The sequence below is a fragment of the Panthera tigris genome, chromosome A1, assembly GCF_018350195.1.
Source record: "Panthera tigris isolate Pti1 chromosome A1, P.tigris_Pti1_mat1.1, whole genome shotgun sequence".
NCBI classification, from domain to species: domain Eukaryota; kingdom Metazoa; phylum Chordata; class Mammalia; order Carnivora; family Felidae; genus Panthera; species Panthera tigris.
The window spans coordinates 232,123,105-232,245,000 of record NC_056660.1 but is presented as its reverse complement, the minus strand read 5'-3'; the positions used below and the strand labels follow the sequence as shown (position 1 = coordinate 232,245,000).

At 48.4% G+C, this 121,896-nt stretch overlaps 3 protein-coding genes across 6 annotated transcripts; 1 reads left to right on the top strand and 2 right to left on the bottom strand.

The window, feature by feature from the left end:
• Positions 1-1,090: 1,090 nt before the first annotated feature.
• CA1H5orf49 (chromosome A1 C5orf49 homolog) lies at positions 1,091-16,218 on the bottom strand. The gene is made up of 3 exons (XM_042997768.1): positions 15,989-16,218; positions 3,006-3,122; positions 1,091-1,380 (listed from the first exon to the last, which is right to left on the bottom strand). The coding sequence occupies exons 1-3, from the start codon at positions 16,133-16,135 to the stop codon at positions 1,201-1,203; spliced, it is 444 nt and encodes a 147-aa protein (XP_042853702.1). The 5' UTR covers positions 16,136-16,218; the 3' UTR covers positions 1,091-1,200.
• Positions 16,219-28,195: 11,977 nt separating this feature from the next.
• Positions 28,196-38,197, bottom strand: FASTKD3 (FAST kinase domains 3). Of its 2 annotated transcripts, none has more exons than XM_007090623.3 (7): positions 38,121-38,197; positions 35,736-37,206; positions 34,560-34,645; positions 31,878-32,052; positions 30,423-30,492; positions 29,552-29,666; positions 28,196-28,508 (listed from the first exon to the last, which is right to left on the bottom strand). In XM_007090623.3, the coding sequence occupies exons 2-7, from the start codon at positions 37,171-37,173 to the stop codon at positions 28,410-28,412; spliced, it is 1,983 nt and encodes a 660-aa protein (XP_007090685.1). In that variant the 5' UTR covers positions 37,174-37,206; positions 38,121-38,197; the 3' UTR covers positions 28,196-28,409. The 2 variants fall into 2 exon arrangements, with proteins under 2 accessions (XP_007090685.1, XP_042853645.1); XM_042997711.1 differs by lacking the exon at positions 38,121-38,197 and adding an exon at positions 38,005-38,114.
• Positions 38,198-38,314: 117 nt separating this feature from the next.
• Positions 38,315-71,644, top strand: MTRR (5-methyltetrahydrofolate-homocysteine methyltransferase reductase). Of its 3 annotated transcripts, none has more exons than XM_042997681.1 (15): positions 38,315-38,370; positions 40,123-40,287; positions 42,241-42,394; positions 44,381-44,498; positions 47,247-47,625; positions 51,986-52,108; positions 53,703-53,856; positions 54,720-54,808; positions 57,258-57,435; positions 62,400-62,442; positions 62,992-63,178; positions 66,630-66,748; positions 68,018-68,110; positions 68,196-68,378; positions 71,055-71,644. In XM_042997681.1, exons 2-15 carry the CDS (start codon positions 40,159-40,161, stop codon positions 71,197-71,199), a joined length of 2,094 nt encoding a protein of 697 aa, XP_042853615.1. In that variant the 5' UTR covers positions 38,315-38,370; positions 40,123-40,158; the 3' UTR covers positions 71,200-71,644. The 3 variants fall into 3 exon arrangements, with proteins under 3 accessions (XP_042853615.1, XP_042853630.1, XP_042853620.1); XM_042997696.1 differs by lacking the exon at positions 38,315-38,370 and adding an exon at positions 38,380-38,399; XM_042997686.1 differs by lacking the exon at positions 38,315-38,370 and adding an exon at positions 39,700-39,769.
• The last annotated feature ends 50,252 nt before the right edge of the window (positions 71,645-121,896 follow it).

Genomic DNA, 121,896 nt, shown 5'->3' with positions numbered 1-121,896 from the left:
GGGGCGGGGTGTGTGGAACTAATAAAAAACACCTATGGCGAAAAAAAATACCATTTTTCAAATGAGTAAAGAAACCTGTAGGAGCCACTCAGCCTTGAAATTGTCAACAATTCGGTGTCAAATGCCCTTAGAGCATCAAAACAATAAAACCAGCCATGGGGGAATCAGTATAGAAATTAATTAGATCACCTGCTCATTAACCACTAAGCTGTGGGACACGTAATCACCAGAGGTGAGGGATGATTTCTTTCGAGAGACCCTTTCATTAAAACTATAGCCAGTGTCTTAATACTTGAATAAGCTTCAGATTATCTCCAAAATAAACGTTTCCAACTTGGGTGAGAAGCAGCCGTTCCCAAAATGAAAACGATTCAGAGCAACGGCACTGGCCTCTTTTGTGCCTCCGTGAGGACCCCGCTCCGGTGGCCCGGTGATCCCCACAGGCACCGGTCAAGGTCTGGAAATCCCAGTCTGAAGATGAGGAAATGTGGGCTCGCCTAGGGGAGACAACGGGCCCGTACCGTGCCGCTGGAAAATGCAGGAGCCCAATCTTACCCAAGCCTGTTGAACGTCAAAGCCCAGTCTCTCTCTTCCCGTGACCTTTGCTTCTGCAGTGAGGAGTGACGTCACCTTGCCAGCCTTGGGGCCACCCGTCCCAACTAGGGTTTTGCCCTCAATTGTGCAAACTCCTGTTATTTACGGCTCAGACCTCTGTGTGGGGGGACAATGTTGTATCTAGACTGCAATTGTCCCGAAAGGCGATTTCATTACACCTCCTCTTGGAGGAAGGAAAACTCAAGAAGCAGCGTGTGCGCCAATAGGCAACAGCGTTTCCATCCTGGTGAGAGAGGGTGTGCAGGCCCCGAGCGCCTCCCCGGGGAGGCAGTGGACAAAGTCACCCGACCGCGATCAAGTGGGAAGCTTTCCTTTTATTCACGTGCCCGCAGTGGCTCAGTCTCGAGCATCATTTCTGAGGATGCGATCCCACGACGTGGTGATCACGGGGTTGTCACCGCAGGCCACGTGAGGGAAAGCGGCCTCAGGGCCAGTTCCCCCCCTCCCCCCCCACCCCACCCCCCCCCCCCCCCCCGCCCAGGTGCAAGTGGCTTCAAGCGGGCTCCGTGGCCCCCGTGGTGGGGGAAACAAGGTCCAGGCGCTGCCCGTCTGTGCCACCTGCCGTCCAGGCCACGGCAGGGGCCGTCAGGCTGGAGAAACGTGGCCAAAGCCGGGGCTCTTGATGCCGGGGATGTCGTTCTTCCTGTAGAAGTCCGCCTTCACGAGGTTGGCGCGGCCGTGGTCCCGGTTCAGGGGCTCCACGGGCTGGTGGATGCGTCTCCCGTAGACAGAGGACGTCAGCACTGCCACGGGCCGCTGGCGCTCCTGGCGGGGTGACCAGAACACGGGGTCAGCTCCGCCCGCTTGTTCGCACGACCCACCTCGGGTCCTGGAGGCCGTGTCCACCCAGCCCGCTGCACCCCTGCGTCCGGCACACCCGGGTTCCGTGATGCCATGGGGACCTCCTGAACCACGTCACGCCTGCCCCTTGTGCTCAGAGCCCCTCGTCCCCAAGTCTTTCACGTCACCCAGAGGAAAGGCGAAGACGTGGCACGGGGTGCCACGTGCCCTCTGACCTCAGGCTCCATTCTCCCTCCCGCCCTCCCTCCTCCCGTCTGCCTGTCTCCCCTCCCGCCTTCTCTCTTTTCCCAAATCTTTCCACCCTCCACCTGTCATCTCCCCACTCCCTATCTCCCCAGCACCCCATCTCCCTGGTTCCGTCTTATCTTTCCGGCCCCCTCATATCTGTGACCCCTCATCTCCCTGGGCCCCCTCACCTCACAGCTCCCCAATCGCCTCGCACTTTCCCTGCCCCCTTAAAAGGCCTCATTTCTCTGCATACCTCCCATCGCCACCTGGAATTCAGTTCCTTATTTGTATGACTTCATTTTTCATTTCCTCATAGGAATGTGAGCTCTGAGAGGACAGGGACAGTTGTCTTCTCCCCTTAGGCTCAGTGCAGGGCCGGGGGCGGGGGGGGGGTGGTGGGTGCTCAAACTCGGGCCGGGTACAAGCGGGCCAGGCGTGTTCTTAAGACAGGAAAGCACGAGCCTCACTACCCACTTGGAGTGAATTCACATAAACAAAAACAGTAGAAAAAAACTTCATGTCTGTGACTTAAGTAGTAATACTTCAGAGTTCCTCACTTAATTCCACAGTGAAATAAAGTCTCCCTGGAAGTGACCTGGGGCATTCTTTAACAATAGCAGCCCCAGGCCAAAATCTGCTGATGGGGGGGGGGGGGGAGAGAGAGAGAGAGAGATCCCACTGGAGGCTTCTCCATTCTGCCTTCTGTGTATCATAGAAAAGCTGATGATATTTACTCAGCACCCGGCTCTTCATAAACACACTGTCCTCAGATCAGACTCGGCAGAGACGATGTCCGAGTGCGGAAAGGCCCCAAGAAGGTCTCACTGCTAAGGAGCCGCACAGCCTCCTCAGCCCCGGCACCTGCTGTGGTACAGACCTCCCTTCCCCAGGCAACGAGCTTTGCTCCTGCCTCTGCTCACACACTGGGGCGGCTGACCACAGGCCAAGCCTATGCTGTCAGAAAATCGTGCAAAGATAAAGCAGAAGCCGCCCCATCTGTGAAGGTTCGAGGCCGGTACCTAAACTAGGGTGTGGTTCCCTCCCTGGCAGGGCCGGGGTCCTCCGAAGAGCTGTGACAGCCAGGACTCAGCAGTTAAGCAAACACCTGCTCTATCTGTTGAAAACAACTTCTTAGTTTTGCCTCATTAAATTAAGTAAACTCAACAACAGAGTCATAAAGACTAATGCGCGGAAACACGACCAGACAGGGAGCCGGTATCGGCCTAGTGTCAGTGCCGGCCCCGGTGAGGGAGAGGAGGGCGCACGCAGGGGTGAAGGCAGCGCGCCCAGCTCGCTGCGGGATAGACGCACAGGCGCAGCGGCTCTGTTCGCGCTTTGTCGACAGCCTGTCTCAACATTACCTCCTCGTTCACGTGAAGCCCCAGGCTTTTTGCATGTTCTCTGTCATCTCGGTGCAACTTCTGATTGTAGCCTGGGCTCTTGTCAAAAACACAGTCATACAAGGAAATGATTCCTGTCTGGGGACAAAACGAGAAAGAAAGGCATGGGTCTACTGGAGGACTGGGCCACAGAAGCGCTCCGGGACACCGGCAGCCAGGCCTCTCCCCCGATGGACGGTGGAGACGTGCAGTTTCCCATCTGCACTGAGCACGTGCTCGGGAAGGTCACCCCAGAGCACCCTCCACGACCAGAGCAGGAGGCCGGGCCCCCCGCCAGCGAAGCAGGTCCTCCAGAGGCCCCGTGAGGCAGGGACATCTCCGTGGCTCTTTTCCTGCACCTCCTACGGATCCCTCCTTGACCTTGACCCAGGCGCACAGCCTTAAAGTAACAGTGACCCACTCAATATATGTGTTTTCTCCTCATCGCCACCTTTCTCATAGTTCTCAGATTTCCTACAATAAGCTTGCACTGCGTTAAAAACTTAACCATAGCCAAACACTGGACAATACAATTAAACAGAAATATCCCTAAGTTCCTACCCAACAGGTGGGCACCTAGTACAAATCTGTCTCCGGAGAGACGGAAATATTTTCTTTAATCAGATGTGGTAGCTCTTATGAATGTAACTCATGAATGCATGACTATACTTATTTTCTATATGATATATACATATGTATAGTATTTGCACACGTATCAGGCGTATGTATACAACGCGCGTGCACACACAGCTTTGATGCATTAGAAAAGGATCCCGTTTCATTCGTCCACCGTTCCATCCCAGGTTTCTCTTCGTACAAAAATCCGTCTGCCTCACTTGGGACCTGATAAAAGGGAAAGAGATCCACGTGTCAGCTCGTCTTTGATCTTGACCCGCACGTCAGGCCTGTCCTTTCTGCTCCCGCGCCGAGGGCCGGGTGCCTTGAACCCTCCAGCAGCAAACCCAGGCACGCCATGCCGCCGGCATTTGGGGGTACGGGGTAGCTCACCTGTGCTCGCTCGCTCGCTCTCCCCAGGAGCGACGCTAGGAGCAATCCTCCGAGTGCAGGACTCGGAAGCAGAAGGTCAACAGCGCCAGGGACACACAACATGTGCTTAGTCTGTTGGAAGGCACGGGCAGCCCGCTCTCGCCGGCTGGGACTCAGAGCAGCTAGTAGCAATGGAAGTGACCACATGCCATTTCCCACCCTGACACCTCCCTCACAGGTCCCGTCCCGTGCACACGCACCGCTCCTGCCCGGGAAGTGGAAAGCTCAGGCACGTGGCCACCGTCCTGGTGCAGTGAACCATCTAGTTCGGGAAACAAGGCGAGCTTTCGGGATTGTTGTCTTAGGTTCCTAAGAATTCCAATGGCGACATGCCCGAGGCACGTATTCAGCGGCTGCTGGAATCCTGGCTTATGAAGTGCAGACTCACTCTGAGCCACTCGGGGGCAGGACGCCTGGCTCGTGGAGTCTGAGCCCCGGTGGTCATTTAATGAGGTCACCATGCAGGAGCTTCTTGTTGGCATCGTCTGTCACCTGCGGGCCCCTGGGTCTGTCCACGCACTGGGTTGGCTGGCCTTGGCCTTCACTTGTCCTGAAGGCCGCCTATGGGATAGCTCATCTATCCAGGGTCCGAAAAACAAAAAGCCCGATTCAGCGGGGAGGTGCTACATTCTTCAGCATTTGCTGTTGCAAAACTTGGCTAGCTGTTTGGGAAGAACAATAAACTTGGCTCTTCAAATCGCATTATAGTCAAAAGTAAATTCTGGACGGGTTAGAAAAACAGGGGAAGAGAAAATCCATAAGGGACTTCCTACGCGTCAAAGCATTGGGGAAAATGTCACAAAGAAAATATCAATCACTTGGGTTATATAAAAATCAGACATTTGATAATCAAATAAAATTAAGACTTAAAAAAAAAAACAGTAGGAAGGATAGCGAAATCTCAATGTCTTTAACATGCAGTGTAGCATGTCCGCAGAAGGAGACGCTGATGGCATCGGCTGGGAGCTGGCTTCTAGCCTGGAGTTGGTGAGCAAGCTTTGCAGCATTTTTAGGGAAGCCGCCAGGCCAGAGGGCTCTGCAGTGACACAGGAGAGGCTCAGGTACACCGCACGCTCTGCCAGGATGGCGGGACGTAAATCCCCCAAAGGGGCATTCTGGCCTTTGCAAGGGGAGGCACCTCCATGCAGACCCTTCCTTTTGGGGTTCGGAGCTACTGGCCAGGTCCGGCTGAGGCCAGAAGGCCGGCCTGGGCGGTGACTGAATACCCCATCACCCCCACAGCACCCCTTTCCACACAGGAACTGGAGCTGGGATCGTGGCCATGATGTGGCTGTCACATTGCCGCCCGAATCCCGCCTGGCCTGGCGGACCCCGTGCATTGGGTGTGTTTCAGGGACGGCAGCTCCGGTCTGTAACAGAAACACCTGCTGCCCGGACTGAGCACCTGGGCGGCAGCGGCACCCTCAGATCTCTGGGCCACGGTCTGCACCCACGATCTCTGGGCCATCAGTTCCCACCCGGCTCCATGTGGGTGACCGGCAGCCCCCAGGCCTGAGGGACAGCCCTGCCGGCAGGGGCCAGGGGGATCAGGGGCTCCTCCGGGACCTACTGGCTCGCGCTGTCCTCCTGTGCAGGTGGTTCCCATGCAGGCCTGACCCCCCCGAACGGAGTCAGCCCCCTGGAGGTCCTGGACGTGTCCTGGGAGCCGGACTCCGAGGACAGAAGAATGAACACCGGAACTGAGTGAGAAAGCAATCAGTGCTTCCTGAATGAGGGAGGCAAGGTTGCCTCACTTTGTTCCCTGCGCTGGGGAAGCCCCCTGTGGTGAGCTGTCCACATTCTCAGCTCCCCGGAAATACTCCACACAAGCAGCGCTCGGAGAAGCCAGGTGCCTCAGTTCCCCTGAGTTGCTCACCAGAATCCAGTCTTGCCGTATGTTAGAGCAGTCTGTATGAGGGCTCCCTGCACCCATGGGGTGTGATCGGAGTCTCTCTTTCTCTCCTTTGCAGCGATTTTGCCTACTTACTACTTTCTAGAGTAAAAATGAATCGTCCTATCACCGAAAAATAAGGGGGAGAAATCGACCGGCAGGCAGGCAGCCTCACTGAGCAACGTGACTGTCCGTCGTCAACTTCTAATCAAACTGAAAATCTGTCTTTTGCTAAATTTTAATTATTCATCTTTCTCCTTTCCTTTTGTCTTTCATTCCTTTACGGTTGGAAGCAAAATGACATGAATAAAAGCCAGTCTGGATTTAGATGCTATCACAAAACAGAGCTTCTGGGTTTACTATTATTTTGCTATTAAAATCTCTCCAGAGATTTCCTCTCTCAAGCAAGACGTTGAGCAAACGAGCCCATTTGCTGCCTCTCTGGTAATCTCCCTTTGCCCCTTTGCATTTTGAGGGCTGTTAAAACGTAGTATGATCTCATTCTGGTTGTGCTGTCTGATGGCTTGCCTTTGGTCCCCTCCCCCCCCCCCCCCCCCCCCGGGCCCTTGCTCCTAACACTGCAAAATAACTTGCCTGTAGCCCTGGGCTGTGTGTACATATGGAGCGGAAGCCTTCACTCTTCGACCTGCAAAGCACGTCACTCTAACTATTGTGTCAGGCACCCAGCGAGGCTCCAGGACAGGAAGAGGGAGTCCCTACCTTGGAGGAGACCACAGGCTGAGAATGGAAATAAACTCATTAATTAAACAACAGCAGGTGATACACAGGGAGCCACAGAGGGGCGCCCAAAGTACAGGGGCACCGGCCAGGAAGGATCGGCTCCCTCCTGGGATCACGCGGGATGGGGACGTTGCCGAACCCATCGTAGGGGGCGCTGCACCACTGTGGCCGGAGTCCCAGGGCAGCCACCTCCCTGGGTGTTGTGGGTTGAATTGCACCCCCCCCCCCAATTCCTATGTTGAAGTCCTGACCCCCAGGATCTCAGAAGGTGATTTAGAAATCAGGACGCCGAAAACGTAATTAGTTAAGACGCAGTCATACCTAATCCAACAGCACTGGTGTCCTTATAAAAGAAGTTCAGAAACAGACACTGATACACAGGGAGAGAGAAGATGACACAAGGAGACACAGGGAGGAGATGGCCATCTACAGACGAAGGAGAGTGTCCTGGAACAGACTCTCCCTCATGACCTTAGAAGGGACCAACCTTGCCGCCACGCTGATTTGGACTCCTGGCCTCCGGAACCGGGAGACAATAAATTTCTGTGGCTTAAGCCCCTGGTCTGTGGCACTTTGTTACGGCAGCTCCAACACCCATACTGGGTAGTCATGTTTTGAACAATGGAAGGTAAGAATGGAGATAAAACAAAGGGCCCTGCAGCGGGGCCGGAGACCCAATCCCAGAGCGCTGTGCTCCGGGTAAACTGAGTCGCTAAACCACTCAACCCAGACAACCGGCTTGGTAGACATCACCAATGTTCCATTCTGCTCTGCTCCTGACTCTGCAGAGGATTAATCTCTGCTCCTTTGGGCGAGTTAAGCCATGTGACCAGATCTAAGCAATGAACTATGAGCAGGGGGGTCACATGGGACTTCTCAGGCAGAAGCCTTTGGGGACTCCGGAAGCTTCCACAGCAGTTGCTGAGTGACTATCCTGGGCAGAGCCATCCCTCTGATCCCCGTTGGACATTTAACATGAGAAGTGAGTCTTACTTAGGACATTGAGACTTTGGAGGCTGTTGTTCACTGCAGCAGACCTCGTTTCTCATGACTACCACAAGCAGTCCTGGCCTACAGTCTACAAGGGCACATCCTCCCGGTTGTGGGCTTCTGCTGCTCCCCGTGCCTCCTACCAGACATTACGCGCGCTCTGCCACAAATAACTGGGGGAAGATTCCCAGCAAACGGGGACCCGAATCATTTCTTTTCTCCTCCCTTTCAGACCATTCAAATATAAACGGACTCTCCATTGTTGGTCCAAGCCAGGTAAACTCTGCAAGAAAGAAAGAACTAAGAGAAAGGAAATCAATACATTTCCATATGGCACTCAGGCAGGGGTAATATTATGTGCTCACCAAACACATGGCCTCTTCCAGAATAAACAGAAGACTGCAGTGGCCAGTCTCCATCCCACTTACTAGTTCTGGCAAAGAATTGTGGGTGAAGCCAATGGGCATCACCTTCTAGGCTTGGTCCGTAAGAGCTCTCGTGTGTGCCCTCCATGCTGTCTCTCCATGCTCTTTGGCCAGCAAATTCAAAGGATCCAGTAAAGGACCGCAAGATCCCAAAGATCCCCAGGCCCTGGCAAGAGTGGAACCACTAAAAAGGAGGAATCTGGTTCCCCAGTTACTGTATTAAGCAAGCTGGGGGGGGGGGGGTGCCTGGGTGGCTCAGTCAGTTGGGCGTCTGACTTCGGCTCAGGCCATTATCTTGAAGTTCGAGCCCACGGCGGGCTCTGTGCTGATAACTCAGAGCCTGGAGCCTGCTTCAGATCCTGTGTCTCCCTTTCTCTCTGTCCCTCCCACTTGTGCTCGGTCTCTCTTTCTCAAAAAAATACATTGAAAAAATATTTATAAAAAAAAAAAAGAAAGCTGGGCTGGGGCATCTGGGTGGTTCAGCAGGTTAAGCGTCCGACTTCGGCTCAGGTCAAGGTCTCATGGCTCATGAGTTCGAGCCCCGTGTCGGGGCTCTGTGCTGACAGCTCAGAGCCTGGAGCCTGCTTCAGATTCTGTCTCCCTCTCTCTCTGTCCCACTTGCACTCTGTCTTTCTCTCTCTCTCAAAAATAAATAAACATTTTAAAAAATTAAAAAAAAAAAAGAAGAAGAAGAATTAGAAGTCCAGGCAGGAGAAACACACACATTGGGCTACATGTGAAAAAGAAACACACTTTTCGTTATGTGTTATATGCATAAGGCCAGTGGTGGGCTTAGGTTAACCAGCCACTCTCTGGACAAAAAAGACCCGATATGTGGCATTTGCCAATTTCTGCAGTATAAGCATTCTCACCGTGGCCGATTTCAGGCTTCCAACTGAATGCAGAGTTCAGACGAAATGCTACAAATTGGCTCTTTGCTGTGAGCATGAGCAGACTGCGATATAGGACACACGGGTGGTTAAGGCTCTTGGGGTTCAAGGTCCATTTGTTCCCAGAGCACAGCCCAGCCCACCTTGACTAAAACAGTAGTCAAGCTATGATCGGGCTTGTTCGTTTCCTCTCTTCGGGGGCACGGTACTGTTACCTCTCATCTTGAGGCTTCCAGTCACCGTTTGCCTACCCAGAGCTGTGCGACCTCCTCGTAAAAACAGAAATTCCCGAGGCGATCCAAAGGGTTTCCTTTGATTCATAAGGGCCTCATTTTACTTGTGATAAGTCCAGTGCTTGTCCTTGGGAGTCCAGCGGTATGTGAAGCTTAATGAGGACATCTTCATTAATTTTAACATCATTCAAAAGTCTATTCTCAGAAGGAGTGTAGCTTGTCGAGGACAGGACGTGCTAGTTCTTTTAAGAGGACAATACTCAGCTATTCTCTGGTTCCTCTGTGGCAAAGGTTCTGTTTCCTCTCCTGGTGCATTAGGATCACGAGTTTGGGGAATTTTCAGAACTTTTCCAATAATCTGAACATTTTAACAATTTAATAAGAATCCTATATCATAAGCAGTCTTGATAAGGCATTATCTTCACTGCTTTTTAATTTTATATTTATTTTTTGAGCGAGAGAGTGAATGGGGGAGGGGCAGACAGCGAGGGAGACAGAGAGAGGGAGAGAATCTTAAGCAGGCTCCACGCTCAGCGTGGAGCCCGACTCGGCGCTGGATCCCAAGACCCCGCGATCACGACCTGTGCCGAAATCAAGAGTCGGACGCCCAACCCACGGGGCCACCCAGGCGCCCCCTTCACGACTTCACTACAGTGGATCTGTTGCTGGCGGGGGTTGCGCCCCAAACCTACCCTTGAGCTGAAATGAACCAGCGCCTCCCTCTGGGTGTGTTTCATCCTGGAAGTGTGCTCCAGGTCGGGGTTCTGCATCAGTCTGTCCGCTCACTTTGTCTCCAAGGGGAGACTCGGACCCAGCTGTTCTCTCTTCCACTGACACCAGCCCCCCACCGCCCCCCTCTGCCCCCCATCCCTGGCCCCCAGCTGTCCACATCACAGGAGGAAGGGTGAGCCAGGGGGGCTGCCGCTCGAGTCGAAGCTGTTCCTCTTGGCCAAATATATTGGAGATAATGCTGCTCCTTTTCTTGTGTCATTGTGCTCCTTAAATGGGGACAGTTCTGGAAAAACTGTCTGAGATGTATTATGACATGCAAAGAGCAAGCTGCAAATATACATGTGCAGTTGTGTGATCTGTGTGTGAACATGTTCTTGTAAACAAAGTTAGACACCTATCCGTGCATTCGTATGCACACGGCGGAAAGCCACGCCCCACGTGGTCACATGGGTGGTAGGAACACTGACTCCACCCTCTGGGTGTTTCCGTCCTGCTTCCCTGGGGTGACCTGCCTGCCCCTTGCTACTCTCTACCTACCCTGGAGGAAGAGATTCAGCCCCACCCCCTACCAAGGGGCAGGTCACTGGACAGGGAAGACACAGCCAGCCCGGATTTGGGAGAAGCAAGGGCATCTACTCCCAATTTTGATCCCTGAGGAGCAGCTCAAGGCCAAGGATACCCAAAAAGGCAGATAATCCCAAACGGGACCTCTATTTAGGCTCAGGGACTGATCTTGTGACTTGGTTTTAAATTTTTTTTTTTAATGTTTTATTTATTTTTGAGACAGAGAGAGACAGAGCATGAACAGGGGAGGGGCAGAGAGAGGGAGACACAGAATCTGAAACAGGCTCCAGGTTCTGAGCGGTCAGCACAGAGCCCGATGCGGGGCTCGAACTCACGGACCACGAGATCATGACCTGAGCCGAAGTCGGACGCTTAACCGACTGAGCCACCCAGGCGCCCCGTGACTTGGTTTTAAAAGCCACCCAGGTGGCTCAGTCGGCTAAGTGTCTGACTCTTGATATCAACTCAGGTCATGATCTCATGGTGGTGAGATCGAGCTCCTGGATGGGCTCCGTGCTGGGCTTGGCTCTCTCTCTGCCCCTTTCCCCTGCTCGTTCGCTCAAAACTAAACATTTTTTAAAAATCCGCATCCCATTTATTCCTCTTCTTTCGTTCATGCAGCACGTACTTACCAAGCACCAACTATGAGACGGGCACTGTTCAGGCCGCTGAGGACAGAGAGCGATTGCCGTCCTTATGGAGCTCATAGTGTAGTGGGAAGAAAAAGCAGCAAGATAATTAAGTAAACCTTCAGGGGCACCTGGGTGGCTCAGTTGGTTAGGCGTCTGACTTTGGCTCGGGTCACGATCTCGCAGGTTCCTGAGTTCAAGCTCCGCATCGGGCTCCCTGCTGCCAGCCTTTCAGTGCAGAGCCTGCTTGGGATCCTCTGTCCTCCTCTTTCTGCCCCTCCCCGGCTTGTGGTCTCCCCTCGGCTGCATCCAGTGAAGGGCAGGTGGGCGATCAGGAGGGTAAAGAAAGAGCCCCTAGCCTCTGTGTCTCCATCACACACGGACGAGGAAAGTCAGCTAATCTCCCTAAAGCTAAGGTGGGGCTTTCTGAGCAAAGCTTCACTCAAGACAGGCTGTCCACACTGCAGCTCACCACGAGGGAAAGCATATTCTAAAACCCCCTAAGAATTATTTTTAATGTAGCTCTTAGATTTTGCGAAACTTCATCAAATCTTCCATAAAAGGGCATTGTCCTTTGACTTAGCTTTTCCATTTCAGTAGCAGAAATGTCGCACGAGGCAGAAGAAGGAAAAAAGTAATTCAAAAACCTCATTGAACTGAATCTGCCTTGCTGCCTCCTGAACAGTATTTTATAGGAAAAGCCCACACTGCTAGAGGCCCCTCGGGAGCCGTGCAGGAGTTGATCACATTTTAGCTGGCAGCTTTAGATGACAAATTTGTCTCAAGATCCAAGGCATTACTGGGGCTTTAAATAAGCATGCCGCATTGAGGGCCTTAACTTTGGGGTCTCCCAGGGGGAGACCCCATAGATTAGAAACCACCAGAATGACTCTCAGTTACCTGCCTCACCTGCGTATGCCTCTGACAGCAATCAGGGGTGCAGGATGTAAGACGCTGGCTGGGAACCAAACCTCAGTGACAAGAAACTAATAATCACTAACAAAAGCGAATAATAGCTCTGCTTACATTGGGCTTACTGTGTGCCACTTCACCTCTATTAATTAAATTAATCGTCATTACTGGCCCCGTGAAGCCGGTACTGTTTCATAGATGGGCGAAGTGACCCAAGGAGATCGTGCCTTGTGCAATCTGCACAGCTAGGAACGCAGAGCCAATATTTTTACCCAAGACTTGTTGGCCTGTGCTAACTAATTAATTACTAGATGTGTCAAACGGTAATCGACTGAAGAGCTAATTCTGCCCTTTGTCTTCTCAGCTTCGAGTAGGACCCAGATTTACAATTCACTTAGGGGCAGCTGAGTCCTTTAGCAAATTTGTGATGCCAAATCATCGTCTTCAGTCCAAATGATCTCATGGTAGAGAATCAGCCTCTGGAGTTCTGCAGCTGATTAAATACTAGTTCATACAATCCCCAGGGGGACATTATTACCATTGGTGGTTATCTTGCAAATATACTTCGAAATGCCTTTTGTTGATACTTTTAAGGGCTATTTTATTTAGGTGTTAATATTTCTGCTGCATCATTTTCTTCTGCGTGACACGAAAGGCCTGAGGATTTGAAATTGCCTGTGACTCCAGCTATCAAGACTGTACTAATTTTTTTTTTTCCTAAATTCCACTTTGCATTAATTTGTTCTAAGGCCCTTTCCTACCTTCCAGGTACAGTAATATATTGGAGCAGGGGTTTTCTGTCAAGATACAGATAGTCACTGCTTTAGCCTTTCAGGTCACATGGTTTCCAACTCTGCGCGTGGCCAGAGATAATACTAAGCGAATGGGCATGGGATCTTGTTGTAATAAAACTTCATGAAAATGGACTCTGGGCCACATTTGGCCCAGGGGCCGCTGTGTGTTGAACCCTGAATTAAAGCAGCATACTTCTTACCTACCCCTGATCTCTCTCCAAATACAGAGCCCTGGGCACCTTGTATATCATCAGGCATCTCTCTGCATCTTGGCCCCAGAGAGGCAGAGTCACGTATCAGATTGGTGAACCTGCCGTGTTCAACTCTGCTCCTTTTCCGTTGGCAATGGCTGGCCCACAGTGGGCGGGGGTTCAGCTCTGCTTTTTCTGGGGCCCACAGCTGCAGTGGCTGGGTAGGATTCAGAGCTTCTGCGTCCACAACCCATTTTTGCCCAGAGACCTTAGCAGGAACCTGCAACCTGGGTTTTAGTCTCTGATAAATATGTATCCGGAACCCCATCCACTTTAGTCTTTTATCTTATTTCTGAATAGCCTCAAAGTGGTACTTAACAGGCCTCCTCAGAGGTACACACCAAATGGTGTATTGTGAATTTTTTCATTTTGTCAGGAAGCCAGACAAGATTTATGTTCTCTCAATAAAACAGCACGGACCATCTTAAAAACATCAAGATTCCTGGCTTTTTGGCTGTTCCTCTCATGCTGTGCGGTAACGCTCTGCCTGAATCATAAATTGGCGATGATACAGGTTTTGCATACTTAAATTGTAAAATTCATTTAATAAATGAGATTATTTACAGATAAAAGTTCTTTCAAGACATATCACTCATGGGAGGAAAACACAGGAGGTCCGTGGTGGCAGTGAGGTTGGGCACCGTTGCCCTAAATCCACCCAGCATTAATTCCCAGTGGACGTTCAAGCCAAGAGTGCACCGAACAGGGATGCGCAGAGTGGCCACGGATGTCCCTTTCTTCCTTCTGTCCTTCTGTCCTTCCATATTGCTCAGAGCCGAGCGGAGAGGAGCTAACTGATACAAGAGAGCCTCCTGGCCAAGGTCGTGTGTTAGTTTGCTCAGTCTGCCAAAACAGAGCACCCAGACTGGGGGGGGGGGGGGGGTTAAACAGGAGAAATGTACTATCTCACAGTTCTGGTGGCAGAAAGTCTGAGATCAAGGTATGGGCAGGGCTCCCTCCTCCCGAGGGCTGTGCGGGAAGAAGCTATTCGCAGCTCCTCTCCTTGCCTTGTAGAAGGCCGTCTTCTCCCTGCCTTTTCCCTTCATCTTCGATCTATGCATGTCATGTCCCCTTTCCATAAGGGCGCCGGTCATACTGGATGAGGCACCCCCCCCCCACCAATGACCTCACTTGAATCTGATTACCTCTGTAAAGACCCCGTCTCCAAATAAGGTCACATTCTGAGGCGCTTGGGATTAGGACTCTAACGTAAGAATTTTAGGGGGACACACAATTCAACCTGTAACAGTTGTCTAAACTAGAAGCTTCTGCTTTTGTTTGTAAGGGTAAGCTCCATGACATTCTGTTCTCTGACATTTCACGGTGACAAGTCCCTGAATGCGTGCAGACCTGATCCGGATGGGGGTTCACGTGGGCTCTATGGGTGACGGGTGGGGAGAAGAGAAGGAAGGTCATTCCGTGCGGACACCTTACACATCAGGAGGGAAAGACCTCCTTCTTCCTAGGCACTTGGCTAACCTATACCCTCTCTGAGCCACTCACTGTCCCTGCAGGCTGAGCGACCCCAGAGATCCTTTTAATAATGATGTCCCTGCAGCCTGAACTGCAAGAAACATCGGAGACATTTAGGAAAAACAGCCTGACGAAAGCAGTCGTCGACTCCTGACAAGCTCTGAATTTGCTTCTTTTCCTCTGGCTTCTCCCCCTGCTTTGGCTGCATGGTGGCCCGTCACAGACCAGCAGGCTTTTCTCATGAGTCGCGTGTGCCTGCTGGAGCCAGGCCAGAATCTGGTGCGGCCTCCCTGTCCTGCTCTCCCTGCAGGATGGTCAGAACCGCCTGTGGTTATCTTCGGTTTGCAAGAGGGCCCTCCAAGCGCGGCGTCGGTACCCTGGACTTTCTGGGCGCAGTCGCTGCAGTGAGCGCTTTCAGGCAGAGCCCAGAGGGAGTCCGGACCCCACCAGCTGCGCAGCCCAGGTCTCCTGAGACCCTCCTCCAGATCCTGAGCAGAGGCGTCGATCAGCCTGCCGCTCAGGGTCGCAGTACTAGAAGCCCAGCCGTTCCCAATCCCTTACCCAAAGAGCACCGGGACCCTAACCCATCCCCAAATAGCTCAGAAAACGCGGTTGAGCATTCTGGCACCCCACCCTCATCCCAGCTGAGCATGCCTCCCACAACACACACAGCAGGCTCAGCCCGTGCCCATCTCTAGGTGAAGGGTGGGAGGGGGTGTCACCTTACTCTTGTGGTCATGGTAGCTGCTCTCTTTGGGGTCTAGGCACCTGGGAGGAAGGCCCTCTCCCACCCTCCTTCCCCCTGTAACCCTGACGCCCCCTTAACCCGTCTCCTCTCTCCTCGCCCAGGTGTCCTCACAGACTGTAGAGCCCTGCCCCGGCCCCCACCCCTCCCCCCCCTTGCAACCCCGACCCCAGAGTCCCACCCCAGAGTTGCACCCCAGACTCTGGGTCTTCCTCCCCCAAAGGGGAGCTCCGACCTCTTGCAGCCCCGCCCCCATCCCGCCTCTCCTCCAGCCCCCTCCCCTGCTCCGCAGCCTTGCCCGCATTCCCTCTACCCACCCCGCACCTCCATTCCGCTCTCAGGCTAAGACACCCGCCTCCACCCTCCCTCTCCTGCATCCCCTCCCCCCCATTCGCTCCTCCCTCTCAGTGAAGCCCCGCCCCATCCCCCTCCCTCCCCTCCCTGGCAACGAAGCCCCGCCCCCATGCCCTCTCCCCACGGCTCCTCCCGGGCGGTGAAGACCCGCCCCACCCCTCCTCTCCCCATCCCGGCCAGTGAAGCCCCGCCCGCCCCCTTCCCGCCTCGCCTCCTGCCGTCTCCCAGTCTCCACAGCCCCTCCGACTCGCCGCCCCGCGCCCAGACGCGCAGCCCCTCCCTGGGGCGGCTCACCTTGCCCAGGCGGTAGTAGTAGCTGTGCTCCTTGGGGTCCAGGCGCCGCGGCGGGACGTAGCTGAAGGCGGAGAGCGCCGAGAGGGGCAGCGGCCGGGGCTTGATCCGCAGCGTGGCGGCGGTAATCTCCTCGTCGTCGTCCTCCATGCCACCCCCGTCCAGCGCCCCCGCGGTCGGTCCCGCCCGCCGAGGGCCCCGCGGGCAGCTGGGAGCCCGCGTTCGGCGTCGCCGGGAAACCGCGTCCCTTCGGGGCGGGCCCCTCCCCCTCCCCCTCCCCCTCCCCGCTCCTCCCCGCTTCCGACCCCACCCCTCCTCCTCCCCCACTCCGCTCTTCCCCGGCCCACTTCCCCGCCCCGCTTCTCCGCCCTCCAGGCACCCCCAGCCAAGCCCCGGGTGTTTCCTCGCAGGTGCGTCCCTGGAGTCCGAGCTGCAGACGGGGTTCCCGGGTGGGAGACGCCTCTGGGATCAGCGCCTTCCAACCCGCTGACCCCTCCCCGCGCAGCGTCAGACCCCTCACCCAGACCACTCATTTGTGGGGCCGTTTGGCCGCGCACCTGCTACGTGCGGGCGTTGGAGGTGCAGCCTTGAACCGAGCCGCGGGCGTCCACCGGGAGCTCGCAGTCCGCTGATAGAAGGGAAAAGACCAGTGACTTGAAGAGGAACTAGAGCAGCGCCGCCCAACAGCCACATAGTGGGAGCCGCGCACGTAATTTAAAACTTCCCGGTCCCCTCTGAAAAGGTACAAAGACACAGGTGAAATTCATTGTAACAATATATTCCTTTTACTCCGTGTGTCCAGCACATTGTCACTTTAACACGTGGCCCCAGCCACAGTTCGAGGGCTGCGTGGCCGCACGTGGCTAGTACGTAGGGTGTTGCCAGGGAAGGCGTGAGGCTCCCAGGAATTAAATCCGCGTCTCTGGTTGGAGCGCGAGCGCCCCTCTGCTGACAGGGTCAAGTTGTCTCTAGATCTGCAGGCTGGTTCTGGAGGCCCTTGGCTGAAAGTTCAGGGCGCAGAAACTCGTGATTTCGTAAAAGTTGGGAGGGGAAAGGCAGCATGATGACAAAAGCCGGGGAAGTACTTTAAGCAGGGTGCCTGGCAAAGGCCAGCCTCCGTGAGGAGGTGATGACGGAGCGGACTGTAAGAAAGGAGGAGCCAGACTTGTGGAAGTCTTCCAGAAAGTGCCTTCCAAGCAGAGGGAAGGGCAGCTGTGGGGCCCCTGAGGCAGACCAATCTTGATGTGCTCCAAAGGCAGCAAGAAAAGAGGGTGATGGCGTCTCAGAAGGGGATGTGGGAAATAAGCCCATCGACCAGTCAAAGGACGGCTGTGGGGACTGGGAGCACAGCCGAGGGAGGCCACGCCGCAAGTTCTTGCCAGAGGGTGTCTGATGGACAGGCCGGCAGCCCGCGGCTACAGCAGACAATATATCTCCTAACTCGCCAGCCCCTCCCCTGGCTTCTCATTGGCTGAGCACTGCAGAGGTCACAGCCTTACCGGAAGTCGCCTATGCCCCCGCAAGGCAAAAAGTAGTCTGATTAGAGCAAATGTACATTTCCGGAGGTGACGCAGAGACTTCCAGTCCCTCCTCCCTGTTCTTTGGCGCAAGCTCATTGCAAAGCCTGTGAAAATAAGCCCGCAAAGCAGAGAGGGGAAGAACCAGGAAGAGAAGTCTTAGGGTTTGGGACTCCGTGGGGAGGTGGGGTGGGGTTTCGTGCATATTTCTAATACGTTGTAAATGGCACAGCTTTTATTTGGTATTTCTGAAAATGAAGCATCTCCCTTACTTCTCACAGAGGACACTGGAGGAAGTGAAGGAGGACAGGCAGGCAGGGACCAGATGCAGATCTCTCAGGACGCCCTCTACCTTCTGATCCCCCCTCTTAATAGGAATCTCTTGTCTGCAATTCCTTATGCAGGCTGGTGGCTAGAGACCTCTCAGTCTAAGGCACAAGGTGGCATCTCTCTGTGAGGTCTACTCGCGTCCCCTGGAGGTCCTCGTGTGCAGGACTTAACGCACCATTCTGTCTCATGGCCCCCAACATGAGGTCTGAGAACCCTGTGTGCCTTCTTTGCCCAGATACCCATTTCTTTGCTTCACTGGCAGGACAGATGATTTGGGCTGAGTCAGACAAAGGTCAGACATCAGTCTACTTTGTCCCCAAGCTCCAGGGGACATCTCCTGAGAGGTTGACATGTCCTTGGAGCTTGGAGAGAGAGCACTACCATCTCTCCTGTGTATGAAGGGAGAGTGTCTCTCGTCCTTCCCCCCATGGGGCAGAGTCCTCATAAAAGGACCACAAAGAAAAAAAAAAAGCTCTTATAATCCATTACCTCTCTCAGTCTCTCCAACCTCTTTTAAAGATGTGACAGAGGTGGCCAGTTGGTCACGAGACTTTGCACACCTCGCATAGGTGATCCAGCAACACAGTGTGGAACGTGGGAGTAGCTGACACCAATTAGCTTGAGAAGGCAGCTCACGCCGACCCCGAGATAATTTCATCCCCAAATCTTTTCGCAAAGCTCTAGGGATGTGAATCTGTTGCGAGTTTTTTCTTCTTTGATGACTCAAGTACGTCCTGAACAGATGGTTGGCACACAGTAGGTCCCCAACGGATCTTTGGTGACGAGATAAAGTAATGATACAGTTGCCATAGCTTGGTTCGCTCTAAAGGTAGATGTAGGACACGGGCTTGAATGTTCTAGCTTTATCTGGGAGGTATTCCAGGGGGCATGAATGAAGGAGCAGGAGTGGGAGGAGCAGGAAAGTCAGTAGAAGAATGAATTGTCAAGGGCCGCGGAGCTCTGCCCTGTCCAGAACTTTCTGAGGAGTGTGGAGCAGGCTGTCAGAAGTGCCTGCCAGATCAGTGAACGGTGAACTTGAAGGCAGCGCCTGTTATCCTTATCCCACGGTCCATCTGGGTTGAGGCCTGCCCTTGGATCTTTTACTCCTGACCTTGAATGAGCCCTGCCTGGTGCTGCACAGGCTCCCTGCGGGCATCTCCTGAGGGTCCGAGGAGACCTGGAGTTGACAGCAGAAGGCTTAGCGGCATCTATTGAGGTGCGACGCTGTTTCAGGAGGTGAGTCCTAGCCCGAGGAGCGGCCACCACCCTGAGGCTGCAGGTCAGGGGCCCAGAGGCAGAGGAAAGAAGAGGTAAGACAGACTTTGCCAGTTTCATTTACCTCGAGGTTTTAGTTCCTTTAAAAACTTTTTTTCCCCACCCACGAGCCTATTAACGTATTCCAGGTACGAGTGGAATACAAAGTCGGAGAGTTGAATGTGTCCCTCATGTCTGTAACTTGTACTTGCAAAGTTCTGTGCAGAACGGAAAGGGAAAGGAATGAACAGCCACCCTGGAAGGAAGTGAATTAATAGTTGAAGCGTGCACGCCGCCTACAGGTTAACTATGGGGTGGTGGTGGCGGCGGGGGTTGGGGGGGGGGGTATCTGCTCAGCTGGGTGTTGCAGGTGACAGCCTCCTCCTGGATACTCCCCACCCCCAAGTCCCACTCCAGCCGTGGGATTTATGCGGTACCAGGGCTGACTTTGGGTGCTCTGGCCCAGGCTGAGTGCAGGTGCCCTTGTGACTGTCTGCGCAGCCTGCTGTGCTGAGCCCCCAGGACCTCTGCCGCCTGCAGGGGACGAGGGCAGGTGCACTGGGGGCGGCCTGGGCTGCAGGAACACAGGCGTTCTAGGGCGTGCGGGAAGCACCCAGTCCAGACGTAGCCGGAACCCTGTGCCCTTCCTCCTGACGTCTAGACAGAGGGGATCCAGAGGAGGCCAGGTGGAAAGAACTCTTTCTGTCAACGTGAGGCAGGGAAGGAGAGAGCAAAGAAGGGGCTGTCACCTTCGCGTGTTACATGATGTTCACATCCAGCACTGGCTTGAGCACATCTCGCGTGGAATGTTATGTTTATCTGTGAGCCCTCCTAAAACCATTGACCTTTCAGGCCAGAAAGCAGCCCCTAGTTCTCTACGCCGATGAGGGACCCCAGATGTGGCAGGTTCACTGCGGTTCAGGTGACAAGTGGGTGGTCCTGCGGAAAGGTGTAGGACACACGTGGGGAGGAAGCGGCCTGAGGGAACGGTTTTCTCCCAGGGGCTTTCAGACCCGTCAGAGGCGTGGCCACAGCCTAGTAAGCACAGAGCCTGATGCTGTATGCAGAGGTTTTAAAACAAGGTTAACAAATAATAATAAAAATAAACTCAAATAAGGTTAATATCTCCATTTCAAACTTAAAAGCCTTTACAATTATTTTGTTTTTGAATGTCAGTGTAACTCAAGTGGCTCAACATAACTGGGCTTTAATTCACAGGCTTTAAGACATCTTAAAAATGACTTGGCTTGATGGCTGAGAGTGAAAGGGACGGGTGTAAACACACCCACGTCTGTAGCCAGCTGAGGAGGAGAACTGTGCACCCAGCCACTCTAACGGGCGTCGTGAGGGACGCCTGGGTGTCCCAGTTGCTTGAGCGTCTGACTCTTTTTGGCTCAGGTCACGATCTCACGATTCACGAGATCGAGCCCCGCATTGGGCTCTGTGCTTACGGAGCGGTACCTGCTTGGGATTCTGTCCCCATCTCTCTGCCTCTTCCCCGCTCGTGCTCACTGCCTTGCTCTCTCTCTGTCCCTCCCCTTTCCATGCTCGCTCTTTCTCTCCCAAAATAAATAAATAAACATTTAAGAAATAAAAAGTAAATACAGAGCATTATGAACTCAAAGGGTTATGAGATGATGCTCCTGCAAGCCCGAGTACCCTGCCCGCACTGGGTTCCGAACCCCTGTCCGTGGGGTCTGGCAGTGGCAATAGCGATGTGACTCCGGCCGTCCCTGCTGTCCTCCACACTCATCACCAGATCACAGTGTGCGTGGCTGGTAGTGTGTGGTGGGACTGGACGAGACTTCACCTTCCTGGATGCCCCTTCCCTGGTGAAAAGCCATGACTGCTGTCAGTGCGTTTGGAGAGCATGTCTGTCGCGAGGTTGTTCCTGGGTGCCTGGCTCATTGCATTGATGGGGGTCCCTGTGGTTGGTCGCTTTGAACATCAGACCCGTGAATCAATACTTTCAGATGTAAATTTAATTTTGGTTTGTTCACCTTGCCGATTTTGGAATAAAAATGAACACGGATTTATACGAGGCCCAAAGTGGACATTTTCTGATACCGACCGCTCTCGCAAGGAGCGGGACCCTGCGGGAACCAGGTTGCACAGAGAGGGCTGACCCTGGGCCTGGGACCGGAAATGGTCCGAGCCTAGGGCATCCTGTTCTTTGGAAGTTTCAAAAACGAACGTGTCAAGTCAAAAAGACAAAGGTGCCACGGTGAAGGGTTTCCCGCTGGTCTAAAATGGGGCAATTTAAGCATCAAAAGGATGACCGGGATGGACTGAGGCAGGTCAATGTACAGATTTCATGACTTCCTAAATTTCCTAAGACAAAAAATTCTCACCAGACCAACTTTTTATTCTATAAATTGATGCAAGGAAAGTAACATTTTTTCTTTTGTATGTTTTTTTTTCTGTATAAACCTTATGTGAGGGTACACAAATAGTTGATGAGAGAAATCTCTTCTTTGTAGATAAATACAAGCTAATAAGGGGAGAAGGGATGATAGAATTAGGAAATCATCCCCTCCCTCCCTCCCCCCCCAAACACCTAGTGGAATAACGGATCTAGGCAGCAATCACCAAGAGACGCTAAAACCGTCCGCTGTTGGCAGACGGATGGATCCGGCTGGTAATACAGGAAGCCGCTGGTCAATTTACTAGGTATCTCTAAGAGGGGACAGCAGGGCATCATATGATACAAAGCAAATGTACCGCCTCTGAAGCAGGCATCCTGAAAAAACTTAAGCAAACTTAAGAATCTAAGCAAAGGGGCGCCTGGGTGGCTCCGTCGGTGAAGCGTCCGACTTTGGCTCAGGTCATGATCTCGCGGTTTGTGGGTTCGAGCCCCGCGTCGGGCTCTGTGCTGACAGCTCGGAGTCTGAAGCCTGCTTCAGATTCTGTGTCGCTCCATCTCTCGGCTCCGCCCCTGCTCATGCTCTGTGTCTCTCTGTCTCTCAATAATAAATAAATGTTAATTTAAAAAAATTAAAAAAAAAAAGAATCTAAGCAAACCTCTGCCTCTAACATTTAATTTAACAGAAAATACAGCAATTGGAGGAATAAGTTAGCTAACACCAAATCGATAGTGTGGGGCATTTCACAGGGCAAGTGATCTAATTTCTCCAGTAAATTAATGCCATGATAACTAGGTGAGGGGAGGGGGCAGTTACAGCTAGGGGACTTAAGGCTTAGTAATAGAACATCTAAAAGTAATATGTGACCTTTGTCTGGAGCCTGACTCAAACAAGCCAACAGTTAAGAAATAATTTTTGAGACAGCTTAGGAAAGCTAGAATATAGACCGGGTATTAAATGATTGTAGAGAATAATTACTAGTTTGTTAGTTGTAATGATGGTAGATTAGTTAGATAAAAAAAAAGTGTTCATGGGTTGTGGATGTATACTTAGGTTTTTAGGAATAAACTATATGATAGCCTGGATTTCTCTACAAGCTTTTCAATAAAAAAAGGAAAAGAAAGGGAATGAATAGATGAAACATGATTGGAAAATTTTGGTAATTTTTCATGCTGAATAAGAAGACTCACATGCATTCATTACATTGTTCTTTCTATGTTTTCTGTTTGTGTGTTCAAAGTTTTCCATCATAAAAGTAAAAAAATGGTAGTTATTGGGACGCCTGGGTGGCTCAGTCGGTTAAGCGTCTGACTCTTGATGTCGGCTCGGGTCATGGTCTCACGTTTCATGGGGTCAAGCCCCATGTCAGGCTCTTTGCTAACAGCGTGGAACCTGCTTGCCATTCTCTCTCTCTCTCTCTCTCTCTCTCTCTCTCTCTCTCTCTCTCCCTCTCCCCCTCTCTCTCTGCCCCTCCCCTGCTCATGTGCGGGCGCACTCTCTCTCTCTCTCTCTCTCTCTCTCAAATAAATGAACATTAAAAAAAAATAGGGTTATTAAGAGAAATTGTTTCTTGCAAATATCAGAGTATGAACTAGATGCCAGGGGATGGGGACAGAAAAGCTTGTTTTCATCTCAAATGGGATTACACATATATTAAGGGAAAATGCCCTAAAAATTTTTTTTAATGTTTATTTTTGAGAGAGAGAGTGAGAACGAGCAGGGGAGGGGCGGGGGGTGACAGAGAATCTCAAGCAGGCTCTATGCTGACAGCAGAGATGTGGGACTCGAACCCACGAACTGTGAGATCATGACCTGAGCCAAAGTTGGACACCCAACCGACTGAGCCACCCAGGTGCCCCCAGGGTGAAATGTCTTATTATGGAGTCCCACAGCCAAAGAACACCAACTCGAAGTTAGGCTTACCGACTGTTGAGGCAGGGGAGACAGGTCCCCAGGGGAACCGAAGGGAGGGGTGGCCTGGTGGTCAGAGGATTTGGGGAAGGGTGGGCTGGGGTAAGACTGAATGAAGCTGCGTTGGGGACACTCATGTAGACCAGGTTTGGCTGTAAAAGGGTTGACGTTGGGCCTGACCCGAGAAGCCGACCCAGGATCCTCAAAGGGAAGATAAATGTGGGAGGTGGTGCCCAAACCCGCCTCTGCTGGGGTTCTGTACCAGGTTGGAAATGGAGGCTGCGTCTTTGTGTCGAAATCACCCGTGGGATTCTGATGTGGCTCAGGATCCTGCAGGCAATAAAGGAACGTTCCGCTCTTGTCGACACGGTTCCAAACAGCAGGTTTTACAGAGTGAGGATTCGCGGCCCAGGGTCCTTGATGCTCATTAACCAAAGCGGCTGCCACAGGTTCACGGTGGCGCGCAGTCACGTCCCTCCTCCAGAGCGTTCCTGACGTGCACCCTGGACATGCACCCTCGCCGCTAGTCGCAACAAGGAAGGTGAATTAGGAATGCAACATTAACACATGGCTGGTAACAACGGCCCCCGAGTCTTTCTGAGCATTTACTGCTTTCCAGGTACTGGCCAGACACTTGACAAGGTGTTTCTCATTCCACCATCCTGCACGGAGACTCCTAAGGGTCCGGGCATGTCTCCAGTTTGGGGAAATCTCGGCTTCTGGAGGCTAACTCACCTAGCTGGCCACCACTGAGCCCAGATCCCCTCACTGCACTTGAACACGAAGTCTTCCGGTGGGTGCAGCGTTTTTAGAGGGAACCGAGGGCTTCCTTGCTCTCTCAGAACTCTATCAAAAATACACCGAGTGCTGTTCCTTCCTCTTTTTCCTTCCACCTAACAGACGTTTACCAAGCCTCCACACACACCCGGCCGTGGGAGGGTGGGCAGACAGGGTCCTGGGTCTCCAAGGAGCTGCTACTCCAGCCGGCATCTTCTTGCCAGCGTCCTGTCGACCCTCCACGTTGGGTAGGTCAGGAGACCTGCATTCCTTCTTTAGAGGAAGGTAAGGAGGGCCACCTGTCACCTCACGCCCCCGCAGCTCCTGCCTCCCCGCCCCACGTACACGCCAGCACAGGATCCATTCTCCAGAAATCTCCTTTCTGAACTGCGCAACCCAATGAATATCGCAAGCTTTGCTGCCCCCTAGAGGTGGGTCTGAAGAATATCACCTTGGTGCTGGTGGGGTGGGGGGGAAGCTTGCAAGTGGACCAGTTTTTTACCCGTTTTTGTTTCTTTTTTAAAAATTTCCTTTGCTCTTACTTTCGAAAAGCTACAGCAAGATATTGAAAGATGTCACCAGGGCGCCTGGGTGGCTTGGTCGGGTAAGTGTCCGAATCTTGCATGATCTCAGGTTTCGTGAGTTTGAGTCCTGAGTTGGGCTCTGCGTGGACAGAGTGGAGCCTGCTGGGGATTCTGTCTCTCCTTCTCTCTGCCTCTCTCACTCTCTGTCTCTCTCTCAAGATAAACTTAAAACAACAACAACAGGGCGCCTGGGTGGCTCAGTCGGTTACGCGTCCGATTTCAGCTCAGGCCATGATCTCACAGTTCGTGAGTTCGAGCCCCGCGTCGGGCTCTGTGCTGACAGCTCAGAGCCTGGAGCCTGCTTCAGATTCTGTGTCTCCCTCTCTCTCTGCTCTTCCCCCTCTCATGCTCTGTCTCTCTCTCAAAAATAAATAAACGTGAAAAAAAATTAAAAAACAACAACAACAACAAAAGAGATACCATCAATGTATTGTCGCAAGAGCTATGAGACTGGATAAGTCATTCCAACAATACCATCACTTTTGCTTCTGTGGGTAAACATCACAACTCAGAGGACTGAGGGTTCTGATGATAAGGACTTAGTTTTTAATCTTACAGGATTCGTCAAATTCACTCCACTTGGCGAAACCAGAAATCTTGTATCTATTAGCCTAGATGATCTTCATGACAAACATGTACATTTCAGCATTAAAATTTGCTTTAATTTTTTAAATTATTTTTTAAAAATATTTTAAGTTTATTTTTATTTGAGAGAGAGAGCAAGCAGAGGAGGGACAGAGAGAGAGAGAAGGAATCCCAAGCAGGCTCTGCGCTGCCAGCAAAGAGTCCGATGTGGGGCTCGAGCTCATGAACCATGAGATCATGACCTGAGCTGAAGTCAAGAGTCCAAAGTTTAACTGACTGAGGCACCCAGGGGCCCCGGAATTAAAATTTGCTTTAAAACCAAGTGTCAGTCAGTCCGGCCTCCTCTGGTGAGACTGCTGGGTGCTTTGTGGCCCTGCCGTGCCTGGAATGTTCTCCGCTGCACAGACCCACCTCCCTGTCGCCTAGCCTTCAGCTCACAGAACCTCTCACTCCCCAGGCAGGCCTGGGCTGTTCTCCATTCTGAGTCTGCACATCAGGGGGCCAGCGGGCTCCCCACTGTAATCATCTGGTCACTAATTTGCCTCACTCAATCCCCCCACCCCTCAGGCCTGGGCCCTGTTCTGCTTCCCTAGGCAGCCGCCTTCAGGGTGCCCCGCACCGGGGGAGCACTTTAATAAATGTCTGGTGAACCCACAAAGGGCAGGGAGAGACAAATGAGACTAGGAGGGAACTGTAGGCACAGGGGAAGGGGGATCGGATTCTGGTTGGAGGAAGGATGGTCACGATGGGGGAGGAGTTAGACCCACAGCAGAGGTGGAGGAAACAAATTCTAGGCGGTACTTTTTCTCCATAGCGTTTAGAGCAGACCGTCCCCACGTGTTTGTGTGGCTGTTCGTGACCCTCTTCTCCCACCACATCTCAGGCTGTTTCACGCCCAAGGATGAGTCACGGGGAGAGGCGAGCAGGGCAGTGGGACTGGCCTGGAGGCCGGGGAGGGAGCCGCAAGGTCGAGTGGGCACAGGACCGAGCAGCCTCCAGGCACCTGTCCCTGCCCCGGCTTTGCCGCTGTGGTTTTCCTTCTCTGCAGTCAGAGGCACGCACTCCACCGGCTGCAGACTGTGGGCTGACTCTGCTCTGGGTACTTTCCCAAGTGGCTTATGTATTTTAACTAATTCTCATTTCGACCTGTTGTGGGTTGAATCCTGAAGCCGATCCCAATGCCTGTGAATATAACCTTATTTGGAGACAGGGTCTTCCCGGAGTCAGTCAACTTAAGACAAGATGAGGTCGTTAGGGTGGGCCCCAATCCCATATGGCTTGAGTCCTTGGAAAAAGGGGAATTTGGGCACAGAAATGCATACACAGGGAGACGAGCATGTATAGACAGACACACACACCCACACACGCGCGCGCGCGCGCAAGGACGACAGCCACGTGAACACGGAGACAGACTGGACTGAACTTGCCGCACACCAGGGAAGCCCAGGCCTCCAGAAGCTGGAAGAAGCAAGGACAGACCCTCCCCTGGGGCCCGCCCAAGGGGCGCAGCCCTGCGGACTCAGTGATTGCGGACTCCAGGGCCCCAGAGCCACGAGAAAATAAACTTGTGTTGTGTGGCACTTAGTTGTGGCCGCCCTAGGAAACTTTTCGGAAGCCCTTCGTTACTGATGAGGATTCGGGTGGAAGGGAGGCCCAAGGTCATCAGGCAGCAAGAGGAAAAGCTGGAACTCAGACCCGGGCTGGGTTCTTTGCGGCTGTGCTCTTACTGCTTCTCAAGACCAGACTCGAATCTTCGCCTGTCACTTGTGATGCCTGACAGGGGTGGGACGGCCCTCAAGCCAGCTGAGCTGGCCCCATAACCTACCAATGGGAACCACACCCAACTCAGAAGGCCAGGGACCCACAGGAGTGTGGGCTGCAGTGCTCAGCGCGGGTGCGCTGAGCACGGGATAGCAGCGGCTCCCTGTCCGAGCTCTCTCTGCTCCACCACCCGGCCTCCATGTCCTCTTTTCCCCCAACACTTTAACCTGACCCCAGTGGGACGGGACGGGACAGGAGGAGGACGCATCTGCACTCAATGGGAGACAACACGATTGATTCCGGATTCAAAATTCAGAAGCTTCTCCCTCCAATCAAATGCCCCTCCCGAAACCCTGCCTAAAGAAGTGATCTTTGGGGCGTCTGGGTGGCTCGGTCAGTTAAGGGTCAGACTTTGGCTCAGGTCATGATCTCGCGTTTCATGTGTTCGAGCCCCACGTTGGGCTCTGTGCTGACAGCTCGGAGCCTGGAGCCTGCTTCGGATTCTGTGTCTCCCCCTCTCTCTGCCCCACCCCTGCTTGTTCTCTCTCTCTGTCTCTCAAAAATTGAGTAAATGTTAAAAAAAATTTTTTTTAAAGAAATGACCTTTTATGTCTTTATCCCTTAAAAAGAACCAAACGGCTCCCATTCCAATGGAAACCATTTTCTTCATAACTACAGGGTTATTTCTGCATAATTCTGTAATTACATATGTTAGTTATATCCATAATCCTCTTTTTCATTATTCCTTCTCTTACCACGAGACTGCCTCTAACAAAGGAACAGGAGACAAACTTTCGTCCTTATATTTGTTACAAGTGTTAACAAAGATCTTGAAAGAAAATATTTTCAGTTAGCGGCTATTGCAAAACAAAGATTTAAAAATAAGCACACCTGGGATGCCTGAGTCAGTTGAGCGTCAGCGTCTTGATTTTGGCTCAGGTCATGATCCCAGGGTCACAGGATAGAGCCCGGAGTCGGGCTTCATGCTGGGTGTGGAGCCTGCCTGGGATTCTCTCTCCCACTGCCCCTTACCCCTTCCTGCACGCACACACACACGCCCTCTCTAAAATACAAAACAAAAATAGTACTCATTACATTTCTTTATTGTACTTGATCAATTGCTTTGTGTATAAAAGTATAATACTAGTATTAAATAAAAATAAAAATAAAAATTTATTTTAAATTTACCACTGGTGAGCGTATACACGGTATAAGGAAAACCACAGACCCTTGCCGGATCACGGCCAACTCACAACTTCCATCCTTTTACATCCTTCTTTGTACTGAGTCCCAAGAAAACACAAGTTGGTTCACCGAGTCCTGAAGCCAGTATTCCTTCTTGTTACCAACGAACGCCCACGTTGTGAGGAAATAGTTTTCTCTGCAAATATTCCACCAATGCAACTCTTGATTTTAGCATCTCAATCTCATAATAGGGGATCTGTAAACGGAGGGAAATAGAATACATCACACAATCCGTCATGTTCTGAAGTCACCCTGGTGTTTCGGTCCCTCGAACCCTCCGCCATGGCTCCTGGAGGGCAGAGCTCACGGCTGCTCGGCGGGTCTCCCCAGTGCTTGCGAGGGTGCCCGGCACCCAGTGCGACTCAGCAAACAAGCCGCAGAACACGCAGAGAGAACGGGCGTCTCGCGTGGAGAGAGGCTCACATTTCGGGTCAGGGCAGAAGGGGAGCCCGAGCCAGAATTTGGATGCGCAGAGTGGCGAGACCAGTCCTCTGCGGGAAGCAGCGGGGCCAAAGGGAGAGAGGCAAGAGAGCGGAGGGGGGCAGGGGTGCGGAAGAGACCCCTGAGCGCGGGCCGACCGTGGGGGGTCTTGGATGCCCAGATGCAGAGGGGTTTCCACTTCATCTAGTAAGCAGTAAAGGAACAGTAAAGGTTTCTCAACACACACAGGCATGTCAGTTTCAGGAGCGTTAATCTGGGGATGTAGGTAAACTATGGAGTGGAAAAAAGTAAGCAGATGGGACAGCAGAGAGCAGACCAGCAGACTGGGAACACACAGTCTGGGAAGCTCCGTGAACATTCGCTGCCGACTCCGCACAGACAGCCTCGCTAAGAGATCGACAAGACAAACACAAATAAGGGCTAAAGCTTAAAAGTACGATGATGATCCTGGTTTTAACGGGGTCATCTTGGCTATTTCTATTCATTCAATCAGAGGGACATTAAAGCAAAACGGGTGCCCTAATAATTCAGTAATCCTAGAAGCAGAGGTTAGTATAGCTTAGAAAGGGTATACGGATGCCGCACTTGAGAAAACCGTGGGTCTGAATATTCTGTATTTCAAAATATAAATACAGGGATTTTTTTTTTTTTTAACTGGGAAAATAATGCTCAAAGTTGGCCTTTAAACTAGATGTAAGATGCGTGGTCCACTGGGCTGCCAGACCACCTAGCCCTCTGGAGAAAGCACATCTAAACTAGAAGTTGCTTTGGGGGAGAAGAAAACGGGTGAATTCCTACCTGAACAACCTGATAACCAAGCAGGCGCAGGTGTCTCTGTTTAATAGCTTCCTTTCCCAGTAAGTGTCTGCTATTCAGAGAAAATCTTTTTGGATCATCAATGCATAGTGCTAACCTGAAAAATCGGACGGAGAAACTTAGTTCTTAAAACAATCCAAAATATTTATACATTTTTCGTGGAAAGTGTTTATTTGGGATTCGGCTATTCCTGTGTGTCAATGTTATTTTCACATAAATCATGAGTGTGCCATTCTTTAATATGCTGAGAAAGCAATCTTATTAATATTAATGTTTCTGTTACAAGGAATTTCCAAAATTGGGATGCTGTTCAGTAGTGTCTTTACTTCTAGAAACATGTCTATTTTCCTACCATGTTTTTAATGCTTTATTTATTTATTTGGCGGGGGGGGGGGGGGCGGGACAGAGAGAGAGGGAGAGAGAGAGACAGTCCCAAGTAGGCTTTGCACTGACAGCAAAGAGCTCAGTGTGGGGCTTGAACCCAGGAACTGTGAGATCATGACCTGAGCCAAAATCAAGAGTCAGATGCTTAACCCACTGAGCCACTCCTGTTTTCCCACCTTCTAAAGAAAATACCATCGAGGGGGCGCCTGGGTGGCTCAGTCGGTTGAGCCTCCGACTTTGGCTCAGTTCATGATATGCGGTGAGTCTGAGCCCGCGTCAGGCTCTGTGCTGACAGCTCAGAGCTTGGAGCCTGCTTCAGATTCTGTGTCTCCCTCTCTCTCTGCCCCTCCCCTGCTCATGCCCTGTCTCTCTGTCAAAAATAGTAAACATTAAAAAAAAAAAAGAAAACACCATCGATTATTAATCCCGACAAGTTTTGTAACATAAAAACCGCACCAGCTTTCTTTACCTTTTATGCACATCTTCATCAATCGTAAATGGCAATACTAATCCTTCTTCGTCTAATTTAATTTCCACATCTGGTGAGAGAAGAAAGGAAACATTCTCGGTGTGATACCCTCACAAACACTACGTTCCTTTCCTCCTCCTCCTTTTTTTTTTTTTTTTTATTTATTTTTGGGACAGAGAGAGAGACAGAGCATGAACGGGGGAGGGGCAGAGAGAGAGGGAGACACAGAATCGGAAACAGGCTCTAGGCTCCGAGCCATCAGCCCAGAGCCTGACGCGGGGCTCGAACTCACAGACCGCGCGATCGTGACCTGGCTGAAGTCGGACGCTTAACCGACTGCGCCACCCAGGCGCCCCCCTCCTCCTCCTTCTGTTCTGAATTCTCCCACACTGCAATTTACCAGCTGCGCTGGAGGCTGGGAAGAAATGACCACACCAGACCATGGTGAGAATTTTAACTTAACCAGCTCTACCATCAACCAAGTCAGCCTTAATTTCAGAAGGCTCAGCCACTAAATCAAGGTGCCGGGTGTGATAAGAACTGCACGTACTTCCTCTCTCTCCTTGAGGTGAGTATTGGGAACCCTTCACCCCAGACAGGAAGCAAAGCCAGACTGTGGCCTATACAAGTCGCAACTTTCATCACGGAATCTCCCAGAGTCTCCAGGGTAGGCAAAGCCTCCTGCACTCCACTCTGTGGTCGCTGGGCACGGCCGACCCCCACTTCCTCCCCTCTGATGTCCTGCTATTCTCTTTGTGAAAAGAGCCCCTAAAGGAGGAGGGAAGTGAGCTACGACGTCCTGAAGCCTATAAAACACTACCTCCTCGGAGCTGATTTTCTTGTAGTCATTCATTTAAAAACTGTTAAGGGCAGAAGGACGTGAACTCTCCCGTCAGCCCCACCCAACAGAACTTTCCGCCGTGATCACATGTTTGCGCCTTTGCTGTTCCAGCATGCCTGCCACCAGCCACCTGTGGTTCTGAGCCCTTGACATGTGGCCAGGGCAACCAAGGAACTGAACTTTGGTTGGTTTTTAAACTTTAACTAACGTAAATTTAAGTAGTCACAGGTACTCCTGGCTAGGGCGTCGGACAGCACTGACCTAGAGTGGCACAGCAATTATACTGGCTAATGATGACCCAGCACCTGCTATGCTCTGGGTATCACTCACTTAGTGCTTAAGCAAGTCTGGGTCACTATTCTTCGTACTCTCATTTTACAGAAAAGGAGCAAGCGGAAAGAGATTACTCTGCCCAAAGACATTCCCCTACCACGTGGCTAACAGGTGGGACTCCCCCCACGCATCTGGACTCCACGGCCCACGGTTCCAATTTGCCTTCCGGGAAGGGCCAACTCCGTTTTATATTTCCTGACCTTCCAGTGGCTGAGAAGTCCTGCATATTCCCAAAGAGGACAGCAAGCTGAGCCTGGTAAAGGAGACTCCCAAGTACTTACCTATTGTATAACAATAGGGCGTTAACACTTTTGAAGCAAAATACATTCTTGCACCCAGAAGATCAATCAGTCCAATCCTCACAGATTTGTAAAGCTGAAAATCCACGGGCGTCTCCAGAGAACAGCACGGAGTAAGAAATGACCTCACTTGATATTTAGGAAGAAGTTTCCGACCCTGAAAATTGTATGTTTAAACATGAGAAAGGAAGATACGATCCAAAACCAGAAAATAAAACAAGGTTACCTGCGAATAAGTCTGATCAATATTACTCTATAAGCAGGATACTTTTCCAGATTAAGGACAAATACCTTCCTCAAAATGACAACAGAAAAATATTCTTGCGATAGCTCAAATCCAATAGTTCGATAGATCTTTTAAATGTGTGGGTTTTTTTTTAACATTTATTTATTTTTGAGAGACAGAGACAGAGCATGAGGGGGGAGGGGCAGAGAGAGAGGGAGACACAGAATCCGAAGCAGGCTCCAGGCTCTGAGCTGTCAGCACAGAGCCCGATGCGGGGCTCGAACTCACGAACCATGAGATCATGACCTGAGCCAAAGTTGGACGCTTAACCAACTGAGCCACCCGGGCGCTCCTAAATGTGTTTTAAAAGTAGTCCGTGGTCATAGAAAGAAAGAAAGGAAGGAAGAGAGGGAGGGAGGAAGGGAGGAAACAACAGTGCTCTTGCAGCTCAAGAAACATCTCTTTGGAACTCAGAATTGCTTTAAGGGCCTTGAGGACACTCATGTTTTTAACAGAGGACAATGTGATAAGGGTGACATTTCAATTTACTGGGAGAAGGAGAGCTACGTAATAAATGGTACAGCCGGTAATCCATCCAGAAAATAACCAAGTGAAAGTTCTAGCACATGTTGAGGACTGCCATAAATTCCAGGTGGGTTAAAGTGCTATAAATACAGTAAGGGAAAGGAGCATTTTTAAAAATTTAGTAAAATATGCGTATTACCTTAGGAGTGGTAAAATATTCTAGAGAGAGGAAACCCAGAAACCATAAAAGATGGATACATTTGACTATAGACAACTTGAAAATTTCTGTCGAGCAAATAGAGATCATAAACAATATTAAGCTACAAGCCCCCCTCCCCCAAATGAAGAACAAAAACTAGGACCAAGTATGTGCAACATACATAGGAGCTAATATCTCTATCTCACAATGTGTTCTAGGACAAAAAAAAAAAAAAGAGAAAGAAAAAAGACAACCAATAGGAATCTGAGTCAGGAGGTAATGAGGTAATTCACAGCAAATCGACCAATAAGCATTGTGAAAATATGCTCAGCTCGTTAAGATGCAATTTAAACATGTGACACGGTACTTTTCCACGGAGTCAAATGACAATGATTCAAGGGACTAACCACGCTCGGCAACAGAAACGATAGGTAAAGGGACATCTCCAACTATCAGGGGAAACACATCTGCCAGTAGTCCAGAATCTAGTCCGCAGTCTAGTCTCTAGATTGAAAAACAAAAAGAATGCACTTAATCTTCATGCATTGCCCTCGAGGAACGTCCATGGTAGACTGGGCATATTAGAGCCAACTGTCCTCGGAAGAGCCCCGTTCCAAGGAAAGAGAGAAACAGGAGTGTTCATGTATTTGTGCACCTTTGTACATAAAACTGCTAACACCACTCCTTCAGGGATGGAAGGAAGCTGAGGTAAGTAGCATTTACTTTTCTGTGCCTCACTACTGTTAAAGCTGTTTTGTTTTTTTAAGTAGGGTCCACGCCCAACATGGGGCTTGAACTCACAACCCTGAGATCAAGAGTCCTATGCTCTACTGACTGAGCCAGCCAGGAGTCCCTGTTGAAGCTGTTTTAAAGAAGAAAATAGGAGTGCCTTTCCATTCTTCCTTCTTAATCTAAAATGAGCTGCCTTTTTTTTTTTTTTTTTTTTTTTATGTTTGGTTTGAGAAAGAGAGAGCCTGTGCTCATGAGCAGTAGTGGGGTGGAGAGAGAGAATCCCAAGCAGGTTTCACGCTGTCAGCGCAGAGCCCGATAATGTGGGGCTCGAACTCACAAACTGGGAGATCATGACCTGAACCAAAATCAAGAGTCGGATGCTCAACCGACTGAGCCACCCAGGCGCCCTGAAAATGAGCTAGTCTTAAATGTGATTCAGTCTAGGGAGGGATGGGCAAGTCTGGAGAGGCCATGTGTGATCTTAAACAAGGTGCTGGATTAAGTTACAAGAACGAATCTCCGGGGTACTAGACAGGAAGCACCAACTCCACCTATCAGGTGAGAGTGAAACTTCTGGCTTGGCGTAGAAATGTACTTGAAACAGTTTAGGATTTGCTCAGGCCTAACCGAATGAGGGATTCACCTTTACTATCTAACAGCTGTGGGGAGTGCAAGCCTTCCGAGGCCCTCAGAGCGCATCCAGGACGCTCTGACTCATGTGCCTGCAGCACCCCACAGAACCTTCCAAGAAACCTTACGCAACTGGAAATGGGTACTTCCAACACAAGAGAACAGGTATGGGGCCAATTTATCAAAGAGAAGGCTACCTAGTGGGAAAGTAAGTTGGAGTGAATGAAAGCTCTGCTTTCTGATGAGGTTACTGAGACAGATCAAAAGAGGAAAAACTTAAAAGATGGGGAGGGAGACACAAAAGAAAGCCGCCCCCACAGGGAAATAAGGTTAAGAGGACCCCTGCTTTTACCTTATAGAAAGGGCATTCTAGCACCGAGGTTAGGAACAGTTGGGTCAGCTGTGCGAGGCTCAGTCTGTCCATGGACGATTCTTCCCCTGAAACGAGAAGCATTCCAGTTGTAGGTAAGTTTGAATTTGGTTTGTGAAGGAACATCACGAATGGACGATGTACACTAATCACTCTGGAAGTAACGTACTATTAAATGGCACTCGGGAGGGGCGTCTGGGTGGCTCAGTCCGTTGAGCGTCCGACGGCGGCTCAGGTCATGATCTCGCGGTCTGTGGGTTCGAGCCTGCATTGGGCTCTGTGCTGACAGCTCGGAGCCCGGAGCCCGCTTCAGATTCTGTGCCTCCCTCTCTCTCTGCCCCTCCCCGACTCATGCTCTGTCTCTCTCTGTCTCAGAAATAAACATTAAACAATTTTTTTTTAGATAAATAAAATAAATGGCACTCGGGGAAGAACTTGTCAGAGTTAACCATGCCTTCTGCCTTGCCATCAAATGCCATCTCATTTAAACTTTTTTGTTTTAAGTTTATTTGAGAGAAAGAGAGAGAGCATGAGAAGGGGAGGGGCAGAGAGAGGGAGACACAGAATCCGAAGCAGGCTCCAGGCTGCTGTCAGCACAGAGCCCGATGCAGGGTTCGAACTCACAAACCGTGAGATCATGACCTCAGCCGAAGTTAACAGTCGGATGCTCAACTGAATGAGCTCCCCAGGTATCCCGATGCTATCTCATTTGAACTTCTGAGGAATTCAAGCTATAATGAAAAGTCAACAGATATGTTAAAATTAGTGAGAATTTCCTTTAGCAGTGGAGACAGACATCTGATGTTATTTGGGTGGCCTTGAAGATGACCCACACCCTTTCTGAACAGGGGAGTCTACAGTTGCTGTTGTGGCTTCTGACATATTGGCATGACTATCACCCATGCCACACCATGTCCCCGCGAGACTCAGTTCAGCAGTCCGTGCACCCGGAATGGTTTTCTCTGTGCAGTGCTCCATCATTCTTTAACTCCGTATTTACACTGGCATCTGAAACTTCACATGTCTTCTTTAGGTTATTATGGGAGAGAAATCAAAGGCACCGCACGGCTCAGGCTAAGAGGTAGATGTGCGACTTGAAAACATCACGCACGCATTCAAGGGTTAATTTTTCCACTCTCCAAGTTATAACCAACTCACCTTGCAGCTGCTGAAGAAAATAAGGGCTGAATATTTTTGCCATAAAGTTGACCGGATGGCATTCGACGAGTGAACACGAATGGAGAATTTTCAATAACGTTTTGGGTGGAAAATAATCGAAACGGGTGAGTAACAGGTTTTCTAGCTTTCTAAATAAAGCAGAGGCGTTCGGTGGCAAATAATTGAGTTTTCCAAACGGTTCAATTAAGTCGGAAACCTGATGAGGTGAAAATTTCTCTGACTGGCCAACAAAAGTTTCTGCCACTGCATCGAAGATGGGTTTTGAAAGAATCCGTTTCCTGCTGCAGTACTCCATGACTGTGCTGATGACCTCAGGATCCAAAGTGAGACACAGTGAGGCCACGTGTTGCTCCAGGGCTGTTGTAAAAAATCGGTCATTGTGCCCAAAGTATATGAAAGCCTCCAGGACTTTTCTGAGCTCTTCATGAGTAAAATGAGGGATATGCCTCACAGCGTATTTTCCCAATTTTATAACCAGAGGAAGTGCTTGAGTTTGATCAAGAGCCACTAGGGCAGTGAGCATTTGACTCATCAGCGTAGGACTCAAGTTGGAAACGACCGACAGGGAAAAGCTGTTTATCTTGTTTAGAAACACTTGGTGTCGGTCCACTTTTTCAGCACATGCCTGCAGTATTCTATAAAGGGCCACAATATCCTCAGGGGCAAATGTTTCCAATTTTTCCCCTTGCAGTTGATATATAATCAGTTCTAGTGTCTCACCGCCTGGACCCTGCAGTCTAATCAGACTTTCCCCAAGGATACAGAGACTGCGGACTTCCAGGCCGCCTCTTTTGACACGATGGCGGCTTTCTGCCACCAGGTTTAGTAACAAGTTACTCTGAGGGTCCACGTACAACAGACTCAGAGCTTGCAAAGCAGTCACCAAAGCAGTATCCGACAGACTCGGGGATTCCTGCTCAAACCGAACGCATAAAGCTTGAAAGACACCATTCTCTAGTATTCCTTTTGGCAGCCTGTGATTGCCATCTTTTTTTTCCACTTCACAGATCCGTTGCAAGGCTCCTGCTGCCAGGCTATCAGGCAAAGGTTGCAGCGTGCCTATAAAACGTAACACGTCTTCTGAGGAATCCAAGTCATTGAGTCTCCCGTAAAACATCTGTTCATCCAGGCTTTTAGGATTTTGTTCAGGCCCGGCCCAATCATGTGCTTGAGAGAACACTGGCTCACCAAGTGGATGCAGGGCGTCTCCGTTGTCCGAGTGGAACTTTTTACAACAGGCATGATGGAACCTGACCCTGCAAGGCTCGGGTTGTAGCGAAGGGAACCACGGACACAGACGCCCCTTGACCATCTTGCGAACATGGTTTATGGGGTGATTTTTCAGAGCGGCCAGCGCTCCATGTATCCGAAAATCGGATAAATGGTAAAGGTTCCTCCGCAAGGTAATCAAAGCCATGCCATCAGATTCTCAACTCCTCTTGACTTGTAACTAAAGAAAATAAAGAAAACACGGTCAAACATACTGAGAACGTGACTCGCTCAACAACATGAATGCTTCTGAAACTGAGGATGAGTACTCATAAGAAACGACACACAAAAGTTTCCCACTGAAACACAAGCACCCCGAGATCAGTCGCAGCATCCCACAGCTTAGAAACGTGGCTGGCACCCAACGATGATAATCGCTATGGTTTCTATGCACTGTTGTGCCCCCTAGAGCTTAGCCCTCACAACAGCTCAATGAATGAAGTACTTCTGGTGTCATTTTATAGTCGAGGAAACCGATGCCCTCGGTTTTCTCTCCAGCTTCCAAGCTGGACACAGTAAGTGGCGGTGCTGGGATTCCCCTCGGGCAGTCCAGATCCGAAACACGCCTCCTACATGTTACGTGTTGGGTCGACGGAAGGCACTGCATTTGGTTAAACTGACTCAAAAGGAGCAACGGGTTAAAATGGCCAAAATTCGTATAGGTCCACGCAAAGCAAAGGTCAAAACCACGTTTAAGAAGCCCTGAGGCGTGGTTTCTGCTCGGAGTAAAGACCTGGCCAGTGGTAAGGAAGAAAAGGATCTAGCTTGGCAAAGAGGGAAAATGAAGGATTTAAAAGAAGATAAAGGAGGCGGGCGTGTAAAGGAAGAAGGTGGGCGGTCCCTCCAGATCTAAACACCCCGTGTGAGATTTGGGAACAGAAGTGCGCGCGCCAGAGGGGACGGGGCGCCCCGGGGACCCGGTCCTCCTTGGAATGAAAGGAACCCCGCCGGGCGTCCCCAAACCCGACGTCTAGCGGACCTTCGATAAAGCACCGGGAGGGAGGCGGCGGCGGCTGGAGAGCAGCGGAGGGGCCCGGGAAGTACCGACAGCTCAGCTATGCCGCGGGCCCATGCACGCCGGGCCGGGACACCTACCACGCTGGGACATCTACTGCGCTCACACCACGGGAGGTCGTGCAGCGGCGAGGACCCTGGAGCCTCGTGGGCCTCCGTACGCGCCTTCCAAAGCGCCGGGCAGCGGGCGCATGCGCGGGGACGGAGGCCACGCCCCGCGTCCGGAGCCCTGTGACTCGCACAGTTCCTTCCCGAGCTCATTGGTCCCCGGCGCTGACAAGAGTGCGCAGGCGCCCGCTCTCCCCGTGGGTCTCCGGCCGGTCACCCTTAGGTGAGCGCCTGGCGGTGGCTGTTTCCTAAGTGAGCAACCCGTCCTGCTCGAGCCTGGGGGACGCGCCCCAGGGTGGGCAAGGGCAGCGGCTTCTGCGCCCCCACGTCCCTCCCCCGGCCGGGCTGGGCGCTCGCGGGTCGGTCAGGAGCTCGGCCCCGCAGGGCAGAGAGCGGAAGGCGGGCTGCCCGGAGGCCGGTGCTCGGGGGACTGCGGCCGCCTTCCGGGAGCCGGCCCCACGTGGCGGCGTTGACCCACGGCGTGGGTCCCTCCCGTGGGCGTCTCTGTTCCGAACACTTCTCTAGGCTGGGGGCGAGGGGACTCGAGAATGTTTGGAGCACAGCCCCGGCCGGCAGGCGGGGTCTGGCTCCCTTGCTGCTGCTGCGCCTGTGGTTGCCGGGGATCCGCCTCTGAGAAACGCGGGGCCGCGGCACCTGCTTTCTAAGTGTTGGTGGACCCGAGAGGTTCATCCTCTGCAGCGCCTGGGGCTGTGCCTGGCGCCTAGGAAGTGCTCGAGGGCCCAAGCTATAGTGATAAGCGGTGACAATTTCCATCTCTCTCGCTGCATTCCCACAATTCTCACCGAGTCCAAATGTGTATTATCCTTACAGTACTTACGCGTTCATTCGTTCAATGTATCGAGCACCTGCTCTGTACCAGGCTATGTTCCCCATTCCATGATTCTAAACAGCCCATGATTCTAGACATGTTATCTAACCCAATTCTTTTCATGTCTTTCGTGGCTTAATTTATCCTTGGATGTAACTGGTCAGAGGAGCATAAACCTGCTGATGGTTCATTCTGGAAGAGCCAAGATTTGATTTGGTGACATCTGTCCCCACAAGTTAACAATTCCCCAGTTTTAGATACTGGATGAGCCTGTGAGTGTTCCTTATTTTACTCCTGGTTTTCTTTTCCAGGAAAACATATAAACTAGCTTGAGTGGATTGGAAATATTTTCTCTTTGTACATATGTAAGTGTATCTACCTGTGCGCCCACATATGTTTGATATTGAATTAAACCATAAAGCAGAGTATGTAGATTACCTTCAGTACTTTGATCAGTTTATTTGGCGTTAGGATCATGTAGGAACAGAATCCTAAACTTTCATTCGAATTTTATTTTTAATTTTTTTTTTAACGTTTGTTTATTTTTGAGAGAGCATGGCAGAGACAGAGAGGGAGACAGAATCTGAAACAGGCTCCAGGCTCCGAGCCATCAGCACAGAGCCCAACCTTGGGCACGGTGAGATCGTGACCTGAGCTGAAGTCAGATACTTAACCGACTGAGCCAACTAGGCGACCCTTTAAGTTTTTTTAAAATAAAAATATCTAAGACGTAGTGAACACTGCCGTGTCTCAGCTGTTGTTCAAGTCTTTGCAGCTAGCACATCTTTGTCAGGTGGGTACAATTGTCCCCATTGTAAGGGTGAGGGAGCCGAGGCACAGATCAGTTGAAAAGCTTGCCTGAAGTTCTCTCGTTTTGAGTGATGGACCCTGGATTCAAGCCCAAGTAGCCTGACCCCAGAAACTGATTTCCGAGCCTTGAACTTAAAGCTTGACTCGTGGTTAAATGAATTCTCTCTTTTTAAGACTCACTGAGAATTAATGCTAACAGATCTAGAGAAGTCTCTTTTGTATGTGTGGATATTGGTGGAGACTTAAAAAAGATTGTGAGGGAGAATTAATGCCTGTGGTGTACTACTTAATTAAAAAGAAAATCCCTTTTTTCTGTTTTTTTTTTTCTTTTTTCAGTGTAATTGTTACAGGTGAAGCATATGCCTCAAAGTGATGAGGAGGTTTTTGCTGCTCTATGCTACGCAGCAGGGACAAGCAAAGGCCATAGCAGAGGAGATCTGTGAAAAAGCATTTGTGCATGGATTTTCTGCAGATCTTCACTGTATCAGTGAGTCAGATAAGGTAAGTGGTTTCTCATGTGGTTTTTATCGTGTGTTTTGTGCCTGCAGTATTTTGGTTGGGAGGGAATGTTAAACAGCAAAGCAAGGTGCTGAATGCCACCATAATCCTTTTCTCCCCCACCACGTTCAGAAATTTATTTTATCAACTGTGTTGTAAGATTTCTGCCATTTTTTTTAAGCATATAAGTGTATGTTTGAATTAGACTAAACTGTCCCCCAAATCGAAGCAAGTAACTATTAACCATAAGCAGAAGTCGTAATGCTTGCCTTGGTTTTCTTGGTTCTTGGGGTGGCTTTGCCAACAAATGAGACATGTTTGCGTGCACGTGTGTGCTTTCCAACTCACAAATCCCATGTCTCAAAATAAAGACTTGGCATTCGTGTCAGAGTTCCTGCAAATGAAGGGCCATGGAATCTTTTTCAAGTTTATTTATTTTTGGGAAAGAGCAAGCGCATGGGCTCGTGCACAGAGCCAGTGGCGGTGGGGAGGTGTGGGGAGGTGTGTGGAGCGGGAGAGGGCAGAGAGAGAGAGACAGAGACACAGAATCCGAAGCAGCTCCAGGCTTCGAGCTGTCAGCGCGGAGCGTCTGCGGGACTCGAACTCACTAACAGCGAGATCATGACCTGAGCTGAAGTTGGATGCTCAACCGACTGAGCCGCCCAGGCGCCCCAAGGAGCACGTAATTGTTCTGTGGAATAAAATTTAAAGTCGAAGTGGAAGGATCTAGAGAAGATTTGGCTTCTTTAGGTCAAGGACTGCTTATTTTTACGTTCGGTCTCTGCAGAAGTTCATACTTTAGGTTATGTGAGATCATAACACATGTACATTCTTCTCTCAGTTTGTGGGATTGAGTCCTGCAGTTTTACTGTTTTATACAGTCCGGTTCATAGCAACTAACAGCTTTTTATACCAGCACAAGATGATGTACCAGCCACTCATGAGTCAAATTTAGCTTAGTATTTTAAAAGTTACCCTGCCGGTACACTCAAGTTCATAAGCTCCTCTGTCCTTTCCCACATCTCTGGTTCAGAAGACTAGACTGTCGGCAGCACACTTGAATTATAAACTCTGCTCATAGGAGAGCCACCTGGTTCCTTCGTGTGTGAGGGCCAAGGTGAGCCGGCAGGGGGCATCCTGGAGGACACCGCCAATCAGGTTCTGTAATCCTGTGGTTACTTCAGAGTTGGCGTAGCGGATGCCACATGATAGAATAGGAACAAAAACAGACTTGTCCGCACCGTGTGACTGGCCCGGATTTGGCCCCTAGGGTCGCCTCACCACCCAAATCAGCGGCTACTTGAAAATTCGGTGAGTGTTTTAGTGCCTTGTTAGTCACGTGTGCGGTCCCAGCTGATGGACTTCTCCAGCTGTTCCTGATCCGAGTTCAAACAGATAGCTTTCTACTTCCTAGGTCGTGGTCGTCCTTTTCAAGGTGGAGTTACTTTAACAGACTGTAGAAGTCTAATACACAATTTGCGCCGCGTCCTGTAAGCATTGAGTCACCTGGAAAAACGTTAGCTCAGATCCTTGTGTCCGCCTGAGAAATGAGTGAATTCCTCAGAAGCAGCTTGGATCCGCATGCTCAGTAGAGCTCTGGAGTCATGATAGAGATGGTGAAGTGCTCTTCTTGGAATATTTAAATTTAGGTGAGAATTAGGATGAAGAAACCTGATCTGTAAGACACAGAAACGCGGACGATCTCGGCTTACCGCTGACGCTATCCCCAGCCCCCCGGAGCCCTGAGGGAGTGAGGACTTAGCCAGGCTCCCTGGTGTCTGAGGAGTGGGATGTGCACCTTCCCAGAGTGACCGTGCCCCGCACCCTCTCTGCCGTTAAACAACGCGCAGTACAGGTGACCGGTTCAGGATGGAGACTAAGCCGGTTGCATGGCCGATGCGTTAAGTCGAAACTACATACAGCTGTAGATCCCTGACGTGCCTGCTTGTCTTCTAGTACGATCTGAAAACCGAAACGGCGCCTCTCGTCGTCGTCGTTTCTACCACGGGTACGGGAGACCCACCCGACACCGCTCGCAAGTTCGTCAAGAAAATCCAGGACAAGGCGCTGCCAGTGGATTTCTTTGCTCATCTGCGGTATGGATTACTGGGTACGGACTGTGTTTTGGTTCTGACTCTCCTCAGTTATTACAGGTTTGATTTCTGGTATCTGAATGTATCCTTCAAAACCGTGGTGTGTAGCTGTAGAGGTCTTGTTTTTGTTTGTTTTTTATAGAAGTGTGTAAAACACGTAAGTGTAAATACTGTGCTGTGTTCTGCAAATGCGTCCCCTGGCTTCACCCCACAGCAGCGTCTCTCTGGGGCCAGGGGACATTTTCTGACTATCAGCGGCTAGTCTCCATCCCAAACTTGGTTAAAAATAAAAGGAATCCCTGAAGGAGCAACTTTAAATGCTGTTTTATTGTTTTTTGTGTGTTTTTTTGTTTTTTTTAAAAACAGGCTCCCAGGTCGATCTGATTTCCCTAGGAGTCACTCCCCTAGTATGATTTCTAATCTCGGCCACATATTAGGACCAGCCAGGGGAGTTTTCCTTGAAATCTGTTACCCGGGCCCATCTCCAGTGACTCTAACTTAATTGCTTGGAGGTGGGGCCCTGGCATCAGTGGTTTTTAAAAGCTCCCAGGTGATTCTAATATGTATCCCAGGTTGGGAAACACTGGCATCTAAGTTTCTGTGAAGTATAGGTTAAAAAACTAAGATAAAGGATCAGAAAGACCAGCTCAGCAAGATAGGACACCAGAGAGAGAATTCAGAGCCCATATTCCTGGCTTGTGATCTGTATTGTTCTTTGAATGCTCTTTGAGAATTATTTTGGGGAGGGTATCTGGTAAGGATGGATTATGCTAAGTGACTCATCAGAAATTTGAGGTTATGATGCTGACTAGGTTCTGTCTTACAGAACTTATTCAAATAAGAGGGGGGGTTTAGAGTACTTACATGTTTTTATTCAAGTTTTTCTGATTTCTTTTCAAGAATGAACACATGTTGCTTTAAAAAAATTCCTTGAAAAAAAGTATAGACTGAAGCCCATCCCAACCTTTCCGGTCATTCTTAGTCTGTTTATGCCCCCCTCCCTCCAAAAGCTCCCATGTTCTTGTTGGGAAGGTACATGGAGATGATTAAGTGAGAAATTGACCATTTTAATTTTAAATTTTTAACCAAGTATGAAAATGTTAGTCTATTTTCTTACCAGGAGACACAGAAGCAGTTCCTAATTCACCTCACACAGAAACGTGGCAAGTGATTATATGTTACCTGTCTCTGCTCTAGATTAGAGGTCAGTGAAATCAGTAAAGGACCAGCTGCTAAATATTTTGGGCTTTGTGGACCATGTGTTCTTTATAACAACTACTTCCCTCTGCTGTTGTGGCTTGATAGCTGCCATGAACACTACGTGCACAGATGGACTTGGCTGTGTTCCAGCACTTTATGTGAAGAAAGACAGCGAATGGTATTTATTTGGCTCACAGGCTGCAGTTTGCAGACCTCTCACTAGATCAGAAAAATCTGCAAAGACAGATGTTACGGTTTTTTTTTTTTTAATGTATCTAATTCTCGTTTTAAGGTTTCCTTCCACATTAAAATTTTTTTTTTAATGTTTATTTTTGAGAGAGACAGAGAGCAGGGGAGGGACAGAGAGGGAGGGAGACACAGAATCCAAAGTAGGCTCCAGGCTCTGAGCTGTCAACATGGAGCCTGACCCTGGGCTCGAACCCATGAATCATGAGATCATGACTAGAGCCAAAGTCGGACACTCAACCGACTGAGCCACCCAGGCACCCCTAAGGTTTCCACATTTTTACAGATTCGCGTAAACAAACACATGAACATATTTTTGTTAACAGTGGCCAAGAAGTACTTGTTTGTGTTTCGATGCATCTGATCCTTTAACATGGTAAGATAGAAGACGATCGTTTGCATGCTTAGTGTTACTCAAGGAAAACCTCAGAAAACGTGAAGCTATACGTTATTTATTCGTTAGTCAGCATGTAGAATGTTGTTTTAAATACTCTATGTATCTTGTATGTGCCTTCTTTAAATCTTACTGTGCACTAACAACCCGTTTGGGCTCCTAGGGCTGGGCGATTCAGAATACACCTACTTCTGTAATGGCGGGAAAATCATCGATAAGCGACTTCAGGAACTCGGTGCCCAGCATTTCTACGCCACTGGACACGCAGATGACTGCGTGGGGTAAGGACAGACTGTGTGGTTTCCGCTCAGCCCCTACTGGTACTTGATGAAAGTCTGTGAGGTTCTAAAATGTGATGACTTTTGATTTAGCACTGAAGCTTTTATTTTGAAAGTGGTATTTTCATTTCCTTAGCTTTTTTAGCTCTAGGGCCAGAGATCAGCCGGAGCTTGATGTACGTATTCTGTTGACTTTAAGTGCCTCACCCATCTCAGTAGCTGCTACCGGAAGAAATTTGAAAAACCGCCCCAGTGCGTTACCTTTATCTTGAAGCGTGTAGGTCTTTGCGAAAGTCCACATTTTTTTTTAGGAACTTTGATGGCACGTGCGCTTGCTTCTCTGCCGCGCGCACAGGGGTGACTGCGTGCAGGTCCTCACGTGGAAGGCGCCCGGCAGGCCACGCGCCACCAGCAGAGAACACAGACCAGAGGCCTTCCCGGCACTCTGGGTGCCTAGGCTCTCTCCCTCGCCATCTTAATGGCCATTTGCCACCATGCCGGCCAGAAATAGAATTCCTGCTTCCATTAGATTATTCTCGTTTTTACAGTTCAGTATTTCACGGCATGTGCGGCCTCTCAAATCCTCTTCATGTGTCTGTTCAAAGGTCTTCTAGATGTCGTGCTCCACCTTAGTTTATCACTTAGCCTTTGGCCGTTTTAGCCAGATTACAGCATACCCGCTTGCTTTTTCCTACTCTGTGCGTGTATTAAATTCCTACTCACTTGATCTTTCTTTATGAATAATGACAAAGTCAGCAAATGTCTTGCTTTTCTGCATAGCGCCACCTCGCACGAGTGTGGGTCCACGTAACCCACCCTTCGGGTCCGCTTCCTCCATCATTGCCTGCAGCTGCGATGCTGTGGACGTTTCCAGATCTCAGCACGCACGTTCTTAGTTGTGACAGAGCTCGACCGTGTTGCCTTGTGTCTTCACCTTTTAGTTTTGTTCCTTTATATTGATTTTTGTTTTTTTTTGGTGGGTTTTTTGTCAGAATCCTTACCTCCCATTGTTCATCTCATAAGAGCCATTGACTTGCTGACTTCTTCTAGAACCCATTGGGCCTTTCCCTGAGCCCATATTTTACGTCTTGTCAGGGGCATTGTTTCCCTGTGCATTTACTGGATGGAGTGTTAAAATTCTTGGGGCGCCTGGGTGGCTTGGTCAGTTGAGCGTCTGTCCGACTTTGGCTCAGGTCATGATCTCACGGTCCATGAGTTTGAGCCCTGCGTCGGGCTCCGTGCTGACCACTCAGAGCCTGGAGCCTGTTTCAGATTCTGTGTCTCCCTCTCTCTCTGCCCCTCCCCTGTTCATGCTCTGTCTCTCTCTGTCTCAAAAATAAATAAACATTGAAAAAATTTAAAATTCTTAAGTGTATTAACCTGCATCTCTGAAACTTTTAACCTAACCACCTTACTTGAACTTACCCTCGTCTAAAATTGTTTTCAAGAAGGTATCCTGGCTTAGTGTACCCGTCACCACATTGATGGGTTCGGGATGCAGCGTGGGGTCCAAATCCCTGCGTCCAGATCCGGAACTATCCACCGCCTCTAGTGACCGTGAAACTTTGGTCGCGTTACTTCCCCCTCTCGTGCCACCATCTCTCCCCGTGTGAACTAGAGAATAGTAGTGTGTTGCGGAAAGTTTTGGGGAGGACTGGACGAACTGACACAGGCTGTCCTCTTGGAAGAACGTGTGCCACGTAGTCAGTACTCCACGCACATTAGCTCTCCCGCGACAGTGTCATCGTCTTAATATCTCTGAGCCTTGAGAATGGCGTGTTCGATGGAGCGGCCATCGTGGAAATCAGAGTTTTAGGTACTTGCTTTGCCAAAGGCTCGGAGGGGTGGCTGTGGAGCGTGGAACCAAATTTTGAGCTGTGAGCACCTAGTGAATCTAATGAGCTTATAGCCAGAGTCCTATGAAGACAGAGGCCTGCAATGTGCCTTCTCCTGCCATTTAACTTTATGAATTAGAATTTGTTTGATGTGTCCTTTGAGTTGTGACTAAAAATGAGAAGGAGGTTATTTCCAAGGTTCCGATCCACAAGTTTCTCAGTTCAGGAAATATATGAGATGTTACTGTGGGCCTACCCTACTTTGGTTATTGGCAAATACACTACCACATTTTAAGACCTACCTATGATTCACTCAACTTTCCTAAAGGATTATTAGTTTTTTCCTTTATGTTCAGACTTGCTGCAGATTTTATCAAAAATATCCAGAACCGGTTGAAGATTTGAATTATTTATACTTAGTCAAAATAGCATTAATCTGGAGTGATTTTGTGGTGATATTCTAATCTCTAGGGGGAAAAAATCGTCAGTAAATTAGGTGAAAAAGTGAAGTTGCATTTGATCTATGTGATTGTCATGTGATATTAGAGTGGACTTGGATTTGGGGGGAGTTCTGTTAGCCTCGGAATTTAGCATGCCTGTTTAAAATCACAGCTGCTTAAAATAAATATCGCCAACTACAGAAAGTTAAGAGCAATCCCATTCCTCTTACCTATTACCAAAATGGCTTCATTTCCGTTCTGACATTGTTTGTGGCTGAAGTGCCGACGAACACAAAATAGTGTTGTTTTTAACTCGATCTCAAGTGTATTTTGTATTCCGAATCATTGTTATGTCTAGTGTTTTTGACCGCTGCATAGTGCTCAGCCAAATAGACTGCCGTTGCCCTAGTATTGCACATTTAAGTGGAGAACTTAGGCCTTTTTGTATTTTTTCCTTTTTTGTTACCACAATCCAGTTTAGAACTTGTGGTTGAGCCGTGGATTGACGGACTCTGGGCCGCCCTCACGAAGCACTTTACGTCCACTAGAGGAAAAGAGGAGATAAACGGAGCTCTCCAGATAGCATCGACTGCCTCCCAGAGGATGGATCCTGTGAAACCAGAATTACCGCACATTGAATCACGAGTTGAACTTCTGAGATTAGCCGACTCAGGCAGAAGGGATTCTGAGGTTCAGGAACAGAATGCAATGAACAGAGGTCAATCGAGTGCTCTGATAGCAGAGTCCGAGCCCTCACTCACCCACTCGGTTCCCCCACTGTCACAGGCCTCTCTGAACATCCCTGCCCTTCCACCAGAATATTTGCAGGTGCATCTGCACGAGTTTCTCGGCCAGGTAAGTGGCTTTACTTTATTCCTCGTGCTGTAGAATGTTAACTCACCAGGGGGTTTGTTTTGTTGTTGTTACATGACAACAGAGGGCAGCAAACCGTGGTCCACCACCGGCCCCGGAGATAAAGCTTTGTTGGAACACGGGCCTGCCCGTCCATTCCCACGTGGTCTGCGGCTGCTTCTGTGCTACGGCGACAGGGTTACGTGGTTACCGAGGCCTGCGAAGCCCGGCCCCTTTCTGGGAAAGTTTGTGTGTTGCAGAAGCGTTTGTGTTATTACATTACCTCTGTGGTTGAAGCAGCAAATGGATAAGAGCTCGGTTTCTCTGTTATTTTGGAGAATTCTTTGTTGCGGGTACTCAGGAAATTACCTTAGCAGCTAAACTCAAAGCACTTCTTTATAGTAAAATCTCATTTCCAGCGTGGCTTTGTGGTGTCTTGGGATGCTCCATTTTGGGGATTAATATTCTTGGCAACATCTTAGAAACTTGTTTTCGCCTACATTAAGTCACTTTCTTTTGTCAAGTGTATTTTTTGTACCAATAAGGAAGTGAGTTTAAAGTAGTCTGTAAATCTGGGGGCACCTGGGTGGCTCGGTCAGTTGGGCGTCTGACTCTTGATTTCTGCACAGGTCTCGATCTCCTGGTTTGCGAGATCGAGCCCCACATGGGTCTCTGTGCTGAGCGCGTGGAGCCTGCTTGGGATTCTCTCTCTCCCTCTCTCTCTGCTCCTCCCCTGCTGATGCACACATGCTCCCTTGCTCCATCTCTCAGTATAAATAAATGAACTTAAAAGAAGCCTGTACATTTTGAGCATTAAGTTGGATAATATCTCGTTTCTCGTCACTACTCTTCGGACGTGCCTGGTACACATCTCCATTGAAAGCCAGTCTTTTGGGGCAGAGCCACACTCTGTCTTTAGAGTGGCTGACTGTGGAGTTCGTGCCGGCTTTCTCATGGAAACCACACCCTCATGCAGCCATCCTGATTTCTTGTTTCTTGATTTTTTATTTCAATTTTTTTGGGGGGTGGGAGGGGAGAGCATGCGTGGGGCAGAGAGGCAGAGGGAGAGGGAGAGAAAAAGATCTTAAGTCGGCTCCACACCCAGTGCAGACCCGGACACAGGGCTCAGGACTTGATCTCATGACCCTGAGATCGTGGCCTGAGCCGAAATCAAGTCGGGCGCTTAACCGACAGCCACCCAGGCGCCCCTCGATTCCTTATTTTTAATGAAGCAATTTAAATACGACTTTCTGGTATATTAGAACTGTTTGCTGACACCTGATATGATGGTGGTTTTTTAACGTTTATAGCATCTCTCTGAAGCATCCAGATAAACAAGTCTTCATACATAAACAACTATTGGGTGTCATTCCACTTGATTATCGCGTGAATTGTTGATGGAGGTGATGACAGTAGGTACACGTTTGTCAGGTCTGGGAACCGACACGAGCGCCTCTAATGAACCTGGCGCACAAGCGGGTCCAGGGCCCCTGTTGCACGCTGTGGGGACGGATGCACGTGGCAGAGGCGTGTGTGAACGTGATTGCCCGACCGGGCGCTTGAGGAGGATCTAAGGAGGTGTCTGTTACAGGAAGTGTCCTTAAATAAGTGTCAGTTGCTGGGGGTGTGGTTGAAAGGCTTAAAATCTCAACCGGTTAAGGGATATTTGTGTACATTGCCCAAAGGATATGCTTAGAGGATAAGGGCTTGGACAGAGATTTATCTTAGGCCATCCTCTTGGGGTGGTCACGTTAGGGAAGGGGAGAGGAAGGGAGGAGCCCTGGGAGAGCGGCCAGTCCCGCTCCACAGCACCTGTGCCCTTCCTGGGGGCTCTTGGGCTGTGGGGCCTCTGGGCTGCGGGACCGGCCGTGGGACCCCTTAGCCCCCGTCACTCGGACCCCACACGGCTGCTACCTGGTGTGTCGCCTGGTGTTGGGGTCGGAGCGGCCATCCTAGGATCCCAGGTGTGGAAGGTGCAGGCCTGCCCCAGGCTGTCCTGCTTCTCCCAGGTGAGGTGACGGACAGGACTCATCGGTGCGTCCTCTGCTGGGAGGTGCAGGCCTGCCCCAGGCTGTTGGGCTCCCGGAGGTTGTACCGAGAGCGCTGGCCCCTCGGTCTGCACAGGGCGTGGGTCTTCCCGGGGACGCCCGCACACCAGCCACGTGTCCCCCGTTGGGTCCGATGGGCACCGTGGCACTGCCGGGTGGGCTCGTGTGCCGTGCTGCACGTGCAGATGTCCCGCCTTGAGCTGGATTGCCGTAACAGCCGGCCGGAGCGTTGCCACGGTCTGTTCTGCGTGGAAGCGTGTGGTCTTCTTTAGGGAGAGAAGTGGAGAAGAGCAGACTGGCTAAATCTGTGTCCACGCGCCGTGCGCCTGAGGCCGTGTGGATCTGATCTCTCAGAGGAAGCCATCCCGCGCGGAGGCCGAGCTGGGGCTTCCCGCTTGTTTGTGTTTCTTGTGGTTCCTCGTCGTCCTCCCCGAGGGTCCGCCTGGTCGTTGCAGGGCCCAGGTTGGCGAAGTGGATGGAGACCGTCCCTGGTCCTGTCGACTTTTAGGGATGATATCTGTGCCTGCAGTTCCTCTCAGGATGCTGGATGTTTCCCTTTGTACCTCGTGGGGGGAGAAGGCCACGTCAAACTCACAGGCTTCCTCGTGGCCTTGCCACCACATAGCCCTGAGCCCCCCAGGGTGGGATGCCCTAGTGGGGGCGTGGGCGTGACTTGCAGGGCAGAGGACTCACGCAGCAGGGAGTTCTTGCTCTCCGTAGGAAGAAGTAGCCACTTCTGCAGGCTCAGCAGGTTCAAGGGAATCTAAGGATTCAAGATTTTGAAGCTTTACGTCCCCCTGTCAGCTGCCAGGAGGCCATTCTTTCCCTATCAGAGTCAGGCCTCAGCCTTCTGTCCCGAGGCAAGAGACAGCAGCTTCTTTGGATGCCGTGGAGGATGTTCTCTGGCTTCCACGTTTAGTTTTTAAGTGTTTTCTCAGCTTTTGCATTTTTTTTCCAGAGGTGTCAATGAAGTTTAGTAAAACCCACAACTCGACCGGCCGTATCAGTGCTATTCCCCCCTAGATCTCCAGCACCAGCTACTGTCCAGTGCGTTCCCTTTCATGGTGCGCCCTCCCACTTAGCTCCCGCCTTGCCGCCTTGTGCTCTGTCTCCCCTCTGCCACCGGTGTCGTGTGCTGTTGTCAGCCAGGTGGGTGATCCAGCTCCAAACTCCCGTTTTAGCATCTTGAAGCCACTCTAGCACCGGCTGTCACAGACTGGGTTCCTGTAAATCGAGCTACGTGATTATTTTTAGGGTATCCCCTTGAGATCCTCACCTTGGGGAGAGGGGGGGCAGAAGCAGGAGGGGGCACGGTGAGAAGTGGGCTGCGAGGTGTTCCAGCAACGGCCCCAGCCTATCTCACGGGGTTCTCCGGAGCTGGGATGGCCCTTCGGAGTTGGCCAGAGTTGGGGCAGAGGGACTGGGCCTTTATGGTCATCAGCTAGTCATTGTGTATGGGCTGCCTCTGAAAGGAGGCGTGACCGGGGTCCCAGATGACCACGAGCCAGCTGAGGGCCGTCTGCTGACAGTGCTGCCAGCAGCCCTGCTGAAGGCTGTCTCTGGCGGGCGGCTTCTCCCGGTAGCCCTATGTCATGACTGTCAGGCTCTGAGCTCTGACGCTTTTCCCAGTTTTCCCATCTAGCCGTGTATCCAGTGTTAACTGACTAGCGTTTTGTACGTTTCTGTCTTCAAAAGAGCTGAGGAGCATCAGGGTAGGAAAGGGGTGGAAATAGTGCAACCAATTGGATTTCTTTATGGTTTCCCAAGACCTGGGCTCGCTAATACGGGAGCCACTGGCCATGGGTGGCCACTTAAATAAATGAAAATAAGAGTTGTTTGTTAGGCACATGCGTCTGGTGGCTCCTGTGCTGATCAGGGCGGGTGCGGAACATTCCCGTCGTCAGTGCCCAGCAGGCTGAAGGTTCTCGGGAACATCTCTGAAGGCGTCTTCCAGCCTTAAACATCTGTCCTTTCCTTTACAGTCTCCTTCCTGAAATAATGCGTGCACGCTGCCTCCTTTCGCACAGTTTACTTGGAAGACTATTAGACCTTTACGCAAAAATGCTGGTGCCTGATGTTTTCAATAAATATCCCAGAAATGTACCTAATAACCAAGGCATTTAAGATCTGGATGAGCTATCTCTTCTGAAAGATTGAGAGGCGTGTGTCTGTAGCCATTTGCCTTAGAAACAAATTCTTCAATAGCTAGGATGTTTTCTAACACCCTATAGATCTTACCTAGTCACTGAGCGAAGCAATGGTGAGTAAAATTGGAAATCGCATTTAGTGATATTTTATCACATTTGTCTCTCGAGGAGGAAAGCCGAGCATCTGTGACTCCCGTGGATCCAGTTTTTCAAGTTCCAATTTCAAAGGCAGTTCAGCTGACTACGGACGATGCCATCAAAACCACTCTCCTGGTGGAATTGGACATTTCGGTAAGTTCCAGAAGCTGGCTCTGAGCCCCGTGTGCTGTCGAGGGGCTGCTGGGGTCCCCACGCTCGGGAGGGACGACGGTCTCTGGCCGACAGCAGGCCCGCTCATTCTCGACCCCCCGTGTTTTCTCCCCACGTCACACCTGTTTTCTTTTGACTCTGGGGGTGTGTGGGGGTGGGGCTACAATGAGGAGGGATGTGGGAGGTGAGTTGATTGGAGACAACAGTGGCGCCACCTATATAGTGTCTCTCGCCTGGGAGAGAACAGCGTCCCCTCACTCAGTAAGCCGTGAAACATAGCAGCCTCAAAGCGGCATTTCCGTCCGAGAAGAGCCCTGAGAGAGGCAGCCGGTCGTTGGAGGGTGGTCGGGAGCAGAGCTCAGACCCGGCCGGGCACCGACCGCTTCGTTCCTCGTCGTCGTGGTGGCTCTCGTGCCTTGAGAATCCGGGAGCAGTCACGGATCCCTCCAGAAAGATGGTGATAAGCGTTCTCATGTAGTTTTCGGGGCACGTGCTGTGTCTCCGCTCCATCCACGAGCCACTGCCCGGCCCCGGCCCCGAACCACTGGCCTCCTGTGACCTCAGGGCCGGAGGCTCGAGAGTCCCTCAGCTGTGTATGTCGGCGGGGGTTCCGGGAAGGGGGTCGTGATTTCAGAAAAGGGAGTCGGGGCCGTCTGTAGATTTCGCCGAACTTCTGACAGGAAGAGAGAAACGGCAGGCATCAAACTAAGTGGTTTTGCTGGCATACGGTCGAGTAGTTTCCCGTTCCTTTGGAAGTATTGTTAAATGTTCTGTGTGTACCGAAACGTTTTCTTTTTCATTCTGTGTCACACTCTTGTCGTGAAATGGTGAGGGTTGGCCGGCAGGTGGGTTCACGCTGTGTCCCTCACTGGCCGGGGACGAGAGCACGTGTGGTCGGAGGCTCTCGGGATCCTGCACTCGTTCTGTGTCACACACTCTGTGAACCGCCGTGGGGGGCACGTGGATCTTCCAGTCCGCGTTCGTTCACAGCAGCAAAGCCAAGTGCTGGAACGTCTTCTGCTCAGTAAGGAAGAAATACGATGTCTCTCCTGCCCTTGTTCTTCCCCAAAAGAAAAAACTAAAGGAAATCGAGGACCGGTGCAGACAGCCTCAGGAAGTTTCTCTCGCTCCTAATATGCGTGTTTGCCTGAGAGGGAATTTTACGTTGACGATTAAAACATTTACTGAGTCACCTTAAATGAGAAAGGTTTTAACATTGTAAAAAATACTCAAATGGTCGAAACAAAACACTGGGTAACTATGGAAGTTTTTTTCTTTAAAGTAACTCCCGAGGCCCCTGGCTGGCTCAGTCCATGGAGCATGTGACTCTCGATCTCGGAGTTGTGAGTTGGAGCCCTGCGCGGGGTGTATAGGTTACTTTAAAATTAAAAAAAAAAAAAAGTAACTCCTAATAAAAGGTTTGTTCAGTTGGGCTTATTTTTTGAAGTTAGAATCATTTGGTTTCTAGTTCCTATTTTGAAATGAGAATATAATAAAAACATATTTTTGTTACCCCACGGCTCAAACTCTTAACTCATACGTGCTTTTTTTTCCTTCCATGTTGGTTCTTCTCTAGAAAACAGATTTTTCCTATCAGCCTGGAGACGCCTTCAACGTGATCTGTCCCAACAGTGATTCTGAGGTTCAACACCTACTCCAAAGACTGCGGCTCACAGACAGAAGAGAGCACTGTGTCGTCTTGAAAATTAAGGGTGACACAAAGAAGAAAGGTACAGCCCCGATCTGTTATTTCTTAAGGTGTCGTTGGACCAACGCATGGGAGGTGACCAGTGCAAGGCCCTCCTTCCCCAACCCTGTGTGATGGCTGCACAGGTGGCCTGAGGCCTGGCGCCCCGTCAGTGGGTAGGACACGGGCACGTGCTGGCCTGCCGGTTTCTTAACTTTTACACCCATCACACGGGGTGCGATGATCGTGCATTTTCTGCTTCCTGACACAGCTGGACAGGACACGTGAGTGTAACCGAGTCTGTTCGTTGGCTTTCTGCACTTAGCATTATTTTGTTGTGGAGTTCTACGAGAGTTGTCCTACAGTAAACTCTTATTATGTGGACCTTTTTAAGGTTTGCTTATAATGTGTATTTCTCATAGCATATTTATTGCTTATTTAGTATATAAAAATAGTTTTCCATAATTAAGGGGCATTATTTGTTTTTTCACTTATTTGCCTAGAATCTTGGAGTTTCATCAATTCTAAAATTCTTTTTGAGAATAATATGCATTGTTAATGGACAAGAGCCATATTTTGGTTTTTGGTTGTTTTTTTTTGTTTGTTTGTTTTGGTCCTTGGCTTTGGATAATTTCCCTCTTGTTTGGTATACCTAGATTTGGTAGGTGTGGCTAATAATACTATGGAATTTATAATTCTTTTATTTATTTATTTTTGCAAAGTGGATTTTTTTTCCCTATAAACATTTTGGGAAAATTTTTTGACTGGATAAACATTGCCACAAATCCTATTGTACCTTGCTAGCATGGTAATGTAAAGAATACAGGTAATTGTGTTTTTAAGGATGCAAAAACATTCTATTCTTTATTTTTTGTGTCACGAACTCTTTCCTGTGTGCCTGAAAAGGAGCAGCCTTACCCCAGCACATCCCCGAGGGACGCTCTCTCCAGTTCATTCTCACCTGGTGCCTTGAAATAAGAGCAGTTCCTAAGAAGGTACATCTCTTTGGGTGACTATTTGGAAGTATACTTAGCTCTGTGTAAGATTCATTAAATCTGGTATCTGCCCTTTGAAGGCTTAGAAGATACGGCGTTCAGGGCATCTTTTCAAGAGTTTCCAAGCGTGTATGGTATTTGTCATGGACAAATATTTTTGGGGTTGTGCTTATATTGAAATTTTGTGTTTTCTTTTTTTAAAAAAAATTTTTTTTAACGTTTATTTATTTTTGAGACAGTGAGAGACAGAGCATGAACGGGGGAGGGTCAGAAAGAGAGAGGGAGACACAGAATTGGAAACAGGCTCCAGGCTCTGAGCTGTCAGCACAGAGCCCGACGCGGGGCTCGAACTCACCGACCGTGAGATCATGACCTGAGCCGAAGTCGGCCGCTCAACCGACGGAGCCACCCAGGTGCCCCAAAATTTTGTGTTTTCTGTTGAAATGACATTTTTCTTATTCTTACCAGCCGTTAACTTGATGTGACACGTTAATCAGTGATTAAGGTGACCCCAGATGACCTTGTGTTCTCCTACTGCACAGGGACACTTTTTCTAATTGATGACAGGAAGCTTATGAGGGTGCAGGCCTGTTTAATGTTGGGATCTCTTCCGGGTGAAAGCACACAGTCACCTACTGTTAAATCAGAATTAAAGGATTCGGGGAGGTTACGGATGTCTCTAGATGAATGTGCAGAGAGAATGATCCACTAGGTGTCAGTAGGATGCCGGGAGCTGCGTTTCGAAGATGCTCGTACCTGATTTCTTCCAACCGCGTCCCTACACAGATCCAAATGGGGAAACTTTGCCGGCCGCACTTCGCCAGTGAGCGTGGGTGGTGCCTCCATCAGGGTGCCCTCCACGATGCCGTTTCTGCTCTCTGTCGTATTCGTCGTTTGTTGCATGCAGCCTTTGGGAAGCAAACTCCTTTAGAGAGAGGCTCAGCCCTGGATGTAATTTGAGTAAATTTAGAATTCACTGTGATGAGAACTTCCTGATTAAACACAGTACGTTTCACAATTTAGTTCAGCTCTACCTTTCCATACAGCGAATATACATAAACATATTTTTCCTTACTATAAAAGTAACATTCTCACTGTAAAAATTCTGGACACAAAAATGAGGAACTCAGGAACTCAGGAGCTCGTGTACCCCAGGGTGGGAAGGTATCCTGCCTGCGACCCGTGCAGACAAGTGGGGTGCTCGTTCACCCCACACGGTTTCCGAGTGCTCGGTCTGTGTTTGGCCCTGTGCCTGGCATCGTGAAGAAGGCTTGCAGTGTGTTAGTCCCAGGATAGTTCAGGCAGGGCTCCTGAGCTGAGCCACTGGAAACCCGTGACCCCTCATGAGAGGAGGGACCTCGTCCTTCCTGTTGGGGGGTCCAGGGCACGAGGTGCTTGAGCCATGGGGTGACAAGTAGGAGTGTCTGTTAGCATCTCATTTAGCACTGGAAACAGAGGACTCGCTTACTTGCTTTGTCCCTAAAGAACCCTGGAGTGGTGACAGCTGTATGTGCCATTTAACGGGTGTATGTCGTTAAGAACCATCTATATGTATGTCATGGTCCGAATACGTGGAAACCGGAAGTCATTACTAGCAAGTTTGGTCTTTTGTCCGAGAGTTTGGACTTGGCTCTTTGAGGCTTGGGATTCAGGATGTCATTGCTTGGCTTTCTTCGTTTCTGTTCTCCTCCTCTTTCTGCAGTGAGTCTGAGGTGACTCAGAGAGTCCGTGTGCAGGAGGCTTCTCGATGCTCTGGCCTTGCCTGTCTTTGCAGCCTTTGTCCTGCGCCCCCATTTCCCTGCGTGCTAGTGAATACGGCATGGCCCCGGGGAGCGTGCTTTTGCCAGCCGCCTGTGCCTTTGCGGAACCGCTGGCCGCTTCGCCCTCCTGACCGTCTCTTCCACGGGGCCAGCTGTCGGCTCAGGCTTGCGTTCCGGGACACCCGGGCTGCCGAAGCCCCTATCGGGGTAGTTGGCCTCCTGAGCACTCTCACGAGCTGGGAGCCCTTAGGGCAGAGCAGGGGTCGTGCCCAGTGCCTTTTGTATAAAGGGCTTACCGGTTAGCAGAGGAGAGAAGTCTAGCTTGTGGTCATCTGCTAAGACAAGAACAGGTATTTTGTCTCGAGTTAAAATGAGGAGTTACGAGACTCCTGATCACTGTTACTCAAGTACACCAGACACGACATCTGAGGTCGTACTTGGGACTGAATCACATTGGTTTGGGAAACAGGAAAGGTGACCGAAAGTAGGACGTGGGAGGGCACTTTCTTGAGCAGGCTGAATGAAAGCACATAGGTGCCAGCCAAGTTCTCTCTCCTGATCGCACACCTAGATGCGTGACCGGGTGCGTCCCCGGGTGACCAGGTGCGTTCCCGGGTACGTACTGACGGAAGATTCGCGCAGCCTGGCCCCACGTGGTACTTTCAACCTGCTTCCTCCTCTGGCCGCAGGCGATGCTGAGAGCCCTGGCGGAACACGCGGCCGGCCCAGACAGGCGCAGGCTGCACGAGCTGTGCAGCAGGCAGGGCGCCGCCGACTACAGCCGCTTCGTGCGGGACGCCCACACCGGGCTCCTGGACCTCCTGCTGGCTTTCCCATCCTGCCAGCCTCCGCTGGCGCTCCTGCTCGGTGAGTGCTCCTGGTCCTGCGCCCCAGGGGCCCTCCCGTGAGTGCTCCCCGGCCCTGTGCCCCCAGGGTCCCTCTCATGAGTGCTCCCGGCCCTGTGCCCCAGGGGCCCTCCCGTGGGTGCTCCCCAGCCCTGCGCCCCAGGGGCCCTCCCGTGAGTGCTCCCCGTCCCTGTGCCCCAGCGTCCCTCTCATGAGTGCTCCCGGCCCTGTGCCCCAGGGGCCCTCCCGTGAGTGCTCCCAGCCCTGCGCCCCAGGGGCCCTCCCGTGAGTGCTCCCCGTCCCTGTGCCCCAGCGTCCCTCTCATGAGTGCTCCCGGCCCTGCGCCCCAGGGGCCCTCCCATGAGTGCTCCCGGCCCTCCGCCCCAGGGGCCCTCCCGTGAGTGCTCCCCGGCCCTGTGCCCCAGGGTCCCTCCCATGAGTGCTCCTGGCCCTGTGCCCCAGGGGCCCTCCCGTGAGTGCTCCCCGGCCCTGTGCCCCAGGGTCCCTCCCATGAGTGCTCCTGGCCCTGTTCCCCAGGGGCCCTCCCGTGAGTGCTCCCCAGCCCTGTGCCCCAGGGTCCCTCCCATGAGTGCTCCTGGCCCTGTGCCCCAGGGGCCCTCCCATGAGTGCTCCCCGGCCCTGTGCCCCAGGGTCCCTCCCGTGAGTGCTCCCGGCCCTGCGCCCCAGGGGCCCTCCCGTGAGTGCTCCCAGCCCTCCGCCCCAGGGGCCCTCCCGTGAGTGCTCCCGGCCCTGCGCCCCAGGGACCCTCCCATGGGTGCTCCCCACCCCTGCGCCAAGGGCCCTCCCATGAGTGCTCCCAGCCCTGCATCCCAGGGGCCCTCCCGTGAGTGCTCCCCGGCCCTGTGCCCCAGGGACCCTCCCATGGGTGCTCCCCACCCCTGCGCCAAGGGCCCTCCCATGAGTGCTCCCAGCCCTGCATCCCAGGGGCCCTCCCGTGAGTGCTCCCCGGCCCTGTGCCCCAGGGTCCCTCCCATGAGTGCTCCTGGCCCTGCACCTCAGGGGCCCTCCCGTGAGTGCTCCCCACCCCTGCACCTCAGGGGCCCTCCCGTGAGTGCTCCCCACCCCTACGCCAAAGGCCCTCCCGTGAGTGCTCCCGGCTCTGCACCCCAGGGTCCCTCCCATGAGTGCTCCTGGCCCTGTGCCCCAGGGACCCTCCCATGGGTGCTCCCCACCCCTGCGCCAAGGGCCCTCCCATGAGTGCTCCCAGCCCTGCATCCCAGGGGCCCTCCCGTGAGTGCTCCCCGGCCCTGTGCCCCAGGGTCCCTCCCATGAGTGCTCCTGGCCCTGCACCCCAGGGGCCCTCCCGTGAGTGCTCCCCACCCCTGCACCTCAGGGGCCCTCCCGTGAGTGCTCCCCACCCCTGCACCAAAGGCCCTCCCGTGAGTGCTCCCGGCTCTGCACCCCAGGGTCCCTCCCATGAGTGCTCCTGGCCCTGTGCCCCAGGGGCCCTCCCGTGAGTGCTCCCTGGCCCTGTGCCCCAGGGGCCCTCCCATCAGTGCTCCCCACCCCTGCGCCAAGGGCCCTCCCGTGAGTGCTCCTGGCCCTGCACCCCAGGGTCCCTCCCATGAGTGCTCCTGGCCCTGTGCCCCAGGGGCCCTCCCGTGAGTGCTCCCCACCCCTGCACCCCAGGGGCCCTCCCATCAGTGCTCCCCACCCCTGAGCCAAGGGCCCTCCCGTGAGTGCTCCCAGCCCTGTGCCCTAGGGGCCCTCCCATCAGTGCTCCCCACCCCTGAGCCAAGGGCCCTCCCGTGAGTGCTCCTGGCCCTGCACCCCAGGGGCCCTCCCGTGAGTGCTCCCCACCCCTGCACCCCAGGGGCCCTCCCGTGAGTGCACCCCACCCCTGCGCCAAGGGCCCTCTCGTGAGTGCTCCTGGCTCTGCACCCCAGGGGCCCTCCTGTGAGTGCTCCCCACCCCTGTGCCCTAGGGGCCCTCCCGTCTGTCTGGCAGGTGGCAGGGGGGAGCACGTCTCTGGGAGGGAGCCTCTGTGTCTGGGTCTTCCTGGAAGTGTGAAGAACCCCACTGCCACAATGTTTATTTCCTTACTTCGTCCTTCTGCCATCATCACAATCGTCTGAGCTTCCTTGCAGCCAGTGGTCATTCTCCTTCTTTGGATTGGACTTCAGCGTCTTTTCTATTCATTCAGCTATGGTTTGGAAAGTTTTTTTGCTCAGATTTTACCGAAAAAGGAGTTTCCCGAAGGAAACCAGGTTTTTCAAAGCTGATAGGCATCAGGTGTACGTGACAGAGGTTAAGGAGGTGGGTGCTCTCTGTGCACAACACAGAGGTGTCGCCGCTGGGCACGTCCAGTTCAGGGCGCTCCCAGGGCGGCAGAGGCCCCCCGTGTCGTACCGGCACGTGCTGCCTCGTGCAGGGAGCCTCCGGGCTTGAGGCCTGGGTGAACTAGCCACAGAATGTCCAAATGTAGCATTACCTTGATTTTCATCCACACTGTCTCTTGGGGTCTTTGTTCCAACAGAAGAGAGAAGACCTCCCTGAGGAACTGTGTGTCAGGGGGGGACTTTCTGCAGCCTCCGTGGGGACCACAGACGTGTACCAGGGATGGTGACGGACGAGTGTGCAGGAGTCTTAGACGCGTAGTACTTTCCTGTGCTTGTAGTTTTGTCCTCCCCTAGCTGTTTTGCTGTGGCGATAACTAGTAAAACCTTCAGAATTGCATTATCTTTGGTTCCAGGAAAACGTATATCCTGCTTCTCACTGTTAGGCCACAAGGTGCCCCCTTGTCCCGCAGAATTAGCTGTGTGCTCCTCTATAAGTCAGATCCTGCTTTATTTCCCTTCTTTTTTTAAGTTTATTTATTTTGAGGGTTTTGAGGGAGAGAGAATACACGTGCATGAGTGGCGAGCAGGGCAAGGGCAGAGAGAGAGAGAGAGAGAGAATGAGAGAGAGAATGAGAGAGAGAATGAGAATGAGAATGAGAATGAGAATGAGAATGAGAATGAGAATGAGAATCCCAAGCAGACTCCACACCCAGCGTGGAGCCTGATGCGGGGCACAGTTTTACGAACCGTGAGATCATGACCTGAGCGGAAATCAAGAGTCGGACATTCAACTGACTGAGCCCCCCAGGCGCCTTTTTCCCTTTTTCTTAGTACTCCTTTTCCGTGTCCTCAAAATGGTGAAGTTTCTGAGCGAGGCAGCTCCTCCCACTTCCCCGTATTCAAAGGGATGCTCCTCCCCTTCCCAGTGGAGTCTGTGGAGGGAGAACGGGGTTTGGGAGAATAACCAGAACATGTGTAGACAAACTGTAAGAACCCTTGTAAAGCTCCCCAGCATATGAGAATAGGTTTCTGTTCTTTTCACCGATTTGCTGTCTTTTAACTTTTGTATAGCATTTATTACACAGTTATGTAAAAAATGAGTAAAGGCATTGAGGCTTAAAAAATTAGATTCTTGGGGCGCCTGGGTGGCTCAGTCAGTTGAGTGTCTGACTTCAGCTCGAGTCATGATCTCACAGTTGGTGAGTTTGAGCCCTATGTCGGGCTCTGTGCTGACAGCTCAGAGCCTGGAGCCTGCTTCGGATTCTGTGTCTCCCTCTCTCTGCCCCTCCCCTGCTCATGCTCTGTCTCTGTCTCTCTCTCAAAAATAAATAAACATTAAAAAATTATTTTCCAGCTTCTTTAAAGAAATTGAACGTATCTAAAGCTTATAGTATGTTGAGCCCTTTTTAAGCCTTATTCTGTTATTTGTTAAATTTTAGAACAGGTCTTTTCCAGTTTTTACTATAGAACTGCTAAACGTATAACGTTGAACACAAAAAGTTTCAGAGTTTGTTAGTGGACAGTTAGGTATTCAAGTAGTGAATCTTTTTTTTTTTTTTAATGAAATTTATTGTCAAACTGGTTTCCATACAACAGCCAGTGCTCATCCCAAAAGGTGCCCTCCTCAAAACCCATCACCCACCCTCCCTCCCACCCTCAAGTAGTGAATCTTTGACTTTTTTTTAAGTTTATTTACTTTGAGAGAAAGGAAGAGTAGGGAAGGGGTTGTGTGGGTGTAGGGGAGAGAGAGAATGACAGAGAGAGGGAGAGAAAGAGAATCCCAAGCAGGCTCTGTGCTGCCAGTGCAGGGCCCAACTCGGGCCTCAGACTCACAAACCATGAGCCATGACCTGAGCCCAAATCAAGAGTTGGTTGCTTAATCGACTGAGCCACCCAGCTGCCCCAACTCTTTGACCGACTTTTAAAAGAGCACCAATGTATTTGGAAACCACTGGGTTCTGGACAACTTAAAGGTTTTACCACTACATTCCCATTTTCTTCTTACTATATAAATATAAGAAGGAAAAATATTTCAAGCCTAAGTATTTCCCATAATCCTTAACACCCTTAATCTTTTGGGGGTCGTGATCTTATTTGAAATATGAAAACTCTGGACACTTCTCAGAAAACTGCACACACATAGCGAATTTAATGAGTTTCTTGATTCTGAAGCCCCTTCATGGATGCTTTTATTATCCTTTGGGTTAAGAAGCTAGCTTTAGAAAGACACACTGATTTCCAGTTAAAGGAATGCCACGTGTCTGGTTTTTAATGTGAGGAATTGGAAAAAGTATTCAGTCATAATTTGCTTAGTCACAGTGAATTTACACATGCTCTAAAATATGCTTTAGAGTGGGAGAGAGCCAAAGCATAAGAGACTCTTAAAAACTGAGAACAAACTGAGGGTTGATGGGGTGGGAGGGAGGGGAGGGTGGGTGATGGGTATTGAGGAGGGCACCTTTTGGGATGAGCACTGGCTGTTGTATGGAAACCAGTTTGACAATAAATTTCATATATTGAAAAATAAAAATAAAATATGATTTAAATGCAAACATGTTATTTTGGGTATTCGAAATAAAAAAAAAATAGGCATCAAACTCAGACTTGAATTTTGACAAACCCTTACATATAATTTTTTTTTCAGTAGCAGTGAATTCATGGCTTGTTTTCATTCTTTTTTTTCTAGAGCATCTTCCTAAGCTCCAGCCCAGACCATATTCGTGTGCAAGGTACTGATATTTACTAACACATAGCATCTCTCTCCCAAAATATTGTGAATCTCCGACTTCTAAATCTTTATTAGTTCCAAATTCACCCGGTGGAAGTTTAACCTGATTTGTGGAAGACAATAGCGGGGACACGATAGGGAATGAAGGAGACCCGTCTTGGGACTCTGGTCCTGCAGGAGCACAACCACATTTAGTCCCTGGGCTGCAACCACATTCCCCCACATGAGGCCACAGTCGCCCGGGCCTCACCTGCTGCCTGCAGTGCTGGGCCAGGCCACCTTCGCTGGGTAGCAGAGGCCGCCAGTGAAGAGATGAAAGGTTGCAGAGATCTTACGGAGTCTCGAAGCAAACAGGGAATTGGAATCTCACAAGATGGGGGGGCAGGAGGAGGGGAACTTTTAAGGAGCAACAGATCGCTTTTCCCTGAGGAGTTAGAAGGCAGCTTAGAGCCCCGAAAGAAACCTCCCTGTGTCCAGTAAGAAAGGCTGAGTGTAGCCTGTATGATTAGTCCTGATACAAAGTTTAAAAGTAACCTGTGTGTCTCTGCAGCTCAAATCTGTCTCACCCGGGGAAGCTTCATTTCGTTTTCAACGTCGTGGAGTTTTTGTCTCCCACCACGAAGGAGGTCCTGCGGAGGGGCGTGTGCACAGGCTGGCTGGCCACGGTGGTCGCGTCCATCCTTCGTCCAGACACGCAGGTGTCCCCTGCAGAAGGCGGGCCAGCCCCTGCTCCTGAGGTACCGGGAGTGTGCAGTGTGGGCGTTCTTAAAATGATGCTGTTTGCCTGATTCGAAAAAAACAACGTGGTCTTCCCTGGCATCGTCCGTTACTGTGCAGTTTATTCAAAGGAAAATTTTTGCCATACTTGAATTTTAGAATCTCTTTCCTGGGAAGTCAGGAAAACATTACCTGCGTTCCATGTCTCTCTCAAATATTTAAAGTATGAATTTTGTAAAATACAGTCTTTTCTCCTTCCTTGTCCTGTTTGTAGAAAGGAAGGCCTTTCCTGCCAGTTGGCACAGGGAGAGTCCAGGACCATACTGAAGGCTGGTGTTGAGGTGTGCAGGCCAGAGCCTGTGTCCCAGATAAGTCCTTAACTTGGAGTCAGTCGACACCCAGAGATTAATTTTATAGCCTTTAGTTTTGGGGTACTAAAGGTTGTTTTTTTGTTTTGTTTTTTAAATTTTTTTTAATGTTTATTTACTTTTGAGAGAGAGAGCACAAAGAGGGGAGAGACAGAGAGAGAGGGAGACAGAATCCAGAGAAGGCTCCAGGCTCCACGCTTTCTGCACAGGGCCCGACGTGGGGCTCGAACCCATGAATTGTGAGATCGTGACCTGAGCTGGAGTCAGACGCCCACCTGACTGAGCCACCCAGGCACCCCTAGGATACTAGGGTTTCACCCTATTTCTTCCCTTTTTGTCACAGATGTGGTATAGAATTTGAATTAGTGCTGTTAATATGAAGGCATAATGTGGCAAAATGGCTTTTTAAACGGGAGAAAAATGTGACTCGATTTTGTGAACTGTGGACACTTTTACATCTGGACTTAGTGCCCATCCTTCGTGTTTTGACACAGCATGGGCAGAATCTCACTCAAGACTGTGGCGAAAGGAACAGTTTAAAGTCCCTGCTCGCCCACGAGGATGGTTGAAATTAAACAAAACATTTCAGGCTTTATCACGTCGTCTTTCTCTGTGGTATTGAAAAAAAACGTACCTGTCATTTGTAGCCTTATCTTAGGAAGGATGTGGTCGTTGTAAGTTATTGCAGTGGAAGAGTTCGTGCCCTGAGGGGGTGGTAAGGCTCGGTGTATACTTGAGAGGGCTTGTGGGAAACTGCTGCTCGAAGTTGCCCTTTACTGCGGTATTTTGCCAGGCTGCTGCCTGGACAGAGGCGTCTGAGAGAGAGACCCCGTCTCCTCCCCTGCGCCCTGTACTCCTGGGTTCACGCATCAGCAAAATATTAACCTAACACACTGTTCTTCTTTTTGTTTTTTTTAATTAAAAATATTTTTTTAAATGTTTATTTTTGAAGGAGAGAGACAGGGCGTGAGCAGAGAGAGAGAGGGAGACACAGAATCGGAAGCAGGCTCCAGGCTCTGAGCTGTCAGCACAGAGCCGGACGCGGGGCTCCAACTCATGAGCCGAGAGATCATGACCTGAGCCGAAGTCGGATCCTCAACCGACTAGGCCACCCAGGCACCCCGGTTTTGAAGAGAAATACTATAATACCGACAGGACAATACTATGTCGTACGATCCTATGAAAAGAGATGATCTCCAGAAAGTTGAACATGTGTGCGCCACACATATCACAGACACTCAGCACGGGTGCCTTTTGCACATTCTTTCCTCCCTTCCACCCTTTTCTTGCTCCTTTCTCCACTTTAACAGATCTTTTATTGTTAGGCTCCTCAGTGTTGAGGCATTAGAAGTACCGGGAAAAGGATACGATTTAAACTGTATGCTGCTTAGCACACGTTTTATTAGGAAGTGTAGACACTGTTAAGGGTCACGTGACCCACCCCACACCCTCCCCGCGCGGGTAGATGGGACAACTGTGACAGACGCCCCCTGTCCCTGGGAGGCGTGGACCGCCCCTCCCGGCGGTGTGTGGCCAGATGGCGCCATGAGACGCGAGCGGACAGGATGCGTGCCTGGCCCGGCGGGAGCTCCCTGCCGGGGCGGCTGCGACAGGAGGACGGGACGCCGCGGGTCAGGGACGCTGCTGGGGCTTGCAAGTGGGTGAAGTTGGTCTGTGGTGCAGAGAGCTGTAGCCAACCCGTAGCCTCACGGGAGAGCCAGGAAGACGTGTGCGGAGGTGTTGTGAGCCGTGTGGGGTCTGCTGCAGCGAGAGTGGACCGATGCTGGTTGCCTCGCGGTCCCTGTCACTGACACGCTCCTGTCATAGCCGGTGTATCCTGTTTTGTTTTGCCTCACGCGTCTTCTTACCAGTCATTTTACGGACGAATGTCTGATTATCGTCTCTTGTTCCGAAAATGTAAGTCCTCGGAGACAGGGATCTTGTTTTGTTCATTTCTGTATCCATAGTGCTCGTCCTATTGAGTACCGGCAGGGAGACTCATACTTGAATGAGTCAAGGCCAAGGTAACGTTAATGACCAGAATGAGAGCACGCGTTCACTCACAGCTCTGCTGGTTCTTTGTTTAAAAAGTACGGTGTTGGGGCGCCTGGGTGGCTTGGTCAGTTAAGCGTCCGACTTCGGCTCAGGTCATGATCTCACAATCTGTGGGTTCGAGCCCTGCGTCGGGCTCTGTGCTGACAGCTTGGAGCCTGGAGCCAGTTTCGGATTCTGTGTCTCCCTCTCTCTCTGCCCCTCCCCTGTTCATGCTCTGTCTCTCTCTGTCTCAAAAATAAATAAACGTTAAAAAAAATTAAAAAAAATAAAAAATAAATAAAAAGTACGGTGTTCATCACGTTGATGAGCCTCGTATGATTTTCCTTCCACCGAAGGAGAAAACGTGTATAATTACACGTGGGTGTGTAGAGCAGTTCCCCATTACCCGGTGTAACTTCTGCGCAGAGCAAACTGAGACTGGAACTGAAATATATTTAGAAGTTGGTTCCTTGTAAGTATTTCTGGCACACGGTTTAGAAGAACAACCTTTGGAAATTTTAGCAAAAAGGTTGTATTTATCTGTGTATTCGGCTTACTTATTCTTCCCCTTTTGCAGACACATAACATTGACCCCAGATTAACAAATACAGCACAATTCTCTAGCATCTTTGGAGCAACCCTCTGCTTTTTCCTTCCGTTGCCTAATTTGCACTGGAAACTTTCACTCCATCTTGTTAATCTTCGTTGCCCCTTGGTGTGCGAACACAGAGAATCCTGTCTTCAGGTTTTCATGCATTTCTCCATGATATATATAATGGGTTGCCTACTAGAAAGCAGATCTTACCCACGGGCCCAGGACAAGAATGTGATTGTATCTGTTCAGTGTTCTACCTTCAAGATATACCTGTCATTTTTAAAGCACCTTTGATTTCGACGGAAAGTAAAACTTTGCAAGACAGGCTTGTGTTTTTCTCTTTGGTGGTGGAAATGTTCATGGTTTCAGTAAGATCTGATGCTGCTGTTTAATTTCTCTAGCGAAGATCATCTTGCTTACGTACCTTTGTCTAGGTTTTCTTTTAGACTCACGAGCGTTGGTTTAATATTCCAGATCTCCATCTCTCCTCGAACAACCGGTTTTTTCCACTTACCGAGTGACCCTGCCGCCCCCGTCATAATGGTGGGTCCGGGAACTGGCATAGCGCCCTTCATTGGTTTCCTGCAACACAGGTGTGTGCTTTCTTTGACTAGTGAGAAAATGTATCCCTTGTGATACTGGCTAGAAATACGACAGAGCACCTTTTTTTGTTTCTGCAGTGACTTTTTTGGATATTGGACTTGGGTTGTAAAATTTTTATTTTAAAAAATTATTACCAAATGTGTGATCGCATAGCATAATTTGTCACCATGGGAAAAGTAAATGTGCTATCTCCCAGAGGTTTCGTTTTGTGTTAGAAGCTCCCTTTTTACGGCAGCACTTTATTTTTCTTTTTTTCCCCCAGCTGCACATAGTTTATAACGTGTAGTTGGGGACAGATTTCAGGCACCACTTTCTGTTGTGATGATGTGCGCACTGTCCCATGTGTCCCTTAACTGGATAAAACTGCTACTGACGGAGATTCGCTTACACCAAAGGTTCAAAGTTAAACCCCAACGTCAGTAATTTTCAGCAGATCGATCTGAATAGATGTGTCTTCGTATCCGTGTAGAACTCTTTGATGTAAAACAAGTTGTCCTTCTCTCCCTGTCTGTGAAATCCTGAACAATTCTTTTTGTGTGCTGGTCTCCACATAGCGGTGTAATATCCTGTGGACAGAGTCTTTTTGTTGTTTTTACTTTGTTTTTGTTTTTTCCTCAAGGAAGCAGAGGGGAAGGGCAGACGTGGCCGGCTTGTCTCATCGCTGTGTCATTTCTGAAACAGTTCTCAGCAGATCATTCTCCTCCTTAAAGCCCGGGGCCACGTTTCCATTCCATTAATTGAGAGTTAATTTTATTCACAGAGTCGCTATTAATAGTGAATGTAGAAGTCAGTGTAGGTTTCACACTGTGATGTTCTGGGTCATCCTCCTAGATCCCCACGAAATGCTTGTAGGTGCCTGCAGCCCACAGGTAATGCCTGTTGTAGCAGCTGCTGGAGGGACCAGGGATCCCTGGGAACATGGCACAGTGGTCACTCAGTGACTGCAAACCCTGCCTCGGTTTCTTGGGGGTATTTCCTGACCTAATAGCTTGGTTTTACATATATGTATATTTTTTAATGCTTGCTTATTTTTGACAGACAAAATGGGAATGGGGGAGGGGCAGAGAGAGGGAGACACAGAATCCAAAGCAGGCTCCGGGCTCCGAGCTGTCAGCACAGAGCCCAATGCGGGGCTCGAATCCACGAACCGTGAGATCATGACCTGAGCCGAAGTCGGACGCTTAACCGGCTCAGCTGCCCAGGCACCCCAGTTTTACATATTCTTTATGTCCAATATCTCCACTTTCTTTCTCACGTAGAGAGAAACTCCAAGAACAACATCCAGAGGGACACTTCGGAGCAATGTGGTTGTTTTTTGGCTGCCGACATAAGGAAAGGGATTATTTATTCAGGTACGACACAATTCTAGTATTCTGATTCCGGGCTTTCTCAGCTTGAAAGGATGAACTTTCAAGTAACTCATATACCGTATTTCAGAGAAGAGCTCCGACACTTCTATAAGCGTGGGATCCTAACTCACTTAAAGGTCTCCTTCTCGAGAGATGCTCCTGTCGGGGAGGAGGAAGCCCCAGTGAAGTATGTGCAAGACAACATGTGGCTTCACAGCAAGCAGGTGGCCAGGGTCCTTCTTCAGGAGAGCGGCTACATTTACGTGTGTGGGTGAGTGGCCGTCAGGCTCAGGGGCCGGGTCGGCGAAGACAGTTGATGATACTTATTAAGTGAACCAGGGACTGTTAACCTAGGTGGGTAGGGATGACTGATTTGATTCCTAAGTACAGGAATAGGAATACAAGTTCTAAAATGATTTTAACATACATTTAGCAGCCCAGATGTTGTCATTATCCGAGAAATAGAAGTGAAAATTAATCCTTGCTTTTCAGAATGCCGTGTGCCGTATTGAATACATATTTTAGCCTCTAGAAGTTCTTTTTGGTATTAAGACGTTAATCATTGAACTTGCAGTCTCAGGACTGATTCTGTTGTATCCAAGAATATGTGACGTGTGCAGCTGACCTAACTAAGGAAAACTCTGGTTTTTTACTCTGAGAATGTGAATCTAAAGATCCTTTTTTTCAAGGCATAATTTATGTCAAAGTTGACCTAAGCCAGGAATTTTCTTTATGTTAAGTTTTATTTACTTTTTGAAGCAAGATCTATTATAGAAATCCCAAAATTGCCATAAAAAATAAAAATTTGGGGAACTTACCAACTTGTCAATGGAATTAAAAAAAACTGCTAAATAGAAAGGACTTTTGAAGTGAGAAGTAGTTGTTTTTAATTCTAACACATCCCTGGCATTTATTTATTTATTTTTTAAAGTTTTATTTATTTTTGAGAGAGAGAGACAGGGTGTGAGCCAGGGAGGGGCAGAGAGAGAGGGAGACACAGAATCCGAAGCAGGCTCCGGGCTCTGAGCTGTCAGCACAGAGTCCGACGCAAGGCTCGAACCCACAAGACATGAGATCATGACCTGAGCCGAAGTTGGATGCTTAACCGACTGAGCCGCCCAGGTGCCCCCACATCCCTGGTGTTTAAAACATGTTGTAAATCACCAAGTCAGGTTTTTGTTTGTTTGTTTGTTTTGTTTTGTTTTTAAACTGTGATACCGAAGAAGAAATACTGGTACAGTGATCTGGAATAGATATAATTGAAACAGGTTTTATAAAACAGAGCTTTTTCTATTGACTTCTCGTGACCTGTTGTGATAACGTCTATTCTGTCTTATTGTTAAAAAAATTGGTTTTGACCGCTGAGTTGATTTTGTGACCTATTAATGGATTTTTGACTCCCTGCTTTTGGTTGATAAAGGCAGAGATTCTGGACATGATGTTGGTTTACATTTTCATTTAGCTTTTAGAGAAGTATTTGACCTTCACTTTGGAGACTGTAGAGCTGTCAATGATGAGGAATAGGCTGGAGTTTTAGATGCAGCTCAACTACTGGAGGCAAAGTCAGTTGCACAAGTCTACAGATAACTGGTAATGGAGAACTCGGGGGCTATCTTACATGTCCAGAGTCTTAAAATGTTAACTGAGGAATAGTTCTTTACTCATTCCTGGTGCCTCACTTTCCCATCTGTGCAGTGGAGTTGATAATGTGCATCATGGTGGTCTGTGGTCGGGGCTCAGGACGAGACCCCGTGGTGCCCTCATGCGGACCAGCCCCTCAGCAGGAGTGATCCTGTCCCTCAGCCCAGGGACCACTGTCCCAAGCCGGGAGCCTTGTGCTGCTGACAGTCAAGAGGACAGTGGAGACCAGGAGGTGTGGCAGCTGCAGCCACTGGGGCCACGGGGAAGGGCTGTGGGGATGAAAACTCCGGTGCAGTGGTGGAGGGGAGAGCACGACCAAGTCGAGGAGGCCCCTGGAGACGCCTTTCTCAACAAGTGTTACCGCAAGGGCGGGACAGGTTCTGTTCCCGACATCTTGGAGTCCTGCCTGACACTTTGGTTTTTTTTAACTTGTTTGTTTTTAAGAGCGCATGTGTGCAGGTGCGTGAGCGAGCGGGGGAGGGCAGATAGGGAGGGAGGGAGGGAGAAAGAGAATCCCAAGTAGCCCCCATGCCGTCAGCGCAGAACCCAACGTGAGGCTCGATCCCGCGAGCTGCAACATCGTGACCTGAGCCAAAATCAAGAGTCGGACGCTTAACTGACTGAGCCACCCAGGTGCCACCAGCGTCCTGTCTGGCACGGTTCAGATGTGGAGTGATAAGTGCAGTACATTCCCTGCCCCCAAACAGCTTACTCCCTGCTGGGAAAGACACATCAGCAGGTGCTTGGAGGGGACTGCAGGGGCACAGGAGGGTCACCTCACCCTGTCCTATAAGTGAATAGGCTAAAACATGTCGAAGCACTTAGAGCCAGGCCCACAGTTAATGTGTCTGTTAGTGTGTGTGTGTGTGTGTGTGTGCGCGCGTGTGTGTGTGTGCGCGCGCGCCCGCACAGGCATGTGCGTGTCCATACGAAGGCTTGTAGGTGGAAACCTGGTTGCCCTTGGGAATGCAAGTTCTGCTGTGTGCCCGGAGAATGAAGTGGGGGAATGAGGGCCATGATCAGAGCTAGGTTTATGGGGTCCTGAGACCTTGGACTTGGCTGCTCCTGGAGCAGGGGCGCCTTTGAGGGTTTCCAGCTGGCAGTGATCAGCTCTGATCACTGGTGGGTCACTGGTGAAGGCCTGACAGCTGACGGGCTGGGGCACCTGTTGGGTCGCTTCCCAGAGAGATGGAGGGAGGACCAGGGTGGGTGACGGTGGAGTTCGTGGGATTAGATTTGTGAACTATGGAGGCTTCGGTGAAAATTCTTGTTTCCTAAGCACTGACGCTAATATTCTTTTTTCTAGAGATGCAAAGAATATGGCCAAAGATGTCAATGATACCCTTGTGGAGATAATAAGCAAAGAGACTGGAGTTGAAAAACTAGAGGCAATGAAAACATTGGCCACTTTAAAAGAAGAAAAACGGTACCTTCAGGATATTTGGTCATAAAATCAAAAGAAAAGAAAAGAGTGGTGCTTTTTTGGCTGAAAGCGCTAAAAGACAATTTCACTGAAACTGAGACTTTGAATTTTTGAAACTAAAGAAAGGTTTCTTGGAGGAGGTAGGGCAGGAGTGGATCGCTTCCCATTACAGCAGACTTCCGGCTTGGTCTTCCGTAAATGCCCCTGCCGCTCAGCACACCGCGCTTCGGCCCCTACACCGGCGCCTCCCGGGCCGGCCACTGCGTCCTGGGGAACGTCACAGGTCCCTCCGTCCGTTCACAGGGCGTCTGTCTGTACGCGACGAGGCTTCCCAGGACAGGGCGTGGGCCCTAGAGCCGAGCGGGTGGTAGTTAAAGCTCGTGAACTTAATTTGGCAGTTTTTATAAACCAGGTGAAAATAATTTATTCTTACGTGAACTCTACCGTAAAGAATATTCATGTATTAAAATGAACCGTGTGTGGTGTGTGATTACTTGTGGACACAGACAGTCCCTGACGTCCGACGTTTTGACCTTACGGTGGGTGAGAGCGGTTCGCATCCGGTAGAAGGTGTACTCGACAGTTCGAGTTTTGCTCTTTCCCCGGGTCGGGGACGAGGGATGTCTCGCTCTCCGGTTTGCGGGACGTGGCGGAGTCCCTAGGCCCGGCCGCCGTCTGTACCCGTGCAAACGTTTTGTCTCTTTCGGTGCAGCGCTCGGTAAATCGAGGTGGTCGGCACTAAGCTGCACCTTCAGGGCTCACGTCCGTGCGGGCGCGCGTGTGAGGTAGGCCGGGCTGAGCGGTGACGTTCGGTAGCTTAGGCGGATTAAATGCTTTTCGACTTTCGAAGTTTTTAACTTAGAATGCATTTGTTGGGCTGTAACCTCACTGTAAGTTAAGGAAGATCTGTATAACCTTGTCAAATGATTATTTATTGCCAAGACTATATCTCTGATAAAAAAAATACTAAGGTAATGCTTATAGAGATTTTTTTTAAATGACTTTAAAAATGTGACCTATATTTTAAAATTCTATTTTATATGACTTACCACAATTGCTTCTTAATATCCTAGTTCCAGAATTTAGGGAAATTTGCATAGTTTACAGATGCGAGCAAGTACATATTTTAGTAAAACTACACCTCCATCCCCCCCCCCCCCGCCCCGTTCGTCTCCTCTGCTCCTTTTGGCATAGTTTTTAGTTTTTCTACACTATTTTAACCCCATGCTATCACTCAAATTGTGTCCTAGGCTTAAAATACCTACTTAAATTAGTGTCCTCGTGTTCTAAAAATTCCTACTGCGGTCTGATGTTTATGTCCCCCCACCCCCATTCATGTGTTCCCGTGCTAACTTCCATTGTGATGATAGTAGGAGGTGGGGCCTCTAGGAGGCACTTGGGTCGCGAGGGTGGAGCCCTCAGGAATGGGATCAGTACCCTGACACGGGAGGCCCCCCAGGGCCCCCTGGCTCCTGCCTGGGGTGGGGGGGGGGGGGACACGAAGCCCGCAGCGTGCGGCCAGAAGAGGGCTCTCTGCAGAGTCGGGCCCCACCGGCAGCCTCCTCTTGGACGTCTAGCCTGCGGCACCGTGAGAAGTCGTGGTCCGTAAGGCACCCGCCGTCTGCTGTGCTCTTCCAGCCGCCCAAGAGCCGACGACAGCTCCCAGTGACCAATGCTTGGAAAATTTGTCACTACAGGAAAAAAAAACGTAAAAGGGTATTGATTTTTCCAGGCTCTGATGTTCACTGGTTTTTTATTCAGGAGACTGGCATTTATAAAACAAACCTACCTGTCACAGGTCCCTGGTCATTTTGAAAAATAAATAATGTTAAGATTTGATAAAGCTTTATGCCTGTTTATTACATTATTCTCTAGTCTTATTTCGTATATTTTATAACAAATCTATTTAACCTATTATTTTATAGATTTAGAATTATATATAGAATTATATTATTCATATATAACAAATTTATATTTAAACAAATCTAAAAAAACAACGTATCAAACAAATCCAGTTAGACTTAATGATAAGCACGTGCTTGTATATATCAGCCAAAAAGGACTTAAGATGAGAACGTTAAAAAGGACAAAGCACCATGTTCTTTACTTTTGAAAACTGTAACAAGAGGTAACAAGAGCTCGTGTTCCCCTGCCAATATTGTCTATACCGTGACCCGCAACTGCCCTGTAAAGAGAAAGTGACAGGCCACCCCGGTGGCGCTGGAGCCCATCCTGAGCCGTCTTGTCTGCATACGGCCTCCAGGTTAGTCCTGTTAGACGCTGCTGGGTGTCAGGTGTTAGAGCAGGTCGGTCAGCTCCCTCGCAGCCTCGCCGGTGAGTCAACGGTGAAGATAGGTGTCAGCTCAGATCCTGTACCGTGTTTATTAAAAGCGCGTTCGCGATCCGACACGCGACAGCTCCTGGAGCCTGTTACGTCAGCTTAGTGGGGTTCCGGGTCTCTCTCTCTAGATGGTCCACGGCGTCTTCCAGGAAAAGTTTGAGGTGGTTTCGATGTGCCAGGGGCAGGATTTTGTTCCTCCTGACGCCGTGAGCTGCCCTCCAACCCAGTGGGGACACAGGGCTATTTTAGGGCTATGTCTCAGGCACTACCCAAGGGCCTTGCTAGATAGTCTGACCTTTGCGGGTGGCGACTACCTCTGAATTACTCTGTCCGGATTCCGTCCTATCTGGAGCACCACTGGTGTTACCAGTAAGAGATGCTTCCTAACCTCAGTTGTTCTGACGAGCCGCTCTCAGACCCATTACTTTCAGTAACGACGCTGACGAGTGAAAACCGGAACGTGGGGTAGCCGTCTGCAATGGGGGTTTCTCACTAGAAAGCCGACTGGGCCCAGGAGGTTCTTCGCTCTGTGTAGCACATCTGTATGTCTGTCCTGATGGATTCTAAACTGAATCAGATTAAGAAAAAAACCATGAGAATTTGAGCTCGATAATTAGAAAACTGGGTGTACGTGCCACATCCGACAAACTGGGACCCTCCTTGCTTTGAAATACACCTGAAACTTAAAATCGATTATGAACGAGGCCAGAAGAGAAAACAGGTTGCATAACATAAGGCATTGTTCTCTGACCCTTAGGGGGTTAAAAATGAACTATAAAAAGTAACCCACAGAGAACAGCGTAATTTTAAACACCTGCAAATGATCCATAGCATAGGAGGAAATAAAAACGGATTACGGAGTATCTGGGGCGGATTTCTTTTGAGGGACTAAATGTACACGTGGGGTGCAGCCAGAACGGTACCCAGAGGGGAATTTCATCCACTTCACAGATAACTTGAAAGTGTACTTTTTCAGGTACTGCTCAAAGTACTGTGGCTACAGCAGTGAACACAACAGATGAAACGCCTCTGTTCCCAGGAAGCTTGCGTTCTTACGTTGAGGAGAGACAGCAACGAATAAATAGACGTACCGGTTATACGTGTCTGAGAAGGAGGTGGAGGCTACGGAGAGAGTGGTCTGGAGGAGATCTCGAGTACCGGCAAGTAGGACCTCACTGGGAAGGGAAAGACGTGAGAGGGACAGGGAGCCAGCCATTGTGGATTTCCTCAGGCCGAGGGGACAGGACAGAGGCCCTGATGTAGGACAGTGTCGCAAATGTGAGGAACAGAAGAGACAAGGGGAGGTCTGACTGTGCCTGCCTTGAGACTGTTGGAGATGATGGCGTTTCCTCTGAGTGTCTAGAAAGCCACTTGGCTGGAGGAGTGACCTGATCTCGCTACGCTCCTGAGAGCTTCCTCTGGTCGAGACTGAATCGGAGGGGTCCCAGGTTGGAACAGCGAAATCGCATAGAGAGCTGACGTGATAGAAAGGGTCACGAGAGTCAGAGATCTTAACCAGTATCTGCCTTGACTAACGTCAGGTGTGCAGGGAATTTGAGGACGTGGGGGAGGTGCAGAGAAATCTAGGCCCACCTCCCCTGTTCCTCCATGGTACCGTAGGCCCTGGCTGAGATTCGGCACATGCGTGTGTTACATAAGGGGGGCATCACTTACACAAGAGGGCTGTTTAGATGGAATGTCTTCGCGTGACCAGAATTACACAGCGAATGTAACATTTTCTGGAAAGCCAAGCCTCGTAAAGCTCACATCCTCGCTTTATTTCTAATGAGCATGCGGGACCAACCAAGGATTCAGTAATTACGTTAAATGTACTAAACAAGTAAAAATATTTTTTTTTTTCCTTTTAAAAAAATGTTTATGTATCTAGAGAGGGAGGGAGGAAGGGACGGGGTGGGGTGGGGGGGGGGGGGGAGACCAAACAGGCTCTAGGCTCAGTGCAGAGCCCAACACGGGGCTCGATCCCACAACCATGAGATCATGACCTGAGCTGAAATCAACAGTTGGACGCTCAACTGGCTGAGACACCCAGGTGCCCAATGAATAAAAGAATATTAAGCAAACCCATGCAGATGCTGTTTAGAAGAGACACACTGTCTGAAAGCTTGGAAAAGGACGTGCTGTGCAAACAAAGCAGATGCAGTGAAATCAACATAAAAAGAAAAGTTCAAGAAACGCTAGTGGAGATATGTTCATGGTGATTAGAATGAATAAGGAGGACGTGAAAATCCTAAGTACATACGCACCTAACAAACCTCCAAAATATATACACTTGTCAGAAAAGCTAAAAGGAGGAAAAGCCAAATCTAAACTCTGAGTTGGGCGGGCGCCCGAGTGGCTCACTTGCTCAAGCGGCTGCCTTCGGACCAGGTCATGTTCTCACGATTCATGGGTTCAAGCCCCACATTGGGCTCTCTGCCATCCATACGGAGCCTGCTTCAGATCCCCTGTCCCCTTCTCTCTCTGCCCCTCCCCTACTTGTTCTAGCTCTCGAAAATAAATAAAATTAAAAAAAAAATTGGCAGCAAAGGGAAGTAAAAACTGAATAGTAACTTCAAAATAAATAAATAAATAATCGAAATCTGAGTTGGGAAATATAATACCACACTTAGTCGTGGAGAGAATGAGCAGACAAAAAGACAAAACAGTTAACATTTAATTTTTTTTTTAAGTTTATTTATTTTTGAGACAGAGAGAGACAGAGCATGAACGGGGGAGGGTCAGAGAGAGGGAGACACAGAATCGGAAGCAGGCTCCAGGCTCTGAACCATCAGCCCAGAGCCCGACGCGGGGCTCGAACTCACGGACCGTGAGATCGTGACCTGAGCCGAAGTCGGACGCTCAACCGACTGAGCCACCCAGGCGCCCCAAAACAGTTAACATTTAGAAGATTTTAAGCAACAAAACCAATGGGCCTGGTTGACCTATATAACACCAATACTTTCTAAACAGGGTTCTTTTCCAGTTTATACTGAATATCTGCCAGAATAGACCAACTTTCAAAAAGACGAAGACTATACGACAGGTTTTCTAAGAATTAACCAAAAGTCAAGAACTAAAATGAAACTAGAAAAAAAACCCAAATATTTGAAAAATAAGCAATACACAAAATGACCCACAAGTCAAAGAAAAATCACAAAGGAAATCAGAAAACAGTTTGGTGAAAAAATGGACATACCTAAATTTGTAGTATATGACTCAATCAGTGCTCTGGGTCTAAATCTGTGGGTCTAAATTGTTACATTATGAAATTAAAAAAGCTTAAAAGTCCATGATGTAAGCTCATATACTGGTAAGTTAGAAAATGACCAGTGAATTAAACTCCAAGAATATAAAAGAATCTATCAAGATGAGAGAAGAATGGAATTAAATAGAAAAAAAATACATACAATAGAAAACCAGAAAGCCAAAGTTAATGGTTCAAGATTTTCTCAGCTTTATTAAGGTATAATTAACAAATAAAATTGTATGTATTGAAAATATAGGGGCCCCTGGGTGGCTCAGTTGGTTGAGCGTGTGGCTCTTGATTTCAGTTTAGGATCCTCTCTCTCTCTCTCTCTCTCTCTCTCTGTCTCTCTCTCAAATAAAAGAATAAGTTGTGCAATCTGATGATCTGATATACATATGTTTTGTGAAGTGATTACCACAATCAGGTTAACACATCACTTCACATGATTACCATCTGTGTGTGTGTGTGTGTGTGTGTGTGTGTGTGTATGTGAGATGAGAACACTTAAGATTTACTCTCAGCAAATTTCAAGTATACAATACTGTACTACTAACTGTAGTCACCACGCAGTACATTAGATTCCCCAGAACTGACTCATCTCATAACTGAAGACTTGACTCCTTGACCAATGTCTCCCCATTTCCTTACCCTCCAGCCCCTGGCAACCACAGGCTACTCTCCATTTCTAGGACTTTGGCCTTTTGGGTTTTTTTTTTACATTCCACATTTAAGTGAGATTATATAGTATTTGTGTTTCTCTGTCAAGCTTATCTCAGCATAATGTTCTCTATGTTCATCCATGTTGTCACACATGGTAGGATTTCTTTCCTCCTCGTGGATGAATAATATTCCGTTGTATACACTGGTAAAGATCAACTGAGGCATAGCGAAGATTCTAAGATTTTATTTGAACAAAAACCAATTCGAATCAGGCAGCACCAAAGCAGAAGCTGTTAGGCGTGCTCCACAGACAGGATTTAGGGGAAAGACTTTTCTAGAAAAGAAAGGAAAGCAAAGTGAGGAAATTATTTGGTTGGCTATAGCTTAAGTGGTTGTATTTTTTGGGATAGCCTAGTTGACTGGTTGTCCTTAGATTTTCATTTCTTTTTTTTTTTTAAGTTTTAGGTTTTTTAAAAATATTTTTTAATGTTTAGTTTTGAGAGAGAGAGAGAGAGAGACAGTGTGAGCAGGGGAGGGGAATAGAGAGAGGGAGACACAGAATCTGAAGCAGGCTCCAGGCTCCGAGCTGTCAGCACAAAGCCCAATATGGGGCTCGAACTCACGGACCGCGAGATCATGACCTGAGCCGAAGTCAGATGCTTAACCAACCAAGTCACCCAGTCGCCCATGTTTTTTTAAGTTTATTTATTTGTTTTGAGAGAGAGAGAGAAGGAGAGAGAATCCCAAGCAGGTTCTGCACTGTCAGCACAGAGTGGGACTCCGGGCTCGATCTCATGAACCGTGAGATCACAACTTGAGCCCAAATCGAGAGTCGACGCTGAACTGCCTGAGCCCCCCAGGTGCCCTTGATTTTCATTTCTTAACTGTCACACATTACAGGCCCTGTTGCCAGAGTGCTAATTGCTTTTATTAACAAACCCTTGACAACCACCGATCTCTCTTTTTTTTTAATTTTTCTTTTAACGTTTATTCATTTTTGAGAGACAGAGACAGAGCATGAGCAGGGGAGGGGCAGAGCGAGGGGGAGACACAGAATCCGATGCGGGGCTCAAACTCACTAATGGTGAGATCATGGCCGTGATCATAACTGACTAAGCCACGCAGGCACCCCCTCACTGATCTCTTTTTAATACCTATAATTTTTGCCTTTTCTAGACTGTGTGATATGATTAGAATTATACAACAGGTAACTTTTTGGGTAAGTCGCCTTTAATTTGGCAAACTGTCTTTAAGATTCATCCATGTAGTTGTGTGAATTAATATCTGGTTCCTTTTTATCACTAAGTACTATACTGCTGTATGAATATATGACTGTTTATTCATTCGCCTATTGAGGGAAATCTGTGTAAAGATTTCAGTTCACTTGGTTAAACACATAGGAGTGGGATTTCCGGGTCAAAGACTAAGTTTTTATTTCATTTTTCTTTTCTTAAAATTCTAAGAAACTGCCAGACTGTCTTCCGAGGTAGCTGTCTCATTTTGCATTCCCACCAGCCGTGAGTGAAATTTCCTGCATTTATTTTGGGAGGAAATGTGTAGGAGTTCAGCATTGTTAGAGCCTGCCCTGGGCACCAGCCTCAGAATTACATAGTGCTGCATGTAAACAAGAAATTCAAAATTTCAAATGGTAGCATAGACATTATAAACACAAGGAAACAGAACTTGAGTTACTTCATTTCTGTTGTTCCGGACGGCCACTGGGAAGTTTGCCTTCGCGATGACTTCTGTAACATCTGGAAAACAATAATTTATTCCTTTCCTTATAAATAATATAGGCGAGAAATGCTCTAAACTAGGGGTATAACCAAGAAATGTCTCCCCCCGCTGAATATGTTCACAAAGCTCTGCATGGAGCCAAAACCAATGTTGAAAAGTCTACCTCAGCCTTTGAAGTGCATTTACAGTCTGAACCTCAACGCGGCCATCGGAGATGCTCCTGAGATTTTGTTTTCGGCTGTAACGTGATGTTTGTTCCTGAGCCACTTTTTTTTCGGATGTGAGATTTTAAATCAAGTAAATCAGATAGAAAATATTTACAAACATCCAGATTCAACCATAAACATTGTATAGTAAAACTCAGGCTTTAAAATTGTTCCTTGAAGATCAGCACACAGACCTTGTAGAGAACACCATTAACTCTGCGATAATAATATGTAAGTAAATGGAAATTCACACAGAAAGAAAATAATCAAATTTCAAGGCAGAAGGTCAGGGCAGAGGACAAAGGATGCTGGCCTTTTCTTGCCAGAAGGAACGGCAGGACTTGTTTGAATATTTTTGTTAATTTCACCGAGAACTGGACGCTTCTAAAGGGACGTCTGGGGGGCTCAGACGGTTAAGCGTCCAACTTCGGCTCCGGTCAGGATCTTACAGTCGTGGATTCGAGCCCCACATTGGGCTCTGTGCTGACAGCTCAGAGCCTGGAGCCTGCTTCGGATTCTGTGTCTCCCTCTGTCTCTCTGTCCCTCCCCCTGCTCATGCTCTCTCTCTCTCTCTCTCTCAAAAATACACATTAAAAAATATTTTAAAAAACCCCCTAAAACTCACTCTTTTTCTCAAAAATAAGCACTAAAATTTTTTTAATTAAAAAATCATAAAACAATGGAATAAACATTCTCAATGTTCGTTAATATTCAGCCATTTTCTGAGATTCCTTTGAATGTTTTCCCTTAGTAGAAATTTATGGTGAATTTTCCGGTGCAGCTATCTTAGGGACAATACTTCAACTGCAGAGACATTTGAAACAAAGATATCAACAGTATTTCAGTTTCTGGAATTTATTGTGACGTGATTTTTATAAATCTCTGACAATGTTACCCTGGTAGGTAAGACCTTCCTAACATTCATATATCTGTTCTCTCATGTGCAAACAATTTTTCAAAATTAAAATTTAGGAAGTGCTTTTTCGATTAACTATGGGTGAAGAGACATGACAGATCTTGTTCTATGTCCATTGAACATGAAAATGCAAGAAGTTAGGTATCGAAAACAGACATTGCAATATAATTCATTAAGATGTTAGACCAATACATAGCTATAAGTTTCCCTGGTTTTTTCAAAACGTGTATTAGTGTATCTTTTATTATAATGTTTATTATACTTTGTATTTCTAACTGATGTGATTATATATACCTATATCGAGTTCAGTAAAAAAGACATTTTGGGGCTCCTGGGTGGCTCAGTCGGTTGAGCATCCGACTTCGGCTCAGGTCATGACCTCACGGTTCGTGGGTTCGAGCCCCTTGTCGGGCTCTGTGCTGACAGCTCGGAGCCTGGAGCCTGCTTGGGATTCTACGTCTCCCTCTCTCTCTGTCCCTCCCCTGCTCACGTGTGCTCTCTCTCTCAAAAATAAATAAACATTTTAAAAAAAGATTAAAAAGACATTTTCACTGCATTTCTCCCCTGCCATTATTATTATTATGTGTTTCATTAACACGATTACTACTTCTGTTCTGTAGAGGAGGAGATGGTGTTAAACCGTGATCTGCTTGAGGTGTGAAATGTATTAGGTAGGTCACTGCTGGCCCAGAAAGAGGACGCAGCATGGGGTCATACTATAAATAACACAGCGTCGTGAGGGAAAACCTTTCTATCTTGTGGGAGGAAGATTTGCGATAAAAAAAAAAATGCAAGAAAAGGCAAAACATACAAATTTTGCCATTTTCTGAACACGCTTTCTTTTCGTTATTACGTGAAAATGCAAAACATCTACCCCATGTCTGTTGTTTCCTTTGTTTCTGCCATTTACAAAAAGTGCCCTTTTTTCATCGTTCCGCGTCCGACACTCCCGAAGAATGACAGAGGGCGAGTGTGGGGTTGCTGACGTGGTTATTTCAAGTCTGCTGTCATACAGGAGTCCGAAAACGAAGGGGAATTTGGTCAGGAAGGTTTCATTCCCTCTGACTTGCTACGCGGCCACGTAGGGGCCACCAGGTCTGATGGAACCGTCTGCCAGCCGCGAAAACCCAGGGAGGAAATGGGATGATCACGGTCATGCATGTGTTTTCCTGACACCCGGCCATGGCGTGGCCAGTGTGAGGGGCGCCTGCTTGGGGGACTATAAAATATGAAGGTCGCTGGCGACCAGTGTGATCGCCACTCCGGTCTTCCACCCAATTATTGCGAAGCGGACAGCCCCGTATCTTTCCTTAAGTCACCTCAAATAGAAGAGAAAATGCGTCATGTCCCTTCTGTATTAAACTGCACTCTGATTTCTGAACATTCACCTTCTGTAACTTCAATTTTCAGATACATGTAACCAAAGCTGATCTCTGTTGTGCATATTAGACTATAGGCCAAGAGCAAATGCAATCCTCATTTTCCAGTAGCATACGACGAACAAGGCTTTACAAGGCCAAGCAATTTCATGTGTCTTCATGGCTTCCAGTCCCACTCACCAGTCAGACCACCCACACTTTTGGTATGGGTTTTCCGAAAAAACCAAAAACCAGCCCAAACCACCCACCAGAAAAACCCAGGACACTCGCCCACTCCGGCTGTGCAAGATGAGACCTACTTGCGTAGCGTTTCTTTGGGGTTTCCTTATAAAGTGAACGATGTATGCGAAGCGACACTTGTAATTTTTTTTCTCTGTAAAGAATCCTGACAGCAGTTTGAGCTGGAGCCTGTAGGGAAGCAAGACACGCGAAGCCTCGTGATACAGTCACCTCTCGGGCTGCCTTCGCACGTTCTCATGACCAGGAACTCTGACCGACAGACTTTGTTCGCATGACCAGGAACTCTGACCGACAGACTTTGGGTGAAAGCCTGTGTCACGTTGCCTATGTCCGGGGAACATCTTTAAGTCTGTATCAATATGGGCAACTGGATGGGAGTTTTAACCTGAATGAATTGGAGTTGATGACGGTCCCATCATCCGGGTTTCCGCGCATAAAGTGTCAGAGCAAAATAGGCATTTAAAATGGTGTAAGTACGGGGGCGCCTGGGTGGCTCAGCCAGTCATCCAACTCTTGATTTCAGCTCAGGTCATGCTCTCCTGGCTCGTGGGTTCGAGCCCCACGTCGGACTCTGTGCCGACAGTGTGGGGCCGGCTTGGGATTCTGTCTCTCCGTCTTTCTCTGCCCCTCCCCCGGTCGAGCGCCCCCACCCCCACCCCCACTCTTTCTCTCAAAATAAATAAACTTAAAGAAAATTTAAAATGGTGTTAATATTTTTTAGCACCACCGTTGCTACTCTTATGCGATTACTGTCACTTTTACAATTGTTCCTGGAGGAACATTTTTGTGGATGGGTGTGCTCTGAATTTGAGAGGAGCATTGGTTGGTATACGGCAAGGTCGTTTCGATATGTTTTTAGTTCCCCTGGCAAGTGCCCAGCCCACCGCATGGTTCCGGAACAGACATCTGTCTCCATGGTCCTTGATTCAATTGCAGTTAACTCAGCACCTTCCACCAGCTTTAATTCGCTTTCCGAAGGTTAACACGTAAAGGAACAGGTTCAGAAAAGGTCTAAATCATGTTTCTATATTTCCGGACGGATGATTTTAACAAAGAGCACGACTCCGTTGTGTATCAGAGAGGTTAAATTCTGCTTTTATTTCAGAACATCCCTGTAGATTGTTAGGAATTTTTTTTCTTCCGTATTTTCAAGGGGAAGTCGGGAGTAGTAGTTTCTTTGTGAAGAAGTTTCCAAGGAAAATATGTGAACTCTCTATCACAGGACCCACCACAGCTCAGGGACTTCGCCACATAGACACCCTTGTTTAATAGCAACTACAGATAAATACGCCGGGCGTGCGGCAGGGGATGCCTCGCCCGCATGTGCCTAATTAATGGTCAAAGGGGTGGACTGGTGAGTGTCAACTTGAAGCTGGACTAGAAAAATCCAGAGGATGACATGACTCGACCCATGATAATAGAATACAATATTGCCACACATCCAACTGTTTGGGAACACGCTGCTATTTAAGCAGCCATGTGAGCCCCTCAGTGATGCATGGATGTACTTGAATAACTTGGGGCCCAGTATCCAGCCCTTGTTATAATTCTCTGGGACAAAGTCATTGAATATGAACTCTAAAAGATCAAGGGGACAATGGAGGGAGGTGCCTCTGGCCCACCTTCTTTCCAGAATATCAGATCTGCAGTTCTATTTCCCAGCTAAGTGAAATATTGGTAGCCAAAACTCAAGATAGTCCCCCATTTAGCAGCAAATTCCCTGGCTTCTTAGAGGCACTTCAACAGCGCCTAAGTGGGGCTCGATTCCTCTTGCCGACGCACCAAAGGTGACCTGAGCTGCAGCCCCCAGGCTCTTGGGCCCATATTAGAACGCCCTGTGTCCCAGTTCTCCTTGCTGACAAACACCTGGCTTGGTGTGGGGCCGTGTATGCTTTTGGCGAAAGAGGACGAACCAGAACACAGAGAACGGTTAGCTACAAACCTTTTGTCGGAATTCCAGAGCTTGATATCACGCCCTAGGAACGCTCTGCCTTGGGAAAGAAGGGGTGACTTTTCACAGAGCCCGAATAAGTGGGTCAGCCGAAGTTTAGCTAGCTAATGGAAGAGTCAAAGACGGTTCTCAAAAGAAAAAGGATTTTTTTTTTTTTTTTTTTTTTGGAAGCCTAATCAGCCTTGGTTTGGCCAATTTGTGTTCAGTAAGAAGGGGCGGGATGTGAGAGTCGTAGGGCCAAGACAGGAAGGCTAATGAATATAAAAACAGCCCGCGTGGCTGCTTAGTGGCGTGTTCGTGGCGTCCCAGGGATGAGCGGGGACCTTCCCACCCGAGGGCCAGAGCAGCAGCAGAGCATTTGGACGAGTCTGCTGACAGTGATGGAGGCACAGGGACGGAGCCCGGGGAGGTGAGGTTGTTTTCAGGGATACTGACATTCCTTAGTCACCCTCCCGGCTCGGTTTACAATGTGGACCCTCATCGAATGATGTCCCCCCACGGGTTCCTTTCCAGCCTCGGGGGAAGAATCCTCCCACCCTCCGCGCTGAGGCTGTGGGAAACAACGGGCTCTGTGACCTTTCCCAGCCCCTCGGCATCACTTGGCTGGGAAAGCTGGGTGGTTGGAAGGAGGAGTCTCTTGAGGCTGGAGGCATCTGGCAGAGACAGCCGAGGAGGGGCAGAGCGGCTGTAGGAGAAGGGGAATTATGGGGATCTTCAGCTACAAAGTTGGGAACTGTGTATTTTCAGTTTAACGTACATATTTCTTCATCTATCCATTGGTCTGTGGATCCACCCACCCGCCCACACACGCCCACACAACCCCCATCCATCCAACATCTATGCATTCATCATCCATCTATCATCCACCCATCTACACATCATCCATCCATCTACCCACTCATCTATCTATCATCTATCCATCTATCATCCATCCACCCATCCATCCAACAAATACCCAATGAGCAACACTTACAAACCTGCTCCTTGTGAGGTGATCCTCAAGGAATGCACAGTCTTGAGTGGGAGACAATGATACGGATCGATAAGTAATTTAATAACAACTTGATAAATACTGGATAGCTCACAGTATAGTATGTTACTAAGTACCGGAAGTGTTGAAAATACGTGCCCCTGCCTATTTGCTCTGTCATTTCTACCATCACTACTCAGATCTCATTTTGAGCACTGAGAAATTGCTTCTACCTGCTGAAAACTCTGCTATGCTCACGGGTTTCTGTTCCTTTGAAAACACTGTACCTGGTGTTTGCAATGACTCTTCCTCCACCCCACCCCTGCTTGTCTATTTGGCCAACTCCTCTCTGTCCCTCAGGACCCAGTTCAGGGTCCGCCTGATTGGAGTAGCTGCCGTAATTTCAGCTCAATGGGTCCTTGGCTGATGTGGTCACGACATCTTGTCAGCAACCCAATAAAATGGTCAGTGACCGTCCTGGGTTGACATTATTCCCAGGATGCCTCCTCACTGAACTCTAGGTTCCGTTCTGCCTTGGACCATATCACTGTGCCCACATATTCCCTGTGAATGGTGCACAGCGGGCTATCCAGAAATGCTGACAAAATGGAAGGAAGGAAGGAAGGAAGGAAGGAAGGAAGGAAAGAAGAAGGGAAGGAAGGAAGGAAGGAAGGAAGGTCAAGTAACCACGGGCTTGTTTTCTCATCATTCCGTGAACGATCACCGACAGCTGTTTTGTGGGTGCCAGGCCTGTGCTAAGAGCCGGGGACACCACAGCAAGCGGGTCCATCACAGAAGTCCTTGCTGTCCCGGAGCCTTCACTCGACAGAGCCAAAGACAACACGCACAGCCTCAGACAGTGCTAAGTGGCCATGCGACATCGATGACAGACTCTGACCACGGGAGCATCAGGTGGAAGCGAGTCAGGTACCAGAACCACACCCAGAGTTGCAGCAGTGGGGACACAGAGAGGCTGGAGCGCCGACTACGACAGACGATGCACACGGCGTCCTGTCCGGGAGGACAGAGGCTCTCTCCACCCGTGTCTGCGGCACCAGTGGTCGGCAAGGCCAGCGTCCAGATAAATTGAAATAATTGCAAAGAGACGGACAGAGAAGCGAGTGAAATGAAACCCAAAGCATCGCAGCTTTGCCAGGGGAACAAGCCTAAAACTGATGAGCATTTGAAGCTCGACAATTTACCTGCATACTGGAAACAGCCATTTCCTTAGCTTTCCGGATTTAGCCCCAAGGGCCATGCAATTGAAAATGATAGCAGGGGAGCACAGTGTTTACTTTGAACCTCACATGTGGGAATGATTTAGGAACTGGATTGTGTTACAAATGTCACATAAACCTCTAGGGCTCCCTCATATGGCTCACATTTCAAAGAGCTGTATGCTCTCCACAGCCCCGGGAAGCTGCTTTGCCTGGATTACCAAGCGGCGAGCACAGACTGGGGAGAGGATCTATTAGGTTAGATCACTTACAAATTGGTGTAAGTATTCGTTGAGAAATGGGCTGGGATACAGGTTGTCTGAAATGCCACAGGGGCGATTGTGTGAGATCGGTCAGTGTTGCGTGATCCTAGAAAGACTGTGAATGCACACACTTTTATCTGCAGACACCATGGGATTTAGATGCCAAGGAACCCCGGATTACGGGGCTGGTTCCAGGGTGGACTCTCCTATCATCTCAATAAGTCAATAAATCCCTGGGAGCCCCCGGTCCTCCTCTGTACGTGCAGGCAGCCAAGGTCTCGGACACCTGAGATCTCCCTCCTGTAATAAATGCTATGGTTTTCCTGCTCCTCAGCACGTGGGTTATTCGAGTTTGAGCTAATATTATAGACAGAGGGGGGAAAGCTGCCAGCAAATCTTCCACTGAGATAGGAAAGATACCTGGGATTGTTTTGGAAAATTAGAAAATTCTAGGCAGATGCTCGTAATCTAACTGCGGATATAACTTTTGTCAAATATTTGGTTCCTCCTTTTCTTATGTACGTTATTAGACAATAAAAAGCCTAATAGACATTAGAAAGAGAAAATATGGAATTCTGCAAGTTTATGTGAATTATTGTGTTAGTCTCCTGGGGACAGTGCCACAGACCAGGGCCTTAAACAGCAGGAATGCATCACGTTACAGCTCTAGGGCCTGCAAATCGGAGATCAAGAAGCTGGCAGAGTTGATTTCTTCTCAGGCCTCTCTCCTTGGCTTAGTGGTCTGTCTTTTCCTTGTGGGTTCACATAGGAACTCTCTGTGTGTGTCTGTGTCCTAATGTCCCCTCTTAAAAGGACACCAATAATATTGGATTAGGGCCCACCCCAATGACCTGATTGTAACTTCATTCTCTCTTTAAAGGTCCTATATCCAAAAACAGTCACATACTGGGGCACTGTGTTAGGACTTTAGCACAGGGATATCGGGGGGACATAACTCAGCCCGTGATGGTTATTGTATCACAGGTCTTTTACTTAGGAAACAAATTACCTTTTTTTTTTTTTTTTACAGTTTTATTGAAAGATAACAGACATCCAATAAAATGCACATATTTAATGTGCACAATTTGATGATCTTTGACGTCTTTTTGAAACTATCAAAAAAATCAAGATAATGAACTCCAAAAGTTTTCTTGCGTCCCTTTGAAATACATGCCTCACTTCATACCAGTAGCCCTGTCTCAAAAAGCCACTGAGCTGCTTGGTGTCATTACACGCCACTTTGCATTTTCTAGAACTTTCTATAAATGGAATCACACGTTACGTACTGTCTTGTTTTCTAGCTTATTTGGGTCTTAATTATTTTGCAATTTATTCATATTGTTGTGTGCAATCGGTAGTGTAATCCTTTTTGTTGCTGAGTTGTGTTGCATTGAATGGCTACGTCACAGTTTGTTTATCCATTTACCTGTTGGTAACCATTTGGATCTTTCCAGCTATTTCCCATTGTTTCCAAAGTATTTCCAGTTGGCTTTCTGAATAAAGCTGCTATGACATTGGCGTACAGGAATTGTGTGGACATAGGCTTTTCTACTCTTCAGCAAATGTCTAGGTATGAAATAACTGGGTTGTGTGAGGATGTGTGTTTAACTTTTTAAGAATCTGCCAAACTGTTTTCCGACGAGGTTAGAGCGTTCCTATGCTGCACATCCTCACCGCCACTTGGTATGGTTAATCTTTATATTTTTATTTAAAAATTTTTTTTAACTTTAATTATTTTTGAGAGAGACAGCGTGTGAGCAGGGGAGGGTCAGAGAGAGAGAGGGAAACACAGAATCCGAAGCGGGCTCCAGGCTCCGAGCTGTCGGCACAGAGCCCGACACGGGGCTCAAACTCACAGAGTGTGAGATCATGACCTGAGCTGAAATCAAGAGTCAGAGGCTTAACTGACCTAACCACGCAGGGGCCCCTCCCTGCCCCCCTGTCCTCCGTTCTTTGAAGTCTTTGTTTTCACAACCTCTAGGTTTACGACAAAACTGGGAAGGAGGCGCAGAGATTTCCCTCACCCCTTCCCTCGGCACGCACAGCCTCCCCCACTATCTATATCCCTCGCCAGAATGGCTCCCTTTTCTTAGCCTGAGATGAACTTTCATGGGCACATCATCATCGTCCAGCGTTTACATTAAGATTCACTCTTGGATTTGGACAAATGCGTAACGACATATATCCATTATTACAATAAGATACTGAGTATTTTCACTGCCCTACAAATCCTCAGTGCTATGCCCGTCTCCCTCCCTACACTGCCCACCGGCCCCCTACAGCCACTGATATTTGTACTGTCTCCATAGTTCTGTCTTTTCCAGAATGTCATTAGTTGGAATCATACAATATGTAGCCTTTTCAGATTGGCCTCTTTCACTTAGTAATATGCACTTAAGTTTCTTCCATGTCTTTTAATGGCTTGTTAGCTCATTTCTTTTTAGTGCTGAAAAATATTCTATCGTCTGGATGGACCACAGTTTACTTATCTAATCACCTACTGAAGGGCATTCTGGATGCTTCAAGTTTGGGCGATAATGAATAAAGCTGCTATGGGGCGCCTGGGTGGCTCAGTCAGTTAAGCATCTGACTTCGGCTCAGGTCAGGATCTCGCGGTCTGTGAGTTCGAGCCCCGCGTCGGGCTCTGTGCCGACAGCTCAGAGCCGGGAACCTGCTTTGGATTCTGTGTCTCCCTCTCTCTCTGCCTCTCCCCTGCTCACACTCTGTCTCTGTCTCTCTCTCAGAAATAAAACATTGAAAGCAATGTTTAAACAGGAATAAAACTGCTATAAACGTGAGTACAGGTTTTTGCGTGGATGTGTTCTCAACTCCTTTGGATAAATACCGAGGAGTGTGATCGCTAGATTGCATGGTAAGAGTATGTTTAGCTTTGTGAGAAACCACTAGACTGTCTTTCAAAGTAATTGTACCATTTTGTGTGTCCCGGCAACGAATGAGAGTTCCCATTGCCCCACGTCCTTGCCAGCATTTGGTGTTCGCGTTGTGGATCTGGGTGATTGGAATAGGTGTGCAGTGGTATTGCATTGCTGTTTTAATTTGCATTTCCCTGACGACACCTTGTGGCACATCTTCTCATATGCTCCTTTGCCATCTGGGTATCTTTGGTGACGTGTCTATTAAAGTCTTTGGCCTATTTGTTAATCAGGTTGTTCGTTCTCTTGTTGTTGAGTTTTAGGAGTTCTTTGTATATTTTGGATAACAGTTCTTTAGCAGACAGGTCTTTCTCCTATCCCGTGGTTTGTCTTTTAATTCTCTTGACACTGTGTTTTGCGGGGCGGACGTTTTTAATTTGCACACCGTCCAGGTTATCGATGCCTCCTCTCACGGATCGTGTCTCTGGTGTTGTAGCTAAAAAGCCACCGCAAGCCCGGGTCATCCAGGCATCTACGTCATCATCTGGGAATTTTAGAGTCTTGTGTGTTCCATTTACGTTTGGGATCCGTTCGGAGATGGTTTTGTGAAGGGTGTAAGGTCTGTGTCTAGATTCATTTTCTCCTTGTGCTTGTCATTGGCATTTGTCTAGGGAGTAGCGATGGTCGGCTGATGTTCAGGAGCATCTGGAGACATCCTGGTCGGTTCCCCTCTGTGGGGGATGGGTAGCACTGCTTTTGATGAGACCAAAGAGCCCAAGCAGGAAGCACCGTCCAGGGCCACCACCCGCAGAGAGGTTTCTACCAGAAATCCAGCATGGGGGGTTTGGCTGCGGCTGGTGCCTTGCTTTCAGCCTAAAAGACAGCAAAGGGCCACGTCCTCCCACCATTTCCTCAAGGCATTCCTGACCCAAAGCAGCCATATAAACAAACATAAAACCCAAAGTAGAAAACATATGGGCACCTACAGATTGTAATTTTTATCATACAATAAGCTTCTAGAACTTCAAGTCATGTAAAAAAAACAAACAAACAGGAATTCTTAAAGAGAAGCATTAATGTCACCTTCCATGACTTTGTTCTTCCAGAAGGGTCTGCGGCAAGGTCCCTGGGTAGAAGAGAAGAGGCTTAGAAGTAAGTTTTTCTCTCGATTGTGTACTTACTTTCTGATATTTTCTGACCATTTCCCCTCCATTCTTTTATAAATTGTTTCCTCTCCCGGTGGCCATGATTGACAGACTGAAGATACTCCATTCCCCCCAAATACCTCGTATGTTTGTTATATACATGCCAGCTTAAGCACCTGACATCTAGCCAGCACCCAGGAGTGAGAGGGGGTTGAAGCATTTAGGAACGCTCACCCTGCAGATCCGTGGCAATCCACGAAAGTCCCCAGCCTTCCTGGTGACGATTACAACAGGACATGGCGACATTTGCCTACATTTGCAGTCTGTCAACTTTCCACAGCCCTGGGTGTCGTAAAACTCACTCTCAGGTCAAATCCACTCTAACTTGGGACATTTCCGTCTGTGTCATCCATATGCCGTTATAACACTTGGTATGTCACACACGTGCTGGATAGGAGTGGTGGCTGTGACCAGCAGACGTCCCCTCAGCCACCTGTCTCTGGGTTAGGATGTGGGAGTCCTGCAAGGGCCTTGATCACTAAGACTACGCAGTGCAAAGCTCACTCCTGTCCCAAAATGCTGCTTGTGCATGTCCCAGCCAGCCGGGCTCGATAACTGCACAGCCCAGAAGCAGACCTCGTGGCGATGTTAACTGAAGTGACAAGAACCTTACAGTCCTCGGAAATGATGTGTGAACTCTTGAGGCTGCTGATGTGAACACAACAACAGAAGCAGGTAAGAGGTCAGATGCATCTCATTTTAGGACGGATATGTAAAAATGAGCAATTATTCAACAGCGAGGCTTTAGAATACTTAGGGAAACAATAGAGACTGCTTCCTTTCTTTGAGAAATAGATCAGACTTGGCACAGAAAATCAGTGACCTGAACCTACGGGGGGGGGGGGGGGGGGCGGTGGTTCCGGGCCAGCTCACTGGCCAATAACAGCGAAAAACCATGTTGAAAGGAAAGAGCCACATTAAGCAAATTCAAACGAGTTGTAACAGGCACGATTTTTCCCAATGCAGAAAAGTGTAGACCCTGCTGAAAATTTTCAACTTAGCTATTTTTAGTTGCACGAGACACAAAGACTATATAATCCTCATAAAGATGTCAGCTGGCCCCAGCCCTCCCCAGGCACCTGCAAGCATGATCCATTGGACTGATGACAAAGCATCTGCATATGGAAAGCATCATACATCTTTCATATGTTACAATAAACTGTTATCAGTGCAGCAGACAGTACTTTTATCGGTAGGTGGCATTGACCCTGGGGAGTCCAATTGGCTAAAGCATAAAACAATGGCAACGTATGTGAGATCCGCTCTTGCTTACCTTGAGCACAGCCTCAACGTTATAGTAGACATTTCGGGCGGTTGGTGGTGGAAAGCTCCCCGGATGCTCTGTCCACCCTTCCCAGGTTGGGGGTGTCCAGTTCTAGAGGCTCCAGACAAAATCGGGAAAGGCCAGGGATTTATGAATTGCTTCCATTTTGTTAAACCACTGACCAAAGAATCAAAAAGTGAAAAACAGGTGGGTGTTGGGGAGTAGATGATACTTGTAGAATATTCTAGTAACTTCCGCCTGGATTATCCAGGTCCTGGTGCCCAAGACACTGGACACCTGCATTAGGATTCAGGTGGGAGAGAGTGGGTTGTGGCTCGCAGCGAACCCAGGCTCTGTGCTCACTTGGGCAGGCAGCTCCCTCTCTCAGGGGTCCCCAGAACGCAGCATCCGGGAGCAGCAAAGGGCACAGCCTAGAGGGAGATGTCAGGATGTGGGGATTGAGGGTACTCACATCCTGTGGATCCACGTGAGGCTGTGATGCTCCCCGTGGGCTTCTCACCCCTCCAGGTTCAGGAGGGACTCTGCAGAGCCCCGGGGACCTTGTCTCGGGGACACATACACACCTACCTCATTCTGCACCTGCAGCCGGAATCCTTCAGGGAGGGGAGGGAAGGCATAAGGGAAAACAGGAACAAGACTGGGAGAGAAGCATAGAAGGAAGAAGAAGCGATTTGGCTTTGATCCTGTCCTCCATGTGATCGCTGCAGGGTTGACTATCTCCATCCTTGGTGACACGGTGCCTACAAAGCCAGCCGCGGCCCTACCTCCCGCCTCCCTCAACACCAGCACGAGTCACGTCAGCCTCCGGACACGTGTGACTCAGTGGAGGCCACCAAGGGCAGGGATGGGCAGCCACCCCCTGCAGCCAGGTGCACAAGGAAGGCAGGTGGACCCTGGGGGCTGTTGGTAGAGCCCAGTGGCACAGGTCACGGGGTGGTGGGAAAAGTAAAGGGCTCCCTCTCATGATCGATCGCCTTCTTTTAGTTTTGCTTTCCTCGTGAAACGGTGACATGTCGCCTGGGTGCATAGATTTTAAAGGGTCAAGGGAAACCCAAGAAATGAAGCCCTGCCCAGTGTCGGACAGCTGTCGGGAGTCCGGGTGCGTCTCAGCCCCAAACTGAGAGAATTTGCGTGGGAAGTTGTGCTCTGCGCCTAGCTGGGGGCAAGAGGGAGGAAGAGGGTGTCACTTCAGAGACTGTCCTCTAGATGGCGCCCCGAGACAACGTTTGCATTCCTTTCAAATCAATCTTAAAGTGCAGCGAAGGTTCTTTGCACACTGTAAGGCGATGCTTCACATTTCTGGTGCATTTTGTTATTTTTTTCCCCCCAGCGGGCAATGAAACCACCCGTTTTTAAGTCAGACATTTGTGTCGATGGCCTGTCTCCTGGTTCCGAGGGAGAAGGGGGGAAAGGAACGTTAACTTTGGACCTGACGGACCTCCGTCACCTTGAGAGAGTTGCTCACACGCTCTGAGCATCCGTTCCCGCGTCTGTAAGTCGGAGATGATAAGGCTTGGCTTCCAGAACTGCTGCGAGGATCAAACGAGATACTTTCTATAAAAGTCCTTGATTGGTATGGCACAGAAGTGCTCACTAAGCCGGGCTCTCGGGGAATTGAGGGGCGGTTCAGAACAAGACAGACGAGGGCCGCTTCCTGTTGGCCAAGCGGTGCTGGGGAACTCACTTCCCTCTGCTGTAGCTCAGTGTCTTCATCTCTGAATGGGTATAACACTATTTAAAACAATAATTTCCATATTGCTGTAAGGTTTAAATGAGTGACTGTGCATCAGGTCCGATGCCCAGCAAGGCATTGTCCCTGCTGTGCCTCTTTACGCGGCCGCAAGGGCACTGGGACAGCATCAAGGGCTGTCTAACCTTCTGTGCCGCATACACGAGGGAAGGGAGTTCTCTTTAAGTAAACTAAATACTGATTTTCTGTTTCATGTGACGATTAAAACAAAACATTCTTAAGCACTGCTTCGATGGCCTCTCTATCCTACCCATGTCATTTCTCTTCCTTCCAAGCAGTTTGCTCTTTCCCACTGGGCCTCTGAGGAAAGCAGGATCCAGAATCTGTCAGTTCCTCACGGGGGTCGGATGGAAGCATCCTTGTGAGTTAATAACATGCTTCTCACGGGCCCTGGAGAACCGGACCCCTACGGTACGAGGAAGAGGAGAGAACTCATTTCACACGGAACACCTCGCCCCCTGCATACCCACACCTAAAGAATACTGTGGAGTTCTCCGGAACTTTCCAAATGAATTCCCAGAATGAAAACATGGGGCTGATCTAAACGGGATTCCAGCATGAGGGCTGTGTGGTCCTGTTACCTGGGGCATTTCAGCCATTATTTCACTGGTCCTTGGGGCTTGCTTGGGGCAGAGGAGTCTTCAGAATTAATTGGAAATCTTCATGCAATTTACATGAAATATTCATCTACATCTTTGTGAAGCTTGGTAGCTCATTTCTTTCTATTGCTGAACAATAAATCCCCCATTGTAGGGGCGCCTGGGTGGCTCTGTCGGCTAAGCATCTGACTTCGGCTCAGGTCATGATCTCACGGTTCGTGGGTTCAAGCCCTGTGTTGGGCTCTATGCTGACGGCTCAGAGCCTGGAGCCTGCTTCGGATTCTGTGTCTGCCTCTCCCCTGCTCATGATCTGTCTCTCAAACATAAATAAAGGTTAAAATTAAAAAAAAATTAATAAAAAATCCCCCATTGTGTGGATGTACCATAGTTTGTGTACCCAGTCATCTACTGAAGAACACCTTGACTGCTTCCAGGTTTTGGGCTTTTTGATAATGAAAAAAGCTGCTATAAACTTCTGGGTGCTGGGTTTTGTGTGTCTGTAAGTTTTAAGATCAGTTGAGAAAAATCTAGGAGGACTTCTGCTGTTACTATGGTGAGGCTTTGTGTAGCACCATACAAAGCTGCTCACGTGTCTTCCAAGCGGCCGCAGGACATTGTTCCCACCAGCTAGGAATGGGACCTCTAGCTCCTCCGCAGTCTTGCCGGTAATTGCGGTCGTGCACTTTTTGGAGTTTGGCCATCTTAATGGGTGTGTAGGGGTCCGTCCCTTTGACTTGGTGTTTTTGTAAATTAAGTAAACACCCCGTGGTGTGATTACTGGATCATAGAGGATGATGAGGGAAACAAAGGCAAGAAAAATGAAGTTTAGCCTGCAGCCCACTGACAGGTACCAGACTCGGCAGCGAGAAACATTCCTTAAGGCGCTTCTGGCTGTCTTAATGGCTTAATGTTTACACGTCATTAAAAACTAAAAGCAACCTTATCTTGACAATAGCTAAATCTTCAGGGTCCCCGCTTTCAGACCCCGCTTTCAGCATCCAGAAATTCATCAGAAACTAACTTTCTCTCTATCCCCCATCCTTCCACAAAGTTAAAAGTATATAATCAGTCACTCCTCACATTCCCAGCGCAGATTTTTCTGCCCACGGGTCCTGTCCCTGTGCTTTAATAAAATCACTTTTTTGCATCAAAAAAAAAAAAAAAAAAACAAACAAACAAAAAAAAACCTCGAGAATTCTTTCTTAGCCCTTGTCTCATAAACCCCACTTCAAATGTCATCAGGGTAGCTCTATTTTTCATGTTTTGAGGAACCCCGGGGCTGTGCTCCAGAGGGCTGCCCCAGTTTGCACTCCCACCGGCAGTGCAAGAGGGCTCCCCCTCTCCCCATCTTCCCACACCCCCCTACTTCCCGCCCTTTCCCACCTCCTCTTCTCTTTGGCATCGAGGCAGTGGGGCCAGAACCCGGTCCCCCCCGGGCACGCGGGCGGCCCCTTCCCGGGGACCGGGGACCCCTCTTCTATGAGAAGCACAATTAGAGCGGATAATTTTAAGCTACCCCCCCCCACAATGGAATCCTGCTAAAAGAAAAATCAAATGACATTAATATCAAATGACGCTAATCCCAGTTTAATCTCTAGGATTATTTCTGGATACGGTTGAAGTTTGGCTGGTTTTCGTTAGGACACTGGCTTTTAATCTCACATTCAAATTCTTTGGAAGGGAGTCCCAGGGGCGGTGCTGCTCAGGGTCCTTTCTCCAGAGGGGACTGTCACCAGGGGGCTGCATCCTCCCGCAGGAAGGACGCACAGCAGGGCCCTTCCCCAGGCCGCGCTGGGGAGTGGAGGGGGCTTCCAAGCTGTGACAGAGTCCCAACGGGGGATGCCGCGTCCCCAGGGCCACCTGCCGGGGCACACGCGGGTGAAACTGAAGATCAGAGACTTTATTTGAAGTCTGTAGGAGTCTGCACTCAGCTAGTCATGTTGTCCAAATACCTGTTTGATGCACAAAGTGCAGCTTTCCTTGCTAGGGCTTGAATTCACACGTATGCTGATGTCTCTTTATAACGTTTTCCTTGCTTTCAGAATAATTGTGAACATTTCCCCAGCACTGTCAAAGCATCTGCAGCTTCAGACTTTGCCGAAGGCCATCGAGTTTCTTTGGCCCCAGGAGGTCTTTTACACTCCTTTCTTTTTGGTTTTTTTGGGGTTTTTTTGGGGGGGGCGGTGGTGATTTGTTTGTTTTGTTTCGTTAATGCATGCATTTTTGAAGTGTCTCCATTATATGTGAATTCAAATCTCTATCTCAAAAGAGAGCTCTGGGGTACATAACAGGCGGAGAGCAGGTACCAGGAATGGATACAATGAACTCTGTTTGCAGCTGTTCTCCACCTGGGGGCCTGGTGCAACTCCAATAACCAGTTTCTATGTAAGTAGAGTATTCAAATGACATCCTTAAATCAACTCATTTGCAAACTCATTGCTGTAATTTTTAAGATGATTGCATTGGTCATGACCAATACATCCATTTATTCATGGTGTGCTTGGCGATTTCTAATGACATGACATAGCCAACAGTTGGTTACTAATCAATGGATTAGCCAAGGCAGACACCCGAAAGTCATTCCGACTCCCTTGCTTCTCTGATCAGTGGTTGTGAAGTTTGAGAACATAAAGTATTATTTATTTTGGCCTGAGAAGTGCATCAACGGTAATACCAAATATTGCACAATACATCACCATGTAGGATAAAATATTTGCAGACCGGGTACCATTTTGGAATTTATTTCGGCTGTTTTCTCCTATTGAGGGCACTAATAATAATTGATTTATAATTGATTTAAGGATGCTTTGTAACCCAATCAATACTGGACCACGGCATTCAGGTTATTTGTTTCAAAATTACAAAAGCAAAGAAAACATATTGCTCTAATCTTTCCTCTTTTTGTCCTTTGGATGTTGAAACACAATGAATGAGATGTGTTTTCCCTGCCCGATCACCTTTCTGCAAGCTGAAGTTCTGACAGTGATTTTTAAAATGACAGTATTCCTACTTCTTTTTAAATGAACTTATATTAAAGAGGAATTGTATATTTCTTCTTGCAGACAGAATAAGATTTTATTCCAGTTTCATACAGTCTGTGATCAGAAATTCGGTGTTAGAAAGATCAGGAATGAAGACCTAATCTCCTCTGAAAATACACACTGCAAAGTGACTTACAACATCGTAAAAACCTAATCAGAGTTTGATACCAACTGTACAATTCCTAGCAAAAGTCACTTCATATAGTCTTTTCTAAAGATCATATTAGCTCTGCAACTGGCAAAAAATCAAGCCTATTACCCATGATAAAATTTGATATCAGATCTAATTCAGATAAACCTATTTTATTGTGTTGACAAGATAAAGCTAGCCCATCAAGCACACTTTCAGGCCAGAAAGGAGAAAAGTAGTGTAACATTCATTACACGTTGCTAGTGGTAGATGTCTTAACTCAAGTGTAGGTTGGCCAAGAAGCTATGTTCCTCTTCTCCTAATTTAATCAGCGATCAGAGGCCAGGAGTTCAAATGTGCTCCCTTTCTTTCTCAGCTCCTGGTAATTTAATCCTCCACAACAAGAAAAACTTGAAATGGCTGAATGTTACAGATTCATAGGCTGAGAGGGAGATCCGGATTCTGGAAAATCCGAGCCATCCTCTATCATGTTAGCATCCTACTGTTGATAGTTTAATTTCCTACAAAAAGTTGCCAGTGCCTTAAGATGATGATTAATCATTACGAGTAGATATTGGTTCCAATTAGAAGCAGATGGTTGATTGGATATACTTTAAAGGAAATTACCCTTTGGGGTGCCTGGGTGGTTCGGTCCATTAAGGGCCCGACTGTTGGTTTAGGGTTAGGGTTAGGCTCAGGCCATGAACTCATGGTTCCTGGGTTCGAGCCCCATGTTGGGCTTCGTGCTGAAGGTGTAGAGCCTGCTTGGGATTCTCTCTCCATCTTTCTCTGCCCCTCCCCTGCTCACTCTCTCTTTCTCTCTCAAAATACATAAATAAACTTAAAAAAACAGAAAATTACTTTTTGAACTCAGGAATAGAAAACAAGCAATACAAGCCTCGTCAGGCTCCACTGGGGATGCGGGCCTAGAAAAAAGGCAATTTAGAATTCAGGTTAACCCAGGCTCAGCCTTCCAGAATCTGACCCCATTCTCATTTTTGCATCTTTCAAAACCAACCAACCAACCAACCAACCAACCAAACAAAGAAATGAACTTCACCCAAGTAAGTAAACACTGCAGTGTTTGTTCTGTAACAGGAATGGGAGTGTAATGCCTAGAGGAATTAGAAACTGTTTTATTCTTCTTCTTCAGGAAAGCCCATAGATGTAGGGAGATAAGACACTGGCCGCTGGTAGCTGCCACAGATGTGGTGACTGGTCACATGAGAACTACCTAGAATGTCACCTGATTTTTTAAAAAGGAAATTTCAAACTGTTTCACAGGTTTGCAAAGGGCATCATCAGCTTTGGCTAAGAAAGTTAATGCTTTTCTGCTAAAGTTGACCACTTTTGCCTTATACCATGACTGTAAACCAACATCAGACTCGGACTTTTGCGCTTTGAAAGGAAGTACGTCCTGAACCTCCAGTCTGAGCTTCTAGATTCACCGCCAAAACAGCATCGTCTGCAGGGAAAATGCATACTTTTGGTCCAATGCAGGATTTTATAAAGTGCATGACAACAAATTTGTGCTATGCCATTTGATGTGACTTCTAGACACATTATGAAATGTTAAATGCCTCATTTTGTGTTAAATTGTGATGGGTGTCATGTGACACAAAATAAACCTATTTGGAGTTGTTTTATTTTGTCAATGGACATTCTCGAAAGTCAACTTCAAACCTTGGTAGAAGTGTAGGAAGTTCCTGAGCTCACTCCTCCCCCAAATCATTAATGACAATGGAGCTTTTATGAAATGAAATAGCATTTCCCCCTTCACTGGCATGAGAAAATGTAATTTCAGTTGTCCTGCTGGAACGCTCATGTTTTACTGGGTGTTTCCTCACTGGCTCATTGGACGCACCACACATTTGCGCAGTCTTGATGATTTTAATTATTGAGGTCATTTGAAATCTTGCTGTTAGACATGAGCGATATAAATTTCTATTTTAACTCGCTGGTCTTAAATGCGCCTTTGGGAGCTGTCCAGTTGTACCTCTAAAAATGTTGTTTAATGACACTGGTCATGAAATGACATCATTTTCAAAGACCGTTGTGACGCCGGTGTGGCAGCCCAGGCTGGGAGATCCTCGCCTGCTGCATTACATCAGTTCTGGAAGGTTCAGAGAAGGGTGGGGAGCTACCCCAGCCGTCACCAGAAACCACCCACGGACATTCCAAGCCCCAGCTCTAAGGAAAGCATGTTGATAAAATAAAATTATTATGGCAGAAGTGACAACGTGCTCACTCACCCCTCTTAGTGAATTGCCAATTTCTAGAACCCAAACTGATTCATCTTCAAAACAAAACAAACAAAACGAAACAAAACAAAACAAAACAAAACATAAAGAATGATCCCGAGTATTGCTAACAATTCTCAAATTCTTCCTTTGGTAACCCTCCTGCTGTCGCTTTCTGCCAATATGTTTCCTGAGAAAAAAATAAGAGAATCCTAATTATGTGCGTTATAAATTGTATTATATTGTTTGTACTCACGCTTTATGTAAATAGTGTATCTCATGCAGTTGTATGCAAGCATTGAAATAACTACTACCATTTAGGGAACAGTTTGGTCGAGTGTCTTTTTTGCACAGCCTCAAAGGGTGCCAAGTTTTCAGAGGTGCTAAGGCACCACTGCTTCTTGAAGAACTTTAAGAGGTGCCTTCGTCAGAGACTGGGAAAGGTTTCCCAGCCAAACCCCATGCTGCTGCTCCCGTATGACCTTCAGATCCCCGTGGCCTCTCGCTTAGGGGCCTGGACAGGACCAACAAGCTTTGTGATAATTCTGTGATGTCCTAAGCAGTTAAAAATTTTTTTTCTGTTGGCAAAAGGAAGCGTGTGACAAGGAAAGCCAATCAGGTTTTTAATTTTCACGGAGTATCTGCTGCTTTTGTTAACTGATTTATTAAGCTATATTATACTCACCCTCTCTCCAGCACGCTGCAGTCCATTCTTCCCCACATAAAAAAAGGGTTTTCGCTTTGTTTTTAAACAGCTTTCTTAGGTGTAATTGCTATACAAAAAACTGTACGTTTTTTTAAAGTGAATTTATTTTGAGAGAGACAGGGATAGTGTGACTGGGGGAGGAGCAGAGAGAAGGAGAGACAATCCCAAGCAGGCTCCGTGCTGCCGGCACAGAGCCTGATGTGGGGCTTGAACCCACGAAACTGCAAGATCATGACCTGAGCCAAAGCCAAGTCAGATGCTTAATTGATTGAGCTACCCAGGCACCCAAAAAATCTGTACATCTTTAATGAATCCAGTTGGATGACTTTGGACATATGCACAAATGTTGAAACCATCATTACAATCAAGGTAGTAAACATATCTACCAAAGAAAGCTTTTATTTATTTTTTTCTTTTTAAAAGTTTTATTTATTTATTTTGAGAGGGACAGAGATAGCGTGGGTGGCGGAGGGCCAGAGAGAGAAGGAGAGAGAGAGAGAGAGAGAGAGAGAATCCCAAACAAGCTCTAAGCTGTCAGCGTAGAGCCTGACGGCCGAGATCGAACTCACAAACCATGAGATCGTGACCTAGCAGAGACCAAGAGTTGGTCGCTTAACTGACTGGGTCACCCAGGTGCCCCCAAAGAAATCTTTTCTTGAATGAAATGCTATCAGTCAACGTGACCATGTCCAGAAGATATGCGGTCCAGGAAAGCCACTCTATTGAGTGAGAGTCATATTGTATATATACATGCTAAATGCCACGTGTGTGTGTGTGTGTGTGTGTGTGCGTGTGTGTGTATACACATACACATATATACATATGTGTATATATATACATACACACGCACACACACACATATACATATGTGTGTGTGTGTGCATATACATGCCCCAAATCCCAAAACTCCAAGTAATGAAGTGTTGAGCTTTTGAAGAATTTCAATAATGTTTTACACATTTTTCTGTAAGAAAGAGCTGGGTAGCAAGTAGACGGAAAAAGATGGAGGCAAAAAATGGTAAAAGAGCACACTAAGAAATGTACAGACATAAAAAGAAACAGGAAGCACGTAATTTAGCTCTAAGTATTTTATTTTAATATTATTATTTTTAAATTTTTTAGAAGGTTAATTAATTAATTAATTATTTTTGAGAAAGAAAGAAAGAAAGAAAGAGCGTGTGAGCACGAGCGGTGGGGTGGGGGTGGGGGGCAGAAGGAACGGGAGAGAGAGAGAATCCCAAGTGTGGGGTGTGACACTGGGTTCGATCTCCCAAACTGTGAGATCATGACCGGGGCTGAAATCCAAAGTCAGATGCTTACCTGACTGAGCCACCCAGGTTCCTGTGCTCAACATATTTTAGTCTGCATCTGATTGGTTGGTGGCAAGTTGCTTGATGTGACAATTTGGTCACAACGATGATAGGATCAAAATTGAATCCACCCAGTCAATTTTTTTTTTCCTGGTAGTAATTGTTATAATTGCAACAAAAATTATTTTTGGATATGAAGCATCTTGTTAATTTTTCATGACATTAACCTAAATGTACAACAAGAAGGATAATAATATATGACTCTCACAACTGAGTCCATACACTCAGATGTGCAAGAAAGAACTCACTTTTATATCTTGGGGTCAGTTAAATCATCTTCAACCTCAGTTGTTCTGGGGGTTTCGCCCACCCCATCTCTCTGTCAAAATGGTGCAGAGCTTCCACGACCCAAAGAAGACACGTCCGTAAAACTGGGGAATTAGGAAGTGCAGGACCTCACTGGTGCTTCACCGTCTAATAATGCCCATTAGAACCAAGACGCCCATAGGCTGAGAGGACACATGGTCTACTCAATGTTCCAAGCTGTGTGCGGAGTGTGGGGGTCTTTGGTAAGGCTAGGGTCCCACAAACTGAGTCACTTCTCCTTAGGAGCTTACATAGTCATACCCTGAGGCTGGATCCCTCCCCAGGGCACCAACATAGAGTGATAGGTGACTCTCTGCTTCTCCTGGGAATCTAAACATCTCTTAAAAAGTACAGGAAATGAAATGTGAATAACAAATAATTCTAAATCACTGAAGGTGATCTTTTATTCCTTGCACATAAAAATATTGCTATATAGGCAGAGGAATCATCACTTGCTTTGCATATTTTTAAAAAACAAATTAGAGGTAAAAATATAAATTTTGAAAAGAGTGACAGATCTTCTATTTCTTTTCCTTTTTCATTGCAAATGTATTACATATTTATTATGGAATACCCAGAAAATTTTAAACGGTTAAAATACTACAAATTATATCTATAATCCCACCTACCCAAAGATAATTACTCTTGGCACTATGAGTATATCCTTCCATATTTGATTCTGTCCATAATTATAATAGCTGATGTTAAGTGAATACTTATGTGGTCCCAGGCTACTCTACATGCTTTTACATGTGCCAGATCATTTCACCTTTATGATAATCTTATGAAGTAAGTGCTGTCATTATCCTCATTTAACAGATGGAAAAAACCTGTGCACACAAAAATATGAGAAAAGTGTCAATTCTGGAGTGACTGAAAAGGACCTCCAAAAGTTTGTTTCTCCATAAAAGCCATTCGAACTCTGTTTTAAAAACTGTTAAAATCAACTCTTTTGTATGCTGGAAATAAACAAAAGACTCGCAGTAATCCAAAGCAAAAGAAATGAATCATGGCAGAAACATGATTGGAGCATTTTAACTTTCTCTATTCCCATCTCTCTCTCTTTCGGTAGAAGATAACTGCAAAAACCAGTGATCTTGCAACCATGGTAACTGTGAAAACTTGCAGTCTAGTAGTTAGCGGCAGCAGCAGAATGAGGTTAGAATTCCTAAAAAAAAAAAAAAAAAAAAAAAAAAAAAAAAAAAAAAAAATTCCATCCCTATGGAATTGTCTTTAATCTGCAAGCTCCCTGGAAAATCTCCATTCTCAGTCTTTACTCAACCTGACTCAGAGCTTGGTCACTATGAACATCTTTATCTCCATGCTGTTTGTTGAAAATAACCAGCAGCAATTGCTTAATAATGTGGTTTCCTGAGGCAGTATCATCAGCCAGAATAAACAAGACTGATAAAAAAAAAAAAAATAAAGAGGGACACCTAGTCGGCTTAGTCGGTGGAGCATCCAACTCTTGATTTCAGCTCAGATCATGACCTCATGGTTCATGAGATCAAGCCCTGGGTCTCAGTGTGGAGCCTGCTTGGAATTTTCTCTGTCTCTCTCTGGATTTCCCCTGCTCTCTCCCTTTCAAAAATAAATAAATAAACTTTAAAGACATTAAAAAGAAAATTTAGAAAATGAGATGTTTATGAGATCTTTGAAAAGCTCTGATTTATGTCTGAGAATCTAGAAAACCACAAGCATGTGCAGTGCTGTGCACATGCCTAGGAAAGATCTAGAAAACCCCAGTCTCTCACCTCTGGTTCATCTTCAACTTTGCACAAGCAGGAGGTAAAATCTAAGCCAGAGTTAAAAACTACTGAACATTTTAAAGTTTGCCTACAGGGGCGCCTGGGTGGCGCAGTCGGTTAAGCATCCGACTTCAGCCAGGTCACGATCTCGCGGTCCGTGAGTTCGAGCCCCGCGTCAGGCTCTGGGCTGATGGCTCAGAGCCTGGAGCCTGTTTCAGATTCTGTGTCTCCCTCTCTCTCTGCCCCTCCCCCGTTCATGCTCTGTCTCTCTCTGTCCCAAAAATAAATAAAAAACGTTGAAAAAAACAAAATTTAAAGTTTGCCTACACACACTCACAGAGCACTTTTGCAAAGCATGGGAAACTTAGGATTCATGACATTTTAGGACATTTCTGTCCAATTATTGGCTGACCACTAAGCTAACTGAGCAGAGACTTCAGTGGCCAGATGACAGGGAATACAGATTTACAGAATGAATCCAGTAAAGTCACTAAACAAATATCAGCAATAAACACACACACAAAACAAACAGCAATTACAACAATCCAACAATCTTTGTGGGAATGTGGATCTGGTTTCTAGAGTTGCCACATTATGTAATTGGAAATACCTAGCTTTCAACAAAAAATTCAGAGACCTTAAAAAAATATGAAACCATGGGTGGTTCATGCATAGGAAAAAACCATCAACAGAAGTTGTCCTTGAGAGAGTCCAGATGGTGTATTTACTAGACAAAGACTAAATCAGCTATTGTATATATGTTTAAAAAAACTGAAGAAAACCATCAAACAATTGAAGGGAAGTAGGAGACGGGTGTCTCACTACATAGAGAATATAAATAGAGTGATAGGAACTATAACAAGAAATAAAATAGAAACTTACTTAGCGGTTCCACTAGTCAGGGCTGAACTGGGATATAAGCCTTACTGTTGGATATTGGAGACTATGATTTTTATTCATTGTCTATATATCCACCCACACACTATGCGTACACAGACATATATTTTGTTTCATTCTAAGAAAAGTTATATTCTAAGTCTGAAAACCTGATTTATTAATTAAATCTACCACTTACTAGATATTTCTTGTATTGTGTCTTTTTCCTATATTGCTGGATTTTAGGTATTCCTGTACGTTTTCTCTAACACAGTATAGATCAAGAATAATTGACTCAAATTAATTTAAAAAGTAAAGGTGAAAAATTCTATGTAAGTGTTACCACTTTGAGTTCAGGAAAATATGTCAAAATCACAATATGATTCATTATATATGTATGCAAATCAATGAATATACAGTTTATACTTTCTATCAAGTTATTTTTATTGCCAATTTACACTTGACGGAAATCTTGTTCCAATAAGCTGCTTTTTGCCAAACTTTCTGGGGCCCAGATCACTTTTAAACAAATAGTATCTGATAAGTGAAGGCAGAAACATCAAAGAGGGTCTCACATTCTTTGTGCCTCTTTCTTTCTTCTTTTCTTTTGTTTCTTTTCTTTTCTCTCTTATTTCTTTCTTCCTTTCTCTTTTTCTTTCTTTCTTTCTTTCTTTCTTTCTTTCTTTCTTTCTTCTCTTTCTTCTTTCTTTTCTTTCTTCTCTTTCTTCTTTCTTTTCTTTCTTTCTTCTCTTTCTTTTCTTCTTTCTTTCTTTCTTTCTTTCTTTTTCTTTCTTTCTTTCTTTCTTTCTTTCTTTCTGGAAAAGAGGGACAGAGGAAGAGAAGAAAAGGATCTTAAGCAGGCTCCACACTCAGCACAGAGCCTGACATGGGGCTCGATCCTGGGATCATGACCTGAGCCCAAATCAAGAATCGGATGGTCACCTGACTGAACCACCCAGGAACCCCCCACCCTTCTGTTTTTTTTTTGGGTGCCCTTTTCTTTATGACATTTGCTGACTCAGAAGTTGCAAGGAATTTCTAGGCTGGGCAAAAAGCAGCAACTCAGAGCTTTTACATGTCTCATTGGGTTAGAGAATCGCATTTGGAGGTAAGGAGGATCAAAAACAAAACAAAAATAAAAACAAACACACAAAACCCAGGTGTTTGCAGTCCACAATTCTTCTGACCAGGGAAATGCAAAAAAGTGAGCCTGACTTTCCACACTGGTTTTCACCTTGAGGCTTTGATTATTCTGAAGTCACATAGAACACTTTTTTTCTTTTGCTTTTAGTAGTTTTTCTAGGATGTGCCTAGGGGTGGTTGTCTTAGTGTTTATGGTGCTCGGGGTTCACGCGATTTCTGAAAGCTGAGGCTTCTAATGTGATGGGGCAAACCCTGGAAACAAGTAAGGGGATTCTTTCCTCTAACACGGGAGAAAAGACTAAGGAGGGAAGTGTATGGAACAGCATCTCCAGTGTGTAGAATCAGAAAGCGCACCAACCAAGGATGAATGAGGGGACCCTGGAACCGCCCTGAAGTGGAGATGAGAGGAGAGCCAGAGTCTCGAACGGTTCCATCAGCCGCTATTGGCCTGTCTCCAGCAAAACTCAGCATCCCGGGAATGTGCACGTGGCCTGACCAGGCCGCAGTGGTGAATGTACAAAGCAGGTGACGGATCCTACAGCGGGGTGATTTGTAAAGTTTTCACGAGATGAAGTTGAAAAGACGAGCTGAGAACAGGTGGCTCATGGACGAAGTAGGGCTCAGAGAGGATGAGCGTCTACAGAATGTAGGGAACAGTCGCAGTGAGTTGACAGGGAAGTCTAGTGTATGGGGAGAGGGCAAGGAAAGGGCGTGTTGTCAGAGCACAGAAGTTCAGAACTGGACCTTTCAAGGTGGAACCATCCTGGGTAATGGGCACCACCGGGGTGGAGTCTTGCCATTTGGATACAATGAACATCTGGAGGTAGATATCTTTGCAGTTGGTGTCACGTCATTGACGAAGCATAAATACGGAGGCTCCAGTGACTCTGGTCTTGGCAAAGGATGAGTTGGAGGCGGAACACTGAACGAGGGCAGAGTCCCCAAAGAAAAGAGGAGTCACGACTTGAGCAGCGACCTACAGCAACACTTCGGAAAAGAGAGGGTATCACCATGGGGCACAGTATGCCCAAGAGAAAAGGAGGAAAGACGATGATGTAATATTGCCGGAACTGTTCTCCAGAAGCCAGGAGGAAGGAACTTTTTCTCCTTCCTCCAAGACAGAGGAATAAGGCACTTGAGAAAGCAGTCCCCACCTCCGCTTGGGGTTTCTGTAAACGTACAGTGGCTGAGGGAACAACCTCTAGAGGATGAGGTTTTTCAAGATATTTCTATAAAATACAGTGATGGACTTAAGGAGACAGTGGATTCTCAGAGAAGGAGGTGACCTGATAGGGGAGAGAATTGGAAAGGGTGGCTGTAAGGTTCTTCACTGAATCAGACTTCCTCGTTCTTCATCCTGAGGGAGGCAGGTAGGGAACAAACAGGAAAGGACTGAAACCGGCTCAGGGCTCATTCTTTGATCTCCTTCATTGTACAGGGACTTTCAGCTGTCCTGTTTTCTTTCTAAAAATGGCGGTACCGGGGCGCCTGGGTGGCTCAGTCGGTTAAGCGGCTGACTTCGGCTCAGGTCATGATCTCACGGTCTGTGAGTTCGAGCCCTGCGTCGGGCTCTGTGCTGACAGCTCAGAGCCTGGAGCCCGTTTCAGATTCTGTGTCTCCCTCTCTCTCTGCCCCTCCCCTGTTCATGCTCTGTCTCTCTCTGTCTCAAAAATAAAAATAAATATCGAAAAAAAAAGAAAAGATACATAAAATAAAAATGGCAGTACCTGCTTCTGAACTCTTCTCAAGAAACCACTGAGTTGCTTTGTTTTTTTAATTTATGGTGATGGTCCAAAATCTTCCCCAGATATGAGACAACACATGGAGATGTGCTCCTGGGCATTGGAGATTGTACTTGTGTTCCCAAAGGAGGATTTCTGTATAATTTGTCTTCTAAAAAGCTTAAAATATTTATCTGGTCAACCGAAATACTAAGAAATAATTTGAGAGATTTTTGGCCTAATTTGCCCAGTGGAACACGTAGAGGGTTGGGAACTTTTCCATATTTAACTCAAAGTAAAATGTTATGGAGGTCTAGGGTGACATTATGAGACATTTCCAAGGGTTTGTAGTTACTTTTGCTTTCAAATGGAGTGGTTGTATTTTAAGACTTTATCATAAATGTTTTAAACCGTAGGAGATGTTATAGAACCTGATGATGTATAGAAGTACAAATCTCAATTCAGAAATGATAAGATATTGCATTCTTAGCACTATTGGTTAAATAAGTCAAATGAACCAAGCGCATACATCAGAATTTGAATATCTCACCTTTTTTCCACTTCAGTGATTGAGTCAAGCTATGGAAAACACAGCTTCATTGTTTTCATGTAACGTTTCAAATATCATCAACTCCTGGGAGAAAACTGCTAAGCAAATTAGTCTGCCAGTTCTAGAGATATGTCAAAACAGATGTTGGCATTTTCCTATTACAGAAAGAGTAATTCTAAAGCGTTTACAGTCTTTCTTCTTTTGCTCTCTCCCTGATTCCTTCCTTCCTTCCTTCCTCCCTCCCTTCCTTCCTTTCTTCCTTCCTCCTTTCCTTCCTTCCTTCCTTCCTTCCTTCCTTCTTTCCTTTCTTCCTCCCTCCTTTCCTTCCTTCCAGCTCTTGCCTTCCTTCCTTGCTTCCTTCCTTTCTTTCTTCCTCCCTCCTTTCCTTCCTTCCAGCTCCTGCCTCCCTTCCTCCCTTCCTCCCTCCCTTCCTTCCTTCCTTCCTTCCTTCCTTCCTTCCTCCTTTCCTTCCTCCCTCCCTCCTTTCCTTCCTTCTTCCTTCCTTCCTTCTTTCCTCCCTTCCTTTCTCCCTCCTTTCCTCCCTCCCTTGCCCCCTCACCTCTCTATTCCCCGTGTTGAATGAACAAATGCATTTGCGGTAGGTAAGTTCAGTGGGGGAGCTGTCTCGTGGCCATCAGATCTGGGATGACAGTGTGGTTGCGTCACCTCCTCCAAAAGGCTGTCCTGTTGAACGCATGCAATATAGTCTCAGTGAGACCCGGTCCTCTCTAGGGTGTCCCCTCCCGTAAAGCTGCCAGGCAGAACAGTCTTTCTTCTATCTATTTTCTTGATTTGTTCTCCTGCTCAGCCCTAGGCTGAGATGGGCACTGAGGGCTCTCACAATGCTGATGCAGTTCCAGAAAGCCAGTGCCAGAAGTCTGACTTAGGAGGAGAGGAACAACTTGCCTGGCGGGGTATTTACCGATGCCATTCAGGACTTGTGAGACCTGTGTCCAAGTGCCATGGGGGTGTGGGCGGCCTTCTCTTGTGGGACAATCACAGCTCACTCTGTGGAGTGGACAAACCCAAGTCTCCTCACCCTGAGGCTCCGATCACGGACAGTGGCTCCTTCTAGAACAGTCTGGCACATTACAGGTCCTGTTCTCGGTCTTCTCCAGCGGTAACAGCTCAATGTGGAATCCGTTACGGAATCGAGACCGAGACACCGAGAGGGATGGTGTTTCTTGAGTCTCATCCCCCCCCCCCCCCCCCCCCCCCCCCCCCGTCCTAAGGCAGCTCCAAATGAGAGTTACTGCCTGCCGAGCATGTCTGCATGACAAAGGGTTCAGAGAGAAGGTAATTTGAAGTTTTCTTGATGGATACGATTCTAATGTAGTGGCTCCCAGGACTTAAGCTTCCATAGTGAAACGTGAACTTCATGTCTTTGGATAAGAAATTGAATGGGGTTTCTTTAATTTCACTCCGGGATGGATTCTCATCGCTGCGAATGCACTCAGGCTCTAAGGTAAGGGTGTGCAATGTCAGTGCTGTGTTCTGAGTGACCAGATGTCCATCAAAAGAATGGGTGTTCTTTTATGAACCAACTCTAAAGATCAACATGAACGCCCTGGTGATTTCTCTACAGACCCCGACAAAGGGCAACCAAAGCGGTCCCTGACTTGGTTTTGTACAAAAACTGAAAATTCAGTGAGGAACACAATGCTTTTAAAAAAAAGAAAAAGAGAATCTAAAATGAGCGTGAGTCCAGCGGACACGGCTACTCTTGACCTCTAATGTCTGGAGAAACAAGAAAGGAACAGAGAAAGAAAACGTAAATCCTTAATCAATAGAGGTTTAATAAAAGCAGAAACAATTGGGAATGCTGATTTTTATAGAATTAATATATCACTGAACTTCTGACGCTGACATAGCAGTGGCCGACGGAAGCTCGGGAGACAGAGCGTTTTTAGGCACGCACCATTTTCTAAATCTGAAAGGCTTTTGGTGACTCCCTCACAAGAGACTAGGGCAGAAGCAGCCCAAGAAGTGACAGACAAGAAAACAGTTTATTTTTAAAAGGTCCGTGCAGGCGAAGCGGCGTCTGACTGGATGGCCAGCTCCTAGAGCACAAAGTGGGCAGCGAGAAGTCGTCGAGGTCAACATGACCGGTGTCAGCGCATTCTCTGAAGACCTGGGCGAGGGGACAGGTTGCAGGTGGTCAAACCCGCTGAGGGCACAAAGGTGTTGAGGCCAGAAAGGACCAACGGGGAGAAGAGAAAAGCTCCCCGAAACTCAGTAGGTCATGATCCAGGGGACCGATAGGCGATTGCAAAATAACCATGTAGGCATTAATGCTCTTGGAAGATGTCTTCTGAGCTATGTGTCAGCCTGGAGCATTTTCCATCCTTCAGCTTCCCAGAAGAAGCTGTCGGCTTCAACCTCACCGAGGCTGACCTAGGGTGGCACCTGGGAATGTGTGTCTGCGGTTAGAGACAGGGAGAGGACTGGGGTTGTACCGGAAAAGAATGATATAGAAAAAATGTCAAATGTTGGGAGCCAGACCACCCCCATCCGTGACGAGGTCCATGTCTGGCTCTGCTTCTGAGTGGGTTTTTTTGACCCTGAACGAATCTGGGGGGAATTTGCCCAGCAAAGCGCAGGGAGCATTGGAAATGGAGACACACATGCATGGATAGTTTCCTAAGCTGTTTGGTCTTTGAAGACAATTCGGGTATAAGGAGTATTTGACACGTTAAGAGTTTGGGAAGATTATGATCACGTGTTTTGAAATATTTTTCTAAACTTTTGTCATGTTCAGTGTTTTTCCAAAATTATTTAACTTACAATTTACCGTATGAACATTTGAGAAGAAAGAATTTAAAGAGCTTCTGATGGTACCATGTAGGAGGGTGATATATTGTGTTTACACGTTGGCTTTTCAATCTTCCAAAGTGCATCCTTGTCTCTTAAAGAGATGGAATGTTCCAACTAACGTGGCACGTTGTGAAAGGGAACTAGGATTGCCCACGCTGGTTCAGGTAAGGAAGTGGACAGTGGAGGCCCTGCCTGGACTCAGACTCCAGCTCTCCGCCTCTGTCCCTTACCGGGGCCTTGGGATGTTAATTAACCCTTCAATGCCTCAGTTTTCCGTCTGCAAAATGGGGATAATTATAAGACTGATCTCATCGGGACATATTCATAACTCATGAAGTGAATACATGTGAAGCACGTAGGAAAATCCCTGGCCAGACAGGAAGGTGACGTCAACAAATGTAAGTTGCTGTTCATGCTATTATTAGACTGAGTTCGAATGTAAATAATATTTCAAGAAGGAATATTGCATCAATATGTCCCCGTGGCAGCTGGGAGTCTGCACAATTAACAAAGGGAAAAATGTGAAGCCTTTGAAGAGTGGGAAGGCGATCTAACACGAAGAAGAAACACATGTCCGTAACAGGAGACAAGCCGCAAGCTTTGGTCAAGGATATTTTCCTGGGAGCCTTTAAGGGTCCAGCAAAATCATAAACAAGCTGCAATTACCCCTTGTAGAGGTGCAGATACAAAGGGAGCCGTTCCAATCGTTCATTTCTCTGTGCAATACACAGAAATCCAACAGAGCCCTTTCCTGCCCTTGGAGATGATGGAGGAATTTGCCCGAACACGGAGCATTCACATCGCTCTTGGGAAGAAAGGCTTTCTCTACAACCGAGGCAATGCTATTCTCACTAGTGAGCATCCTTCAAGAAAGAGTGTGAGACACTGTAATTCACTGAGAAATTACGGACAAGAGTGTTGTGTTCAGTTAAGTCGCTAATTGTCTTGGGCTCTCTGCACTTGAGAGAATCCGAGAAAGACAAGAGTGTCTAAGGCGAGGTAGATTTTTATTTTATTTTATTTTATTTTATTTTATTTTATTTTTACTTACTTTTATTTTATTTTACTCTATTTTATTTTTTTCTTTTTTCCTTTTTCTTTTTGGCAAAAGAAGCAATGATGGAAATAGTTTTGCAGCTGTCAGGTAAAAAATGACCTTCATAGACATCTACTTTACAGTTTTATATGCTTTTCACGGCTTCTGAGGAGGAAGGCACATACTGTGGGAAGTCTGGGCCACGTCGTGGGTGGTAAGGCCAGCAAGGAGAAGTGACCCAGTGATGGCTCTGTTGCCATGAGCCCTGGAAATAGAAACTCCCTTACCTTATGTTGCCGGGCCAGGATCTGGAAGTTCTCTGAGAGCTGTGTGAGCCTCAGCGGAAATTCAGCGCAGGCTCGCTGTCGCAGTGCGGAGTGACATGAGTGGCGCAGGAAGCTGTCTCCGCTTGTATGTGGGACCCAGAGCTCTCTGTCCGCCGAGCCCTGGGGCCCAGGGAACAAGCGTCAGCACCCTCGGTGACACCGCTGGATTTCCCAGAGGGGTGTGTGCGGCGGCCCAACTCCCGGCAGGTGGAGGGGCGGACGTTACCGGATTGAGGGAGGGAGGCGGACCCGGGTGAGGAGAACGGGCCCTTCCTGTGATGTGGCTGCGGGTTGGCTCCGCCCGTGAACACGGCCCCGGGGCTCCGGCTGTCCTGGGTGACACGTGGCAGCGGGGCGGGAGCGCCTGGGCAGGCCCCGTGCAGCCCTGTGGAGCACCCACGGAGCACCTGTGCAGGTCGGAGGAGCACTCCGGAGCACCCCGGGAGCACCCCCCGTACCTGCGGAGCACCTGCAGAGCACGTGTGCAGATCAGAGGAGCACTCTAAATACCTGCAGAGCACCTGCGCAGATCGGAGGAGCACCTGTGGAGCACCCACAGAGCACTCACGGAGCACCCCAAGTACCTGCGGAGCAGCTGTGCAGATCCGAGGAGCACTCCGGAGCACCCCGGGAGCACCCCGAGTACCTGCGGAGCACCCACGGAGCACTCACGGGGCTCCCCGCATACCTGCGGAGCACCTGTGCAGATCGGAGGAGTACCTACGGAGCACCCACGGAGCACCCACAGAGCACTCACGGAGCACCCCAAGTACCTGCGGAACACCTGTGCAGATCAGAGAAGCACCTGCAGAGCACCCACGGAGCACCCTGAGTACCTGCGAAGCACCTGTGCAAATCGGAGGAGCACCCCCGGAGCACCCCGAGTACCTGTGGAGCACCCCAGAGCACTCACGGAGCATCCCGAGTACTTGCGGAGCCTGTGCAGATCAGAGGAGCACCCTGGAGCACCCCGAGTCCCTGCGGAGCACCCGAGGAGCCCCTTGCACATCGTAGGAGCACCCATGGAGCACGTGTGCAGCACCTGTGGAGCACCCCGGGAGCACCCGGCAGCATCTTCCGAGCGGGCGGGGTGTGAATGGGGAACCCACGGGTGGCCCTCAGCTGCACGCGCACCCGCTCCCGCCCACCTGCTGCCGACCTCCCCGCGGAAGGGCCCGGGTCAGAGAACGTGCACCTGTCAGCCGCACGTGAGTGTGAACGCGCGTGAACCCCGGAGTCATGGGAGAACCGCACCTGCTCGCCAGGTGCAGTCGAGGAATCGGAGGGTCTGTCCGGAAGCGGACGACCCATCACTGCACGGGGGGGGGGGGGTCCCGAGAGCCCCTTCCTGGAAGTGACAGGTGGGTGAGGCCGGCACGACACCCCTGTCCCCGGGTTTGGCGCCGTCTGTGCGGAGATGGGGCCCCCGCGCGTCACGGAGCACCTGAGGGCAGAGCTGCTCCTTCTCCGTGTTCCGCCCCGCGTTCGCGTCTTCACACACTGGGGGCCACTCGCTGCATCGGCCGCCGACCTCGTCCAGCTGCCCCCGCTCCGAGGAGGCACCTGCACCCGCTTGAACCAACAGAATTTAGCGCAAACCGACGTTTTCGCAGCAGCCGGGTCTAAACCCGGATCTCCTGTGTGGTGGGAGCAGCCCCTAGGAAGACGCCTTTCTGAAAATCCGCGTCTTTCCCGAAAGGTACGTGGAACCGAGGCTGCGAGGCCGGAGTCAGCTGCGGGTTGGGCATTCGTTACTGGGCGGCATCCACCTGCCGCGTGTGCTCAGGGTGGCTGAGGGGGAGCCCTGGTAGGAGGCCGCTGTGCTGGCCCCGGGGACCGCAAGGGCGGGGTGGGGGGGGGTCAGGGCGCAGGGGGATCCCCGAGATGGGAATGGGCCGCTGACCTGAAAAGTCGGCCATGGTGCAGATGAAGGGCGGGGGGGGGGGGGGGGCAGCTACAAACCAGTGGTTGGACTTTTCTGGCAAAGCAGGAGCAGGTGGGTGGGCGGAAGCGAGGGCGCCTGGGGCCCCAGGCGGTGCAGTGAGGCTGGGGGCCGGGTGTGTGGGGGGGGGGGGGTCTGAGGGAGCAGCGAGTGTGTGGGGAGGGGGCGAGGAGCCAGGAGGAGTCAGATCAGGAGGAGCCCCTAAGGGGGCAGTTGGGGGGGGGAGGGGCGAGCAGCTTTGTCAAATCACAAAAACGACTCTTACACCCTGTGGACCAGCGGCTTTATCCCTTGTCAGCTGGGCAGCTCGTTTCTTTTTAAGCCAAAACAACCACGGGTGCAGGGCAGTGAAGGGGCGGGTGTGGCTGAGGCGCGGGGACACCTGCTGTTGCTGCGCTGTCACCAGGGCCAAGGTGACCCTCCCGGTCAGCTCTGGGGGACCCCGCACACTGGGAGGCCCTGCTGGGAAGGGTGGTGCATCGCAGACCCCGAGGCGCCCTCGGAGTTCAGAGGATTTGCAATTTCAGACAGACAGAGAGAGAGAGAGAGAGAGAGAGAGAGAGAGAGAGAAGGAGAGAGGGGAGGTGGGGAGGGAATGAGGGCTCTGGGCAGGGCTGGGGCATTCCCTAAGGAGGGGCCCTCCGTCCCTGGCAGTCAGCAGCTGCCCCCCTGATAACCTGGGGAGCCGGATGTGGGGTGAGCTCAGTGCCTAGAAAATAGCCAAGTGTCTTGTGTATCTTCCAACCCATGACTTTAGCCTCCCAATGCAGTCAGGCTATTTTCTGGAAGCTCTTCAGAAAACAAGTTTCAACAGTGCAGTAAAATATAAAATGGGGCCTAGGTAACAGAAAATCCTAGTGTTGGACTGGGTATGAAGTTTTGGAGCTTGTGAAGGTCACCCTTTGGGAAGTAAAGCCAGAGTCATTTGGAACCAACAATGGGTTCTTATCCAACCCAGGTAGAAACAGCATTTGACCCACCATGCCAGGTTTAATTCCACCAACATAAAGAAAAAGATTACTTGTTTGGAAACAATGCGCAGGAAGGGATTAAGGGCAAAAATCCCGGCATGTCTCAATCCTACATTCATCCCACCAGCATTGGACACTGATGTTTACAAAATTCTGTCGGCCTGAGGTGGAAAACCAAGTTAATATGTCCAACACTAAAATGGATGCATTAGAAAGAACGTTGCCGATTTTTGCCTCTCTTGGGAGGAAGATCATTGTATCTGCTAAATTACATTGGATTTTCTTCTTTGTGATAGGACGGGTTTTGAAGAGAGAAACTATTTCCTCTGGGGAAGTTGGTCTACGTTGCTTTTCTATCCCCTGAAAGTACTGTGACCAGCATATCCCAGAACTAAGCTTTCCATTTTCCTGTGGCTCGCTCTACTAATACACAAAGAATAGCTTTAAGAAAATTAAAAAAAAAAATGCAGAGAAAGTTCTGATACCTAATGCCTTACCATCCAAAATGTTGGGTGAAAAAAATGCCTAAAGTCCCCTAAATTATTTGTTAAAACAGAAGATTTTGCTAATTAGAATTCAGGCAGATTGTATTGAGCTGGTGCTGAGAAAAAACCGCTTTGCTCTCTGTACGCTTAAATTACCACTGTTTCGTTACACTATGTACTTAAAATGACTTTTACCATTATATTGCACCAGGACCCACCCTAATGACTCCACTTTGACCTTAATTACCTACTTATAGATGCTGTCTTTAAATACACAGTCTGAGGTCCTGGCGGTTACAGCTTCAATGCACCAATTTTGTGGGGACACAATTCAACTCCTAAAAATCATGGTAGAAAGTCTCCTGACGGTGTAGGGTTCCTCTAGGGTCACATTCATCTTCTGGACATTTTGAGACTGAGAATCTGCCTTTACCAATTCTCTTCTTATTCTAATTTTTCTGTTTCTAAGTACCTCAGTCTCTTGAGGCACCAGGACAAAAATGAATAAATAAAAAGCAAACGATAACAATGAAACCAGAAGCCCTCAGTTTTAACTAGAACTTCTTTTTCCATATCTTGTTTCTCGCGAAGCCCTGAGGATTATTCCTGTGAAGTGACTTTCATTTCTGTCCCCTCCTACTCTTTTCTGTCTCCCATTATGGTCAGACTATTGGCTTATGTCCCTAACTGTAGCACAAGGAAGTTTCTAGCATAGTGCTTGACTAAATAGTGTCATAGTTTTTTCCCTTCGGGGGTGTGCTTCTGAACTCGCTGTGATTCTCGGGGGTTGTGTGGAGGTCACTAGTGCTTTTCACAGACAATTTGTTGACTCCTCCTGGGAACATGATACAGTTGCCCTTTCTGCCGCTTTGAAAGTGAGTGCTGACTTTCTGACCTGCTTTGACCAGTGAAATGTGAAAGGAAGTAATAGACATTTCTTCACGAGGGGCTGTCAGTCAAGGGCCCTCACCTACCTCACCACAGGGGTGTGATGGGGCCTAAGGTTACGAATCTGATTACCCTTCTCTTCTGGAACTCATCGAGACCTGGGGCCCCAAAGGGACCAGTCTGAACCCATTCTCTTCCTTTCTGAGCTCCTAAGAGGTAAATACCGTGTGAGCTCAGAGTAACAACACCTCGTCGTGTATCACTTTGAAGAAAGTATGCCTGAGAGAGAACCAATACAGAAAAGCAGAACCGAGAGATGGAGAGAAAGGGCAGATTTCTGATGATGTAGTTTTAGTATCTGGACTTGGAGATCTGCGTAACTGTGTGTGTGTGTGTGTGTGTGTGTGTGTGTGTGTAATATACCTTCTTTTGTGTTTAAAGATCAGAACTGGGTTTCTTTCTCTCATACTGGCATCCACTTCCATTTCCCTCCCGTCCCTACCAGGAAGTCTGTAAGACTATTTTCAAGTCTGTAGACCAGAAGTCTATAAGAACCTCCCAGGTGACTCTACGAATTAACCAGTTTCATCCATCGCTATTATCTTGTGTATTTCCAATGATTGAAAATCCTCGCAGAATGAATTGCTAAGTCTCAGCTCTAACTTACATTGCTCAACACCTGATTGCCATCCGCCTGTGCTCATCTGTCCCCACTGCCCTGCAGGGACATAGTACATTGTTGGTGAGAAGTGTGACCATCCCTTACACTTTATCCTGTCCATCCTCCAGCCCGTGCCCATTCATCTGGAAGGCTCAGCACCCTCAACTCCATTAAGAGAATTCACACCTCTTCTTCCAGACTCAAATCAAAAGCCAAACTTTCTGTAAGCTTCATTTTGTTACTAGTCATGAAATAATGTTGATCAACCTTCAATTGAAGAAATACTGGTGTATGAGAAGGAAGAAAAAGAATCTATCTTTCTCGATTGCTGACCTGAGTGTCCTTCCTCATTGGCTAATATTCAGAAATATCACCTGGTCTTTTCTGTTCCCCAGACTCGTTGAGATGAGCAAGAGTTAATGTAGACTGAAGTGAACTTTTACTCATATTTATCTGTCACTGGGTTGTTTTGTGATTGTGTGTGCATCATTTCTCATAGATTGTAACTCCTCCAGGGAAAGAACGAGGTGGCATGTGTCATTAAAGTGACTAAAGAGACTTGTGTCTTAGACACAAAAGGGCTTTAATATACTCTACTGCATCAATAAACTAATCGTAGAAGAATATGATTAAGAGCTAGCTATATCCAACAGCATTTATACAGTATAGATTTTAGACATTGGAATCACTAGATAGAATTTGTCGAACTTCCACAATCTTTAGGAAAACGGTGTCTTTGGCAAAATCAACGTAAAACATTTCTATGCTTTAAAGTGATGACATCAAAACAGATTTTTGATACTGTTTCTTTGACTTCTGTCACCTCATGTCCCCCCCCCCCCGATTAAAGATAGGGCGATTTGTATGAACTAAAACTACTTTTCTTCATAAAATGAAAAAAGACAAAAATTGCATTCATAACTATTCTAATAACCGCTTGGCTCTCAGATTGTGTGGCATCGGGGCATATCGCTCGCTTTTTTCTCGTTTGACAATAAAAACCAATGGCTTTTGGATTCTTTATTCTTTGGAGAAGAAGCAGAAGTCTTGGGGTGTATTCTCTTGGTCACACAATCATTTATGGCCATCTATGAGCTCCTCAATCACAGGAAACTTCCGATTACACTTGCAAATGCCTCTTTTTCTCCTACTAGGCGGAAGCACATCCTTTACCTCTTTACCAAGAGTTCTAAAACTCTTGGGCATCTGTTAAGACTCCAGATGATCTACATTTGCCTCTAATGTTTGAACGCAACGAACAAAGTACCCCAGCTGGCATTGTCTTTTGAGCTAATCTAGATACAGCCCTCACATTCCACCCTCGGGGGAAACTAAGGCAGGAGTGGTAAAGTGACTTTCGAGGTCACAGACCTCACTGGGGCAGGGGCAGGGGCAGGGCTGGGACCCCCATCTTCTTACATTCACTGTCCTGGGATGGGGTCTTCCGAGGGTGTATTTGTCCTAGCACACGGAACAACCTGTGTATAAGGATCCATGGGGGCAGTCTCCTGCCAGTGGTGCCCAGGTCCCTAAGAAGGTCCCCTCTCTGTTCAGCCAGGCCAAGGGCTTGAAGTGCCCCAAACCACATGAAGCCACAGATACCGATGCCCTGTACTCAGCCCTGTCTTTATTCTGACCCTAGTTGCCTGTAGACGAGGCTGATCTTCTGGCTGGATTATGGAGATGTATCAATACACCTGTCTCCTGGGGCCGTCACAAGTTCACGGGGCTCTGCTGCACCTGACGTGGGTTTGCAGTATCATAGAGAACCAGGAGTGCTGAAATAGAGAGCGTGCCACCAATACAAGCTGATAGATTGGGTAAAGCATATTTTATCAACAGAGCACAGAGCAGATTTATAGTACACAATTGTGTATTATGACAAGTAAAAATAGCTTTTTTTTTTTCCATGTTCTGGAAAATTTTTGTTTCTTAACTACGAGGGAACTGTTCACAGGTTGCTATTGCCCTGTTGAGGGTAGGGATAGAGATTAAAAACATCTGTGAAGATCCTGGAAGTAATTATTTTACATTCAAGAAGCCACCGAGGACAGTCTTCCACAGGCAAAGCATTGTCATGGGGGTTGTTTGGGATCTGACATGATCACAGACTCTGCCCTCCAGGAGCTCATAATTCATTAGGCGTTTATGCAAGAATGCAAGAGAGACATTGACAAGTTCCAAAAGAGCCGTGAAAGTGATAGCTTAATTCCGAGGAAGGGGCGCTCAGCTTTCCACTGGGTGTGTTGAAGGAAAGAGGGAAGATCCTTTCTTCATGTCTTTCGATTTCAGCAAAGTAGCACGAGTAGCTTGTCAGAAGGGGCTAACTAATTACACCGTGTGCTTTCCTGCGGTGGGGAAGAGAGTGTCACCTGAGCAAGTCACTGTCAAACACAGATGCTCATCACAGTTCCAGAAGTCATTGCTTCACTGAATACATGTTCCTTTTACGTGGAAGGTTGTATGTGAGCCTGTGCTTTAGAATTTTGAAGTAAATAAAAATTCCTAAAATTAGGGAGTTTGCCATACTTTAATTGATTGAAGAGATTTTTAAACATTAGGAAAGTTTTAAAAATGATGTGTCTGCAGTTGGATTTTAAACAATACCTTTGATCTTGCCCTCTGTACCTCCAAACTACAAATGAGCCTTTCCCCAAGCTCCTATGTTGATTTTTATCCCGTTTTCATTGGGAATGCCCACGATACTAGACCTAAGCGAGATCTATTATTGCATTATTGCAATAGTGAGAAATTGCCGTAGTGAGGAAAATGAGAGACGACACAAGGCAGCCTTAGCCTGTAGAGTACTTTTTCTCTCTATTTAATATACACATATTTTCCTCTTTCAGACTCTGTTTTGTTTTGTTTTGTTTTTGTTGCGAAAGGAAATGCTTTATCTTACTCATTCTCATATCCATCAAATCTACCATGGTTTATGGCACACAGCAGTTCTCTATCTTGAGAACTAGATTAAAAATGAACGAATGAATGGATGCATGAATAAATGGGAGAATTTCATCTTTTCCACTCTTGAGAATGAACCACTCAATCATATTGCAGAAAGTCCTAACCCCACGGAATTGGAACGTACCCAAAATGTAGGTTGAGGCTTTGTGACGGTTGCTCTAACTTAGCATATTGCACAAACTGGACTGAATTTACCACAATGGCACTGGTAGGGGGCCGTGCCCAGGCTTTGGTAGATAAGGTAGAATATAGCTATGGTACTTGAAATCTAGTGATTTTTGCTTAATTGAAGGAAATGGAAATGGAAAGGAAAAGGAAATGAGCAGCAGACAGCTGATGCGAAAACGCAAGGGTGTGGAAAAACTGTGACTCGTGTGTCAAGGAAAGAAGGACTAGGTGACACTGACGCAGGTGATGGGATTGCTCGGGGATCGCCCCAGACGAAGGCTCACGAGCCTTTACTTCTGTAAGTTGTCTGTGGGAGCCCAACTGCTGTGTCCCCCCGGGGACAAGCCTCCTGTGTCTCATTCATCTCTGAAAATGCGTTCTTGACCCGTTCAAGTGAGGCCATCGAATCTACATGATACGTGAAGTCAGTGGATTAGAGAGAAATCTGTGTCTCATGGAAACAATAAAAAGATGTAGCCATGAAAAGCAGCTTACAAGTAGCGACGTAATAGTACTGTGTGATAATCTCATTAAGTAGGAGCATTTATTTGGTAACCTTGGTTGCAGGCAAATAAAAGCTGGTAGACTGGGCAAAGTATATTTTATCAACAGAGCAGAGAGCAGATTTCTAGTGCACAGTTGCGTATGATGACAAGTAAAAACAAAGACATAATTGCCCAAAGACTCCAATAACATTAATTTGTGCACAGAAATAAGATAAACCAAAGGGCAGCTGCTAAGATTGTGGTGGGCAGAATCAAGCTCCCTTCCTCAAAGATGTTCACACTGTCATCCCTAGAGCGGGTGGACATGTGCTACCTGGCAAAGGGGAGTTGAAGTTGAAGCTGAAATTAAGCTTGCTAATCAGATGACCTTAAAATAAAGAGATCCTGGGTCACGTGGGTGGGTCCAGTGAGTCACAGAGATCCTTGCCTGTGGAAGAGAGAGGCCGAAGGGCGAGGTCTGGGTCAGAGAGAGATTTGGAAATGGTATTCTGCTGGCTTTAAAGATGGAGGAAGTGTCCTCAAGCCAAAGAATACAGGCAGCTTCTAGAATCTGGAAAAGGCAAGAGACACGTTCTCCCCGAGAGCCAGGCAGGTCTGCTGACCCCTCGATTTAGTCTACCGAGGCCCATTTTGGACTTCTGACCTCCAGAGCTATGAGATAACAAATTGGTATTGTTCTTGGCCACTAAGGTTGTGGAAATGTAACAGCATTAGAGAACCAATATAAAGATGTTTTCAAACAATCGTAGAATATGTATATCATCGTACCTTCAAGTAAATTAAATGAGGAACAGATAAGAGTGAACTTTCCAACACCACTTCCGATCTCTACTCAACACTGAAGACTGAGGATTGGGTCTGGAAGGGACGTATTCCCTCACGTCTCATGGGGAGATTTTGTGTGGGGGGTGCTGGAAGCCTGGGACCCGTGGGGCACAGCAGCTGGGCTCCCGCAGGTAACTTTAACTTTAGGGAGCAGAGACTCATGAGCCTTTGGCTAGGGAAATGCGTGAATCTGCCCATGCAGAAACCTTCCTCACATCAGCCACTCTATAAATACAGCCAAGCTTAACCAAAAAAAAAATCACATTAAAGAGCCCAAGAATGGAAACGACCTACAATGTATTGACATTAGTATATTCAATGGTAAAAACACATTCACAAAAGTTGCCAAAGACCAAAATCAAGTAAAAACGGTATATGTTTCGCCTGGGTGGCTCAGTCGGTTGAGCGGCCGACTTCGGCTCAGGTCACGATCTCGCGGTCCATGAGTTCGAGCCCCGCGTCGGGC

Coding starts and splice junctions, on each gene's coding strand:
- CA1H5orf49 (XM_042997768.1), bottom strand. CDS start 16,135: ATGGAGGACGACGACGAGGAGATTACCGCCGCCACGCTGCGGATCAAG. Junction 3,123..15,988: donor ACTACTACCGCCTGGGCAAG/GTGAGCCGCCCC, acceptor TTTTGTCCCCAG/ACAGGAATCATTTCCTTGTA. Junction 1,381..3,005: donor GGCTTCACGTGAACGAGGAG/GTAATGTTGAGA, acceptor TCACCCCGCCAG/GAGCGCCAGCGGCCCGTGGC.
- FASTKD3 (XM_007090623.3), bottom strand. CDS start 37,173: ATGGCTTTGATTACCTTGCGGAGGAACCTTTACCATTTATCCGATTTT. Junction 34,646..35,735: donor TTTTCTTCAGCAGCTGCAAG/GTGAGTTGGTTA, acceptor TTCTCGTTTCAG/GGGAAGAATCGTCCATGGAC. Junction 28,509..29,551: donor TTGGTTATCAGGTTGTTCAG/GTAGGAATTCAC, acceptor CTCCGTTTACAG/ATCCCCTATTATGAGATTGA.
- MTRR (XM_042997681.1), top strand. CDS start 40,159: ATGAGGAGGTTTTTGCTGCTCTATGCTACGCAGCAGGGACAAGCAAAG. Junction 53,857..54,719: donor GGGTGACACAAAGAAGAAAG/GTACAGCCCCGA, acceptor GTGCCTGAAAAG/GAGCAGCCTTACCCCAGCAC. Junction 54,809..57,257: donor TAAGAGCAGTTCCTAAGAAG/GTACATCTCTTT, acceptor CTCTGGCCGCAG/GCGATGCTGAGAGCCCTGGC.